The 144,179-nt window shown below is 38.3% G+C and overlaps 3 protein-coding genes and 1 long non-coding RNA gene across 6 annotated transcripts; 2 read left to right on the top strand and 2 right to left on the bottom strand.

Moving 5' to 3' along the window:
* The first annotated feature begins 81,291 nt into the window (after positions 1 to 81,291).
* Positions 81,292 to 82,199, top strand: LOC120482189 (uncharacterized). Its single transcript, XR_016149477.1, has 4 exons — positions 81,292 to 81,343; positions 81,616 to 81,734; positions 81,823 to 81,920; positions 82,022 to 82,199. It is a non-coding gene; the product is annotated as an uncharacterized LOC120482189 (long non-coding RNA).
* Positions 82,200 to 82,342: 143 nt separating this feature from the next.
* On the bottom strand, positions 82,343 to 84,074 carry LOC120483017 (cystatin-C). Its single transcript, XM_039677867.2, has 4 exons — positions 83,857 to 84,074; positions 83,240 to 83,391; positions 83,037 to 83,138; positions 82,343 to 82,942 (listed from the first exon to the last, which is right to left on the bottom strand). The coding sequence occupies exons 1-4, from the start codon at positions 83,948 to 83,950 to the stop codon at positions 82,856 to 82,858; spliced, it is 435 nt and encodes a 144-aa protein (XP_039533801.1). The 5' UTR covers positions 83,951 to 84,074; the 3' UTR covers positions 82,343 to 82,855.
* A 5,844-nt stretch (positions 84,075 to 89,918) lies between these two features.
* Positions 89,919 to 99,536, top strand: tmem267 (transmembrane protein 267). 2 transcript variants are annotated; one of them, XM_039675599.2, is made up of 3 exons: positions 89,919 to 90,074; positions 90,793 to 91,203; positions 95,633 to 99,536. In XM_039675599.2, the coding sequence occupies exons 2-3, from the start codon at positions 90,832 to 90,834 to the stop codon at positions 95,966 to 95,968; spliced, it is 708 nt and encodes a 235-aa protein (XP_039531533.1). In that variant the 5' UTR covers positions 89,919 to 90,074; positions 90,793 to 90,831; the 3' UTR covers positions 95,969 to 99,536. The 2 variants fall into 2 exon arrangements, with proteins under 2 accessions (XP_039531533.1, XP_039531534.1); XM_039675600.2 differs by having other exon boundaries at positions 89,920 to 90,074; positions 90,796 to 91,203.
* A 4,219-nt stretch (positions 99,537 to 103,755) lies between these two features.
* Positions 103,756 to 143,623, bottom strand: il11ra (interleukin 11 receptor subunit alpha). Of its 2 annotated transcripts, none has more exons than XM_039677537.2 (12): positions 143,485 to 143,623; positions 121,768 to 121,864; positions 118,359 to 118,425; positions 117,753 to 117,913; positions 115,102 to 115,216; positions 113,872 to 114,041; positions 113,573 to 113,736; positions 112,748 to 112,895; positions 111,955 to 112,044; positions 109,996 to 110,095; positions 109,790 to 109,869; positions 103,756 to 107,391 (listed from the first exon to the last, which is right to left on the bottom strand). In XM_039677537.2, the coding sequence occupies exons 2-11, from the start codon at positions 121,862 to 121,864 to the stop codon at positions 109,791 to 109,793; spliced, it is 1,191 nt and encodes a 396-aa protein (XP_039533471.2). In that variant the 5' UTR covers positions 143,485 to 143,623; the 3' UTR covers positions 103,756 to 107,391; position 109,790. The 2 variants fall into 2 exon arrangements, with proteins under 2 accessions (XP_039533471.2, XP_039533473.2); XM_039677539.2 differs by having other exon boundaries at positions 111,967 to 112,044.
* Between the last annotated feature and the right edge of the window lie 556 nt (positions 143,624 to 144,179).

The following is a 144,179-nucleotide window of genomic DNA, read 5'->3' as shown; positions in this document are numbered from 1 at the left end:
ACTGTCGTTTTTTTTTTTCGGATCGAATTTTTGAGTTTCGATATCTCAGCTCTGGAAGGGTCTAGAGCCTCCATTTTTGCACTCAGGTTTAAGTCTCATGGCCCTCTATCAGAATCCAGAGTTTTGAGAAGATTGGATAACCTTAATTTTTCACCCGAAAAAAAAAACGTAAGGGGTACCACTGTCGTTTTTTTTTCAGGTCGAATTTTTGAGTTTCGATATCTCAGCTCTGGAAGGGTCTAGAGTCTCCATCTTTGCACTCAGGTTTAAGTCTCATGGCCCTCTATCAGAATCCAGAGTTTTGAGAAGTTTGGAGAACCTTAATTTTTTGCCCGAAAAAAAAAAAACGTAAGGGGTACCACTGTCGTTTTTTTTTCGGGTCGAATTTTTGAGTTTCGATATCTCAGCTCTGGAAGGGTCTAGAGCCTCCATTTTTGCACTCAGGTTTAAGTCTCATGACCCTCTATCAGAATCCAGAGTTTTGAGAAGATTGGAGAACCTTAATTTTTCGCCCGAAAAAAAAAAAAAACGTAAGGGGTACCACTGTCGTTTTTTTTTCAGGTCGAATTTTTGAGTTTCGATATCTCAGCTCTGGAAGGGTCTAGAGCCTCCATTTTTGCACTCAGGTTTAAGTCTCATGGCCCTCTATCAGAATCCAGAGTTTTGAGAAGATTGGAGAACCTTAATTTTTTGCCCGAAAAAAAAAAACGTAAGGGGTACCACTGTGGTTTTTTTTTCAGGTCGAATTTTTGAGTTTCGATATCTCAGCCCTGGAAGGGTCTAGAGCCTCCATTTTTGCACTCAGGTTTAAGTCTCATGGCCCTCTATCAGAAACCAGAGTTTTGAGAAGATTGGAGAACCATAATTTTTTGCCCGAAAAAAAAAAACGTAAGGGGTACCACTGTCGTTTTTTTTTTCAGGTCGAATTTTTGAGTTTCGATATCTCAGCTCTGGAAGGGTCTAGAGCCTCCATTTTTGCACTCAGGTTTAAGTCTCATGGCCCTCTATCAGAATCCAGAGTTTTGAGAAGATTGGAGAACCTTAATTTTTCGCCCGAAAAAAACAAAAACATAAGGGGTACCACTGTCGTTTTTTTTTTCAGGTCGAATTTTTTAGTTTCGATATCTCATCTCTGGAAGGGTCTAGAGCCTCCATTTTTGCACTCAGGTTTAAGTCTCATGGCCCTCTATCAGAATCCAGAGTTTTGAGAAGATTGGAGAACCTTAATTTTTCACCCGAAAAAAAAAAAACGTAAGGGGACCACTGTCGTTTTTTTTTTCAGGTCGAATTTTTGAGTTTCGATATCTCAGCTCTGGAAGGGTCTAGAGCCTCCATTTTTGCACTCAGGTTTAAGTCTCATGGCCCTCTATCAGAAACCAGAGTTTTGAGAAGATTGGAGAACCATAATTTTTCGCCCGAAAAAAAAAAACTTAAGGGGTACCACTGTCGTTTTTTTTTTTCGGGTCGAATTTTTGAGTTTCGATATCTCAGCTCTGGAAGGGTCTAGAGCCTCCATTTTTGCACTCAGGTTTAAGTCTCATGGCCCTCTATCAGAATCCAGAGTTTTGAGAAGATTGGAGAACCTTAATTTTTCGCCCGAAAAAAAAACGTAAGGGGTACCACTGTCGTTTTTTTTTTCGGATCGAATTTTTGAGTTTCGATATCTCAGCTCTGGAAGGGTCTAGAGCCTCCATTTTTGCACTCAGGTTTAAGTCTCATGGCCCTCTATCAGAATCCAGAGTTTTGAGAAGATTGGAGAACCTTAATTTTTCGCCCGAAAAAAAAAACGTAAGGGGTACCACTGTCGTTTTTTTTTTTCAGGTCGAATTTTTGAGTTTCGATATCTCAGCTCTGGAAGGGTCTAGAGCCTCCATTTTTGCACTCAGGTTTAAGTCTCATGGCCCTCTATCAGAATCCAGAGTTTTTTGCCCGAAAAAAAAAAACGTAAGGGGTACCACTGTGGTTTTTTTTTCAGGTCGAATTTTTGAGTTTCGATATCTCAGCTCTGGAAGGGTCTAGAGCCTCCATTTTTGCACTCAGGTTTAAGTCTCATGGCCCTCTATCAGAAACCAGAGTTTTGAGAAGATTGGAGAACCATAATTTTTCGCCCGAAAAAAAAAAAACGTAAGGGGTACCACTGTCGTTTTTTTTTTCGGGTCGAATTTTTGAGTTTCGATATCTCAGCTCTGGAAGGGTCTAGAGCCTCCATTTTTGCACTCAGGTTTAAGTCTCATGGCCCTCTATCAGAATCCAGAGTTTTGAGAAGATTGGAGAACCTTAATTTTTCGCCCAAAAAAAAAAAAAACATAAGGGGTACCACTGTCGTTTTTTTTTCAGGTCGAATTTTTGAGTTTCGATATCTCAGCTCTGGAAGGGTCTAGAGTCTCCATTTTTGCTCTCAGGTTTAAGTCTCATGGCCCTCTATCAGAATCCAGGGTTTTGAGAAGTTTGGAGAACCTTAATTTTTTGCCCGAAAAAAAAAAACGTAAGGGGTACCACTGTCGTTTTTTTTTTCGGGTCGAATTTTTGAGTTTCGATATCTCAGCTCTGGAAGGGTCTAGAGCCTCCATTTTTGCACTCAGGTTTAAGTCTCATGGCCCTCTATCAGAATCCAGAGTTTTTTGCCCGAAAAAAAAAAAACGTAAGGGGTACCACTGTGGTTTTTTTTTCAGGTCGAATTTTTGAGTTTCGATATCTCAGCTCTGGAAGGGTCTAGAGCCTCCATTTTTGCACTCAGGTTTAAGTCTCATGGCCCTCTATCAGAATCCAGAGTTTTGAGAAGATTGGAGAACCTTAATTTTTCGCCCGAAAAAAAAAAAACGTAAGGGGTACCACTGTGTTTTTTTTTTCAGGTCGAATTTTTGAGTTTCGATATCTCAGCTCTGGAAGGGTCTAGAGCCTCCATTTTTGCACTCAGGTTTAAGTCTCATGGCCCTCTATCAGAAACCAGAGTTTTGAGAAGATTGGAGAACCATAATTTTTCGCCCGAAAAAAAAAAACGTAAGGGGTACCACTGTCGTTTTTTTTTTCGGGTCGAATTTTTGAGTTTCGATATCTCAGCTCTGGAAGGGTCTAGAGCCTCCATTTTTGCACTCAGGTTTAAGTCTCATGGCCCTCTATCAGAATCCAGAGTTTTGAGAAGATTGGAGAACCTTAATTTTTCGCCCGAAAAAAAAAACGTAAGGGGTACCACTGTCGTTTTTTTTTTTCGGATCGAATTTTTGAGTTTCGATATCTCAGCTCTGGAAGGGTCTAGAGCCTCCATTTTTGCACTCAGGTTTAAGTCTCATGGCCCTCTATCAGAATCCAGAGTTTTGAGAAGATTGGAGAACCATAATTTTTCGCCCGAAAAAAAAAAAACGTAAGGGGTACCACTGTCGTTTTTTTTTTCGGGTCGAATTTTTGAGTTTCGATATCTCAGCTCTGGAAGGGTCTAGAGCCTCCATTTTTGCACTCAGGTTTAAGTCTCATGGCCCTCTATCAGAATCCAGAGTTTTGAGAAGATTGGAGAACCTTAATTTTTCGCCCGAAAAAAAAAAACGTAAGGGGTACCACTGTCGTTTTTTTTTTTCGGATCGAATTTTTGAGTTTCGATATCTCAGCTCTGGAAGGGTCTAGAGCCTCCATTTTTGCACTCAGGTTTAAGTCTCATGGCCCTCTATCAGAATCCAGAGTTTTGAGAAGATTGGAGAACCTTAATTTTTCGCCCGTAAAAAATACAACGTAAGGGGTACCACTGTCGTTTTTTTTTTCGAGTCGAATTTTTGAGTTTCGATATCTCAGCTCTGGAAGGGTCTAGAGCCTCCATTTTTGCACTCAGGTTTAAGTCTCATGGCCCTCTATCAGAATCCAGAGTTTTGAGAAGATTGGAGAACCTTAATTTTTCGCCCGAAAAAAAAACGTAAGGGGTACCACTGTCGTTTTTTTTTCGGGTCGAATTTTTTAGTTTCGATATCTCAGCTCTGGAAGGGTCTAGAGCCTCCATTTTTGCACTCAGGTTTAAGTCTCATGGCCCTCTATCAGAATCCAGAGTTTTGAGAAGATTGGAGAACCTTAATTTTTCGCCCGAAAAAAATACAACGTAAGGGGTACCACTGTCGTTTTTTTTTTCGAGTCGAATTTTTGAGTTTCGATATCTCAGCTCTGGAAGGGTCTAGAGCCTCCATTTTTGCACTCAGGTTTAAGTCTCATGGCCCTCTATCAGAATCCAGAGTTTTGAGAAGATTGGAGAACCTTAATTTTTCGCCCGAAAAAAAAAACGTAAGGGGTACCACTGTCGTTTTTTTTTTTTTTTCAGGTCGAATTTTTGAGTTTCGATATCTCAGCTCTGGAAGGGTCTAGAGCCTCCATTTTTGCACTCAGGTTTAAGTCTCATGGCCCTCTATCAGAATCCAGAGTTTTGAGAAGATTGGAGAACCTTAATTTTTCGCCCGAAAAAAAAAAACGTAAGGGGTACCACTGTCGTTTTTTTTTTCAGGTCGAATTTTTTAGTTTCGATATCTCAGCTCTGGAAGGGTCTAGAGCCTCCATTTTTGCACTCAGGTTTAAGTCTCATGGCCCTCTATCAGAATCCAGAGTTTTGAGAAGATTGGAGAACCTTAATTTTTCGCCCGAAAAAAAAAACGTAAGGGGTACCACTGTCGTTTTTTTTTTTTCGGGTCGAATTTTTGAGTTTCGATATCTCAGCTCTGGAAGGGTCTAGAGCCTCCATTTTTGCACTCAGGTTTAAGTCTCATGGCCCTCTATCAGAATCCAGAGTTTTGAGAAGATTGGAGAACCTTAATTTTTCGCCCGAAAAAAAAAAAAACTTAAGGGGTACCACTGTCGTTTTTTTTTCAGGTCGAATTTTTGAGTTTCGATATCTCAGCTCTGGAAGGGTCTAGAGTCTCCATTTTTGCACTCAGGTTTAAGTCTCATGGCCCTCTATCAGAATCCAGAGTTTTGAGAAGATTGGAGAACCTTAATTTTTCGCCCGAAAAAAAAAAATGTAAGGGGTACCACTGTCGTTTTTTTTTTTCGGGTCGAATTTTTGAGTTTCGATATCTCAGCTCTGGAAGGGTCTAGAGCCTCCATTTTTGCACTCAGGTTTAAGTCTCATGGCCCTCTATCAGAATCCAAAGTTTTGAGAAGATTGGAGAACCTTAATTTTTCGCCCGAAAAAAAAAAACGTAAGGGGTACCACTGTCGTTTTTTTTTTTTTTCAGGTCGAATTTTTGAGTTTCGATATCTCAGCTCTGGAAGGGTCTAGAGCCTCCATTTTTGCACTCAGGTTTAAGTCTCATGGCCCATATCAGAATCCAGAGTTTTGAGAAGATTGGAGAACCTTAATTTTTCGCCCGAAAAAAAAAAAACGTAAGGGGTACCACTGTCGTTTTTTTTTTTCAGGTCGAATTTTTTAGTTTCGATATCTCAGCTCTGGAAGGGTCTAGAGCCTCCATTTTTGCACTCAGGTTTAAGTCTCATGGCCCTCTATCAGAATCCAGAGTTTTGAGAAGATTGGAGAACCTTAATTTTTCGCCTGAAAAAAAAAAACGTAAGGGGTACCACTGTCGTTTTTTTTTTCAGGTCGAATTTTTTAGTTTCGATATCTCAGCTCTGGAAGGGTCTAGAGCCTCCATTTTTGCACTCAGGTTTAAGTCTCATGGCCCTCTATCAGAATCCAGAGTTTTGAGAAGATTGGAGAGCCTTAATTTTTCGCCCGAAAAAAAAAACGTAAGGGGTACCACTGTCGTTTTTTTTTTTTCGGGTCGAATTTTTGAGTTTCGATATCTCAGCTCTCGAAGGGTCTAGAGCCTCCATTTTTGCACTCAGGTTTAATTCTCATGGCCCTCTATCAGAATCCAGAGTTTTGAGAAGATTGGAGAACCTTAATTTTTCGCCCGAAAAAAAACAACGTAAGGGGTACCACTGTCGTTTTTTTTTTCGAGTCGAATTTTTTAGTTTCGATATCTCAGCTCTGGAAGGGTCTAGAGCCTCCATTTTTGCACTCAGGTTTAAGTCTCATGGCCCTCTATCAGAATCCAAAGTTTTGAGAAGATTGGAGAACCTTAATTTTTCGCCCGAAAAAAAAAAACGTAAGGGGTACCACTGTCGTTTTTTTTTTTTTCAGGTCGAATTTTTGAGTTTCGATATCTCAGCTCTGGAAGGGTCTAGAGCCTCCATTTTTGCACTCAGGTTTAAGTCTCATGGCCCATATCAGAATCCAGAGTTTTGAGAAGATTGGAGAACCTTAATTTTTCGCCCGAAAAAAAAAAACGTAAGGGGTACCACTGTCGTTTTTTTTTTTCAGGTCGAATTTTTTAGTTTCGATATCTCAGCTCTGGAAGGGTCTAGAGCCTCCATTTTTGCACTCAGGTTTAAGTCTCATGGCCCTCTATCAGAATCCAGAGTTTTGAGAAGATTGGAGAACCTTAATTTTTCGCCCGAAAAAAAAAACGTAAGGGGTACCACTGTCGTTTTTTTTTTTTCAGGTCGAATTTTTGAGTTTCGATATCTCAGCTCTGGAAGGGTCTAGAGCCTCCATTTTTGCACTCAGGTTTAAGTCTCATGGCCCTCTATCAGAATCCAGAGTTTTGAGAAGATTGGAGAACCTTAATTTTTCGCCCGAAAAAAAAAAACGTAAGGGGTACCACTGTCGTTTTTTTTTTCAGGTCGAATTTTTTAGTTTCGATATCTCAGCTCTGGAAGGGTCTAGAGCCTCCATTTTTGCACTCAGGTTTAAGTCTCATGGCCCTCTATCAGAATCCAGAGTTTTGAGAAGATTGGAGAACCTTAATTTTTCGCCCGAAAAAAAAAACGTAAGGGGTACCACTGTCGTTTTTTTTTTCGGGTCGAATTTTTGAGTTTCGATATCTCAGCTCTGGAAGGGTCTAGAGCCTCCATTTTTGCACTCAGGTTTAAGTCTCATGGCCCTCTATCAGAATCCAGAGTTTTGAGAAGATTGGAGAACCTTAATTTTTCGCCCGAAAAAAAAAATGTAAGGGGTACCACTGTCGTTTTTTTTTTTTCGGGTCGAATTTTTGAGTTTCGATATCTCAGCTCTGGAAGGGTCTAGAGCCTCCATTTTTGCACTCAGGTTTAAGTCTCATGGCCCTCTATCAGAATCCAGAGTTTTGAGAAGATTGGAGAACCTTAATTTTTCGCCCGAAAAAAAAACGTAAGGGATACCACTGTCGTTTTTTTTTTCAGGTCGAATTTTTTAGTTTCGATATCTCAGCTCTGGAAGGGTCTAGAGCCTCCATTTTTGCACTCAGGTTTAAGTCTCATGGCCCTCTATCAGAATCCAGAGTTTTGAGAAGATTGGAGAACCTTAATTTTTCGCCCGAAAAAAAAAACGTAAGGGGTACCACTGTCGTTTTTTTTTTTCGGGTCGAATTTTTGAGTTTCGATATCTCAGCTCTCGAAGGGTCTAGAGCCTCCATTTTTGCACTCAGGTTTAATTCTCATGGCCCTCTATCAGAATCCAGAGTTTTGAGAAGATTGGAGAACCTTAATTTTTCGCCCGAAAAAAAAAAACGTAAGGGGTACCACTGTCGTTTTTTTTTTCAGGTCGAATTTTTGAGTTTCGATATCTCAGCTCTGGAAGGGTCTAGAGCCTCCATTTTTGCACTCAGGTTTAAGTCTCATGGCCCTCTATCAGAATCCAGAGTTTTGAGAAGATTGGAGAACCTTAATTTTTTGCCCGAAAAAAAAAAACGTAAGGGGTACCACTGTCGTTTTTTTTTCAGGTCGAATTTTTTAGTTTCGATATCTCAGCTCTGGAAGGGTCTAGAGCCTCCATTTTTGCACTCAGGTTTAAGTCTCATGGCCCTCTATCAGAATCCAGAGTTTTGAGAAGATTGGAGAACCTTAATTTTTCGCCCGAAAAAAAAAACGTAAGGGGTACCACTGTCGTTTTTTTTTTTTCAGGTCGAATTTTTGAGTTTCGATATCTCAGCTCTGGAAGGGTCTAGAGCCTCCATTTTTGCACTCAGGTTTAAGTCTCATGGCCCTCTATCAGAATCCAGAGTTTTGAGAAGATTGGAGAACCTTAATTTTTCGCCCGAAAAAAAAAACGTAAGGGGTACCACTGTCGTTTTTTTTTTCAGGTCGAATTTTTTAGTTTCGATATCTCAGCTCTGGAAGGGTCTAGAGCCTCCATTTTTGCACTCAGGTTTAAGTCTCATGGCCCTCTATCAGAATCCAGAGTTTTGAGAAGATTGGAGAACCTTAATTTTTCGCCCGAAAAAAAAAACGTAAGGGGTACCACTGTCGTTTTTTTTTTCGGGTCGAATTTTTGAGTTTCGATATCTCAGCTCTGGAAGGGTCTAGAGCCTCCATTTTTGCACTCAGGTTTAAGTCTCATGGCCCTCTATCAGAATCCAGAGTTTTGAGAAGATTGGAGAACCTTAATTTTTCGCCCGAAAAAAAAAATGTAAGGGGTACCACTGTCGTTTTTTTTTTTTCGGGTCGAATTTTTGAGTTTCGATATCTCAGCTCTGGAAGGGTCTAGAGCCTCCATTTTTGCACTCAGGTTTAAGTCTCATGGCCCTCTATCAGAATCCAGAGTTTTGAGAAGATTGGAGAACCTTAATTTTTCGCCCGAAAAAAAAACGTAAGGGATACCACTGTCGTTTTTTTTTTCAGGTCGAATTTTTTAGTTTCGATATCTCAGCTCTGGAAGGGTCTAGAGCCTCCATTTTTGCACTCAGGTTTAAGTCTCATGGCCCTCTATCAGAATCCAGAGTTTTGAGAAGATTGGAGAACCTTAATTTTTCGCCCGAAAAAAAAAACGTAAGGGGTACCACTGTCGTTTTTTTTTTTCGGGTCGAATTTTTGAGTTTCGATATCTCAGCTCTCGAAGGGTCTAGAGCCTCCATTTTTGCACTCAGGTTTAATTCTCATGGCCCTCTATCAGAATCCAGAGTTTTGAGAAGATTGGAGAACCTTAATTTTTCGCCCGAAAAAAAAAAACGTAAGGGGTACCACTGTCGTTTTTTTTTTCAGGTCGAATTTTTGAGTTTCGATATCTCAGCTCTGGAAGGGTCTAGAGCCTCCATTTTTGCACTCAGGTTTAAGTCTCATGGCCCTCTATCAGAATCCAGAGTTTTGAGAAGATTGGAGAACCTTAATTTTTTGCCCGAAAAAAAAAAACGTAAGGGGTACCACTGTCGTTTTTTTTTCAGGTCGAATTTTTGAGTTTCGATATCTCAGCTCTGGAAGGGTCTAGAATCTCCATTTTTGCACTCAGGTTTAAGTCTCATGGCCCTCTATCAGAATCCAGAGTTTTGAGAAGTTTGGAGAACCTTAATTTTTTGCCCGAAAAAAAAAAAACGTAAGGGGTACCACTGTCGTTTTTTTTTCGGGTCGAATTTTTGAGTTTCGATATCTCAGCTCTGGAAGGGTCTAGAGCCTCCATTTTTGCACTCAGGTTTAAGTCTCATGGCCCTCTATCAGAATCCAGAGTTTTGAGAAGATTGGAGAACCTTAATTTTTCGCCCGAAAAAAAAAACGTAAGGGGTACCACTGTCGTTTTTTTTTCAGGTCGAATATTTGAGTTTCGATATCTCAGCTCTGGAAGGGTCTAGAGTCTCCATTTTTGCACTCAGGTTTAAGTCTCATGGCCCTCTATCAGAATCCAGAGTTTTGAGAAGTTTGGAGAACCTTAATTTTTCGCCCGAAAAAAAAAAAACGTAAGGGGTACCACTGTCGTTTTTTTTTCAGGTCGAATTTTTGAGTTTCGATATCTCAGCTCTGGAAGGGTCTAGAGTCTCCATTTTTGCACTCAGGTTTAAGTCTCATGGCCCTCTATCAGAATCCAGAGTTTTGAGAAGTTTGGAGAACCTTAATTTTTTGCCCGAAAAAAAAAAACGTAAGGGGTACCACTGTCGTTTTTTTTTTCGGGTCGAATTTTTGAGTTTCGATATCTCAGCTCTGGAAGGGTCTAGAGCCTCCATTTTTGCACTCAGGTTTAAGTCTCATGGCCCTCTATCAGAATCCAGAGTTTTGAGAAGATTGGAGAACCTTAATTTTTCGCCCGAAAAAAAAAAAACGTAAGGGGTACCACTGTCGTTTTTTTTTCAGGTCGAATTTTTGAGTTTCGATATCTCAGCTCTGGAAGGGTCTAGAGCCTCCATTTTTGCACTCAGGTTTAAGTCTCATGGCCCTCTATCAGAATCCAGAGTTTTTTGCCTGAAAAAAAAAAACGTAAGGGGTACCACTGTGGGTTTTTTTTCAGGTCGAATTTTTGAGTTTCGATATCTCAGCTCTGGAAGGGTCTAGAGCCTCCATTTTTGCACTCAGGTTTAAGTCTCATGGCCCTCTATCAGAAACCAGAGTTTTGAGAAGATTGGAGAACCATAATTTTTCGCCCGAAAAAAAAAAAACGTAAGGGGTACCACTGTCGTTTTTTTTTTCGGGTCGAAGTTTTGAGTTTCGATATCTCAGCTCTGGAAGGGTCTAGAGCCTCCATTTTTGCACTCAGGTTTAAGTCTCATGGCCCTCTATCAGAATCCAGAGTTTTGAGAAGATTGGAGAACCTTAATTTTTCGCCCGAAAAAAATACAACGTAAGGGGTACCACTGTCGTTTTTTTTTTCGAGTCGAATTTTTGAGTTTCGATATCTCAGCTCTGGAAGGGTCTAGAGCCTCCATTTTTGCACTCAGGTTTAAGTCTCATGGCCCTCTATCAGAATCCAGAGTTTTGAGAAGATTGGAGAACCTTAATTTTTCGCCCGAAAAAAAAAAAATGTAAGGGGTACCACTGTCGTTTTTTTTTTTCGGGTCGAATTTTTGAGTTTCGATATCTCAGCTCTGGAAGGGTCTAGAGCCTCCATTTTTGCACTCAGGTTTAAGTCTCATGGCCCTCTATCAGAATCCAAAGTTTTGAGAAGATTGGAGAACCTTAATTTTTCGCCCGAAAAAAAAAACGTAAGGGGTACCACTGTCGTTTTTTTTTTTTTTCAGGTCGAATTTTTGAGTTTCGATATCTTAGCTCTGGAAGGGTCTAGAGCCTCCATTTTTGCACTCAGGTTTAAGTCTCATGGCCCTCTATCAGAATCCAGAGTTTTGAGAAGATTGGAGAACCTTAATTTTTCGCCCGAAAAAAAAAAACGTAAGGGGTACCACTGTCGTTTTTTTTTTCAGGTCGAATTTTTTAGTTTCGATATCTCAGCTCTGGAAGGGTCTAGAGCCTCCATTTTTGCACTCAGGTTTAAGTCTCATGGCCCTCTATCAGAATCCAGAGTTTTGAGAAGATTGGAGAACCTTAATTTTTCGCCTGAAAAAAAAAACGTAAGGGGTACCACTGTCGTTTTTTTTTTTCAGGTCGAATTTTTTAGTTTCGATATCTCAGCTCTGGAAGGGTCTAGAGCCTCCATTTTTGCACTCAGGTTTAAGTCTCATGGCCCTCTATCAGAATCCAGAGTTTTGAGAAGATTGGAGAGCCTTAATTTTTCGCCCGAAAAAAAAAACGTAAGGGGTACCACTGTCGTTTTTTTTTTTTCGGGTCGAATTTTTGAGTTTCGATATCTCAGCTCTCGAAGGGTCTAGAGCCTCCATTTTTGCACTCAGGTTTAATTCTCATGGCCCTCTATCAGAATCCAGAGTTTTGAGAAGATTGGAGAACCTTAATTTTTCGCCCGAAAAAAAAAACGTAAGGGGTACCACTGTCGTTTTTTTTTTTTCAGGCCGAATTTTTGAGTTTCGATATCTCAGCTCTGGAAGGGTCTGGAGCCTCCATTTTTGCACTCAGGTTTAAGTCTCATGGCCCTCTATCAGAATCCAGAGTTTTGAGAAGATTGGAGAACCTTAATTTTTCGCCCGAAAAAAAAAAATGTAAGGGGTACCACTGTCGTTTTTTTTTTTCGGGTCGAATTTTTGAGTTTCGATATCTCAGCTCTGGAAGGGTCTAGAGCCTCCATTTTTGCACTCAGGTTTAAGTCTCATGGCCCTCTATCAGAATCCAGAGTTTTGAGAAGATTGGATAACCTTAATTTTTCGCCCGAAAAAAATACAACGTAAGGGGTACCACTGTCGGGTTTTTTTTCGAGTCGAATTTTTGAGTTTCGATATCTCAGCTCTGGAAGGGTCTAGAGCCTCCATTTTTGCACTCAGGTTTAAGTCTCATGGCCCTCTATCAGAATCCAGAGTTTTGAGAAGATTGGAGAACCTTAATTTTTCGCCCGAAAAAAAAAAAATGTAAGGGGTACCACTGTCGTTTTTTTTTTCGGGTCGAATTTTTGAGTTTCGATATCTCAGCTCTGGAAGGGTCTAGAGCCTCCATTTTTGCACTCAGGTTTAAGTCTCATGGCCCTCTATCAGAATCCAGAGTTTTGAGAAGATTGGAGAACCTTAATTTTTCGCCCGAAAAAAAAAAACGTAAGGGGTACCACTGTCGTTTTTTTTTTTTTCAGGTCGAATTTTTGAGTTTCGATATCTCAGCTCTGGAAGGGTCTAGAGCCTCCATTTTTGCACTCAGGTTTAAGTCTCATGGCCCTCTATCAGAATCCAGAGTTTTGAGAAGATTGGAGAACCTTAATTTTTCGCCCGAAAAAAAAAAAACGTAAGGGGTACCACTGTCGTTTTTTTTTTTAGGTCGAATTTTTTAGTTTCGATATCTCAGCTCTGGAAGGGTCTAGAGCCTCCATTTTTGCACTCAGGTTTAAGTCTCATGGCCCTCTATCAGAATCCAGAGTTTTGAGAAGATTGGAGAACCTTAATTTTTCGCCCGAAAAAAAAAACGTAAGGGGTACCACTGTCGTTTTTTTTTTTTCGGGTCGAATTTTTGAGTTTCGATATCTCAGCTCTGGAAGGGTCTAGAGCCTCCATTTTTGCACTCAGGTTTAAGTCTCATGGCCCTCTATCAGAATCCAGAGTTTTGAGAAGATTGGAGAACCTTAATTTTTCGCCCGAAAAAAAAAACGTAAGGGATACCACTGTCGTTTTTTTTTTTCAGGTCGAATTTTTTAGTTTCGATATCTCAGCTCTGGAAGGGTCTAGAGCCTCCATTTTTGCACTCAGGTTTAAGTCTCATGGCCCTCTATCAGAATCCAGAGTTTTGAGAAGATTGGAGAACCTTAATTTTTCGCCCGAAAAAAAAAACGTAAGGGGTACCACTGTCGTTTTTTTTTTTTCGGGTCGAATTTTTGAGTTTCGATATCTCAGCTCTCGAAGGGTCTAGAGCCTCCATTTTTGCACTCAGGTTTAATTCTCATGGCCCTCTATCAGAATCCAGAGTTTTGAGAAGATTGGAGAACCTTAATTTTTCGCCCGAAAAAAAAAAACGTAAGGGGTACCACTGTCGTTGTTTTTTTCAGGTCGAATTTTTGAGTTTCGATATCTCAGCTCTGGAAGGGTCTAGAGCCTCCATTTTTGCACTCAGGTTTAAGTCTCATGGCCCTCTATCAGAATCCAGAGTTTTGAGAAGATTGGAGAACCTTAATTTTTCGCCCGAAAAAAAAAACGTAAGGGGTACCACTGTCGTTTTTTTTTCAGGTCGAATTTTTGAGTTTCGATATCTCAGCTCTGGAAGGGTCTAGAGTCTCCATTTTTGCACTCAGGTTAAAGTCTCATGGCCCTCTATCAGAATCCAGAGTTTTGAGAAGTTTGGAGAACCTTAATTTTTTGCCCGAAAAAAAAAAACGTAAGGGGTACCACTGTCGTTTTTTTTTCGGGTCGAATTTTTGAGTTTCGATATCTCAGCTCTGGAAGGGTCTAGAGCCTCCATTTTTGCACTCAGGTTTAAGTCTCATGGCCCTCTATCAGAATCCAGAGTTTTGAGAAGATTGGAGAACCTTAATTTTTCGCCCGAAAAAAATACAACGTAAGGGGTACCACTGTCGTTTTTTTTTTCGGGTCGAATTTTTGAGTTTCGATATCTCAGCTCTGGAAGGGTCTAGAGCCTCCATTTTTGCACTCAGGTTTAAGTCTCATTGCCCTCTATCAGAATCCAGAGTTTTGAGAAGATTGGAGAACCTTAATTTTTCGCCTGAAAAAAAAAACGTAAGGGGTACCACTGTCGTTTTTTTTTTTCAGGTCGAATTTTTTAGTTTCGATATCTCAGCTCTGGAAGGGTCTAGAGCCTCCATTTTTGCACTCAGGTTTAAGTCTCATGGCCCTCTATCAGAATCCAGAGTTTTGAGAAGATTGGAGAGCCTTAATTTTTCGCCCGAAAAAAAAAACGTAAGGGGTACCACTGTCGTTTTTTTTTTTTTCGGGTCGAATTTTTGAGTTTCGATATCTCAGCTCTCGAAGGGTCTAGAGCCTCCATTTTTGCACTCAGGTTTAATTCTCATGGCCCTCTATCAGAATCCAGAGTTTTGAGAAGATTGGAGAACCTTAATTTTTCGCCCGAAAAAAAAAACGTAAGGGGTACCACTGTCGTTTTTTTTTTTTCAGGCCGAATTTTTGAGTTTCGATATCTCAGCTCTGGAAGGGTCTGGAGCCTCAATTTTTGCACTCAGGTTTAAGTCTCATGGCCCTCTATCAGAATCCAGAGTTTTGAGAAGATTGGAGAACCTTAATTTTTCGCCCGAAAAAAAAAAATGTAAGGGGTACCACTGTCGTTTTTTTTTTTCGGGTCGAATTTTTGAGTTTCGATATCTCAGCTCTGGAAGGGTCTAGAGCCTCCATTTTTGCACTCAGGTTTAAGTCTCATGGCCCTCTATCAGAATCCAGAGTTTTGAGAAGATTGGATAACCTTAATTTTTCGCCCGAAAAAAATACAACGTAAGGGGTACCACTGTCGGGTTTTTTTTCGAGTCGAATTTTTGAGTTTCGATATCTCAGCTCTGGAAGGGTCTAGAGCCTCCATTTTTGCACTCAGGTTTAAGTCTCATGGCCCTCTATCAGAATCCAGAGTTTTGAGAAGATTGGAGAACCTTAATTTTTCGCCCGAAAAAAAAAAAATGTAAGGGGTACCACTGTCGTTTTTTTTTTCGGGTCGAATTTTTGAGTTTCGATATCTCAGCTCTGGAAGGGTCTAGAGCCTCCATTTTTGCACTCAGGTTTAAGTCTCATGGCCCTCTATCAGAATCCAGAGTTTTGAGAAGATTGGAGAACCTTAATTTTTCGCCCGAAAAAAAAAACGTAAGGGGTACCACTGTCGTTTTTTTTTTTTCAGGTCGAATTTTTGAGTTTCGATATCTCAGCTCTGGAAGGGTCTAGAGCCTCCATTTTTGCACTCAGGTTTAAGTCTCATGGCCCTCTATCAGAATCCAGAGTTTTGAGAAGATTGGAGAACCTTAATTTTTCGCCCGAAAAAAAAAAACGTAAGGGGTACCACTGTCGTTTTTTTTTTTAGGTCGAATTTTTTAGTTTCGATATCTCAGCTCTGGAAGGGTCTAGAGCCTCCATTTTTGCACTCAGGTTTAAGTCTCATGGCCCTCTATCAGAATCCAGAGTTTTGAGAAGATTGGAGAACCTTAATTTTTCGCCCGAAAAAAAAAACGTAAGGGGTACCACTGTCGTTTTTTTTTTTCGGGTCGAATTTTTGAGTTTCGATATCTCAGCTCTGGAAGGGTCTAGAGCCTCCATTTTTGCACTCAGGTTTAAGTCTCATGGCCCTCTATCAGAATCCAGAGTTTTGAGAAGATTGGAGAACCTTAATTTTTCGCCCGAAAAAAAAAACGTAAGGGATACCACTGTCGTTTTTTTTTTTCAGGTCGAATTTTTTAGTTTCGATATCTCAGCTCTGGAAGGGTCTAGAGCCTCCATTTTTGCACTCAGGTTTAAGTCTCATGGCCCTCTATCAGAATCCAGAGTTTTGAGAAGATTGGAGAACCTTAATTTTTCGCCCGAAAAAAAAAAACGTAAGGGGTACCACTGTCGTTTTTTTTTTTTTCGGGTCGAATTTTTGAGTTTCGATATCTCAGCTCTCGAAGGGTCTAGAGCCTCCATTTTTGCACTCAGGTTTAATTCTCATGGCCCTCTATCAGAATCCAGAGTTTTGAGAAGATTGGAGAACCTTAATTTTTCGCCCGAAAAAAAAAACGTAAGGGGTACCACTGTCGTTGTTTTTTTCAGGTCGAATTTTTGAGTTTCGATATCTCAGCTCTGGAAGGGTCTAGAGCCTCCATTTTTGCACTCAGGTTTAAGTCTCATGGCCCTCTATCAGAATCCAGAGTTTTGAGAAGATTGGAGAACCTTAATTTTTCGCCCGAAAAAAAAAAACGTAAGGGGTACCACTGTCGTTTTTTTTTCAGGTCGAATTTTTGAGTTTCGATATCTCAGCTCTGGAAGGGTCTAGAGTCTCCATTTTTGCACTCAGGTTAAAGTCTCATGGCCCTCTATCAGAATCCAGAGTTTTGAGAAGTTTGGAGAACCTTAATTTTTTGCCCGAAAAAAAAAAACGTAAGGGGTACCACTGTCGTTTTTTTTTCGGGTCGAATTTTTGAGTTTCGATATCTCAGCTCTGGAAGGGTCTAGAGCCTCCATTTTTGCACTCAGGTTTAAGTCTCATGGCCCTCTATCAGAATCCAGAGTTTTGAGAAGATTGGAGAACCTTAATTTTTCGCCCGAAAAAAATACAACGTAAGGGGTACCACTGTCGTTTTTTTTTTCGGGTCGAATTTTTGAGTTTCGATATCTCAGCTCTGGAAGGGTCTAGAGCCTCCATTTTTGCACTCAGGTTTAAGTCTCATTGCCCTCTATCAGAATCCAGAGTTTTGAGAAGATTGGAGAACCTTAATTTTTCGCCCGAAAAAAATACAACGTAAGGGGTACCACTGTCATTTTTTTTTTCGAGTCGAATTTTTGAGTTTCGATATCTCAGCTCTGGAAGGGTCTAGAGCCTCCATTTTTGCACTCAGGTTTAAGTCTCATGGCCCTCTATCAGAATCCAGAGTTTTGAGAAGATTGGAGAACCTTAATTTTTCGCCCGAAAAAAATACAACGTAAGGGGTACCACTGTCGTTTTTTTTTTCGGGTCGAATTTTTGAGTTTCGATATCTCAGCTCTGGAAGGGTCTAGAGCCTCCATTTTTGCACTCAGGTTTAAGTCTCATGGCCCTCTATCAGAATCCAGAGTTTTGAGAAGATTGGAGAACCTTAATTTTTCGCCCGAAAAAAAAAAAACGTAAGGGGTACCACTGTCGTTTTTTTTTCAGGTCGAATTTTTGAGTTTCGATATCTCAGCTCTGGAAGGGTCTAGAGCCTCCATTTTTGCACTCAGGTTTAAGTCTCATGGCCCTCTATCAGAATCCAGAGTTTTGAGAAGATTGGAGAACCTTAATTTTTCGCCCGAAAAAAAAAAACATAAGGGGTACCACTGTCGTTTTTTTTTTCAGGTCGAATTTTTGAGTTTCGATATCTCAGCTCTGGAAGGGTCTAGAGTCTCCATTTTTGCACTCAGGTTTAAGTCTCATGGCCCTCTATCAGAATCCAGGGTTTTGAGAAGTTTGGAGAACCTTAATTTTTTGCCCGAAAAAAAAAAACGTAAGGGGTACCACTGTCGTTTTTTTTTCGGGTCGAATTTTTGAGTTTCGATATCTCAGCTCTGGAAGGGTCTAGAGCCTCCATTTTTGCACTCAGGTTTAAGTCTCATGGCCCTCTATCAGAATCCAGAGTTTTGAGAAGATTGGAGAACCTTAATTTTTCGCCCGAAAAAAAAAAACGTAAGGGGTACCACTGTGTTTTTTTTTTCAGGTCGAATTTTTGAGTTTCGATATCTCAGCTCTGGAAGGGTCTAGAGCCTCCATTTTTGCACTCAGGTTTAAGTCTCATGGCCCTCTATCAGAAACCAGAGTTTTGAGAAGATTGGAGAACCATAATTTTTTGCTCGAAAAAAAAAAACGTAAGGGGTACCACTGTCGTTTTTTTTTTCGGGTCGAATTTTTGAGTTTCGATATCTCAGCTCTGGAAGGGTCTAGAGCCTCCATTTTTGCACTCAGGTTTAAGTCTCATGGCCCTCTATCAGAATCCAGAGTTTTGAGAAGATTGGAGAACCTTAATTTTTCGCCCGAAAAAAAAAACGTAAGGGGTACCACTGTCGTTTTTTTTTTTCGGATCGAATTTTTGAGTTTCCATATCTCAGCTCTGGAAGGGTCTAGAGCCTCCATTTTTGCACTCAGGTTTAAGTCTCATGGCCCTCTATCAGAATCCAGAGTTTTGAGAAGATTGGAGAACCTTAATTTTTCGCCCGAAAAAAATACAACGTAAGGGGTACCACTGTCGTTTTTTTTTTCGAGTCGAATTTTTGAGTTTCGATATCTCAGCTCTGGAAGGGTCTAGAGCCTCCATTTTTGTACTCAGGTTTAAGTCTCATGGCCCTCTATCAGAATCCAGAGTTTTGAGAAGATTGAAGAACCTTAATTTTTCGCCCGAAAAAAAAAATGTAAGGGGTACCACTGTCGTTTTTTTTTTCGGGTCGAATTTTTGAGTTTCGATATCTCAGCTCTGGAAGGGTCTAGAGCCTCCATTTTTGCACTCAGGTTTAAGTCTCATGGCCCTCTATCAGAATCCAGAGTTTTGAGAAGATTGGAGAACCTTAATTTTTCGCCCGAAAAAAAAAAAACGTAAGGGGTACCACTGTCGTTTTTTTTTCAGGTCGAATTTTTGAGTTTCGATATCTCAGCTCTGGAAGGGTCTAGAGCCTCCATTTTTGCACTCAGGTTTAAGTCTCATGGCCCTCTATCAGAATCCAGAGTTTTGAGAAGATTGGAGAACCTTAATTTTTCGCCCGAAAAAAAAACGTAAGGGATACCACTGTCGTTTTTTTTTTTCAGGTCCAATTTTTGAGTTTCGATATCTCAGCTCTGGAAGGGTCTAGAGCCTCCATTATTGCACTCAGGTTTAAGTCTCATGGCCCTCTATCAGAATCCAGAGTTTTGAGAAGATTGGAGAACCTTAATTTTTCGCCCGAAAAAAAAAACGTAAGGGGTACCACTGTCGTTTTTTTTTTTTCAGGTCGAATTTTTGAGTTTCGATATCTCAGCTCTGGAAGGGTCTAGAGCCTCCATTTTTGCACTCAGGTTTAAGTCTCATGGCCCTCTATCAGAATCCAGAGTTTTGAGAAGATTGGAGAACCTTAATTTTTCGCCCGAAAAAAAAAACGTAAGGGGTACCACTGTCGTTTTTTTTTCAGGTCGAATTTTTGAGTTTCGATATCTCAGCTCTGGAAGGGTCTAGAGCCTCCATTTTTGCACTCAGGTTTAAGTCTCATGGCCCTCTATCAGAATCCAGAGTTTTGAGAAGATTGGAGAACCTTAATTTTTCGCCCGAAAAAAAAAAACGTAAGGGGTACCACTGTGGTTTTTTTTTCAGGTCGAATTTTTGAGTTTCGATATCTCAGCTCTGGAAGGGTCTAGAGCCTCCATTTTTGCACTCAGGTTTAAGTCTCATGGCCCTCTATCAGAAACCAGAGTTTTGAGAAGATTGGAGAACCATAATTTTTCGCCCGAAAAAAAAAAAACGTAAGAGGTACCACTGTCGTTTTTTTTTTTCGGGTCGAATTTTTGAGTTTCGATATCTCAGCTCTGGAAGGGTCTAGAGCCTCCATTTTTGCACTCAGGTTTAAGTCTCATGGCCCTCTATCAGAATCCAGAGTTTTGAGAAGATTGGAGAACCTTAATTTTTCGCCCGAAAAAAAAAAACGTAAGGGGTACCACTGTGGGTTTTTTTTCAGGTCGAATTTTTGAGTTTCGATATCTCAGCTCTGGAAGGGTCTAGAGCCTCCATTTTTGCACTCAGGTTTAAGTCTCATGGCCCTCTATCAGAATCCAGAGTTTTGAGAAGATTGGAGAACCTTAATTTTTCGCCCGAAAAAAAAAAACGTAAGGGGTACCACTGTCGTTTTTTTTTTTCAGGTTGAATTTTTGAGTTTCGATATCTCAGCTCTGGAAGGGTCTAGAGTCTCCATTTTTGCACTCAGGTTTAAGTCTCATGGCTCTCTATCAGAATCCAGAGTTTTGAGAAGTTTGGAGAACCTTAATTTTTCGCCCGAAAAAAAAAAACGTAAGGGGTACCACTGTCGTTTTTTTTTCGGGTCGAATTTTTGAGTTTCGATATCTCAGCTCTGGAAGGGTCTAAAGCCTCCATTTTTGCACTCAGGTTTAAGTCTCATGGCCCTCTATCAGAATCCAGAGTTTTGAGAAGATTGGAGAACCTTGATTTTTCGCCCGAAAAAAAAAAAAAACGTAAGGGTACCACTGTCGTTTTTTTTTTCAGGTCGAATTTTTGAGTTTCGATATCTCAGCTCTGGAAGGGTCTAGAGCCTCCATTTTTGCACTCAGGTTTAAGTCTCATGGCCCTCTATCAGAATCTAGAATTTTGAGAAGATTGGAGAACCTTAATTTTTCGCCCGAAAAAAACAAACATAAGGGGTACCACTGTCGTTTTTTTTTCAGGTCGAATTTTTGAGTTTCGATATCTCAGCTCTGGAAGGGTCTAGAGTCTCCATTTTTGCACTCAGGTTTAAGTCTCATGGCCCTCTATCAGAATCCAGAGTTTTGAGAAGATTGGAGAACCTTAATTTTTCGCCCGAAAAAAAAAATGTAAGGGGTACCACTGTCGTTTTTTTTTTTCGGGTCGAATTTTTGAGTTTCGATATTTCACCTCTGGAAGGGTCTAGAGCCTCCATTTTTGCACTCAGGTTTAAGTCTCATGGCCCTCTATCAGAATCCAGAGTTTTGAGAAGATTGGAGAACCTTAATTTTTCGCCCGAAAAAAAAAAACGTAAGGGGTACCACTGTCGTTTTTTTTTTCAGGTCGAATTTTTGAGTTTCGATATCTCAGCTCTGGAAGGGTCTAGAGCCTCCATTTTTGCACTCAGGTTTAAGTCTCATGGCCCTCTATCAGAATCCAGAGTTTTGAGAAGATTGGAGAACCTTAATTTTTCGCCCGAAAAAAAAACGTAAGGGATACCACTGTCGTTTTTTTTTTCAGGTCCAATTTTTGAGTTTCGATATCTCAGCTCTGGAAGGGTCTAGAGCCTCCATTATTGCACTCAGGTTTAAGTCTCATGGCCCTCTATCAGAATCCAGAGTTTTGAGAAGATTGGAGAACCTTAATTTTTCGCCCGAAAAAAAAAACGTAAGGGGTACCACTGTCGTTTTTTTTTTTTCAGGTCGAATTTTTGAGTTTCGATATCTCAGCTCTGGAAGGGTCTAGAGCCTCCATTTTTGCACTCAGGTTTAAGTCTCATGGCCCTCTATCAGAATCCAGAGTTTTGAGAAGATTGGAGAACCTTAATTTTTCGCCCGAAAAAAAAAAACGTAAGGGGTACCACTGTCGTTTTTTTTTTTCAGGTCGAATTTTTTAGTTTCGATATCTCAGCTCTGGAAGGGTCTAGAGCCTCCATTTTTGCACTCAGGTTTAAGTCTCATGGCCCTCTATCAGAATCCAGAGTTTTGAGAAGATTGGAGAACCTTAATTTTTCGCCCGAAAAAAAAAACGTAAGGGGTACCACTGTCGTTTTTTTTTTTTCGGGTCGAATTTTTGAGTTTCGATATCTCAGCTCTGGAAGGGTCTAGAGCCTCCATTTTTGCACTCAGGTTTAATTCTCATGGCCCTCTATCAGAATCCAGAGTTTTGAGAAGATTGGAGAACCTTAATTTTTCGCCCGAAAAAAAAAAACGTAAGGGGTACCACTCTGGTTTTTTTTTCAGGTCGAATTTTTGAGTTTCGATATCTCAGCTCTGGAAGGGTCTAGAGCCTCCATTTTTGCACTCAGGTTTAAGTCTCATGGCCCTCTATCAGAAACCAGAGTTTTGAGAAGATTGGAGAACCATAATTTTTCGCCCGAAAAAAAAAAAACGTAAGAGGTACCACTGTCGTTTTTTTTTTTCGGGTCGAATTTTTGAGTTTCGATATCTCAGCTCTGGAAGGGTCTAGAGCCTCCATTTTTGCACTCAGGTTTAAGTCTCATGGCCCTCTATCAGAATCCAGAGTTTTGAGAAGATTGGAGAACCTTAATTTTTCGCCCGAAAAAAAAAAACGTAAGGGGTACCACTGTCGTTTTTTTTTTCAGGTCGAATTTTTGAGTTTCGATATCTCAGCTCTGGAAGGGTCTAGAGCCTCCATTTTTGCACTCAGGTTTAAGTCTCATGGCCCTCTATCAGAATCCAGAGTTTTGAGAAGATTGGAGAACCTTAATTTTTCGCCTGAAAAAAAAAACGTAAGGGGTACCACTGTCGTTTTTTTTTTTCAGGTCGAATTTTTTAGTTTCGATATCTCAGCTCTGGAAGGGTCTAGAGCCTCCATTTTTGCACTCAGGTTTAAGTCTCATGGCCCTCTATCAGAATCCAGAGTTTTGAGAAGATTGGAGAGCCTTAATTTTTCGCCCGAAAAAAAAAACGTAAGGGGTACCACTGTCGTTTTTTTTTTTTCGGGTCGAATTTTTGAGTTTCGATATCTCAGCTCTCGAAGGGTCTAGAGCCTCCATTTTTGCACTCAGGTTTAATTCTCATGGCCCTCTATCAGAATCCAGAGTTTTGAGAAGATTGGAGAACCTTAATTTTTCGCCCGAAAAAAAAAACGTAAGGGGTACCACTGTCGTTTTTTTTTTTTCAGGCCGAATTTTTGAGTTTCGATATCTCAGCTCTGGAAGGGTCTGGAGCCTCCATTTTTGCACTCAGGTTTAAGTCTCATGGCCCTCTATCAGAATCCAGAGTTTTGAGAAGATTGGAGAACCTTAATTTTTCGCCCGAAAAAAAAAAATGTAAGGGGTACCACTGTCGTTTTTTTGTTTTCGGGTCGAATTTTTGAGTTTCGATATCTCAGCTCTGGAAGGGTCTAGAGCCTCCATTTTTGCACTCAGGTTTAAGTCTCATGGCCCTCTATCAGAATCCAGAGTTTTGAGAAGATTGGATAACCTTAATTTTTCGCCCGAAAAAAATACAACGTAAGGGGTACCACTGTCGGTTTTTTTTTCGAGTCGAATTTTTGAGTTTCGATATCTCAGCTCTGGAAGGGTCTAGAGCCTCCATTTTTGCACTCAGGTTTAAGTCTCATGGCCCTCTATCAGAATCCAGAGTTTTGAGAAGATTGGAGAACCTTAATTTTTCGCCCGAAAAAAAAAAAATGTAAGGGGTACCACTGTCGTTTTTTTTTTCGGGTCGAATTTTTGAGTTTCGATATCTCAGCTCTGGAAGGGTCTAGAGCCTCCATTTTTGCACTCAGGTTTAAGTCTCATGGCCCTCTATCAGAATCCAGAGTTTTGAGAAGATTGGAGAACCTTAATTTTTCGCCCGAAAAAAAAAACGTAAGGGGTACCACTGTCGTTTTTTTTTTTTCAGGTCGAATTTTTGAGTTTCGATATCTCAGCTCTGGAAGGGTCTAGAGCCTCCATTTTTGCACTCAGGTTTAAGTCTCATGGCCCTCTATCAGAATCCAGAGTTTTGAGAAGATTGGAGAACCTTAATTTTTCGCCCGAAAAAAAAAAAACGTAAGGGGTACCACTGTCGTTTTTTTTTTCAGGTCGAATTTTTTAGTTTCGATATCTCAGCTCTGGAAGGGTCTAGAGCCTCCATTTTTGCACTCAGGTTTAAGTCTCATGGCCCTCTATCAGAATCCAGAGTTTTGAGAAGATTGGAGAACCTTAATTTTTCGCCCGAAAAAAAAAACGTAAGGGGTACCACTGTCGTTTTTTTTTTTCGGGTCGAATTTTTGAGTTTCGATATCTCAGCTCTGGAAGGGTCTAGAGCCTCCATTTTTGCACTCAGGTTTAAGTCTCATGGCCCTCTATCAGAATCCAGAGTTTTGAGAAGATTGGAGAACCTTAATTTTTCGCCCGAAAAAAAAAACGTAAGGGATACCACTGTCGTTTTTTTTTTTCAGGTCGAATTTTTTAGTTTCGATATCTCAGCTCTGGAAGGGTCTAGAGCCTCCATTTTTGCACTCAGGTTTAAGTCTCATGGCCCTCTATCAGAATCCAGAGTTTTGAGAAGATTGGAGAACCTTAATTTTTCGCCCGAAAAAAAAAACGTAAGGGGTACCACTGTCGTTTTTTTTTTTTCGGGTCGAATTTTTGAGTTTCGATATCTCAGCTCTCGAAGGGTCTAGAGCCTCCATTTTTGCACTCAGGTTTAATTCTCATGGCCCTCTATCAGAATCCAGAGTTTTGAGAAGATTGGAGAACCTTAATTTTTCGCCCGAAAAAAAAAAACGTAAGGGGTACCACTGTCGTTGTTTTTTTCAGGTCGAATTTTTGAGTTTCGATATCTCAGCTCTGGAAGGGTCTAGAGCCTCCATTTTTGCACTCAGGTTTAAGTCTCATGGCCCTCTATCAGAATCCAGAGTTTTGAGAAGATTGGAGAACCTTAATTTTTCGCCCGAAAAAAAAAAACGTAAGGGGTACCACTGTCGTTTTTTTTTCAGGTCGAATTTTTGAGTTTCGATATCTCAGCTCTGGAAGGGTCTAGAGTCTCCATTTTTGCACTCAGGTTAAAGTCTCATGGCCCTCTATCAGAATCCAGAGTTTTGAGAAGTTTGGAGAACCTTAATTTTTCGCCCGAAAAAAATACAACGTAAGGGGTACCACTGTCGTTTTTTTTTCAGGTCGAATTTTTGAGTTTCGATATCTCAGCTCTGGAAGGGTCTAGAGCCTCCATTTTTGCACTCAGGTTTAAGTCTCATGGCCCTCTATCAGAATCCAGAGTTTTGAGAAGATTGGAGAACCTTAATTTTTCGCCCGAAAAAAAAACGTAAGGGATACCACTGTCGTTTTTTTTTTCAGGTCCAATTTTTGAGTTTCGATATCTCAGCTCTGGAAGGGTCTAGAGCCTCCATTATTGCACTCAGGTTTAAGTCTCATGGCCCTCTATCAGAATCCAGAGTTTTGAGAAGATTGGAGAACCTTAATTTTTCGCCCGAAAAAAAAAACGTAAGGGGTACCACTGTCGTTTTTTTTTTTTCAGGTCGAATTTTTGAGTTTCGATATCTCAGCTCTGGAAGGGTCTAGAGCCTCCATTTTTGCACTCAGGTTTAAGTCTCATGGCCCTCTATCAGAATCCAGAGTTTTGAGAAGATTGGAGAACCTTAATTTTTCGCCCGAAAAAAAAAACGTAAGGGGTACCACTGTCGTTTTTTTTTCAGGTCGAATTTTTGAGTTTCGATATCTCAGCTCTGGAAGGGTCTAGAGCCTCCATTTTTGCACTCAGGTTTAAGTCTCATGGCCCTCTATCAGAATCCAGAGTTTTGAGAAGATTGGAGAACCTTAATTTTTCGCCCGAAAAAAAAAAAACGTAAGGGGTACCACTGTGGTTTTTTTTTTCAGGTCGAATTTTTGAGTTTCGATATCTCAGCTCTGGAAGGGTCTAGAGCCTCCATTTTTGCACTCAGGTTTAAGTCTCATGGCCCTCTATCAGAAACCAGAGTTTTGAGAAGATTGGAGAACCATAATTTTTCGCCCGAAAAAAAAAAAACGTAAGAGGTACCACTGTCGTTTTTTTTTTCGGGTCGAATTTTTGAGTTTCGATATCTCAGCTCTGGAAGGGTCTAGAGCCTCCATTTTTGCACTCAGGTTTAAGTCTCATGGCCCTCTATCAGAATCCAGAGTTTTGAGAAGATTGGAGAACCTTAATTTTTCGCCCGAAAAAAAAAAAACGTAAGGGGTACCACTGTGGGTTTTTTTTCAGGTCGAATTTTTGAGTTTCGATATCTCAGCTCTGGAAGGGTCTAGAGCCTCCATTTTTGCACTCAGGTTTAAGTCTCATGGCCCTCTATCAGAATCCAGAGTTTTGAGAAGATTGGAGAACCTTAATTTTTCGCCCGAAAAAAAAAAACGTAAGGGGTACCACTGTCGTTTTTTTTTTCAGGTTGAATTTTTGAGTTTCGATATCTCAGCTCTGGAAGGGTCTAGAGTCTCCATTTTTGCACTCAGGTTTAAGTCTCATGGCTCTCTATCAGAATCCAGAGTTTTGAGAAGTTTGGAGAACCTTAATTTTTCGCCCGAAAAAAAAAAACGTAAGGGGTACCACTGTCGTTTTTTTTTCGGGTCGAATTTTTGAGTTTCGATATCTCAGCTCTGGAAGGGTCTAAAGCCTCCATTTTTGCACTCAGGTTTAAGTCTCATGGCCCTCTATCAGAATCCAGAGTTTTGAGAAGATTGGAGAACCTTGATTTTTCGCCCGAAAAAAAAAAAACGTAAGGGTACCACTGTCGTTTTTTTTTTCAGGTCGAATTTTTGAGTTTCGATATCTCAGCTCTGGAAGGGTCTAGAGCCTCCATTTTTGCACTCAGGTTTAAGTCTCATGGCCCTCTATCAGAATCTAGAATTTTGAGAAGATTGGAGAACCTTAATTTTTCGCCCGAAAAAAACAAACATAAGGGGTACCACTGTCGTTTTTTTTTCAGGTCGAATTTTTGAGTTTCGATATCTCAGCTCTGGAAGGGTCTAGAGTCTCCATTTTTGCACTCAGGTTTAAGTCTCATGGCCCTCTATCAGAATCCAGAGTTTTGAGAAGATTGGAGAACCTTAATTTTTCGCCCGAAAAAAAAAATGTAAGGGGTACCACTGTCGTTTTTTTTTTTCGGGTCGAATTTTTGAGTTTCGATATCTCAGCTCTGGAAGGGTCTAGAGCCTCCATTTTTGCACTCAGGTTTAAGTCTCATGGCCCTCTATCAGAATCCAGAGTTTTGAGAAGATTGGAGAACCTTAATTTTTCGCCCGAAAAAAAAAAACGTAAGGGGTACCACTGTCGTTTTTTTTTTCAGGTCGAATTTTTGAGTTTCGATATCTCAGCTCTGGAAGGGTCTAGAGCCTCCATTTTTGCACTCAGGTTTAAGTCTCATGGCCCTCTATCAGAATCCAGAGTTTTGAGAAGATTGGAGAACCTTAATTTTTCGCCCGAAAAAAAAACGTAAGGGATACCACTGTCGTTTTTTTTTTTCAGGTCCAATTTTTGAGTTTCGATATCTCAGCTCTGGAAGGGTCTAGAGCCTCCATTTTTGCACTCAGGTTTAAGTCTCATGGCCCTCTATCAGAATCCAGAGTTTTGAGAAGATTGGAGAACCTTAATTTTTCGCCCGAAAAAAAAAAAACGTAAGGGGTACCACTGTCGTTTTTTTTTTCAGGTCGAATTTTTTAGTTTCGATATCTCAGCTCTGGAAGGGTCTAGAGCCTCCATTTTTGCACTCAGGTTTAAGTCTCATGGCCCTCTATCAGAATCCAGAGTTTTGAGAAGATTGGAGAACCTTAATTTTTCGCCCGAAAAAAAAAACGTAAGGGGTACCACTGTCGTTTTTTTTTTTTCGGGTCGAATTTTTGAGTTTCGATATCTCAGCTCTGGAAGGGTCTAGAGCCTCCATTTTTGCACTCAGGTTTAATTCTCATGGCCCTCTATCAGAATCCAGAGTTTTGAGAAGATTGGAGAACCTTAATTTTTCGCCCGAAAAAAAAAAACGTAAGGGGTACCACTCTGGTTTTTTTTTCAGGTCGAATTTTTGAGTTTCGATATCTCAGCTCTGGAAGGGTCTAGAGCCTCCATTTTTGCACTCAGGTTTAAGTCTCATGGCCCTCTATCAGAAACCAGAGTTTTGAGAAGATTGGAGAACCATAATTTTTCGCCCGAAAAAAAAAAAACGTAAGAGGTACCACTGTCGTTTTTTTTTTTCGGGTCGAATTTTTGAGTTTCGATATCTCAGCTCTGGAAGGGTCTAGAGCCTCCATTTTTGCACTCAGGTTTAAGTCTCATGGCCCTCTATCAGAATCCAGAGTTTTGAGAAGATTGGAGAACCTTAATTTTTCGCCCGAAAAAAAAAAACGTAAGGGGTACCACTGTGGGTTTTTTTTCAGGTCGAATTTTTGAGTTTCGATATCTCAGCTCTGGAAGGGTCTAGAGCCTCCATTTTTGCACTCAGGTTTAAGTCTCATGGCCCTCTATCAGAAACCAGAGTTTTGAGAAGATTGGAGAACCATAATTTTTCGCCCGAAAAAAAAAAAACGTAAGAGGTACCACTGTCGTTTTTTTTTTTCGGGTCGAATTTTTGAGTTTCGATATCTCAGCTCTGGAAGGGTCTAGAGCCTCCATTTTTGCACTCAGGTTTAAGTCTCATGGCCCTCTATCAGAATCCAGAGTTTTGAGAAGATTGGAGAACCTTAATTTTTCGCCCGAAAAAAAAAAAACGTAAGGGGTACCACTGTGGGTTTTTTTTCAGGTCGAATTTTTGAGTTTCGATATCTCAGCTCTGGAAGGGTCTAGAGCCTCCATTTTTGCACTCAGGTTTAAGTCTCATGGCCCTCTATCAGAATCCAGAGTTTTGAGAAGATTGGAGAACCTTAATTTTTCGCCCGAAAAAAAAAAAACGTAAGGGGTACCACTGTCGTTTTTTTTTTCAGGTTGAATTTTTGAGTTTCGATATCTCAGCTCTGGAAGGGTCTAGAGTCTCCATTTTTGCACTCAGGTTTAAGTCTCATGGCTCTCTATCAGAATCCAGAGTTTTGAGAAGTTTGGAGAACCTTAATTTTTCGCCCGAAAAAAAAAAACGTAAGGGGTACCACTGTCGTTTTTTTTTCGGGTCGAATTTTTGAGTTTCGATATCTCAGCTCTGGAAGGGTCTAAAGCCTCCATTTTTGCACTCAGGTTTAAGTCTCATGGCCCTCTATCAGAATCCAGAGTTTTGAGAAGATTGGAGAACCTTGATTTTTCGCCCGAAAAAAAAAAAACGTAAGGGTACCACTGTCGTTTTTTTTTTCAGGTCGAATTTTTGAGTTTCGATATCTCAGCTCTGGAAGGGTCTAGAGCCTCCATTTTTGCACTCAGGTTTAAGTCTCATGGCCCTCTATCAGAATCTAGAATTTTGAGAAGATTGGAGAACCTTAATTTTTCGCCCGAAAAAAACAAACATAAGGGGTACCACTGTCGTTTTTTTTTCAGGTCGAATTTTTGAGTTTCGATATCTCAGCTCTGGAAGGGTCTAGAGTCTCCATTTTTGCACTCAGGTTTAAGTCTCATGGCCCTCTATCAGAATCCAGAGTTTTGAGAAGATTGGAGAACCTTAATTTTTCGCCCGAAAAAAAAAATGTAAGGGGTACCACTGTCGTTTTTTTTTTTCGGGTCGAATTTTTGAGTTTCGATATCTCAGCTCTGGAAGGGTCTAGAGCCTCCATTTTTGCACTCAGGTTTAAGTCTCATGGCCCTCTATCAGAATCCAGAGTTTTGAGAAGATTGGAGAACCTTAATTTTTCGCCCGAAAAAAAAAAACGTAAGGGGTACCACTGTCGTTTTTTTTTTCAGGTCGAATTTTTGAGTTTCGATATCTCAGCTCTGGAAGGGTCTAGAGCCTCCATTTTTGCACTCAGGTTTAAGTCTCATGGCCCTCTATCAGAATCCAGAGTTTTGAGAAGATTGGAGAACCTTAATTTTTCGCCCGAAAAAAAAACGTAAGGGATACCACTGTCGTTTTTTTTTTTCAGGTCCAATTTTTGAGTTTCGATATCTCAGCTCTGGAAGGGTCTAGAGCCTCCATTTTTGCACTCAGGTTTAAGTCTCATGGCCCTCTATCAGAATCCAGAGTTTTGAGAAGATTGGAGAACCTTAATTTTTCGCCCGAAAAAAAAAAAACGTAAGGGGTACCACTGTCGTTTTTTTTTTCAGGTCGAATTTTTTAGTTTCGATATCTCAGCTCTGGAAGGGTCTAGAGCCTCCATTTTTGCACTCAGGTTTAAGTCTCATGGCCCTCTATCAGAATCCAGAGTTTTGAGAAGATTGGAGAACCTTAATTTTTCGCCCGAAAAAAAAAACGTAAGGGGTACCACTGTCGTTTTTTTTTTTTCGGGTCGAATTTTTGAGTTTCGATATCTCAGCTCTGGAAGGGTCTAGAGCCTCCATTTTTGCACTCAGGTTTAATTCTCATGGCCCTCTATCAGAATCCAGAGTTTTGAGAAGATTGGAGAACCTTAATTTTTCGCCCGAAAAAAAAAAACGTAAGGGGTACCACTCTGGTTTTTTTTTCAGGTCGAATTTTTGAGTTTCGATATCTCAGCTCTGGAAGGGTCTAGAGCCTCCATTTTTGCACTCAGGTTTAAGTCTCATGGCCCTCTATCAGAAACCAGAGTTTTGAGAAGATTGGAGAACCATAATTTTTCGCCCGAAAAAAAAAAAACGTAAGAGGTACCACTGTCGTTTTTTTTTTTCGGGTCGAATTTTTGAGTTTCGATATCTCAGCTCTGGAAGGGTCTAGAGCCTCCATTTTTGCACTCAGGTTTAAGTCTCATGGCCCTCTATCAGAATCCAGAGTTTTGAGAAGATTGGAGAACCTTAATTTTTCGCCCGAAAAAAAAAAACGTAAGGGGTACCACTGTGGGTTTTTTTTCAGGTCGAATTTTTGAGTTTCGATATCTCAGCTCTGGAAGGGTCTAGAGCCTCCATTTTTGCACTCAGGTTTAAGTCTCATGGCCCTCTATCAGAAACCAGAGTTTTGAGAAGATTGGAGAACCATAATTTTTCGCCCGAAAAAAAAAAAACGTAAGAGGTACCACTGTCGTTTTTTTTTTTCGGGTCGAATTTTTGAGTTTCGATATCTCAGCTCTGGAAGGGTCTAGAGCCTCCATTTTTGCACTCAGGTTTAAGTCTCATGGCCCTCTATCAGAATCCAGAGTTTTGAGAAGATTGGAGAACCTTAATTTTTCGCCCGAAAAAAAAAAAACGTAAGGGGTACCACTGTGGGTTTTTTTTCAGGTCGAATTTTTGAGTTTCGATATCTCAGCTCTGGAAGGGTCTAGAGCCTCCATTTTTGCACTCAGGTTTAAGTCTCATGGCCCTCTATCAGAATCCAGAGTTTTGAGAAGATTGGAGAACCTTAATTTTTCGCCCGAAAAAAAAAAACGTAAGGGGTACCACTGTCGTTTTTTTTTTCAGGTTGAATTTTTGAGTTTCGATATCTCAGCTCTGGAAGGGTCTAGAGTCTCCATTTTTGCACTCAGGTTTAAGTCTCATGGCTCTCTATCAGAATCCAGAGTTTTGAGAAGTTTGGAGAACCTTAATTTTTCGCCCGAAAAAAAAAAACGTAAGGGGTACCACTGTCGTTTTTTTTTCGGGTCGAATTTTTGAGTTTCGATATCTCAGCTCTGGAAGGGTCTAAAGCCTCCATTTTTGCACTCAGGTTTAAGTCTCATGGCCCTCTATCAGAATCCAGAGTTTTGAGAAGATTGGAGAACCTTGATTTTTCGCCCGAAAAAAAACAAAAACGTAAGGGTACCACTGTCGTTTTTTTTTTCAGGTCGAATTTTTGAGTTTCGATATCTCAGCTCTGGAAGGGTCTAGAGCCTCCATTTTTGCACTCAGGTTTAAGTCTCATGGCCCTCTATCAGAATCTAGAATTTTGAGAAGATTGGAGAACCTTAATTTTTCGCCCGAAAAAAACAAACATAAGGGGTACCACTGTCGTTTTTTTTTCAGGTCGAATTTTTGAGTTTCGATATCTCAGCTCTGGAAGGGTCTAGAGTCTCCATTTTTGCACTCAGGTTTAAGTCTCATGGCCCTCTATCAGAATCCAGAGTTTTGAGAAGATTGGAGAACCTTAATTTTTCGCCCGAAAAAAAAAATGTAAGGGGTACCACTGTCGTTTTTTTTTTTCGGGTCGAATTTTTGAGTTTCGATATCTCAGCTCTGGAAGGGTCTAGAGCCTCCATTTTTGCACTCAGGTTTAAGTCTCATGGCCCTCTATCAGAATCCAGAGTTTTGAGAAGATTGGAGAACCTTAATTTTTCGCCCGAAAAAAAAAAACGTAAGGGGTACCACTGTCGTTTTTTTTTTCAGGTCGAATTTTTGAGTTTCGATATCTCAGCTCTGGAAGGGTCTAGAGCCTCCATTTTTGCACTCAGGTTTAAGTCTCATGGCCCTCTATCAGAATCCAGAGTTTTGAGAAGATTGGAGAACCTTAATTTTTCGCCCGAAAAAAAAACGTAAGGGATACCACTGTCGTTTTTTTTTTTCAGGTCCAATTTTTGAGTTTCGATATCTCAGCTCTGGAAGGGTCTAGAGCCTCCATTATTGCACTCAGGTTTAAGTCTCATGGCCCTCTATCAGAATCCAGAGTTTTGAGAAGATTGGAGAACCTTAATTTTTCGCCCGAAAAAAAAAACGTAAGGGGTACCACTGTCGTTTTTTTTTTTTCAGGTCGAATTTTTGAGTTTCGATATCTCAGCTCTGGAAGGGTCTAGAGCCTCCATTTTTGCACTCAGGTTTAAGTCTCATGGCCCTCTATCAGAATCCAGAGTTTTGAGAAGATTGGAGAACCTTAATTTTTCGCCCGAAAAAAAAAAACGTAAGGGGTACCACTGTCGTTTTTTTTTTCAGGTCGAATTTTTTAGTTTCGATATCTCAGCTCTGGAAGGGTCTAGAGCCTCCATTTTTGCACTCAGGTTTAAGTCTCATGGCCCTCTATCAGAATCCAGAGTTTTGAGAAGATTGGAGAACCTTAATTTTTCGCCCGAAAAAAAAAACGTAAGGGGTACCACTGTCGTTTTTTTTTTTTCGGGTCGAATTTTTGAGTTTCGATATCTCAGCTCTGGAAGGGTCTAGAGCCTCCATTTTTGCACTCAGGTTTAATTCTCATGGCCCTCTATCAGAATCCAGAGTTTTGAGAAGATTGGAGAACCTTAATTTTTCGCCCGAAAAAAAAAAACGTAAGGGGTACCACTCTGTTTTTTTTTTCAGGTCGAATTTTTGAGTTTCGATATCTCAGCTCTGGAAGGGTCTAGAGCCTCCATTTTTGCACTCAGGTTTAAGTCTCATGGCCCTCTATCAGAAACCAGAGTTTTGAGAAGATTGGAGAACCATAATTTTTCGCCCGAAAAAAAAAAAACGTAAGAGGTACCACTGTCGTTTTTTTTTTTCGGGTCGAATTTTTGAGTTTCGATATCTCAGCTCTGGAAGGGTCTAGAGCCTCCATTTTTGCACTCAGGTTTAAGTCTCATGGCCCTCTATCAGAATCCAGAGTTTTGAGAAGATTGGAGAACCTTAATTTTTCGCCCGAAAAAAAAAAACGTAAGGGGTACCACTGTGGGTTTTTTTTCAGGTCGAATTTTTGAGTTTCGATATCTCAGCTCTGGAAGGGTCTAGAGCCTCCATTTTTGCACTCAGGTTTAAGTCTCATGGCCCTCTATCAGAAACCAGAGTTTTGAGAAGATTGGAGAACCATAATTTTTCGCCCGAAAAAAAAAAACGTAAGAGGTACCACTGTCGTTTTTTTTTTTCGGGTCGAATTTTTGAGTTTCGATATCTCAGCTCTGGAAGGGTCTAGAGCCTCCATTTTTGCACTCAGGTTTAAGTCTCATGGCCCTCTATCAGAATCCAGAGTTTTGAGAAGATTGGAGAACCTTAATTTTTCGCCCGAAAAAAAAAAACGTAAGGGGTACCACTGTGGGTTTTTTTTCAGGTCGAATTTTTGAGTTTCGATATCTCAGCTCTGGAAGGGTCTAGAGCCTCCATTTTTGCACTCAGGTTTAAGTCTCATGGCCCTCTATCAGAATCCAGAGTTTTGAGAAGATTGGAGAACCTTAATTTTTCGCCCGAAAAAAAAAAACGTAAGGGGTACCACTGTCGTTTTTTTTTTCAGGTTGAATTTTTGAGTTTCGATATCTCAGCTCTGGAAGGGTCTAGAGTCTCCATTTTTGCACTCAGGTTTAAGTCTCATGGCTCTCTATCAGAATCCAGAGTTTTGAGAAGTTTGGAGAACCTTAATTTTTCGCCCGAAAAAAAAAAACGTAAGGGGTACCACTGTCGTTTTTTTTTCGGGTCGAATTTTTGAGTTTCGATATCTCAGCTCTGGAAGGGTCTAAAGCCTCCATTTTTGCACTCAGGTTTAAGTCTCATGGCCCTCTATCAGAATCCAGAGTTTTGAGAAGATTGGAGAACCTTGATTTTTCGCCCGAAAAAAAAAAAACGTAAGGGTACCACTGTCGTTTTTTTTTTCAGGTCGAATTTTTGAGTTTCGATATCTCAGCTCTGGAAGGGTCTAGAGCCTCCATTTTTGCACTCAGGTTTAAGTCTCATGGCCCTCTATCAGAATCTAGAATTTTGAGAAGATTGGAGAACCTTAATTTTTCGCCCGAAAAAAACAAACATAAGGGGTACCACTGTCGTTTTTTTTTTCAGGTCGAATTTTTGAGTTTCGATATCTCAGCTCTGGAAGGGTCTAGAGTCTCCATTTTTGCACTCAGGTTTAAGTCTCATGGCCCTCTATCAGAATCCAGAGTTTTGAGAAGATTGGAGAACCTTAATTTTTCGCCCGAAAAAAAAAACGTAAGGGGTACCACTGTCGTTTTTTTTTTCAGGTCGAATTTTTGAGTTTCGATATCTCAGCTCTGGAAGGGTCTAGAGCCTCCATTTTTGCACTCAGGTTTAAGTCTCATGGCCCTCTATCAGAATCCAGAGTTTTGAGAAGATTGGAGAACCTTAATTTTTCGCCCGAAAAAAAAAAACGTAAGGGGTACCACTGTCGTTTTTTTTTTCAGGTCGAATTTTTGAGTTTCGATATCTCAGCTCTGGAAGGGTCTAGAGCCTCCATTTTTGCACTCAGGTTTAAGTCTCATGGCCCTCTATCAGAATCCAGAGTTTTGAGAAGATTGGAGAACCTTAATTTTTCGCCCGAAAAAAAAACGTAAGGGATACCACTGTCGTTTTTTTTTTTCAGGTCCAATTTTTGAGTTTCGATATCTCAGCTCTGGAAGGGTCTAGAGCCTCCATTTTTGCACTCAGGTTTAAGTCTCATGGCCCTCTATCAGAATCCAGAGTTTTGAGAAGATTGGAGAACCTTAATTTTTCGCCCGAAAAAAAAAACGTAAGGGGTACCACTGTCGTTTTTTTTTTTTCAGGTCGAATTTTTGAGTTTCGATATCTCAGCTCTGGAAGGGTCTAGAGCCTCCATTTTTGCACTCAGGTTTAAGTCTCATGGCCCTCTATCAGAATCCAGAGTTTTGAGAAGATTGGAGAACCTTAATTTTTCGCCCGAAAAAAAAAAACGTAAGGGGTACCACTGTCGTTTTTTTTTTCAGGTCGAATTTTTTAGTTTCGATATCTCAGCTCTGGAAGGGTCTAGAGCCTCCATTTTTGCACTCAGGTTTAAGTCTCATGGCCCTCTATCAGAATCCAGAGTTTTGAGAAGATTGGAGAACCTTAATTTTTCGCCCGAAAAAAAAAACGTAAGGGGTACCACTGTCGTTTTTTTTTTTTCGGGTCGAATTTTTGAGTTTCGATATCTCAGCTCTGGAAGGGTCTAGAGCCTCCATTTTTGCACTCAGGTTTAATTCTCATGGCCCTCTATCAGAATCCAGAGTTTTGAGAAGATTGGAGAACCTTAATTTTTCGCCCGAAAAAAAAAAAACGTAAGGGGTACCACTCTGGTTTTTTTTTCAGGTCGAATTTTTGAGTTTCGATATCTCAGCTCTGGAAGGGTCTAGAGCCTCCATTTTTGCACTCAGGTTTAAGTCTCATGGCCCTCTATCAGAATCCAGAGTTTTGAGAAGATTGGAGAACCTTAATTTTTCGCCCGAAAAAAAAAAACGTAAGGGGTTCCACTGTCGTTTTTTTTTCAGGTCGAATTTTTGAGTTTCGATATCTCAGCTCTGGAAGGGTCTAAAGCCTCCATTTTTGCACTCAGGTTTAAGTCTCATGGCCCTCTATCAGAATCCAGAGTTTTGAGAAGATTGGAGAACCTTGATTTTTCGCCCGAAAAAAAAAAAACGTAAGGGTACCACTGTCGTTTTTTTTTTCAGGTCGAATTTTTGAGTTTCGATATCTCAGCTCTGGAAGGGTCTAGAGCCTCCATTTTTGCACTCAGGTTAAAGTCTCATGGCCCTCTATCAGAATCTAGAATTTTGAGAAGATTGGAGAACCTTAATTTTTCGCCCGAAAAAAACAAACATAAGGGGTACCACTGTCGTTTTTTTTTCAGGTCGAATTTTTGAGTTTCGATATCTCAGCTCTGGAAGGGTCTAGAGTCTCCATTTTTGCACTCAGGTTTAAGTCTCATGGCCCTCTATCAGAATCCAGAGTTTTGAGAAGATTGGAGAACCTTAATTTTTCGCCCGAAAAAAAAAATGTAAGGGGTACCACTGTCGTTTTTTTTTTTCGGGTCGAATTTTTGAGTTTCGATATCTCAGCTCTGGAAGGGTCTAGAGCCTCCATTTTTGCACTCAGGTTTAAGTCTCATGGCCCTCTATCAGAATCCAGAGTTTTGAGAAGATTGGAGAACCTTAATTTTTCGCCCGAAAAAAAAAACGTAAGGGGTACCACTGTCGTTTTTTTTTCAGGTCGAATTTTTGAGTTTCGATATCTCAGCTCTGGAAGGGTCTAGAGCCTCCATTTTTGCACTCAGGTTTAAGTCTCATGGCCCTCTATCAGAATCCAGAGTTTTGAGAAGATCGGAGAACCTTAATTTTTCGCCCGAAAAAAAAACGTAAGGGATACCACTGTCGTTTTTTTTTTTCAGGTCCAATTTTTGAGTTTCGATATCTCAGCTCTGGAAGGGTCTAGAGCCTCCATTATTGCACTCAGGTTTAAGTCTCATGGCCCTCTATCAGAATCCAGAGTTTTGAGAAGATTGGAGAACCTTAATTTTTCGCCCGAAAAAAAAAACGTAAGGGGTACCACTGTCGTTTTTTTTTTTCAGGTCGAATTTTTGAGTTTCGATATCTCAGCTCTGGAAGGGTCTAGAGCCTCCATTTTTGCACTCAGGTTTAAGTCTCATGGCCCTCTATCAGAATCCAGAGTTTTGAGAAGATTGGAGAACCTTAATTTTTCGCCCGAAAAAAAAAAACGTAAGGGGTACCACTGTCGTTTTTTTTTTTCAGGTCGAATTTTTTAGTTTCGATATCTCAGCTCTGGAAGGGTCTAGAGCCTCCATTTTTGCACTCAGGTTTAAGTCTCATGGCCCTCTATCAGAATCCAGAGTTTTGAGAAGATTGGAGAACCTTAATTTTTCGCCCGAAAAAAAAAACGTAAGGGGTACCACTGTCGTTTTTTTTTTTTCGGGTCGAATTTTTGAGTTTCGATATCTCAGCTCTGGAAGGGTCTAGAGCCTCCATTTTTGCACTCAGGTTTAAGTCTCATGGCCCTCTATCAGAATCCAGAGTTTTGAGAAGATTGGAGAACCTTAATTTTTCGCCCGAAAAAAAAAAACGTAAGGGGTTCCACTGTCGTTTTTTTTTCAGGTCGAATTTTTGAGTTTCGATATCTCAGCTCTGGAAGGGTCTAGAGCCTCCATTTTTGCACTCAGGTTTAAGTCTCATGGCCCTCTATCAGAATCCAGAGTTTTGAGAAGATTGGAGAACCTTAATTTTTCGCCCGAAAAAAAAAAAACGTAAGGGGTACCACTGTGGTTTTTTTTTCAGGTCGAATTTTTGAGTTTCGATATCTCAGCTCTGGAAGGGTCTAGAGCCTCCATTTTTGCACTCAGGTTTAAGTCTCATGGCCCTCTATCAGAAACCAGAGTTTTGAGAAGATTGGAGAACCATAATTTTTCGCCCGAAAAAAAAAAAACGTAAGAGGTACCACTGTCGTTTTTTTTTTTCGGGTTCGAATTTTTGAGTTTCGATATCTCAGCTCTGGAAGGGTCTAGAGCCTCCATTTTTGCACTCAGGTTTAAGTCTCATGGCCCTCTATCAGAATCCAGAGTTTTGAGAAGATTGGAGAACCTTAATTTTTCGCCCGAAAAAAAAAAAACGTAAGGGGTACCACTGTGGGTTTTTTTTCAGGTCGAATTTTTGAGTTTCGATATCTCAGCTCTGGAAGGGTCTAGAGCCTCCATTTTTGCACTCAGGTTTAAGTCTCATGGCCCTCTATCAGAATCCAGAGTTTTGAGAAGATTGGAGAATCTTAATTTTTCGCCCGAAAAAAAAAAACGTAAGGGGTACCACTGTCGTTTTTTTTTCAGGTTGAATTTTTGAGTTTCGATATCTCAGCTCTGGAAGGGTCTAGAGTCTCCATTTTTGCACTCAGGTTTAAGTCTCATGGCTCTCTATCAGAATCCAGAGTTTTGAGAAGTTTGGAGAACCTTAATTTTTCGCCCGAAAAAAAAAAACGTAAGGGGTACCACTGTCGTTTTTTTTTCGGGTCGAATTTTTGAGTTTCGATATCTCAGCTCTGGAAGGGTCTAAAGCCTCCATTTTTGCACTCAGGTTTAAGTCTCATGGCCCTCTATCATAATCCAGAGTTTTGAGAAGATTGGAGAACCTTAATTTTTCGCCCGAAAAAAAAAAAACGTAAGGGTACCACTGTCGTTTTTTTTTTCAGGTCGAATTTTTGAGTTTCGATATCTCAGCTCTGGAAGGGTCTAGAGCCTCCATTTTTGCACTCAGGTTTAAGTCTCATGGCCCTCTATCAGAATCTAGAATTTTGAGAAGATTGGAGAACCTTAATTTTTCGCCCGAAAAAAACAAACATAAGGGGTACCACTGTCGTTTTTTTTTCAGGTCGAATTTTTGAGTTTCGATATCTCAGCTCTGGAAGGGTCTAGAGTCTCCATTTTTGCACTCAGGTTTAAGTCTCATGGCCCTCTATCAGAATCCAGGGTTTTGAGAAGTTTGGAGAACCTTAATTTTTTGCCCGAAAAAAAAAAACGTAAGGGGTACCACTGTCGTTTTTTTTTCGGGTCGAATTTTTGAGTTTCGATATCTCAGCTCTGGAAGGGTCTAGAGCCTCCATTTTTGCACTCAGGTTTAAGTCTCATGGCCCTCTATCAGAATCCAGAGTTTTGAGAAGATTGGAGAACCTTAATTTTTCGCCCGAAAAAAAAAAACGTAAGGGGTACCACTGTGTTTTTTTTTTTCAGGTCGAATTTTTGAGTTTCGATATCTCAGCTCTGGAAGGGTCTAGAGCCTCCATTTTTGCACTCAGGTTTAAGTCTCATGGCCCTCTATCAGAAACCAGAGTTTTGAGAAGATTGGAGAACCATAATTTTTTGCTCGAAAAAAAAAAACGTAAGGGGTACCACTGTCGTTTTTTTTTTTCGGGTCGAATTTTTGAGTTTCGATATCTCAGCTCTGGAAGGGTCTAGAGCCTCCATTTTTGCACTCAGGTTTAAGTCTCATGGCCCTCTATCAGAATCTAGAGTTTTGAGAAGATTGGAGAACCTTAATTTTTCGCCCGAAAAAAAAAAACATAAGGGGTACCACTGTCGTTTTTTTTTTCAGGTCGAATTTTTGAGTTTCGATATCTCAGCTCTGGAAGGGTCTAGAGTCTCCATTTTTGCACTCAGGTTTAAGTCTCATGGCCCTCTATGAGAATCCAGAGTTTTGAGAAGATTGGAGAACCTGAATTTTTCGCCCGAAAAAAAAAACGTAAGGGGTACCACTGTCGTTTTTTTTTTTCCAGGTCGAATTTTTGAGTTTCGATATCTCAGCTCTGGAAGGGTCTAGAGCCTCCATTTTTGCACTCAGGTTTAAGTATCATGGCCCTCTATCAGAATCCAGAGTTTTGAGAAGATTGGAGAACCTTAATTTTTCGCCCGAAAAAAAAAATGTAAGGGGTACCACTGTCGTTTTTTTTTTTCGGGTCGAATTTTTGAGTTTCGATATCTCAGCTCTGGAAGGGTCTAGAGCCTCCATTTTTGCACTCAGGTTTAAGTCTCATGGCCCTCTATCAGAATCCAGAGTTTTGAGAAGATTGGAGAACCTTAATTTTTCGCCCGAAAAAAAAAAACGTAAGGGGTACCACTGTCGTTTTTTTTTCAGGTCGAATTTTTGAGTTTCGATATCTCAGCTCTGGAAGGGTCTAGAGCCTCCATTTTTGCACTCAGGTTTAAGTCTCATGGCCCTCTATCAGAATCCAGAGTTTTGAGAAGATTGGAGAACCTTAATTTTTCGCCCGAAAAAAAAACGTAAGGGATACCACTGTCGTTTTTTTTTTTCAGGTCCAATTTTTGAGTTTCGATATCTCAGCTCTGGAAGGGTCTAGAGCCTCCATTATTGCACTCAGGTTTAAGTCTCATGGCCCTCTATCAGAATCCAGAGTTTTGAGAAGATTGGAGAACCTTAATTTTTCGCCCGAAAAAAAAAACGTAAGGGGTACCACTTTCGTTTTTTTTTTTTCAGGTCGAATTTTTGAGTTTCGATATCTCAGCTCTGGAAGGGTCTAGAGCCTCCATTTTTGCACTCAGGTTTAAGTCTCATGGCCCTCTATCAGAATCCAGAGTTTTGAGAAGATTGGAGAACCTTAATTTTTCGCCCGAAAAAAAAAAACGTAAGGGGTACCACTGTCGGTTTTTTTTTCAGGTTGAATTTTTGAGTTTCGATATCTCAGCTCTGGAAGGGTCTAGAGTCTCCATTTTTGCACTCAGGTTTAAGTCTCATGGCTCTCTATCAGAATCCAGAGTTTTGAGAAGTTTGGAGAACCTTAATTTTTCGCCCGAAAAAAAAAAAACGTAAGGGGTACCACTGTCGTTTTTTTTTCGGGGTCGAATTTTTGAGTTTCGATATCTCAGCTCTGGAAGGGTCTAAAGCCTCCATTTTTGCACTCAGGTTTAAGTCTCATGGCCCTCTATCAGAATCCAGAGTTTTGAGAAGATTGGAGAACCTTAATTTTTCGCCCGAAAAAAAAAAAAACGTAAGGGTACCACTGTCGTTTTTTTTTTCAGGTCGAATTTTTGAGTTTCGATATCTCAGCTCTGGAAGGGTCTAGAGCCTCCATTTTTGCACTCAGGTTTAAGTCTCATGGCCCTCTATCAGAATCTAGAGTTTTGAGAAGATTGGAGAACCTTAATTTTTCGCCCGAAAAAAAAAAACATAAGGGGTACCACTGTCGTTTTTTTTTCAGGTCGAATTTTTGAGTTTCGATATCTCAGCTCTGGAAGGGTCTAGAGTCTCCATTTTTGCACTCAGGTTTAAGTCTCATGGCCCTCTATCAGAATCCAGAGTTTTGAGAAGTTTGGAGAACCTTAATTTTTTGCCCGAAAAAAAAAAACGTAAGGGGTACCACTGTCGTTTTTTTTTCAGGTCGAATTTTTGAGTTTCGATATCTCAGCTCTGGAAGGGTCTAGAGCCTCCATTTTTGCACTCAGGTTTAAGTCTCATGGCCCTCTATCAGAATCCAGAGTTTTGAGAAGATTGGAGAACCTTAATTTTTCGCCCGAAAAAAAAAAACGTAAGGGGTACCACTGTCGTTTTTTTTTCAGGTCGAATTTTTGAGTTTCGATATCTCAGCTCTGGAAGGGTCTAGAGCCTCCATTTTTGCACTCAGGTTTAAGTCTCATGGCCCTCTATCAGAATCCAGAGTTTTGAGAAGATTGGAGAACCTTAATTTTTCGCCCGAAAAAAAAAAACGTAAGGGGTACCACTGTGGTTTTTTTTTCAGGTCGAATTTTTGAGTTTCGATATCTCAGCTCTGGAAGGGTCTAGAGCCTCCATTTTTGCACTCAGGTTTAAGTCTCATGGCCCTCTATCAGAAACCAGAGTTTTGAGAAGATTGGAGAACCATAATTTTTCGCCCGAAAAAAAAAAAACGTAAGGGGTACCACTGTCGTTTTTTTTTTTCGGGTCGAATTTTTGAGTTTCGATATCTCAGCTCTGGAAGGGTCTAGAGCCTCCATTTTTGCACTCAGGTTTAAGTCTCATGGCCCTCTATCAGAATCCAGAGTTTTGAGAAGATTGGAGAACCTTAATTTTTCGCCCGAAAAAAAAAACGTAAGGGGTACCACTGTCGTTTTTTTTTTCGGATCGAATTTTTGAGTTTCGATATCTCAGCTCTGGAAGGGTCTAGAGCCTCCATTTTTGCACTCAGGTTTAAGTCTCATGGCCCTCTATCAGAATCCAGAGTTTTGAGAAGATTGGAGAACCTTAATTTTTCGCCCGAAAAAAAAAACGTAAGGGGTACCACTGTCGTTTTTTTTTCGGGTCGAATTTTTGAGTTTCGATATCTCAGCTCTGGAAGGGTCTAGAGCCTCCATTTTTGCACTCAGGTTTAAGTCTCATGGCCCTCTATCAGAATCCAGAGTTTTGAGAAGATTGGAGAACCTTAATTTTTCGCCCGAAAAAAAAAAACGTAAGGGGTACCACTGTCGTTTTTTTTTTCGGTCGAATTTTTGAGTTTCGATATCTCAGCTCTGGAAGGGTCTAGAGCCTCCATTTTTGCACTCAGGTTTAAGTCTCATGGCCCTCAATCAGAATCCAGAGTTTTGAGAAGATTGGAGAACCTTAATTTTTCGCCCGAAAAAAAAAAAACATAAGGGGGTACCACTGTCGTTTTTTTTTTCGAGTCAAATTTTTGAGTTTCGATATCTCAGCTCTGGAAGGGTCTAGAGCCTCCATTTTTGCACTCAGCTTTAAGTCTCATGGCCCTCTATCAGAATCCAGAGTTTTGAGAAGATTGGAGAACCTTAATTTTTCGCCCGAAAAAAAAAAAAAACGTAAGGGGTACCACTGTCGTTTTTTTTTTCAGGTCGAATTTTTGAGTTTCGATATCTCAGCTCTGGAAGGGTCTAGAGCCTCCATTTTTGCACTCAGGTTTAAGTCTCATGGCCCTCTATCAGAATCCAGAGTTTTGAGAAGATTGGAGAACCTTAATTTTTCGCCCGAAAAAAACTAACGTAAGGGGTACCACTGTCGTTTTTTTTTTTTCGGATCGAATTTTTGAGTTTCGATATCTCAGCTCTGGAAGGGTCTAGAGCCTCCATTTTTGCACTCAGGTTTAAGTCTCATGGCCCACTATCAGAATCCAGAGTTTTGAGAAGATTGGAGAACCTTAATTTTTCGCCCGAAAAAAATACAACGTAAGGGGTACCACTGTCGTTTTTTTTTTTCGAGTCTAATTTTTGAGTTTCGATATCTCAGCTCTGGAAGGGTCTAGAGCCTCCACTTTTGCACTCAGGTTTAAGTCTCATGGCCCTCTATCAGAATCCAGAGTTTTGAGAAGATTGGAGAACCTTAATTTTTTGCCCGAAAAAAAAAAACGTAAGGGTTACCACTGTGGTTTTTTTTTCAGGTCGAATTTTTGAGTTTCGATATCTCAGCTCTGGAAGGGTCTAGAGCCTCCATTTTTGCACTCAGGTTTAAGTCTCATGGCCCTCTATCAGAAACCAGAGTTTTGAGAAGATTGGAGAACCATAATTTTTCGCCTGAAAAAAAAAAAACGTAAGGGGTACCACTGTCGTTTTTTTTTCGGGTCGAATTTTTGAGTTTCGATATCTCAGCTCTGGAAGGGTCTAGAGCCTCCATTTTTGCACTCAGGTTTAAGTCTCATGGCCCTCTATCAGAATCCAGAGTTTTGAGAAGATTGGAGAACCTTAATTTTTCGCCCGAAAAAAAAAAACATAAGGGGTACCACTGTCGTTTTTTTTTTCAGGTCGAATTTTTGAGTTTCGATATCTCAGCTCTGGAAGGGTCTAGAGTCTCCATTTTTGCACTCAGGTTTAAGTCTCATGGCCCTCTATCAGAATCCAGGGTTTTGAGAAGTTTGGAGAACCTTAATTTTTTGCCCGAAAAAAAAAACGTAAGGGGTACCACTGTCGTTTTTTTTTCGGGTCGAATTTTTGAGTTTCGATATCTCAGCTCTGGAAGGGTCTAGAGCCTCCATTTTTGCACTCAGGTTTAAGTCTCATGGCCATCTATCAGAATCCAGAGTTTTGAGAAGATTGGAGAACCTTAATTTTTCGCCCGAAAAAAAAAAAAAACGTAAGGGGTACCACTGTGGGTTTTTTTTCAGGTCGAATTTTTGAGTTTCGATATCTCAGCTCTGGAAGGGTCTAGAGCCTCCATTTTTGCACTCAGGTTTAAGTCTCATGGCCCTCTATCAGAAACCAGAGTTTTGAGAAGATTGGAGAACCATAATTTTTTGCCCGAAAAAAAAAAACGTAAGGGGTACCACTGTCGTTTTTTTTTTCGGGTCGAATTTTTGAGTTTCGATATCTCAGCTCTGGAAGGGTCTAGAGCCTCCATTTTTGCACTCAGGTTTAAGTCTCATGGCCCTCTATCAGAATCCAGAGTTTTGAGAAGATTGGAGAACCTTAATTTTTCGCCCGAAAAAAAAAAACGTAAGGGGTACCACTGTCGTTTTTTTTTTCAGATCGAATTTTTGAGTTTCGATATCTCAGCTCTGGAAGGGTCTAGAGCCTCCATTTTTGCACTCAGGTTTAAGTCTCATGGCCCTCTATCAGAATCCAGAGTTTTGAGAAGATTGGAGAACCTTAATTTTTCGCCCGAAAAAAATAAAACGTAAGGGGTACCACTGTCGTTTTTTTTTTCGAGTCGGATTTTTGAGTTTCGATATCTCAGCTCTGGAAGGGTCTAGAGCCTCCATTTTTGCACTCAGGTTTAAGTCTCATGGCCCTCTATCAGAATCCAGAGTTTTGAGAAGATTGGAGAACCTTAATTTTTCGCCCGAAAAAAAAAAAACGTAAGGGGTACCACTGTGGTTTTTTTTTCAGGTCGAATTTTTGAGTTTCGATATCTCAGCTCTGGAAGGGTCTAGAGCCTCCATTTTTGCACTCAGGTTTAAGTCTCATGGCCCTCTATCAGAAACCAGAGTTTTGAGAAGATTGGAGAACCATAATTTTTTGCCCGAAAAAAAAAAAACGTAAGGGGTACCACTGTCGTTTTTTTTTTCGGGTCGAATTTTTGAGTTTCGATATCTCAGCTCTGGAAGGGTCTAGAGCCTCCATTTTTGCACTCAGGTTTAAGTCTCATGGCCCTCTATCAGAATCCAGAGTTTTGAGAAGATTGGAGAACCTTAATTTTTCGCCCGAAAAAAAAAAACGTAAGGGGTACCACTGTCGTTTTTTTTTTCGGATCGAATTTTTGAGTTTCGATATCTCAGCTCTGGAAGGGTCTAGAGCCTCCATTTTTGCACTCAGGTTTAAGTCTCATGGCCCTCTATCAGAATCCAGAGTTTTGAGAAGATTGGAGAACCTTAATTTTTCGCCCGAAAAAAATAAAACGTAAGGGGTACCACTGTCGTTTTTTTTTTTCGAGTCGGATTTTTGAGTTTCGATATCTCAGCTCTGGAAGGGTCTAGAGCCTCCATTTTTGCACTCAGGTTTAAGTCTCATGGCCCTCTATCAGAATCCAGAGTTTTGAGAAGATTGGAGAACCTTAATTTTTCGCCCGAAAAAAAAAAATGTAAGGGGTACCACTGTCGTTTTTTTTTTTTTCGGGTCGAATTTTTGAGTTTCGATATCTCAGCTCTGGAAGGGTCTAGAGCCTCCATTTTTGCACTCAGGTTTAAGTCTCATGGCCCTCTATCAGAATCCAGAGTTTTGAGAAGATTGGAGAACCTTAATTTTTCGCCCGAAAAAAAAAAATGTAAGGGGTACCACTGTCGTTTTTTTTTTTTTCGGGTCGAATTTTTGAGTTTCGATATCTCAGCTCTGGAAGGGTCTAGAGCCTCCATTATTGCACTCAGGTTTAAGTCTCATGGCCCTCTATCAGAATCCAGAGTTTTGAGAAGATTGGAGAACCTTAATTTTTCGCCCGAAAAAAAAAACGTAAGGGATACCACTGTCGTTTTTTTTTTTCAGGTCCAATTTTTGAGTTTCGATTTCTCAGCTCTGGAAGGGTCTAGAGCCTCCATTTTTGCACTCAGGTTTAAGTCTCATGGCCCTCTATCAGAATCCAGAGTTTTGAGAAGATTGGAGAACCTTAATTTTTCGCCCGAAAAAAAAAAACGTAAGGGGTACCACTGTCGTTTTTTTTTTCAGGTCGAATTTTTTAGTTTCGATATCTCAGCTCTGGAAGGGTCTAGAGCCTCCATTTTTGCACTCAGGTTTGAGTCTCATGGCCCTCTATCAGAATCCAGAGTTTTGAGAAGATTGGAGAACCTTAATTTTTCGCCCGAAAAAAAAAAACGTAAGGGGTACCACTGTCGTTTTTTTTTTTTCAGGTCGAATTTTTGAGTTTCGATATCTCAGCTCTAGAGGGCCATGAGACTTAAACCTGAGTGCAAAAATGGAGGCTCTAGACCCTTCCAGAGCTGAGATATCGAAACTCAAAAATTTGACCCGAAAAAAAACGACAGTGGTACCCCTTACGTTTTTTTTTCGGGCGAAATATTAAGGTTCTCCAATCTTCTCAAAACTCTGGATTCTGATATAGGGCCATGATACTTAAAGCTGAGTGCAAAAATGGAGGCTCTAGACCCTTCCAGAGCTGAGATATCGAAACTCAAAAATTTGACTCGAAAAAAAAAACGACAGTGGTACCCCTTATGTTTTTTTTTTCGGGCGAAAAATTAAGGTTCTCCAATCTTCTCAAAACTCTGGATTCTGATAGAGGGCCATGAGACTTAAACCTGAGTGCAAAAATGGAGGCTCTAGACCCTTCCAGAGCTGAGATATCGAAACTCAAAAATTCGACCCGAAAAAAAAAACGACAGTGGTACCCCTTACGTTTTTTTTTTTCGGGCGAAAAATTATGGTTCTCCAATCTTCTCAAAACTCTGGTTTCTGATAGAGGGCCATGAGACTTAAACCTGAGTGCAAAAATGGAGGCTCTAGACCCTTCCAGAGCTGAGATATCGAAACTCAAAAATTCGACCTGAAAAAAAAACGACAGTGGTACCCCTTACGTTTTTTTTTTTTCGGGCGAAAAATTAAGGTTCTCCAATCTTCTCAAAACTCTGGATTCTGATAGAGGGCCATGAGACTTAAACCTGGGTGCAAAAATGGAGGCTCTAGACCCTTCCAGAGCTGAGATATCGAAACTCAAAAATTCGACCTGAAAAAAAACGACAGTGGTACCCCTTACGTTTTTTTTTTTCGGGTGAAAAATTAAGGTTCTCCAATCTTCTCAAAACTCTGGATTCTGATAGAGGGCCATGAGACTTAAACCTGAGTGCAAAAATGGAGGCTCTAGACCCTTCCAGAGCTGAGATATCGAAACTCAAAAATTTGACTCGAAAAAAAAAAACGACAGTGGTACCCCTTATGTTTTTTTTTTCGGGCGAAAAATTAAGGTTCTCCAATCTTCTCAAAACTCTGGATTCTGATAGAGGGCCATGAGACTTAAACCTGAGTGCAAAAATGGAGGCTCTAGACCCTTCCAGAACTGAGATATCGAAACTTAAAAATTCGACCCGAAAAAAAACGACAGTGGTACCCCTTACGTTTTTTTTTTTTCGGGCGAAAAATTAAGGTTCTCCAATCTTCTCAAAACTCTGGATTCGTATAGAGGGCCATGAGACTTAAACCTGAGTGCAAAAATGGAGGCTCTAATCCCTTCCAGAGCTGAGATATCGAAACTCAAAAATTCGACCCGAAAAAAAAACGACAGTGGTACCCCTTACGTTTTTTTTTTTCGGGCGAAAAATTAAGGTTCTCCAATCTTCTCAAAACTCTGGATTCTGATAGAGGGCCATGAGACTTAAACCTGAGTGCAAAAATGGAGGCTCTAGACCCTTCCAGAGCTGAGATATCGAAACTCAAAAATTCGACCCGAAAAAAAAAACGACAGTGGTACCCCTTACGTTTTTTTTTTTTCGGGCGAAAAATTATGGTTCTCCAATCTTCTCAAAACTCTGGTTTCTGATAGAGGGCCATGAGACTTAAACCTGAGTGCAAAAATGGAGGCTCTAGACCCTTCCAGAGCTGAGATATCGAAACTCAAAAATTCGACCTGAAAAAAAAACGACAGTGGTACCCCTTACGTTTTTTTTTTTCGGGCGAAAAATTAAGGTTCTCCAATCTTCTCAAAACTCTGGATTCTGATAGAGGGCCATGAGACTTAAACCTGGGTGCAAAAATGGAGGCTCTAGACCCTTCCAGAGCTGAGATATCGAAACTCAAAAATTCGACCTGAAAAAAAACGACAGTGGTACCCCTTACGTTTTTTTTTTTTCGGGCGAAAAATTAAGGTTCTCCAATCTTCTCAAAACTCTGGATTCTGATAGAGGGCCATGAGACTTAAACCTGAGTGCAAAAATGGAGGCTCTAGACCCTTCCAGAGCTGAGATATCGAAACTCAAAAATTTGACTCGAAAAAAAAAAACGACAGTGGTACCCCTTATGTTTTTTTTTTTCGGGCGAAAAATTAAGGTTCTCCAATCTTCTCAAAACTCTGGATTCTGATAGAGGGCCATGAGACTTAAACCTGAGTGCAAAAATGGAGGCTCTAGACCCTTCCAGAACTGAGATATCGAAACTTAAAAATTCGACCCGAAAAAAAAACGACAGTGGTACCCCTTACGTTTTTGTTTTTTTTCGGGCGAAAAATTAAGGTTCTCCAATCTTCTCAAAACTCTGGATTCGTATAGAGGGCCATGAGACTTAAACCTGAGTGCAAAAATGGAGGCTCTAATCCCTTCCAGAGCTGAGATATCGAAACTCAAAAATTCGACCCGAAAAAAAAAACGACAGTGGTACCCCTTACGTTTTTTTTTTTCGGGCGAAAAATTAAGGTTCTCCAATCTTCTCAAAACTCTGGATTCTGATAGAGGGCCATGAGACTTAAACCTGAGTGCAAAAATGGAGGCTCTAGACCCTTCCAGAGCTAAGATATCGAAACTCAAAAATTCGACCCGAAAAAAAAACGACAGTGGTACCCCTTACGTTTTTTTTTTTCGGGCGAAAAATTAAGGTTCTCCAATCTTCTCAAAACTCTGGATTCTGATAGAGGGCCATGAGACTTAAACCTGAGTGCAAAAATGGAGGCTCTAATCCCTTCCAGAGCTGAGATATCGAAACTCAAAAATTCGACCCGAAAAAAAAACGACAGTGGTACCCCTTACGTTTTTTTTTTTTTTTCGGGCGAAAAATTAAGGTTCTCCAATCTTCTCAAAACTCTGGATTCTGATAGAGGGCCATGAGACTTAAACCTGAGTGCAAAAATGGAGGCTCTAGACCCTTCCAGAGCTAAGATATCGAAACTCAAAAATTCAACCCAAAAAAAAAACGACAGTGGTACCCCTTACGTTTTTTTTTTCGGGCGAAAAATTAAGGTTCTCCAATCTTCTCAAAACTCTGGATTCTGATAGAGGGCCATGAAACTTAAACCTGAGTGCAAAAATGGAGGCTCTAGACCCTTCCAGAGCTGAGATATCCAAACTCAAAAATTCGACCCGAAAAAAAAACACGACAGTGGTACCCCTTACGTTTTTTTTTTACAGGCGAAAAATTAAGGTTCTCCAATCTTCTCAAAACTCTGGATTCTGATAGAGGGCCATGAGACTTAAACCTGAGTGCAAAAATGGAGGCTCTAGACCCTTCCAGAGCTGAGATATCGAAACTCAAAAATTCGACCTGAAAAAAAAACGACAGTGGTACCCCTTACGTTTTTTTTTTTCGGGCGAAAAATTAAGGTTCTCCAATCTTCTCAAAACTCTGGATTCTGATAGAGGGCCATGAGACTTAAACCTGAGTGCAAAAATGGAGGCTCTAGACCCTTCCAGAGCTGAGATATCGAAACTCAAAAATTTGACCCGAAAAAAAAAAACGACAGTGGTACCCCTTACGTTTTTTTTTTCGGGCGAAAAATTAAGGTTCTCCAATCTTCTCAAAACTCTGGATTCTGATAGAGGGCCATGAGACTTAAAGCTGAGTGCAAAAATGGAGGCTCTAGACCCTTCCAGAGCTGAGATATCGAAACTCAAAAATTTGACTCGAAAAAAAAAAACGACAGTGGTACCCCTTATGTTTTTTTTTTTTCGGGCGAAAAATTAAGGTTCTCCAATCTTCTCAAAACTCTGGATTCTGATTGAGGGCCATGAGACTTAAACCTGAGTGCAAAAAATGAGGCTCTAGACCCTTCCAGAGCTAAGATATCGAAACTCAAAAATTCAACCCGAAAAAAAACGACAGTGGTACCCCTTACGGTTTTTTTTTTCGGGCGAAAAATTAAGGTTCTCCAATCTTCTCAAAACTCTGGATTCTGATAGAGGGCCATGAAACTTAAACCTGAGTGCAAAAATGGAGGCTCTAGACCCTTCCAGAGCTGAGATGTCGAAACTCAAAAATTCGACCGAAAAAAAAAACGACAGTTGTACCCCTTACGTTTTTTTTTTTCAGGCGAAAAATTAAGGTTCTCCAATCTTCTCAAAACTCTGGATTCTGATAGAGGGCCATGAGACTTAAACCTGAGTGCAAAAATGGAGGCTCTAGACCCTTCCAGAGCTGAGATATCGAAACTCAAAAATTCGACCCGAAAAAAAAACGACAGTGGTACCCCTTACGTTTTTTTTTTTCGGGCGAAAAATTAAGGTTCTCCAATCTTCTCAAAACTCTGGATTCTGATAGAGTGCCATGAGACTTAAACCTGAGTGCAAAAATGGAGGCTCTAGACCCTTCCAGAGCTGAGATATCGAAACTCAAAAATCCGATCCGAAAAAAAAACGACAGTGGTACCCCTTACGTTTTTTTTTTTCGGGCGAAAAATTAAGGTTCTCCAATCTTCTCAAAACTCTGGATTCTGATAGAGGGCCATGAGACTTAAACCTGAGTGCAAAAATGGAGGCTCTAGACCCTTCCAGAGCTGAGATATCGAAACTCAAAAATTCGACCCGAAAAAAAAAAACGACAGTGGTACCCCTTACGTTTTTTTTTTTCGGGCGAAAAATTATGGTTCTCCAATCTTCTCAAAACTCTGGTTTCTGATAGAGGGCCATGAGACTTAAACCTGAGTGCAAAAATGGAGGCTCTAGACCCTTCCAGAGCTGAGATATCGAAACTCAAAAATTCGACCTGAAAAAAAAACGACAGTGGTACCCCTTACGTTTTTTTTTTTCGGGCGAAAAATTAAGGTTCTCCAATCTTCTCAAAACTCTGGATTCTGATAGAGGGCCATGAGACTTAAACCTGAGTGCAAAAATGGAGGCTCTAGACCCTTCCAGAGCAGAGATATCGAAACTCAAAAATTCGACCTGAAAAAAAACGACAGTGGTACCCCTTACGTTTTTTTTTTCGGGCGAAAAATTAAGGTTCTCCAATCTTCTCAAAACTCTGGATTCTGATAGAGGGCCATGAGACTTAAACCTGAGTGCAAAAATGGAGGCTCTAGACCCTTCCAGAGCTAAGATATCGAAACTCAAAAATTCAACCCGAAAAAAAAACGACAGTGGTACCCCTTACGTTTTTTTTTTTCGGGCGAAAAATTAAGGTTCTCCAATCTTCTCAAAACTCTGGATTCTGATAGAGGGCCATGAGACTTAAACCTGAGTGAAAAAAATGGAGGCTCTAATCCCTTCCAGAGCTGAGATATCGAAACTCAAAAATTCGACCCGAAAAAAAAACGACAGTGGTACCCCTAACGGTTTTTTTTTTTTTCGGGCGAAAAATTAAGGTTCTCCGATCTTCTCAAAACTCTGGATTCTGATAGAGGGCCATGAGACTTAAACCTGAGTGCAAAAATGGAGGCTCTAGACCCTTCCAGAGCTAAGATATCGAAACTCAAAAATTCAACCCGAAAAAAAAACGACAGTGGTACCCCTTACGTTTTTTTTTTTCGGGCGAAAAATTAAGGTTCTCCAATCTTCTCAAAACTCTGGATTCTGATAGAGGGCCATGAGACTTAAACCTGAGTGAAAAAAATGGAGGCTCTAATCCCTTCCAGAGCTGAGATATCGAAACTCAAAAATTCGACCCGAAAAAAAAACGACAGTGGTACCCCTAACGGTTTTTTTTTTTTTCGGGCGAAAAATTAAGGTTCTCCAATCTTCTCAAAACTCTGGATTCTGATAGAGGGCCATGAGACTTAAACCTGAGTGCAAAAATGGAGGCTCTAGACCCTTCCAGAGCTAAGATATCGAAACTCAAAAATTCAACCCGAAAAAAAAACGACAGTGGTACCCCTTACGTTTTTTTTTTTCGGGCGAAAAATTAAGGTTCTCCAATCTTCTCAAAACTCTGGATTCTGATAGAGGGCCATGAGACTTAAACCTGAGTGCAAAAATGGAGGCTATAGACCCTTCCAGAGCTGAGATATCGAAACTCAAAAATTTGACTCGAAAAAAAAAAACGACAGTGGTACCCCTTATGTTTTTTTTTTCGGGCGAAAAATTAAGGTTCTCCAATCTTCTCAAAACTCTGGATTCTGATAGAGGGCCATGAGACTTAAACCTGAGTGCAAAAATGGAGGCTGAATTTTTGAGTTTCGATATCTTAGCTCTGGAAGGGTCTAGAGCCTCATTTTTTGCACTCAGGTTTAAGTCTCATGGCCCTCAATCAGAATCCAGAGTTTTTAGAAGATTGGAGAACCTTAATTTTTCGCCCGAAAAAAAAAACATAAGGGGTACCACTGTCGTTTTTTTTTTTTCGAGTCAAAAAAAATTCAAAACTCAAAAATTCGACCCGAAAAAAAAACGACAGTGGTACCCCTTACGTTTTTTTTTTTTCGGGCGAAAAATTAAGGTTCTCCAATCTTCTCAAAACTCTGGATTCTGATAGAGGGCCATGAGACTTAAACCTGAGTGCAAAAATGGAGGCTCTAGACCCTTCCAGAGCTAAGATATCGAAACTCAAAAATTCAACCCGAAAAAAAAACGACAGTGGTACCCCTTACGTTTTTTTTTTCGGGCGAAAAATTAAGGTTCTCCAATCTTCTCAAAACTCTGGATTCGTATAGAGGGCCATGAGACTTAAACCTGAGTGCAAAAATGGAGGCTCTAATCCCTTCCAGAGCTGAGATATCGAAACTCAAAAATTCGACCCGAAAAAAAAAACGACAGTGGTACCCCTTACGTTTTTTTTTTTTCGGGCGAAAAATTAAGGTTCTCCAATCTTCTCAAAACTCTGGATTCTGATAGAGGGCCATGAGACTTAAACCTGAGTGCAAAAATGGAGGCTCTAGACCCTTCCAGAGCTGAGATATCGAAACTCAAAAATTCAACCTGAAAAAAAAAAACGACAGTGGTACCCCTTACGTTTTTTTTTTCGGGCGAAAAATTAAGGTTCTCCAATCTTCTCAAAACTCTGGATTCTGATAGAGGGCCATGAGACTTAAACCTGAGTGCAAAAATGGAGGCTCTAGACCCTTCCAGAGCTGAGATATCGAAACTCAAAAATTTGACTCGAAAAAAAAAACGACAGTGGTACCCCTTACGTTTTTTTTTTTTCGGGCGAAAAATTAAGGTTCTCCAATCTTCTCAAAACTCTGGATTCTGATAGAGGGCCATGAGACTTAAAGCTGAGTGCAAAAATGGAGGCTCTAGACCCTTCCAGAGCTGAGATATCGAAACTCAAAAATTTGACTTGAAAAAAAAAACGACAGTGGTATCCCTTATGTTTTTTTTTTCGGGCGAAAAATTAAGGTTCTCCAATCTTCTCAAAACTCTGGATTCTGATAGAGGGCCATGAGACTTAAACAAGAGTGCAAAAATGGAGGCTCTAGACCCTTCCAGAGCTGAGATATCGAAACTCAAAAATTCGACCCGAAAAAAAAAACGACAGTGGTACCCCTTACGTTTTTTTTTTTCGGGCGAAAAATTAAGGTTCTCCAATCTTCTCAAAACTCTGGATTCGTATAGAGGGCCATGAGACTTAAACCTGAGTGCAAAAATGGAGGCTCTAATCCCTTCCAGAGCTGAGATATCGAAACTCAAAAATTCGACCCGAAAAAAAAAACGACAGTGGTACCCCTTACGTTTTTTTTTTTTCGGGCGAAAAATTAAGGTTCTCCAATCTTCTCAAAACTCTGGATTCTGATAGAGGGCCATGAGACTTAAACCTGAGTGCAAAAATGGAGGCTCTAGACCCTTCCAGAGCTGAGATATCGAAACTCAAAAATTCAACCTGAAAAAAAAAAACGACAGTGGTACCCCTTACGTTTTTTTTTTCGGGCGAAAAATTAAGGTTCTCCAATCTTCTCAAAACTCTGGATTCTGATAGAGGGCCATGAGACTTAAACCTGAGTGCAAAAATGGAGGCTCTAGACCCTTCCAGAGCTGAGATATCGAAACTCAAAAATTTGACTCGAAAAAAAAAACGACAGTGGTACCCCTTACGTTTTTTTTTTTTCGGGCGAAAAATTAAGGTTCTCCAATCTTCTCAAAACTCTGGATTCTGATAGAGGGCCATGAGACTTAAAGCTGAGTGCAAAAATGGAGGCTCTAGACCCTTCCAGAGCTGAGATATCGAAACTCAAAAATTTGACTTGAAAAAAAAAACGACAGTGGTATCCCTTATGTTTTTTTTTTCGGGCGAAAAATTAAGGTTCTCCAATCTTCTCAAAACTCTGGATTCTGATAGAGGGCCATGAGACTTAAACAAGAGTGCAAAAATGGAGGCTCTAGACCCTTCCAGAGCTGAGATATCGAAACTCAAAAATTCGACCCGAAAAAAAAAACGACAGTGGTACCCCTTACGTTTTTTTTTTTCGGGCGAAAAATTATGGTTCTCCAATCTTCTCAAAACTCTGGTTTCTGATAGAGGGCCATGAGACTTAAACCTGAGTGCAAAAATGGAGGCTCTAGACCCTTCCAGAGCTGAGATATCGAAACTCAAAAATTCGACCTGAAAAAAAAACGACAGTGGTACCCCTTACGTTTTTTTTTTTCGGGCGAAAAATTAAGGTTCTCCAATCTTCTCAAAACTCTGGATTCTGATAGAGGGCCATGAGACTTAAACCTGAGTGCAAAAATGGAGGCTCTAGACCCTTCCAGAGCTGAGATATCGAAACTCAAAAATTCGACCTGAAAAAAAACGACAGTGGTACCCCTTACGTTTTTTTTTTCGGGCGAAAAATTAAGGTTCTCCAATCTTCTCAAAACTCTGGATTCTGATAGAGGGCCATGAGACTTAAACCTGAGTGCAAAAATGGAGGCTCTAGACCCTTCCAGAGCTGAGATATCGAAACTCAAAAATTTGACTCGAAAAAAAAAAACGACAGTGGTACCCCTTATGTTTTTTTTTTTCGGGCGAAAAATTAAGGTTCTCCAATCTTCTCAAAACTCTGGATTCTGATAGAGGGCCATGAGACTTAAACCTGAGTGCAAAAATGGAGGCTCTAGACCCTTCCAGAACTGAGATATCGAAACTTAAAAATTCGACCCGAAAAAAAAACGACAGTGGTACCCCTTACGTTTTTTTTTTTTCGGGCGAAAAATTAAGGTTCTCCAATCTTCTCAAAACTCTGGATTCGTATAGAGGGCCATGAGACTTAAACCTGAGTGCAAAAATGGAGGCTCTAATCCCTTCCAGAGCTGAGATATCGAAACTCAAAAATTTGACCCGAAAAAAAAACGACAGTGGTACCCCTTACGTTTTTTTTTTTCGGGCGAAAAATTAAGGTTCTCCAATCTTCTCAAAACTCTGGATTCTGATAGAGGGCCATGAGACTTAAACCTGAGTGAAAAAAATGGAGGCTCTAATCCCTTCCAGAGCTGAGATATCGAAACTCAAAAATTCGACCCGAAAAAAAAAAACGACAGTGGTACCCCTTACGTTTTTGTTTTTTTTTCGGGCGAAAAATTAAGGTTCTCCAATCTTCTCAAAACTCTGGATTCTGATAGAGGGCCATGAGACTTAAACCTGAGTGCAAAAATGGAGGCTCTAGACCCTTCCAGAGCTAAGATATCGAAACTCAAAAATTCAACCCGAAAAAAAAACGACAGTGGTACCCCTTACGTTTTTTTTTTTCGGGCGAAAAATTAAGGTTCTCCAATCTTCTCAAAACTCTGGATTCTGATAGAGGGCCATGAAACTTAAACCTGAGTGCAAAAATGGAGGCTCTAGACCCTTCCAGAGCTGAGATATCCAAACTCAAAAATTCGACCCGAAAAAAAAACACGACTGTGGTACCCCTTACGTTTTTTTTTTTTCAGGCGAAAAATTAAGGTTCTCCAATCTTCTCAAAACTCTGGATTCTGATAGAGGGCCATGAGACTTAAACCTGAGTGCAAAAATGGAGGCTCTAGACCCTTCCAGAGCTGAGATATCGAAACTCAAAAATTCGACCTGAAAAAAAAACGACAGTGGTACCCCTTACGTTTTTTTTTTTCGGGCGAAAAATTAAGGTTCTCCAATCTTCTCAAAACGCTGGATTCTGATAGAGGGCCATGAGACTTAAACCTGAGTGCAAAAATGGAGGCTCTAGACCCTTCCAGAGCTGAGATATCGAAACTCAAAAATTTGACCCGAAAAAAAAACGACAGTGGTACCCCTTACGTTTTTTTTTTCGGGCGAAAAATTAAGGTTCTCCAATCTTCTCAAAACTCTGGATTCTGATAGAGGGCCATGAGACTTAAAGCTGAGTGCAAAAATGGAGGCTCTAGACCCTTCCAGAGCTGAGATATCGAAACTCAAAAATTTGACTCGAAAAAAAAAAACGACAGTGGTACCCCTTATGTTTTTTTTTTTTCGGGCGAAAAATTAAGGTTCTCCAATCTTCTCAAAACTCTGGATTCTGATTGAGGGCCATGAGACTTAAACCTGAGTGCAAAAAATGAGGCTCTAGACCCTTCCAGAGCTGAGATATCGAAACTCAAAAATTCGACCGAAAAAAAAAACGACAGTGGTACCCCTTACGTTTTTTTTTTCGGGCGAAAAATTAAGGTTCTCCAATCTTCTCAAACCTCTGGATTCTGATAGAGGGCCATGAGACTTAAACCTGAGTGCAAAAATGGAGGCTCTAGACCCTTCCAGAGCTGAGATATCGAAACTCAAAAATTCGACCTGAAAAAAAAAACGACAGTGGTACCCCTTACGTTTTTTTTTTTCGGGCGAAAAATTAAGGTTCTCCAATCTTCTCAAAACGCTGGATTCTGATAGAGGGCCATGAGACTTAAACCTGAGTGCAAAAATGGAGGCTCTAGACCCTTCCAGAGCTGAGATATCGAAACTCAAAAATTCAACCCGAAAAAAAAACGACAGTGGTACCCCTTACGTTTTTTTTTTTCGGGCGAAAAATTAAGGTTCTCCAATCTTCTCAAAACTCTGGATTCTGATAGAGGGCCATGAGACTTAAACCTGAGTGAAAAAAATGGAGGCTCTAATCCCTTCCAGAGCTGAGATATCGAAACTCAAAAATTCGACCCGAAAAAAAAACGACAGTGGTACCCCTAACGGTTTTTTTTTTTTTTCGGGCGAAAAATTAAGGTTCTCCAATCTTCTCAAAACTCTGGATTCTGATAGAGGGCCATGAGACTTAAACCTGAGTGCAAAAATGGAGGCTCTAGACCCTTCCAGAGCTAAGATATCGAAACTCAAAAATTCAACCCGAAAAAAAAACGACAGTGGTACCCCTTACGTTTTTTTTTTCGGGCGAAAAATTAAGGTTCTCCAATCTTCTCAAAACTCTGGATTCTGATAGAGGGCCATGAGACTTAAACCTGAGTGCAAAAATGGAGGCTATAGACCCTTCCAGAGCTGAGATATCGAAACTCAAAAATTTGACTCGAAAAAAAAAAACGACAGTGGTACCCCTTATGTTTTTTTTTTCGGGCGAAAAATTAAGGTTCTCCAATCTTCTCAAAACTCTGGATTCTGATAGAGGGCCATGAGACTTAAACCTGAGTGCAAAAATGGAGGCTGAATTTTTGAGTTTCGATATCTTAGCTCTGGAAGGGTCTAGAGCCTCATTTTTTGCACTCAGGTTTAAGTCTCATGGCCCTCAATCAGAATCCAGAGTTTTTAGAAGATTGGAGAACCTTAATTTTTCGCCCGAAAAAAAAAACATAAGGGGTACCACTGTCGTTTTTTTTTTTTCGAGTCAAAAAAAATTCAAAACTCAAAAATTCGACCCGAAAAAAAAACGACAGTGGTACCCCTTACGTTTTTTTTTTTTCGGGCGAAAAATTAAGGTTCTCCAATCTTCTCAAAACTCTGGATTCTGATAGAGGGCCATGAGACTTAAACCTGAGTGCAAAAATGGAGGCTCTAGACCCTTCCAGAGCTAAGATATCGAAACTCAAAAATTCAACCCGAAAAAAAAACGACAGTGGTACCCCTTACGTTTTTTTTTTTCGGGCGAAAAATTAAGGTTCTCCAATCTTCTCAAAACTCTGGATTCGTATAGAGGGCCATGAGACTTAAACCTGAGTGCAAAAATGGAGGCTCTAATCCCTTCCAGAGCTGAGATATCGAAACTCAAAAATTCGACCCGAAAAAAAAAACGACAGTGGTACCCCTTACGTTTTTTTTTTTTCGGGCGAAAAATTAAGGTTCTCCAATCTTCTCAAAACTCTGGATTCTGATAGAGGGCCATGAGACTTAAACCTGAGTGCAAAAATGGAGGCTCTAGACCCTTCCAGAGCTGAGATATCGAAACTCAAAAATTCAACCTGAAAAAAAAAAACGACAGTGGTACCCCTTACGTTTTTTTTTTTCGGGCGAAAAATTAAGGTTCTCCAATCTTCTCAAAACTCTGGATTCTGATAGAGGGCCATGAGACTTAAACCTGAGTGCAAAAATGGAGGCTCTAATCCCTTCCAGAGCTGAGATATCGAAACTCAAAAATTCGACCCGAAAAAAAAAACGACAGTGGTACCCCTTACGTTTTTTTTTTTCGGGCGAAAAATTAAGGTTCTCCAATCTTCTCAAAACTCTGGATTCGTATAGAGGGCCATGAGACTTAAACCTGAGTGCAAAAATGGAGGCTCTAATCCCTTCCAGAGCTGAGATATCGAAACTCAAAAATTCGACCTGAAAAAAAAACGACAGTGGTACCCCTTACGTTTTTTTTTTTTCGGGCGAAAAATTAAGGTTCTCCAATCTTCTCAAAACTCTGGATTCTGATAGAGGGCCATGAGACTTAAACCTGAGTGCAAAAATGGAGGCTCTAGACCCTTCCAGAGCTGAGATATCGAAACTCAAAAATTCGACCTGAAAAAAAACGACAGTGGTACCCCTTACGTTTTTTTTTTCGGGCGAAAAATTAAGGTTCTCCAATCTTCTCAAAACTCTGGATTCTGATAGAGGGCCATGAGACTTAAACCTGAGTGCAAAAATGGAGGCTCTAGACCCTTCCAGAGCTGAGATATCGAAACTCAAAAATTTGACTCGAAAAAAAAAAACGACAGTGGTACCCCTTATGTTTTTTTTTTTCGGGCGAAAAATTAAGGTTCTCCAATCTTCTCAAAACTCTGGATTCTGATAGAGGGCCATGAGACTTAAACCTGAGTGCAAAAATGGAGGCTCTAGACCCTTCCAGAACTGAGATATCGAAACTTAAAAATTCGACCCGAAAAAAAAAACGACAGTGGTACCCCTTACGTTTTTTTTTTTTCGGGCGAAAAATTAAGGTTCTCCAATCTTCTCAAAACTCTGGATTCGTATAGAGGGCCATGAGACTTAAACCTGAGTGCAAAAATGGAGGCTCTAATCCCTTCCAGAGCTGAGATATCGAAACTCAAAAATTTGACCCGAAAAAAAAACGACAGTGGTACCCCTTACGTTTTTTTTTTTCGGGCGAAAAATTAAGGTTCTCCAATCTTCTCAAAACTCTGGATTCTGATAGAGGGCCATGAGACTTAAACCTGAGTGAAAAAAATGGAGGCTCTAATCCCTTCCAGAGCTGAGATATCGAAACTCAAAAATTCGACCCGAAAAAAAAAAACGACAGTGGTACCCCTTACGTTTTTGTTTTTTTTTCGGGCGAAAAATTAAGGTTCTCCAATCTTCTCAAAACTCTGGATTCTGATAGAGGGCCATGAGACTTAAACCTGAGTGCAAAAATGGAGGCTCTAGACCCTTCCAGAGCTAAGATATCGAAACTCAAAAATTCAACCCGAAAAAAAAACGACAGTGGTACCCCTTACGTTTTTTTTTTTCGGGCGAAAAATTAAGGTTCTCCAATCTTCTCAAAACTCTGGATTCTGATAGAGGGCCATGAAACTTAAACCTGAGTGCAAAAATGGAGGCTCTAGACCCTTCCAGAGCTGAGATATCCAAACTCAAAAATTCGACCCGAAAAAAAAACACGACTGTGGTACCCCTTACGTTTTTTTTTTTTTCAGGCGAAAAATTAAGGTTCTCCAATCTTCTCAAAACTCTGGATTCTGATAGAGGGCCATGAGACTTAAACCTGAGTGCAAAAATGGAGGCTCTAGACCCTTCCAGAGCTGAGATATCGAAACTCAAAAATTCGACCTGAAAAAAAAACGACAGTGGTACCCCTTACGTTTTTTTTTTTCGGGCGAAAAATTAAGGTTCTCCAATCTTCTCAAAACGCTGGATTCTGATAGAGGGCCATGAGACTTAAACCTGAGTGCAAAAATGGAGGCTCTAGACCCTTCCAGAGCTGAGATATCGAAACTCAAAAATTTGACCCGAAAAAAAAACGACAGTGGTACCCCTTACGTTTTTTTTTTCGGGCGAAAAATTAAGGTTCTCCAATCTTCTCAAAACTCTGGATTCTGATAGAGGGCCATGAGACTTAAAGCTGAGTGCAAAAATGGAGGCTCTAGACCCTTCCAGAGCTGAGATATCGAAACTCAAAAATTTGACTCGAAAAAAAAAAACGACAGTGGTACCCCTTATGTTTTTTTTTTTCGGGCGAAAAATTAAGGTTCTCCAATCTTCTCAAAACTCTGGATTCTGATTGAGGGCCATGAGACTTAAACCTGAGTGCAAAAAATGAGGCTCTAGACCCTTCCAGAGCTGAGATATCGAAACTCAAAAATTCGACCGAAAAAAAAAACGACAGTGGTACCCCTTACGTTTTTTTTTTCGGGCGAAAAATTAAGGTTCTCCAATCTTCTCAAACCTCTGGATTCTGATAGAGGGCCATGAGACTTAAACCTGAGTGCAAAAATGGAGGCTCTAGACCCTTCCAGAGCTGAGATATCGAAACTCAAAAATTCGACCTGAAAAAAAAAACGACAGTGGTACCCCTTACGTTTTTTTTTTTCGGGCGAAAAATTAAGGTTCTCCAATCTTCTCAAAACGCTGGATTCTGATAGAGGGCCATGAGACTTAAACCTGAGTGCAAAAATGGAGGCTCTAGACCCTTCCAGAGCTGAGATATCGAAACTCAAAAATTTGACTCGAAAAAAAAAAACGACAGTGGTACCCCTTATGTTTTTTTTTTTTCGGGCGAAAAATTAAGGTTCTCCAATCTTCTCAAAACTCTGGATTCTGATTGAGGGCCATGAGACTTAAACCTGAGTGCAAAAAATGAGGCTCTAGACCCTTCCAGAGCTGAGATATCGAAACTCAAAAATTCGACCGAAAAAAAAAACGACAGTGGTACCCCTTACGTTTTTTTTTTTCGGGCGAAAAATTAAGGTTCTCCAATCTTCTCAAACCTCTGGATTCTGATAGAGGGCCATGAGACTTAAACCTGAGTGCAAAAATGGAGGCTCTAGACCCTTTCAGAGCTGAGATATCGAAACTCAAAAATTCGACCGAAAAAAAAACGACAGTGGTACCCCTTACGTTTTTGTTTTTTTTTTCGGGCGAAAAATTAAGGTTCTCCAATCTTCTCAAAACTCTGGATTCTGATAGAGGGCCATGAGACTTAAACCTGAGTGCAAAAATGGAGGCTCTAGACCCTTCCAGAGCTAAGATATCGAAACTCAAAAATTCAACCCGAAAAAAAAAACGACAGTGGTACCCCTTACGTTTTTTTTTTTCGGGCGAAAAATTAAGGTTCTCCAATCTTCTCAAAACTCTGGATTCTGATAGAGGGCCATGAAACTTAAACCTGAGTGCAAAAATGGAGGCTCTAGACCCTTCCAGAGCTGAGATATCCAAACTCAAAAATTCGACCCGAAAAAAAAACACGACTGTGGTACCCCTTACGTTTTTTTTTTTTCAGGCGAAAAATTAAGGTTCTCCAATCTTCTCAAAACTCTGGATTCTGATAGAGGGCCATGAGACTTAAACCTGAGTGCAAAAATGGAGGCTCTAGACCCTTCCAGAGCTGAGATATCGAAACTCAAAAATTCGACCTGAAAAAAAAACGACAGTGGTACCCCTTACGTTTTTTTTTTCGGGCGAAAAATTAAGGTTCTCCAATCTTCTCAAAACGCTGGATTCTGATAGAGGGCCATGAGACTTAAACCTGAGTGCAAAAATGGAGGCTCTAGACCCTTCCAGAGCTGAGATATCGAAACTCAAAAATTTGACCCGAAAAAAAAACGACAGTGGTACCCCTTACGTTTTTTTTTTCGGGCGAAAAATTAAGGTTCTCCAATCTTCTCAAAACTCTGGATTCTGATAGAGGGCCATGAGACTTAAAGCTGAGTGCAAAAATGGAGGCTCTAGACCCTTCCAGAGCTGAGATATCGAAACTCAAAAATTTGACTCGAAAAAAAAAAACGACAGTGGTACCCCTTATGTTTTTTTTTTTTTCGGGCGAAAAATTAAGGTTCTCCAATCTTCTCAAAACTCTGGATTCTGATTGAGGGCCATGAGACTTAAACCTGAGTGCAAAAAATGAGGCTCTAGACCCTTCCAGAGCTGAGATATCGAAACTCAAAAATTCGACCGAAAAAAAAAACGACAGTGGTACCCCTTACGTTTTTTTTTTCGGGCGAAAAATTAAGGTTCTCCAATCTTCTCAAACCTCTGGATTCTGATAGAGGGCCATGAGACTTAAACCTGAGTGCAAAAATGGAGGCTCTAGACCCTTCCAGAGCTGAGATATCGAAACTCAAAAATTCGACCTGAAAAAAAAAACGACAGTGGTACCCCTTACGTTTTTTTTTTTCGGGCGAAAAATTAAGGTTCTCCAATCTTCTCAAAACGCTGGATTCTGATAGAGGGCCATGAGACTTAAACCTGAGTGCAAAAATGGAGGCTCTAGACCCTTCCAGAGCTGAGATATCGAAACTCAAAAATTTGACTCGAAAAAAAAAAACGACAGTGGTACCCCTTATGTTTTTTTTTTTTCGGGCGAAAAATTAAGGTTCTCCAATCTTCTCAAAACTCTGGATTCTGATTGAGGGCCATGAGACTTAAACCTGAGTGCAAAAAATGAGGCTCTAGACCCTTCCAGAGCTGAGATATCGAAACTCAAAAATTCGACCGAAAAAAAAAACGACAGTGGTACCCCTTACGTTTTTTTTTTTCGGGCGAAATATTAAGGTTCTCCAATCTTCTCAAACCTCTGGATTCTGATAGAGGGCCATGAGACTTAAACCTGAGTGCAAAAATGGAGGCTCTAGACCCTTTCAGAGCTGAGATATCGAAACTCAAAAATTCGACCGAAAAAAAAACGACAGTTGTACCCCTTACGTTTTTTTTTTTCGGGCGAAAAATTAAGGTTCTCCAATCTTCTCAAAACTCTGGATTCTGATAGAGGGCCATGAGACTTAAACCTGAGTGCAAAAATGGAGGCTCTAGACCCTTCCAGAGCTGAGATATCGAAACTCAAAAATTCGACCCGAAAAAAAAAACGACAGTGGTACCCCTTACGTTTTTTTTTTTCGGGCGAAAAATTAAGGTTCTCCAATCTTCTCAAAACTCTGGATTCTGATAGAGTGCCATGAGACTTAAACCTGAGTGCAAAAATGGAGGCTCTAGACCCTTCCAGAGCTGAGATATCGAAACTCAAAAATTCGATCCGAAAAAAAAAACGACAGTGGTACCCCTTACGTTTTTTTTTTTTCGGGCGAAAAATTAAGGTTCTCCAATCTTCTCAAAACTCTGGATTCTGATAGAGGGCCATGAGACTTAAACCTGAGTGCAAAAATGGAGGCTCTAGACCCTTCCAGAGCTGAGATATCGAAACTCAAAAATTTGACTCGAAAAAAAAAACGACAGTGGTACCCCTTATGTTTTTTTTTTCGGGCGAAAAATTAAGGTTCTCCAATCTTCTCAAAACTCTGGATTCTGATAGAGGGCCATGAGACTTAAACCTGAGTGCAAAAATGGAGGCTCTAGACCCTTCCAGAACTGAGATATCGAAACTTAAAAATTCGACCCGAAAAAAAAACGACAGTGGTAACCCTCACGTTTTTTTTTTTCAGGCGAAAAATTAAGGTTCTCCAATCTTCTCAAAACTCTGGATTCTGATAGATGGCCATGAGACTTAAACATGAGTGCAAAAATGGAGGCTCTAGACCCTTCCAGAGCTGAGATATCCAAACTCAAAAATTTGACCCGAAAAAAAACACGACAGTGGTACCCCTTACGTTTTTTTTTTCAGGCAAAAAATTAAGGTTCTCCAATCTTCTCAAAACTCTGGATTCTGATAGAGGGCCATGAGACTTAAACCTGAGTGCAAAAATGGAGGCTCTAGACCCTTCCAGAGCTGAGATATCGAAACTCAAAAATTCGACCTGAAAAAAAAAACGACAGTGGTACCCCTTACGTTTTTTTTTTTTCGGGCGAAAAATTAAGGTTCTCCAATCTTCTCAAAACTCTGGATTCTGATAGAGGGCCATGAGACTTAAAGCTGAGTGCAAAAATGGAGGCTCTAGACCCTTCCAGAGCTGAGATATCGAAACTCAAAAATTTGACTTGAAAAAAAAAACGACAGTGGTACCCCTTATGTTTTTTTTTTTCGGGCGAAAAATTAAGGTTCTCCAATCTTCTCAAAACTCTGGATTCTGGTTGAGGGCCATGAGACTTAAACCTGAGTGCAAAAAATGAGGCTCTAGACCCTTCCAGAGCTGAGATATCGAAACTCAAAAATTCGACCGAAAAAAAAAACGACAGTGGTACCCCTTACGTTTTTTTTTTTTTGGGCGAAAAATTAAGGTTCTCCAATCTTCTCAAACCTCTGGATTCTGTTAGAGGGCCATGAGACTTAAACCTGAGTGCAAAAATGGAGGCTCTAGATCCTTCCAGAGCTGAGATATCCAAACTCAAAAATTCGACCCGAAAAAAAACACGACAGTGGTACCCCTTACGTTTTTTTTTTTCAGGCAAAAAATTAAGGTTCTCCAATCTTCTCAAAACTCTGGATTCTGATAGAGGGCCATGAGACTTAAACCTGAGTGCAAAAATGGAGGCTCTAGACCCTTCCAGAGCTGAGATATCGAAACTCAAAAATTCGACCTGAAAAAAAAAAAACGACAGTGGTACCCCTTACGTTTTTTTTTTTCGGGCGAAAAATTAAGGTTCTCCAATCTTCTCAAAACTCTGGATTCTGATAGAGGGCCATGAGACTTAAACCTGAGTGCAAAAATGGAGGCTCTAATCCCTTCCAGAGCTGAGATATCGAAACTCAAAAATTTGACCCGAAAAAAAAAACGACAGTGGTACCCCTTACGTTTTTTTTTTTTTTTCGGGCGAAAAATTAAGGTTCTCCAATCTTCTCAAAACTCTGGATTCTGATAGAGGGCCATGAGACTTAAAGCTGAGTGCAAAAATGGAGGCTCTAGACCCTTCCAGAGCTGAGATATCGAAACTCAAAAATTTGACTTGAAAAAAAAAACGACAGTGGTACCCCTTATGTTTTTTTTTTCGGGCGAAAAATTAAGGTTCTCCAATCTTCTCAAAACTCTGGATTCTGATTGAGGGCCATGAGACTTAAACCTGAGTGCAAAAAATGAGGCTCTAGACCCTTCCAGAGCTGAGATATCGAAACTCAAAAATTCGACCGAAAAAAAAAACGACAGTGGTACCCTTTACGTTTTGTTTTTTTTGGGCGAAAAATTAAGGTTCTCCAATCTTCTCAAACCTCTGGATTCTGATAGAGGGCCATGAGACTTAAACCTGAGTGCAAAAATGGAGGCTCTAGACCCTTCCAGAGCTGAGATATCGAAACTCAAAAATTCGACCGAAAAAAAAAAAACGACAGTGGTACCCCTTACGTTTTTTTTTTTCGGGCGAAAAATTAAGGTTCTCCAATCTTCTCAAAACTCTGGATTCTGATAGAGGGCCATGAGACTTAAACCTGAGTGCAAAAATGGAGGCTCTAGACCCTTCCAGAGCTGAGATATCGAAACTCAAAAATTCGACCCGAAAAAAAAAAACGACAGTGGTACCCCTTACGTTTTTTTTTTTTCGGGCGAAAAATTAAGGTTCTCCAATCTTCTCAAAACTCTGGATTCTGATAGAGGGCCATGAGACTTAAACCTGAGTGCAAAAATGGAGGCTCTAGACCCTTCCAGAGCTGAGATATCGAAACTCAAAAATTCGATCCGAAAAAAAAACGACAGTGGTACCCCTTACGTTTTTTTTTTCGGGCGAAAAATTAAGGTTCTCCAATCTTCTCAAAACTCTGGATTCTGATAGAGGGCCATGAGACTTAAACCTGAGTGCAAAAATGGAGGCTCTAGACCCTTCCAGAGCTGAGATATCGAAACTCAAAAATTCGATCCGAAAAAAAAACGACAGTGGTACCCCTTACGTTTTTTTTTTTCGGGCGAAAAATTAAGGTTCTCCAATCTTCTCAAAACTCTGGATTCTGATAGAGGGCCATGGGACTTAAACCTGAGTGCAAAAATGGAGGCTCTAGACCCTTCCAGAGCTGAGATATCGAAACTCAAAAATTCGACCCGAAAAAAAAAACGACAGTGGTACCCCTTACGTTTTTTTTTTTTCGGGCGAAAAATTATGGTTCTCCAATCTTCTCAAAACTCTGGTTTCTGATAGAGGGCCATGAGACTTAAACCTGAGTGCAAAAATGGAGGCTCTAGACCCTTCCAGAGCTGAGATATCGAAACCTTAAAAATTCGACCTGAAAAAAAAAACGACAGTGGTACCCCTTACGTTTTTTTTTTTTTTCGGGCGAAAAATTAAGGTTCTCCAATCTTCTCAAAACTCTGGATTCTGATAGAGGGCCATGAGACTTAAACCTGAGTGCAAAAATGGAGGCTCTAGACCCTTCCAGAGCTGAGATATCGAAACTCAAAAATTTGACTCGAAAAAAAAAAAACGACAGTGGTACCCCTTATGTTTTTTTTTTCGGGCGAAAAATTAAGGTTCTCCAATCTTCTCAAAACTCTGGATTCTGATAGAGGGCCATGAGACTTAAACCTGAGTGCAAAAATGGAGGCTCTAGACCCTTCCAGAACTGAGATATCGAAACTTAAAAATTCAACCCGAAAAAAAAAAACGACAGTGGTACCCCTTACGTTTTTTTTTTTCGGGCGAAAAATTAAGGTTCTCCAATCTTCTCAAAACTCTGGATTCGTATAGAGGGCCATGAGACTTAAACCTGAGTGCAAAAATGGAGGCTCTAATCCCTTCCAGAGCTGAGATATCGAAACTCAAAAATTCGACCCGAAAAAAAAACGACAGTGGTACCCCTTACGTTTTTTTTTTTTCGGGCGAAAGATTAAGGTTCTCCAATCTTCTCAAAACTCTGGATTCTGATAGAGGGCCATGAGACTTAAACCTGAGTGCAAAAATGGAGGCTCTAGACCCTTCCAGAGCTGAGATATCGAAACTCAAAAATTCGACCTGAAAAAAAAAACGACAGTGGTACCCCTTACGGTTTTTTTTTCGGGCGAAAAATTAAGGTTCTCCAATCTTCTCAAAACTCTGGATTCTGATAGAGGGCCATGAAACTTAAACCTGAGTGCAAAAATGGAGGCTCTAGACCCTTCCAGAGCTGAGATATCCAAACTCAAAAATTCGACCCGAAAAAAAACACGACAGTGGTACCCCTTACGTTTTTTTTTTCAGGCGAAAAATTAAGGTTCTCCAATCTTCTCAAAACTCTGGATTCTGATAGAGGGCCATGAAACTTAAACCTGAGTGCAAAAATGGAGGCTCTAGACCCTTCCAGAGCTGAGATATCGAAACTCAAAAATTCGACCGAAAAAAAAACGACAGTGGTACCCCTTACGTTTTTTTTTTTTCGGGCGAAAAATTAAGGTTCTCCAATCTTCTCAAACCTCTGGATTCTGATAGAGGGCCATGAGACTTAAACCTGAGTGCAAAAATGGAGGCTCTAGACCCTTCCAGAGCTGAGATATCGAAACTCAAAAATTTGACTCGAAAAAAAAAACCGACAGTGGTACCGCTTATGTTTTTTTTTTTTCGGGCGAAAAATTAAGGTTCTCCAATCTTCTCAAAACTCTGGATTCAGATTGAGGGCCATGAGACTTAAACCTGAGTGCAAAAAATGAGGCTCTAGACCCTTCCAGAGCTGAGATATCGAAACTCAAAAATTCGACCGAAAAAAAAACGACAGTGGTACCCCTTACGTTTGTTTTTTTTCGGGCGAAAAATTAAGGTTCTCCAATCTTCTCAAACCTCTGGATTCTGATAGAGGGCCATGAGACTTAAACCTGAGTGCAAACATGGAGGCTCTAGACCCTTCCAGAGCTGAGATATCGAAACTCAAAAATTTGACTCGAAAAAAAAAAACGACAGTGGTACCCCTTATGATTTTTTTTTTTCGTTCTTAAAATTAAGGTTCTCCAATCTTCTCAAAACTCTGGATTCTGATAGAGGGCCATGAGACTTAAACCTGAGTGCAAAAATGGAGGCTCTAGACCCTTCCAGAGCTGAGATATCGAAACTCAAAAATTGGACCTGAAAAAAAAACGACAGTGGTACCCCTTACGGTTTTTTTTTCGGGCTAAAAATTAAGGTTCTCCAATCTTCTCAAAACTCTGGATTCTGATAGATGGCCATGAGACTTAAACCTGAGTGCAAAAATGGAGGCTCTAGACCCTTCCAGAGCTGAGATATCCAAACTCAAAAATTCGACCCGAAAAAAACACGACAGTGGTACCCCTTACGTTTTTTTTTTCAGGCGAAAAATTAAGGTTCTCCAATCTTCTCAAAACTCTGGATTCTGATAGAGGGTCATGAAACTTAAACCTGAGTGCAAAAATGGAGGCTCTAGACCCTTCCAGAGCTGAGATATCGAAACTCAAAAATTCGACCTGAAAAAAAAACGACAGTGGTACCCCTTACGTTTTTTTTTTCGGGCGAAAAATTAAGGTTCTCCAATCTTCTCAAAACTCTGGATTCGTATAGAGGGCCATGAGACTTAAACCTGAGTGCAAAAATGGAGGCTCTAATCCCTTCCAGAGCTGAGATATCGAAACTCAAAAATTCAACCCGAAAAAAAAAACGACAGTGGTACCCCTTACGTTTTTTTTTTCGGGCGAAAAATTAAGGTTCTCCAATCTTCTCAAAACTCTGGATTCTGATAGAGGGCCATGAAACTTAAAGCTGAGTGCAAAAATGGAGGCTCTAGACCCTTCCAGAGCTGAGATATCGAAACTCAAAAATTTGACTCGAAAAAAAAAAACGACAGTGGTACCCCTTATGTTTTTTTTTTTTGGGCGAAAAATTAAGGTTCTCCAATCTTCTCAAAACTCTGGATTCTGATAGAGGGCCATGAGACTTAAACCTGAGTGCAAAAATGGAGGCTCTAGACCCTTCCAGAGCTGAGATATCGAAACTCAAAAATTCGACCGAAAAAAAAAAACGACAGTGGTACCCCTTACGTTTTTTTTTTTCGGGCGAAAAATTAAGGTTCTCCAATCTTCTCAAAACTCAGGATTCTGATAGAGGGCCATGAGACTTAAACCTGAGTGCAAAAATGGAGGCTCTAGACCCTTCCAGAGCTGAGATATCGAAACTCAAAAATTCGACCCGAAAAAAAAAACGACAGTGGTACCCCTTACGTTTTTTTTTTTCGGGCGAAAAATTATGGTTCTCCAATCTTCTCAAAACTCTGGTTTCTGATAGAGTGCCATGAGACTTAAACCTGAGTGCAAAAATGGAGGCTCTAGACCCTTCCAGAGCTGAGATATCGAAACTCAAAAATTCGACCCGAAAAAAACAACAACAGTGGTACCCCTTACGTTTTTTTTTTCGGGCGAAAAATTATGGTTCTCCAATCTTCTCAAAACTCTGGTTTCTGATAGAGTGCCATGAGACTTAAACCTGAGTGCAAAAATGGAGGCTCTAGACCCTTCCAGAGCTGAGATATCGAAACTCAAAAATTCGACCCGAAAAAAACCCGACAGTGGTACCCCTTACGTTTTTTTTTTTCGGGCGAAAAATTAAGGTTCTCCAATCTTCTCAAAACTCTGGATTCTGATAGAGGGCCATGAGACTTAAACCTGAGTGCAAAAATGGAGGCTCTAGACCCTTCCAGAGCTGAGATATCGAAACTCAAAAATTCGACCCGAAAAAAAAAACGACAGTGGTACCCCTTACGTTTTTTTTTTCGGGCGAAAAATTAAGGTTCTCCAATCTTCTCAAAACTCTGAATTCTGATAGAGGGCCATGAGACTTAAACCTGAGTGCAAAAATGGAGGCTCTAGACCCTTCCAGAGCTGAGATATCAAAACTCAAAAATTCGACCTGAAAAAAAAACCACAGTGGTACCCCTTTACTTTTTTTTTTTTCGGGCGAAAAATTAAGGTTCTCCAATCTTCTCAAAACTCTGGATTCTGATAGAGGGCCATGAGACTTAAACCTGAGTGCAAAAATGGAGGCTCTAGACCCTTCCAGAGCTGAGATATCGAAACTCAAAAATTCAATCCGAAAAAAAAAACGACAGTGGTACCCCTTACGTTTTTTTTTTTCGGGCGAAAAATTAAGGTTCTCCAATCTTCTCAAAACTCTGGATTCTGATAGAGGGCCATGAGACTTAAACCTGAGTGCAAAAATGGAGGCTCTAGACCCTTCCAGAGCTGAGATATCGAAACTCAAAAATTTGACCTGAAAAAAAAAACGACAGTGGTACCCCTTACGTTTTTTTTTTCGGGCGAAAAATTAAGGTTCTCCAATCTTCTCAAAACTCTGGATTCTGATAGAGGGCCATGAGACTTAAACCTGAGTGCAAAAATGGAGGCTCTAGACCCTTCCAGAGCTGAGATATCGAAACTCAAAAATTCGATCCGAAAAAAAAACGACAGTGGTACCCCTTACGTTTTTTTTTTTCGGGCGAAAAATTAAGGTTCTCCAATCTTCTCAAAACTCTGGATTCTGATAGAGGGCCATGAGACTTAAACCTGAGTGCAAAAATGGAGGCTCTAGACCCTTCCAGAGCTGAGATATCGAAACTCAAAAATTCGACCCGAAAAAAAAAAGACAGTGGTACCCCTTACGTTTTTTTTTTTCGGGCGAAAAATTAAGGTTCTCCAATCTTCTCAAAACTCTGGATTCTGATAGAGGGCCATGAGACTTAAACCTGAGTGCAAAAATGGAGGCTCTAGACCCTTCCAGAGCTGAGATATCGAAACTCAAAAATTCGACCCGAAAAAAAAACGACAGTGGTACCCCTTACGTTTTTTTTTTTTCGGACGAAAAATTAAGGTTCTCCAATCTTCTCAAAACTATGGATTCTGATAGAGGGCCATGAGACTTAAACCTGAGTGCAAAAATGTAGGCTCTAGACCCTTCCAGAGCTGAGATATCGAAACTCAAAAATTCGACCCGAAAAAAAAAAGACAGTGGTACCCCTTTCGTTTTTTTTTTTCGGGCGAAAAATTATGGTTCTCCAATCTTCTCAAAACTCTGGATTCTGATAGAGGGCCATGAGACTTAAACCTGAGTGCAAAAATGGAGGCTCTAGACCCTTCCAGAGCTGAGATATCGAAACTCAAAAATTCGACCCGAAAAAAAAAAAACGACAGTGGTACCCCTTACGTTTTTTTTTTTTTTCGGGTGAAAAATTAAGGTTCTCCAATCTTCTCAAAACTCTGGATTCTGATAGAGGGCCATGAGACTTAAACCTGAGTGCAAAAATGGAGGCTCTAGACCCTTCCAGAGCTGAGATATCGAAACTCAAAAATTCGACCCGAAAAAAAACGACAGTGGTACCCCTTACGTTTTTTTTTTTCGGGCGAAAAATTAAGGTTCTCCAATCTTCTCAAAACTCTGGATTCTGATAGAGGGCCATGAGACTTAAACCTGAGTGCAAAAATGGAGGCTCTAGACCCTTCCAGAGCTGAGATATCGAAACTCAAAAATTCGACCCGAAAAAAAAAAGACAGTGGTACCCCTTACGTTTTTTTTTTTCGGGCGAAAAATTAAGGTTCTCCAATCTTCTCAAAACTCTGGATTCTGATAGAGGGCCATGAGACTTAAACCTGAGTGCAAAAATGGAGGATCTAGACCCTTCCAGAGCTGAGATATCGAAACTCAAAAATTCGACCCGAAAAAAAAACGACAGTGGTACCCCTTACGTTTTTTTTTTTTCGGACGAAAAATTAAGGTTCTCCAATCTTCTCAAAACTATGGATTCTGATAGAGGGCCATGAGACTTAAACCTGAGTGCAAAAATGTAGGCTCTAGACCCTTCCAGAGCTGAGATATCGAAACTCAAAAATTCGACCCGAAAAAAAAAAGACAGTGGTACCCCTTTCGTTTTTTTTTTTCGGGCGAAAAATTATGGTTCTCCAATCTTCTCAAAACTCTGGATTCTGATAGAGGGCCATGAGACTTAAACCTGAGTGCAAAAATGGAGGCTCTAGACCCTTCCAGAGCTGAGATATCGAAACTCAAAAATTCGACCCGAAAAAAAAAAACGACAGTGGTACCCCTTACGTTTTTGTTTTTTTTTCGGGTGAAAAATTAAGGTTCTCCAATCTTCTCAAAACTCTGGATTCTGATAGAGGGCCATGAGACTTAAACCTGAGTGCAAAAATGGAGGCTCTAGACCCTTCCAGAGCTGAGATATCGAAATTCAAAAATTCGACCCGAAAAAAAACGACAGTGGTACCCCTTACGGTTTTTTTTTTCGGGCGAAAAATTAAGGTTCTCCAATCTTCTCAAAACTCTGGATTCTGATAGAGGGCCATGAGATTTAAACCTGAGTGCAAAAATGGTGGCTCTAGACCCTTCCAGAGCTGAGATATTGAGATCCCACGTAGCATTAATGCCATTATAAATATCTCAATATCTCAGCTCTGGAAGGGTCTAGAGCCTCCATTTTGGCACTCAGGAGTAAGTCTTTATATTTCCTGCTTTATATTTTGGGGTGAAGTGTGACCAGGATCTGGTTTTGATGAGATTCACACACTGACTGCAGTGTGTGTGTGTGTGTGTGTGTGTGTGCACCTGCTGTCTGATCTAGTACACAGTAGTGCAGTGCCAGATCAGTGCTGTGTGTAATAAGCCAAGCAGTTTTTATGTGGATGAGTGCGTGTTGGCGCTGATTGTGTCCTCTTCACATCCGTTTCTCCACTCCTCCAGCACCTGACTGCCAACACTCACTTCAGTCCCTAATGTGAAGACATGTTGTGATGGATCCGTGTCAATATCGGGATTCTGATAACACCTGGTTTGGCTATACATCCTTTAACATTCCAAGTTATTTAAGCCTCTAAATGTGTGTGTTGTGTACCGTTATAACCGATCTTCAGGCAGTTTCATGGGATTTATGTAACACGTTGGCCCCCCCTTTTTTGTAGGGAAAGTGTTGGATATTTATAATGGCATAAATGCTAAGTGGGATCTCCACATCTCAGCTCTGGAAGGGTCTAGAGCCTCCATTTTGGCACTCAGGTCTAAGTCTCATGGCCCTCTATTAGAATCCAGAGTTTCAAGAAGATTAGAAAAACTCAAAAATTCGACCCAAAAAAAAAACGACAGTGGTACCCCTTTTGTTTTTTGTTTTTTCGGGTGAAAAATTAAGTTTCTCCAATCTTCTCAAAACTCTGGATTCTGATAGAGGGCCATGAGACTTAGACCTGAGTGCAAAAATGGAGGCTCTAGACCCTTCCAGAGCTGAGATATCGAAACTCAAAATTTCGACCCGGAAAAACAAAACGACAGTGGTACCCCTTACGTTTTTTTTGTTTGTTTTTTTCGGGCGAAAAATTAAGTTTCTCCAATCTTCCCAAAACTCTGGATTCTGATAGAGGGCCATGAGACTGAAACATGAGTGCAAAAATGGAGGCTCTAGACCCTTCCAGAGCTGAGATATCGAAACTCAAAAATTCGACCCGAAAAAAAAAACGACAGTGGTACCCCTTTCGTTTTGTTTTTTTCGGGCAAAAAAATAAGTTTCTCCAATCTTCTCAAAACTCTGGATTCTGATAGAGGGCCATGAGACTTAAACCTGAGTGCAAAAATGGAGGCTCTAGACCCTTCCAGAGCTGAGATATTGAGATCCCACGTAGCATTGATGCCATTATAAATATCTCAATATCTCAGCTCTGGAAGGGTCTAGAGCCTCCATTTTGGCACTCAGGAGTAAGTCTTTATATTTCCTGCTTTATATTTTGGGGTGAAGTGTGACCAGGATCTGGTTTTGATGAGATTCACACACTGACTGCGGTGTGTGTGTGTGTGTGTGTGTGTGTGTGTGTGTGTGTGTGTGTGTGTGTGTGTGTGTGTGTGTGTGTGTGTGTGTGTGTGTGTGTGCACGTGTGCACCTGCTGTCTGATCTAGTACACAGTAGTGCAGTGCCAGATCAGTGCTGTGTGTAATAAGCCCATCAGTGTTTATGTGGATGAGTGCGTGTTGGCGCTGATTGTGTCCTCTTCACATCCGTTCCTCCACTCCTCCAGCACCTGACTCCCAACACTCACTTCAGTCCCTATTATGAAGACATGTTGTGATGGATCTGTGTCAATATCGGGATTCTGATAACACCTGGCTTGGCTATACATCCTTTAATATTCCAAGTTATTTAAGCCTCTGAATGTGTGTGTTGTGTACTGTTATAACCGATCTTCAGGCAGTTTCATGGGATTTATGTAACACGTTGGCCCCCCCTTTTTTGTAGGGAAAGTGTTGGATATTTATAATGGCATAAATGCTAAGTGGGATCTCCACATCTCAGCTCTGGAAGGGTCTAGAGCCTCCATTTTGGCACTCAGGTCTAAGTCTTATGGCCCTCTATCAGAATCCAGAGTTTCGAGAAGATTAGAGAAACTCAAAAATTCGACCCAAAAAAAAAAAAAAAACGACAGTGGTACCCCTTACGTTTTTTTTTTTTCGGGCGAAAAATTAAGGTTCTCCAATCTTCTCAAAACTCTGGATTCTGATAGAGGGCCATGAGACTGAAACATGAGTGCAAAAATGGAGGCTCTAGACCCTTCCAGAGCTGAGATATCGAAACTCAAAAATTCGACCCGAAAAAAAAAAACGACAGTGGTACCCCTTTCGTGTTTTTTTTTTTTTTCGGGCAAAAAATTAAGTTTCTCCAATCTTCCCAAAACTCTGGATTCTGATAGAGGGCCATGAGACTGAAACATGAGTGCAAAAATGGAGGCTCTAGACCCTTCCAGAACCGAGATATTGAGATCCCACGTAGCATTTATGCCATTATAAATATCTCAATATCTCAGCTCTGGAAGGGTCTAGAGCCTCCATTTTTGCACTCAGGTCTAAGCCTTTATATTTCCTGTCAGTAAATGATGACGGGAATACTTTACTGTGCAGAAAGCAGCTGTATCATACGGTTCACACTTAATGGCCAGTATATATTTAAAATATGTAGTCTCTTCTCACATTGACAGATTCTTATAATATGAATAGTAGTGCTTAAAATTAGGGGATGTAATTTTCAGGCTTTGGCTCATGTTGAGTGTAATCTGGGGTAAACCATCCTCTCAATGTTTTCTCAAACTTTTTAAGCATTACAAGGCTGAGTCATATAAGGAGATATGCATAATTACCATCTTCTCCTACAATCCCCAAGGCCATGATTTTAGAAACAAAATAACAACCTAAGTCCACTCCTCAACCTTTTCACTAAATGAAGGACTGAGGCTGTTTTAATGAGACGCCATTATGTGCCGTTTGTGTGGTGAGTGGCATTTGCACTAACTGGCTGTCTGAACCTGGGGGTGAAACTTTATTCCATTCCCTCAGAGGACATTATAATTCCCTTACTTGATAATAGAATTGGAGATACAGGTAGGTTTTGTGTAATGAGCGAAAAAACAACGGAGGGTCAGTCCAGGTCAGCCAAGCGTAACATATTTGTCTTATTGACATTCACCAACCTTTTTTTTTTACTCTTCAAATTGAGATAATGTAAAATAAACGCTGTTCGTTTTAGACAGATCATAGCAGAATTTAGGATTCCTGAAGTGGCTCAAACTCTGTATTTTCTCATTGCTTGAGAAAATACATTTCTCATGTTGGAAATTAATTTAAGGAAAAATGATTGTGGTATCATAACACTACTATGCTGCTATTTCAGATGCCGTCCTCAGAAAAAAATAGATGGACATAGGTTTGAGATTGAGTTTGTATAAATGGGACGCAGAACGCTTGTGGCCATATGCTATACGAGTAATATATATATATATATATATATATATATATATTAGGGATGGGCATTTTTCAAAAATATTGCATTCGAATATTCTGGCTCATGAAAATGGAATATTCGTTTATTCGTTTAAATTATGTTTAACGAAAAAGACGTTATTTATAAGTTGTTTTTTTTACGTTTTTGTCACCATTTCTGGACAAGCTTACAATTAGGCAATACACAACAAGCTTACAATATATATTAAAATTTTCTTTTAGTTGAAAACAATAAACAGTAGGCCAATGTGTAAACAAAAAAAATATATAAAAGCATTATTAAAAGCATGCTCAAACAGCGCAAGCGGAAAAAAAGCCTAATAAATCAAATTGCGTCAGATATCGTAGAACGTACACACACGAGTCAGCAAATGATTGATTATCGTGTTTATATTGTTTCACGTTTATGTTGAGAAAAACAATAATATCTTGCAGGGGCGCCGCCAGCACTATGCTCAAGTGAGAAAAGACGCTGCGCTGACAGACGTTTCAGAGACACAAAGAGAACGGTGTTTCTAACAGCACTTTGCATTTTCTGTTCTTAAACCAGTCTCCCTCAACGAAACTTAAAAGGAAGTATGTCTCAAAATCATTTTGCTATTAGATAAGTTAACATCTTGGCTCACGCGGGGTCCAGTAATGCAGTGGACAGCTGTCTTTCCTCACTTGACTGTTTGGATTTCATGTGATTTCTCATGGTGATGATATTATAACCAAGTGATGGTGCGTTGATGTATTTTCTACTGAAACAAAGATGGAGTGGGACATATCGAAGACATAATCTGTAGTCTAGTTTTAGTTTGCATTTGGATTACATAATAAACATGATTTGCTTCTTGTATGTGGAATTAGGGGAGGGACATTCTCATAGAGAGCATTTGATTGAACATTTGGACATCCAGAAAAGTTTATTTCCAGAAAGAGAATGACTATAACCTTTAAAATATCTGCTAAAATATTACTCATATGTAAATGAGTGTATGAATAATATTCATATACTCATTTACATGAGTAAAGTTATATTATAAATAAGTACATAATAATTGAATATCCTTATGGTTCACCCCCCCCCCCCCCAAAAAAAAATGTCATCATTTACTCACCCTCATGTTGCTCCAAAAGTTTCTTTTTTTCTGTTAGATATTTTAGATTTTAAAGAATTATGGTAACTAGATGGACCACTAGTTGGAAAAAAAATACAATGGAAGTCAATTGGGTCCATCAATTGCCTGGTTACCAACATTCTTCAAAATATCAACAGAAGAAAGAGATCATACAGGTTTGGAACAACTTGAGGGTGAGTAAATGATGACAGAATTATCGCTTTTGGATGAAAATTACATGATGAAAATAAGCTCTTGTCAGTTTTTTTTTTTTTTTTCAAACAAGTGTTGTTTGCTTAAAAAAAAACCATTAAATAAGGCAACATTATAACAGCAAGCCAATGGACACAAAACAAACTTTCTGTCTTAGATGAGACTAATGCAAAGAAAAAGAACCGCACTCTCTAGTTAAATCTCATGAAGATTTATTCATTCACCATGTCCACACAGACGCGTTTCGGCCTAAGCCATCATTAGTGAGTCACACTCACTGATGATGGCTTAGGCCGAAACGCGTCTGTGTGGACATGGTGAATGAATAAATCTTCATGAGATTTAACTAGAGAGTGCGGTTCTTTTTCTTTGCATTGATCACTGTTTTATAACTCGCACCCAAGAAACGTCTTGGTAGTTGAGCGCGCCTAGTTTGAGCATTAGATGAGACTAAGCCATTTGTACAGTGAACATGACAAAATGACCTATAAATCATTATTAAAGATTTTGTCTTTTTATGCTTTATCATTAGAGTACATGCTTGTGATTTAATAAAATGTTATGTTCCATTAGGGGTATGACACGATGGGGAGAATTTGATGATGTTCGTATTGATGAGCTGGAGGAAGCTGAATCCACGAAACTTGAACATCCTACTCAAGGTTCTTATACTTATATTACAAGTAGTCAGTATGGAGTGCATTAGTGCCCCCAAACTTTTTAACCTTAACAATAATAATAATTAAAAATCTACAGGCTACATCACATACGAGAGCAAGACTTTAAGGCCTTCCCGGGCTGTGCCTACCATTGAAGAAAGTTCATATCTGACCCGTACCGTGAGTGATGCCTCGCTGGTGAAAAGTAAGAAGATGGTAGCAAGTCAGAGGAACAGAAATAATCGCTTCTCCATCAATGGACACTTCTACAACTACAAGGTCTGTCCCTTTTCTACAAGACCGACATTGAAGCCAAATGTAAATGATCAATAATGTTGTCAGTATTATTGCTTTGATGCGTATTTTATATAGTTTAACTTTTGAAATTCACATAATTATTACATAAATCTGTAAATGTCAACAAAGGGGAACATGTTTTGTGAACTTTTTAACTTTAAATTTGTACTTGTACTAGCTTCTATCGACATATTTCACCAGGATTGTTGAGTTTTATGTGGCCTAAATCATGAAGTCTCCATGTATTCGGAAATTTCCTACTTCTGAAATTGCACTTTCTCAGCTCATTGTATTCAAGTGCTTTGGTTGAATCAATGTTGAAATAGGCCTATGTTTCAATTTTGCTAATTAAATCAAAATTGACATTGTAACGTTGTTTCACCAACACTGTCTTGCCTTTCAACATGGGACGAATAATATCAACATTGAATTAACATTGAATGCTTCATTTAGTACAGGCGGACTCATGAATTTGCAAATTAGCCCCACCTACAGGCATAAGCTCAGAATACCTCATCCAAAAGCTGCACAATGATAAGTGGAAGTACTGGTTTAAATCAGTCATGTATGTTTGAACCAGAAACTGATTCAGAAGAAGTAGTGGAAGAGTAAATGTACTGTATGTATTGAGAGAATGTATTGCTCTATACAGCACATCACAGTAATGAATATGATCAGCCTTTTGCTTGACTACGTTATCAGACATCTAATAATGTGTTGATGTTACACAAACCATAATCCCATTCACCATCTCAGGTTCAGGCAACTACCTTCTAAATATCAGTATCCTTAGAAACGCTTTGAACAACTTACGTCAGTGGAGAAAGGCATTAGTTTATCATAACATTGTAAAATACATCATTTGCCCACTATATTGCTAAATGTACCTGATTTTTCATATCAGCAAAAAAAAAAAAAAATTACCAAGATAACATCTCAGGTTACTTGACTGCGCTATGGGAAAATATTTTTGTTTGACCAGTTGTGAGTGTGTGGCAAACATGCCAAGGAAGCTTGGGATGTTGACTCAAGTAGCATGAGCATCCAAGCTATACAATCTGATGAATGTGTATTGAGAGGACCCTTGCTAAAGCTTTGGAGGAAGCAACTCCCCTGGTAGAATGAGCCCTAATTCCTAGAGGGGAAGCTTGACCCCACATCTTGTATGCTAGAGTAATAGTATCCATCAACCAGTGTGACACTGTTTGCTTAGTGGAGACCGCCCCCAGCCCAGGTTATGACACCCATTGCAAATGAAGAGTTGCCCTGACTTAAACCACTGGCTAGTGCAGTGGACGTAAGTCTGAAGAGCACGTAGTAGACACATTCGGTCAAGTTTCTCCTGCTTCTGTGTAGTGAAAGGCGGTGGACAGAAAGCTCTAAGAATGACCCGGATGCACAGTCGAGAATGGAACTTTCAACGCATTCTCATCCCAAAGCGCCATATACAACGCTTTTGCAAAAGCGTAAATATCCAACGCACATGGCACCCTTTAACGTCTAATGAGACGCTTCGGTTATGGTTAAGTTTAGGTATGGTGTAGGGTAAGGGTTAGACCACTAGGGGGCGCCTTCTGCCCAAATATATCTGCGTCTCATTTCACGTTAAAGGGTGCCATGTGCGTTGGATATTTACGCTTTTGCAAAAGTGTCCTATATGGCGCTGTGGGATGAGAACGGGCTGGAACTTTAGGTAGATAATTAGAGTGAGGATGAAAAATAACTTTGACCATTCCAGGGGAAAGTCTACCCAGCATGGTGAGGTCGACGGAGCTTGCAAATCCCCAAATTCTATTTTGTCAAGTAATATCCATGAGGAAAACCATCTTTAGGGTCCCGAGGTTCAAACGGGGTCTCGACCAGACCCTTGAGACCCTCGCTAAATCCCACAAAGGGATCGTTACTCTAACAGGAGGTCTCAGTTGCCTGGCCCCATGAAAGAAACTGGCAATCAGAGGGGGCTTCCTGACTGGCACCCCGTTAATCAGGGAGTTGCAAGCCAATATGGCACCCACTGAGAGTGGCGGGGCATGTGCCTGCTGATAATTTCTCCTGCAAAAACTTCGGTAGTGAAACAATCTAGCAGAGGACTGGGTCCACCTTTCAAAGACACCCTATTTAGTGGCATAGATTCTTCTTGTTGAGGGAGTCCTAGCACTGAGATTAGTCTGTACAACATCAGCTGGAAACCCAGCATACCTCAGTTGGTCTCCCACAGGGGCCAAACATCAAGGCATCACAGCTCAGGCTGGGATGAAATGCCTGGGGGCTCCTGATGTTCGATAATTGCAATGTCTTGAGAGGTGAAGAGGTCCACTTCTGCTTCGTAGAATCTTTCCCATATCTGTTTGCTCACAATCAAATGTCTAGCCCTGAAGGACAGAAACTTGTCCCCACAGCAGAACCTGCAGGGCTAGCCTGTTCACATGACAGAACACAATTTAAGTGACTACCATAGTGTTGACCACTTGCAGTAGGATATTGTAGCTTGATATTGTAGCTTGAGGATATTGTAGCTTGAAATTGTAGCCCTTAACTGCTTGAGGAAGTCCTTCAAGGCCAGAAAGCTGGACGGCTGTAAATGGACCCGTACAGGATGTAAATGGTAAATGGAATGGCGCATTTATATATTTATATGGCACTTTCATAGACCTAATGGCCACCAAAGCGCTTTACATATTGCCTCACATTCACCCATTCATTCATACACCGACGGCGGTGTCAGCCATACAAGGCACCATCCAGCTCGTCGGGAGCAACAGGGGTTAGGTGTCTTGCTCATGGACACCTCGACACTTGGTCAGGTGGAACCAGGTTAATTGAACCATTAACCTTTTGGTTTGTAGACAACCTACATTAACCACTGAGCCACTGCCGCCCCACTGGCGGATGTGTCTGTCATTAGCATTTTGTGATTACAAGATGCATCAAGAACGGGAACCAAGGATAGGAACTGGGATCTGAGCCACATAGAACGGGTGACGAATGAACCTTATTTGTCTTTGAGGATCAGCCCTTGGATGAAATCCCCTGGCTTTGAGCAGCAACTAAAACAGTCTTAGGTGCAAAAGGCCAATAGCTATCACAATGGATAAGATCTACCAATCTTTGAAAGTGATGCAGATAAATTTCCTTACCACGCCTGCTATCACTCACTATCTTTTTTTTTTAAATGCAGATAGAAAACAGTCCAAATTAATTTGCTCTCTACTGCATTCATCAAAGTGGAGGTTTGTTTGATTCAGTTTAATGCTTTCACCCTCAATTTAAAAAAAAATCACAAGGAACAAACTAGTTTTAAATCTTAATTTAGTTCTAATTGTTGGAGTAGTTTATTTTATAATTATATACCCCCCCCCCCCCCATCCCAATTTTTGATCCAAATTTGGTAAGAATTGTGTCATCATTCATCCAAAATTTGTTCCAAGATTCTCTGTCCTAGTTTAGACTTTGTTGACATTCACAGAATCACATTTCTGATTGTTAAATCCATTGTCGGTAGAGAAACGAAGGTTGAGCAGTTCAGACCTGCCACTGTGGGAACGCGTTCTACAGGGACCATCAAACAGAATTATGAAAATGTTCCTCATGGATGCAGACGAACAGGAAGTTAGCCTTGATGTAAGACAAGCTCTCCTGACATGACAGAAATGTGTTTTTCCTACTCAAATAAAGTTAAACTAATGTCCTGTTCCCACTGCTTTGACAGGTAGCTCAGTATCTCAATTTAGAGATGCCCATTTTGAGAGTAATTCTGCAGAAGCTGGAAGAGCAAGAGCATCAAGAAGAACAAAGAATAATCGCAAAGTAGGAAAAACAAAATGTGCTTTTAGCAAGGGCCAATGACTTTATAATTCGCCAGTAATAAGCTTACATGTGTTTTTTTTTTTTCGTTTTTTTTCTCACAGGTATGAAATGGAACGTAATCTGTTGTTGCAGTGCTTGAAAAAAAAGATGCCGGTCAAAACTGAGACAACTGTATAAATGAATTCTTGGCAATGGCAAACTGTTTCCACATGAAGTCTAAGGGTACAGCAATAAATGTAAAATAAGATGGAAACTGGAGTCTTCAGGATAGAAATCAGGATTGTGGGATGTTCAAAAGTGCATATAGGCCATTTCAAACATGGCTTTACTGTTGAGTTTGTGGTTGTAGTGTATATAATGTAAAATAGTTTTTACATAAATGTAATTACAATATTTATAATGAGAGAAACCAAATAAAATACTGGTATTTGATTAGCAGTTTATTTGTGGATTAACTACAGCTCTGTTGCTATGTTTGCTCTCAAGATTGTATTCTTGGAAAAGTAAAAAAAAAAAAATTTGCGTAATACTTCATAAGTTCCAACTGGCTTACTGTAAAATTCTGGAAAACATCCGTCAACGGCAGATTCTAAACTTAACTTTAAAACCCTTCTTGGCAAAAATGTATTACTTACAGTCACATATCATTTTGTCATTACATAATTTGTTTTTCAATAGGTTACATATAAATACTGATCTCACTTCACTATAAAATTCTCACCTTTTATAAAAAAGTATTTTAGTTAGATACTTAACAAAATATAAAATTCCTTTCAAAGGGAGTTTTTTTAAGCTTTTACAAAAGTTATCCATTCTACATTAGCTAAAGTATATCTCAGAAAAAAAAAAAAATGTTTATGTTAAGAAAAAGAATGTGTGGTCTAGTCAACTATCCAAAAGTGCAAAACTGTGGCAGCTTGGTGTCCATGTGAAATTCAAGAGGATCTTCTGCAGATCATCTTCTGCACCAAGTGGTCATCATTCATTGGGTTAAGGGTTATGTCAAACTTGCATGCCAGTTGCTAAAAAAAAAAAATACAAAAAAAAAAAAAAGTAAAACATACGAAACGTACAGTAACGGTATGCATTTTTGTTAATATATCAAAAACAAATTACCTTTTTTGCCATTCCACAAGCCTCAATATTTGCATTATCTGATTTGCGGCATTTTGTCTTTCCAATAGTGGCCTCAATTTTGTAGTTTATCATATTGGTTACCTGCACATAAATGTTCACTCTCTGTTAATCAATGTTGATTAGTACACATAATATAGTCTACACATATGAACAGTATACAAATATGAAATCTGTATCGTTACCTGAGTGCGAGCCGATATGATATTGATAAGTTTGAAGTATTTCTTTGCTTTGGACTTCGTGTTGAATGCCTCTACAGCTTCTTTAGCAGCTTCTTGAACATCTTCCCTCTCTGGGTTGGCATCGCTCCAGCCACCGAGAAGCTCCACATTTCCTGTGAGACACGGAGTGGGAATATTAATGACAGCACTTGGTTTTGAAGAAATTTATTTTGCATTGTTTGTGTTCACGAAAAACTTGCACTTTACTTCAAATGATAACAACAAAGATTGTTTTTTATCCATGTTGCAAGTATGCCCCCCCCCCTTTTTTTTTAGATAGGAAATGTATTCTGTAAAGTAGACCTACAATATTCGAAATTGAGACTTTATATCTCAGAATTATGACTTTTATTCCCTCATAATTACAAGTTTAGGCTACTTCTCACATCTTAGACTTGGCTAATCTCTCAATAATAATTACACAGTAGGCTAGGCTATAGCCTATACAAAGCTATATATATCCTGCTATGACAGTTAAAAATCTGATATTTAAAATATTCACATTTAATGTACACGACAATAAACATTTTAAATTTAGTAAATAATCCAATGTAATAAGAACAATAAGCTTAGCCTACTTGCGACAACTATTGTTTCCTCCAACGGCTGGTCAGCAGTGCTGAAGTGAAACACAGAGACAAAAGACACGAGGAGAAGAAAGTAGACATCCATGGTTTCGGCAGCGTGATCTCTGAGAGAATGATCCAGGGAATGAGGAGATTCCTGCCATGTAGACACGGAATGCGTGACGTGCCCGGTGGCGCTCGTGCCCTTCCCACCCGTGAGGGTGGAGTTCGTGTAACGCCCACTTATGTAATGAGCCTGTAAGGGTAAACGGTGAGTGGCGTAGGTGTCTGTTTTAGGCCAGAAAATGAGGAAATAAATGGTAATCTTCTTACGCCGTAAGCTGCCGGTCTGCTGTCAGTACTTAGACAGCTTTTCGGCATGTAATTTAACTTCCTGTTAAGTTACAGGTGAAGATTACAAAGAGTTTAACCACACTTGAGAGCAAACGTCACTGCTGCATGCAACTGCGTCATTTCACTTCTTTTTGGGGACAGATTTATTATTGACTTATTTTCATTATTTTTTATGAGATGCCGTCGTTTAAATGCAGGGCTTAATGGCGATACTAAGAATAATAGATGGCTATGTGTATAAAGGCCTTGCATAGATAGATAGATAGATAGATAGATAGATAGATAGATAGATAGATAGATAGATAGATAGATAGATAGATAGATAGATAGATAGATAGATAGATAGATAGATAGCCATTTTATTTTATTTTTGTAGAATGATAATTTTTATTAAGCTTGTATATTTAGGTTCAGTAATTTCACTTAAATGACAATTAATAGGTAATCTCCATTGCCATTTAAGTGAAATTACTGAACTTTATACATGCTTGATAAAAATTATCATTAAAAAAAAAATATATATATATATATATATATATATTTAAATATTTATATTTAATTATAGCTGCTTACATATTATATTATTATATTATGGATATATGGGTGGAAACACTCTATTTACAATTTGTATGAAGTTTGGTTTATGTTAAGTAGAATTTTTTTAATCAACCTAAAGTACCTTGCATACAACAATCATCATATAGACACATTTTATATCAGTATTACTTATGCTGTATATTCAAATTTAAACTAAACTACAACTTTTAACATTTAATTCTGAATGAAAAAGTTAAATTTAATATATTGTGTCTAATGGTGCCTTCTTATAATTCCTTCAAAGAAAAAAAAAAAATACATTCTAAATTCCAAAACATGTTTTGCTGGTCCCAGGAGATAATCAGTAATTTGTCCTGAACAGTGACATGCAAATACCTCTCGCCAAGCCACATTTAAAAACAAAACAATCTAGAACATGAGCTACAAAAATCACACCCATACTGCCAAACAAAAGCTCTGACAAAACAATCAGCCCAGAGTCACATGGACATGCTGACAGAGCACAACAGATGCGCGCGCGCGTGCACACACACACACACACACACACACACACACACACACACACACACACACACACACACACACACACGCACACACGCACACACGCACACACGCACACACACACACACACACACACACACACACACACACACACACGCACACACACACACACACACACACACACACACACACACACATACACACACACACACACACACACACACATATATATATATATATATATATATATATATATACTGTATATATACATACATACATACATACATAGATACATACACATACACTGTATCATCAGTGCTTTATAAATTACTATTATTGATTCCATCGGTTCCATCGATGTCCATGGTTAATCTTTACAGCACTATTTAGTGGCAATGTCATAGTTCAGTTATCTCATCTGGCCTTAGGTCATGTCTGTATGTAACTGCACTTCAGACCAGTGATGACACATAGCCTTTGTAATTACAATGTGTGGTGTACTATGGTATTGTATTCATTGTGTAATAAGTATATAGTTTGATTTGAATGGTTTGCACCCATTAAAAAACAAATGGTTACAAAGATTTGTGCTTATCAGGTCCAAGGATTTTAAATTATCAGGGAAATATTATATGGGGAGTAAATGGGAAACTCATCCCCTAAGATCCAGTATGTCATTGAGTAAATCAGATGCATACAGTCACTTTTCTAAGGACTATGGTATCCTCAGTTAACCTTGTCATGTTGGTCAGCCACAGTAATAAGCTAAGCTCAATGCTGTTAAAATGCTCTTCTGTTCTACAAGCTTCTTTAAGGGCTTGAACTGACGATGAACTAAAACATGACATAAAACCCCATGACATACGCAGACTGATTTGCATGTGTATTTAGGTTAACCCTCCTGTTATCCTCAAATCTGATAACACTTTTTACCCTCTGGGGTCAATTTGACCCCAGTAATTTAAACCTCCACAATATGTTTATTTTTTTTTACAAAGGTTTGTCTCAGTTAGTTTATGTCTTTGTTGATTACTTAAGTAATGTTTTAAGTTGACCTCAATATAACAACCAAAACAAATGTGTGTGAAATTTTAATATTTCTTCTGTTTTATTATACAACTAAAAGAGCCTGGGGTCAAATTGACCCCAAGGAACACCGATGCTACAAAATTTGTACAGGACTTTGAAAAAATATTAGCAGGTTAATTTTATGTTTACAGAGTTGTCCCCATTAAATTAGGAAAAGTCATTAAATTTGAAGCAAAAAAAAAAAATATATATATATATGTTTTTACAGACGTTAAACATTGAATGGGGTCAAATTTACCCCAAGGATAAGAGGAGGGTTAATGAAAAGCAGGAAGCTTTAAAAAGTGACACCATCAAATAGGGTGACCATATTTTGATTACCAAAAGCCAGGACACTTGGCCCGGCAAACAGATACTCAAATAATACTTGAAGTTTACTCAAAGATGCCTTATTCATTTCAATACATTTAAATTAGGCTATGCCTCCTCTGTATGGATAGGAAATTGGTATATTACAAGATATTCAGATAGGCTTCTTCATATTCAGATAGGTTACTCAACATGTTTTATTGCGACAGGTTTCAAAAATAATGAATGAAATAATGATAGAAATTATGTTTCTTCTGTATTAGAAAAATAATTATATACATAATAAATAACTAAAAGAAATACCTCCAAATTGAACAAAAATAGCTCTCACAAACTTACAAAAACGAACCAACAAAATATATTTATATCTATATCTTATATCTTCTCATCCAACTTTATTGCCAATCTGTTTATTTCCCAGCAGTTTTTTGAAAACCAGCGCATTTTAATCACTTTATAAAAAAAACAGCCTGGGCGGTCAGGACAGGACACGAAAACAGGACTGTTGGTCACCCTATCAAATACTGCATGTGTTACATTAGACAACTTGTGTTTAGAACAGGTCTTTCTGATTCTGATCGAAACCGAAACAGTGTAATGAACAACTTTGATGTATTTTTTGTAGTCTGAGAGGGAATCAATCCATTTTTACAGTTTATAATAAGCATAACTGAAACAGAAAGTCCTAATAATATATTTTAAATTCAATGAGAAATGCTAAGCAAATTGCCCAGTTCTATTGATTGACAAACACGTTTCACCAACAGATGGCAGCATATTTGTTTTCATTTTACATACATGGACATTTCAGTTCATAAAATTGGATTTATTTTTCATAATAAACATATTTGAAGTATGATTTTCATATAGCAGGCATATTTCCTGTAACAACACTAACGTTACAGTAAATGATGCACTCCAACCACTGTTAATATATAGGCTAAAGTGATGCTTAAGAGGGTCTAAACGTGGATCAATAGGCTGTTGATCCACCTCTACCTGTTAAGCAGAACTCGCTCTAACTTGTGTTGCTAGAAGGGAGAAAAGTGGTGACGATTTACACTATTTCCTATATCCTACACAGCCCGACTTGTGGTTTGAGCCCCACCAATAAGAAGTATTAAACCTCAAATAGCTATATCTGGTGTGACGCTTGAACCCTCGCCAGGCCTGGTGCGCATGCTTGTTTGTCACTTTAAATGCTCAAGCACAGAAGGATGGATTCTGATTGGCTGTCAGTGTTTTTATTATTCGTCAGCTAGAAAAAAAATCATTCTGAAAGTGATTCCAACGATATTGTTTCTCTGTGCCGTTATTGTTATAGCTGTGATGTGGACTGCTATTTTATATTTAGTATTTTTTAGATCTATATTTTTATTGTTACCATTATAGTTATCAACCGAACAGGCTTTCATACTCGTTTCCACCTGACACTCTCACTTATGGGGTTAGAATTGTTACATTATATTGGATTTATTTTTCATAATAAACATATTTGAAGTATGGTTTTCATATAGCAGGCATATTTCCTGTAACAACACTAACGTTACAGTAAATGATTATAGATTATAATCCACAAGAGATTCAAATAAATAAATAAATAAATAAATAAATGTTTCAAAAAGTCCACAAATGTCTGCGGTGAATCACAAGTAGTGAATGCCAGGCAGAGTTTTGTTTACGACATAATAACATATTTCTTTTTATTTGGAATGGAACAATTCTAACCCCACACTTGCTCCTCTGTGACTGTTAGATGTGGCCTTGTATGTCCGAGGAAGTTCAGTGCTGCCCTGAATATGCAATCTTGAAGTCTCCTCACCACCTTCCAATGATCAAGCTCTCTCTGTTGCTTGTCCCACATCACCCATGGTCACACAGGGCTGTAGCTATGGCACCCGGTTTGCTTTTGGCTCCCCTTCAGGTGGGGAGACCCTATTATGTCTGAAAAGACTGTCTACTCTTGAGGCCACAGATGCACAATTCTGTCATTAGGGGCTTTCGCACCGGGTAGTTCTTAGGAACTAGACACCAGGGTGGTTTCCTGAGAACTAATGGTTCCCATAGGGTTGCACTTGCATCGACAGAAGAAACTCTGGAGTGACATAAGCTGCGCTTGTTGTTGTGACTTTTATTTTGATGACAGCAGACCTTTATTTTGATGGTGCTGAGAACACCGGAGCCTGAGCTCACAGTGCTCACATTCTCTGTGTTCATTTTTTTTTTTTACAAAATATCTAACAGATAGAACTTTTGGACATAGACAGTAGACAGTAATGCAAAGGTATAAGTGTATGCCGTGTGGTTTATGTCCAGTGCTAGCTGAGCAGAAATACATAATGTTTGACTTGGTCCCCTATCAATTTGCCTTGGGTGTTCTCCTCAGCGTAAAGGTTAAGGGTTTAACCTGTTAACACTGTTTTCCATGTTCATAGAGCTGGTTTCTGGACAAAATATAGGCAATAATCTGTGTGTTTACCCTTTTACTGCCTTTTAAAAAATGGTGGTGTTTTGCGTGCGTTCAGCCAATCAGCGTACACTAACGTCACTGGAGGTAAATTAATTCCTCGAAAAAGAGTTCCTAGAACTAAAATCGTTCCTAGTTCCTGTGGTGCCAAAACATGCCAAGATCTGGGAACTTACGCCAATAAGGTTCCTCCAGTGCGAAAGCCCTTGTTCAGACACAGTCTCCTTGAAGGCATGAGGTCCTCAGTTCATCTTCCAAGACTGGAAGGCATTCTTCTCCCTCCTAGGTATATGTCAACCATCCTTTTTTCTGGTTACCAGTCTCAGACCAACTACCAGGTTGACTGGGAGTCTCTGGATCAGGACATCATCTTGGATTTGGGCTTACCATCTTCCACACAGATTTCAATTACTGGATTAAAAATAATTGTGATATTTGACATCATCAAAAATGTCAGGGGGATCCAACTGTCTAGATATCACCTGGAAAAAAAGAAAGAATTAATCTGAATGTTTTAAGTTTGGGCATTTTATACATTTTTATGTAAAATTTTAATTCATGAATATTTTGTCTAATTTTATCATTGAAAGACTGGTCAGCCAAGACAGGGAGTTCGTTGCAGTTCTTGAAAAGTAGATTCGGTTCAATAAAATATAGGGGACTTTGAGCTTTATACCCTTGCAGATCTTTTTTATGCTCAAAGGCTCAAACAGCAGCAATTGTCCCTTTTAAACAAATACCGGTATCTACTTGTTATTCACAAAACGACATACTTTGAGGGCATGCTATACGTAATCGAATTTTTTGGTCATCCTTAGTCGTGTTGGTATCATTCCAGTTCGACTCGCGATTTAGTTCAAAAGAACCGATTCAATGATTCGCGATCACGAATCAAACATCACTAAAAGAACAAACAGTCCGTCTGCCAGACCGGTGAGCTGAATGAAATGAGGTGAGGAAACGGCATGTGTTAATATACATTATGTCTGGTGTTTTTGTGTTATTCACATCTATGTAAAAATAGTATTTGTTTACGTTTTTATTTGCATGTAATGTTGGCTAATAATGTTACGTTAGTGACTTGCTTTGAGCAGTGGATTAGCTGATGAGCTAGTTAGCAGCAAAGCTAATGCTATAAAAAAAATAAACCAAGCAAATATCCTATCGCAATACTGATTTATTTATCAATTTAAAGGTTAACACCATTGTAGTGCAGACGTTACATATCTCCACAACCTTCATGTAATGTTACTTTTAATGCAATTACATATATATATATATATATATATATATATATATATATATACACATACATGCATACACTGCTATTAATATTCTTACACATGTTTGATCCGTTCATGCCTTTATTGATGATGTTGTCATGAAAAGATCATGTGGTCATGATTCACAGTTTAATTGAGGATTTAAGCAGTCCTGGACTATCTGTTGATGATGACATTTTGTTTATTGAAAATAATTTGTGATATGTTATTAATGATTTAAATTTAAAACCGCAATTGAGAGGGAAAAACTGTAAGCACACTGAAACTGTTTACTCTCATCTGCCTTTAGTCAAGTCAGAACTATTGGAGCATCATAACTATCAGCCTAAACACTTGTCTCATCAGCAAGGGCACATGCTTTAATTTGTGTGTGCTTGTGTCTTCCAGCAGATCAGGTTTCTGACCCCTCCATGGAAGAGGCCAGCGATGAGGGGCTTTTACTCAAAGCTGGATACCTCATCTTTGGGCATGTCTGTGCCTCTGAACCTGGCCGTGGAGACTGAGAAAGCTCAGGCCCTGCTCCAGACCTTCAGCACTGCCTCTCTGTTAGCCAGCGCAGGCCTGGGCGCTTTCTCCTTCCTCATCGACCACTTTCTGACGCTCCCCTTCATCCAACACCATCTGTGGCTCAGGGCTGTCCTTGATAACGCCGTCCATGGCATCATCGGACTCTGGTCCTGGGCCATCGTGATTGGGTTGAGGAAGAAAAGTGACTTCTATGAAGTCGTCTTGGCTGGGTTTCTGGCCTCTATCATTGACCTGGACCACTTCTACTTGGCTGGATCGTTATCGCTCAAAGTGAGACCTATTTGTGTCTTATATTAGCATCTGAAAACTGATTATTATTAATTTTTTCACTTGTACTTAAACGGTAATTACTTGCGTACACCGATTCCTAAATATTAAGTTAGGTGCCTGTGTAGGTAAGTCCTTAACTTTTTAAATGGTACAACAACGTCTTCATAATAATTATGCGTTGTCTTAAGTTTGGAGATGGACAAACATGAATCGCGATATAGCCTAATGCGCTCATTAAACTTCAAAAGACTGATTTCATTAAATAAATATGAGCGCTGCACGCTTCAGACTAAACGCTTGTAAATTTCTCTTTGTATCCCTTTATTAAGGAAAACGCATTCATTGATACTGTTTCACTGAAGTTTTCTTTTAATCCGTTCTTAAATATTTCATCTTAGCAGCATGTGATCCCTGGGGACAAAAACTAAGTGTCAAGCCCTGTTATTAATAATATAATAATCATAATTGGAATGAACAATTATTCTGGCAAGTAAAATAATTTATTATCCTGACCATAAAGGTTTGCCTGGAAACATAGCAGCTTGCCTAGAAACATAGCAATTTTTTTTTAATTAATTTTAGAGCCTCTTATGCTACATTTATACAGAAAAGTTGGCACAGAATTGTTTCTTTAGTGGCGTTTAGGTGTCTTTGCATAAACTGTTTAATGCTGCTCAAAGGAGCCATATACACACTTGCATTACAACTCTATTTTGATACTATAGTATGGGCTGAAGTGGGTCAGTGCAGGTATGATTTAGTCTGGCCTTTGTGGCATTTTGTCTCTTTACACTGAATTTTGAGCAGACATAGAGCAGCCTTAAAGGGTTAGTTCACCCAAAAATTAAAAATATTGTCATTAATTACTCATCCTCACGTCATTCCAAACCTGAAAGACTTTCGTTCATCTTTGGAACACAAATGAAGCTCTTTTTGATCTGAAAGATTTCTGTTCCTCCATTGACAGCTACGCAACTACTAAAAGCTACACTAAGTTCAAAAGGAGATTGTAAAACTAATCCATAGGAATTGAGCGGTTTTCATTGAGAAATTTCCCGAAGAGACTCGATCGCTTTATATGATGAACAGATTGTATTTAGGCTTTTATTCATGCATAAATATTCATCAACTCTCACATCACATCAGTTATGGTAAAGGGAAGCTCAAGCATGTTCGCTAGATGTGCAAGAACTAATGAGGTTTATTCTTGTTACGCAGCATGTTTGATAGGGCTGGGTAATAAATATCGATTTCTCAATATTAATCGATTCTCATTTTTACGAACCGATATCGATTCTTAAATCTCAAAAATCGATTAGTCATCCTGTTTCATTTGAATGAATGGAACATTGTATCGCAGCTCCGCGCATCCAAAAAAACGTTCTAGATAACTCTAGAGCATCGCTCTAATAACTCGAGAGAGTTATTTATATATTTTGCTAAATATGTACATCATATTACATATGCATTATAATCTTAATGTTCTTCAATATTTAATGCATATTTGAATAAATCTGGCAAGTTTTTTATGACAGCCACCATATAAATGTTTATATTTGATATAATCTTCTTATTATAAAAAATAAAAAAAGTATAATTTAAGTGTTTGAAGGTAATAATGAACTGTTTTGTAGCTATACAAATTAGGCTAATGAAGCCTAGTAGGCTACAACTAGACTCCCATAGTTTACAGCACTAGTTAGGAGATTTGATTTCCTTGAGAAAATTTGCCATTTATTATAACTGATATCCAAAATAATCAATATTGAATTGAATCGAATCGGGATCGAAATTGAATCGAATTGCAAGCTTGTGAATCGAAATCGAATCGAATTGTGAAATTTGTGTCAATACCCAGCCCTAATGTTTGAGCTTTTGCAAGAACCAATGAGGTTCATTCTCGTGTTTTGAAGGGTTGGACGTGTCATTTTGGGCTTTTTAGGATACCGGTGCCAAATTGATATATTTAAACATCTGTAGAAATAATATTGCACATGTAAATAGGAATACTTCGTCATAGAAACTGTAACATGGGAAACAACGCTGAGCATAAAATACCTGTTTTGTTACTCCAACCGGCCCCAAGCGTCAGCAGCAACAGCACATTCAAGTTTGCCTTCGAAGAGAGGGAATACTAAAGTGGCCCCTTGAGGAAGTTCTAGATGTCTTTATCCTGTAATAAAAACATGACAAACTATTTAGTGTCTAACAGTTCAAATGATGATGGTTTGCCACCTTTCTTTTTAAGCATAAGCTCATAATGGAAATAGAAAATGCTTGATATTGTTTTTCCAGATCTCTATATTGAACTTGCGGAATCAACAATAAAATCTATGTTAATTTAACGACAAGCAGGTGAAAGAGACACATTTAGCCGTTTAGCCCCATAGACTCCCATTCATTCTGCTCTCGCCCGCGATCACCCCCAGTGGAATTCTAATGGAACTGCAACCAGGATGATACACAATGGGGCTAATAGGAAGTGCCAAGGCTCTCCGTTAGACGGGCTCTGGTCACGGCCACAATGATCAGACACACCTGAATTAATCAAACTTGGCCAATAATGGCAGACAGGAAACAAAGGAGCTGGCTTAAGTTCAGGAAGTAGTGCAGCTGTGCATAAAGCCAGTTGCACTGATGCTACCAGGTTATGGGATGGCCAAAACATTCAACCTTTAAATGCTTCAAAATCTTCAGTGCAACATTCATATTGCTGGTGTTGTCTACTGTAGCAGCTACAACATTTGTGTGTATCTGGAATTTCTCTAGATTTATCTTGTCTGCCACCAGGAGGCCTGCCTGTGACTCATACACAGCTTTGTTGTCTAGCACCTTCTTAATGTGGCCTTCACTGGTAGGGTTGGGTATCGAGTATCGATTGGAACCGAGACTAACTTTTCGTTTTTCCCGGAATCGTTCAAAAGTTAAAATTTCGATTCCTAGTTTCGATATTCACAGTCCGCCGAGCGGAAGAAGAAACCGCTGAACAACACCAACGAAGAAGCGTCCACCGGAAGTGTTGGCATAACCACGCGAGTCGAACATGAGTACCTTACGTCGGCGATCCAAAGTGTGGCTTCACTATTCTAGAAATAACGAAATCTCGGCAAAATGCAAAATTTGTGACAAAAGGAGTATTTTTACAGAAGGAGTATTTCCTTCAGAAAGACCGTTGGTTAGCAAGGTTAGCTAAACTTTTTTGACCCTGCCTTTTAAAAGAATCAGAATTGAGAATCGTTAGGAACCGGAATCGAAACAAGGAATCGGAATCAGAATCGTTCAAATTCAAACGATACCCTGGTGTAGTGCACCGTAACTGTTAAATGGTGGTCCTGTGCCACTTGAAGCAAGAACCAATCAGGTTTGTTCTTGTTAGGCAGCAAGTTTGAGCTTCAGCAAGAACCAGTGAGGTTCATTCTCATGTTGCGTAGCACGTTTGAGCTTCAGCAATAACCAATGAGGTTCATTCTCGTGTTACGCAGCACGTTTGAGCTTCAGCAATAACCAATGAGGTTCATTCTCATGTTACGCAGCACGTTTGAGCTTCAGCAATAACCAATGAGGTTCATTCTCATGTTGTGTAGCACATTCGAGCTTCAGCAAGAACCAATGAGGTTCGTTCTTGTGTTACGCAGCACGTTTGATCTTCAGCAAGAGCCAATGAGGTTCGTTCTTGTGTTACGCAGCACGTTTGAGCTTCAGCAAGAACCAATGAGGTTTGTTCTCGCATATACCAAGCAGGTTCGTTTAAACTTTTGTTTGTTCGCTGATCAATGATTAAAAAAGGCTAAATTAAATCTGTTCATCATATAAAGTGATCAAGTCTCTTGAGAAAATATTGACTAAACCATACAATTCATATGGATTCATTTTAGATCTTTATGAAACTTCTGAAGTCAAATTGGCAGTTGCGTAGCTTCTAGTGGGGGGACAGAAAGCTCTCCGATTTTATTAAAAAGATTCTTGTTTTTCAAAGATGAACGAAAGAAAGTCTTACGGGTTTGGAACGGCGTGAAGGTGAATGACAGAAATTTTATTTTTGGGTGAACTAACCCTTTAACTCCGTGGTGTAAATATGAACACCCCCTGTTGTCCAATAGAAAATTTGAAAGTTTTCAGGCTACATCTTAAGATTTTTTTTTTAAATTAATTTACTTTTAAATATAGATAGATTAATATATTCAAAGATGACTAAGTGTCCACTGAGTTAAAAATATATATATATAATTTAAGTTTTTAAATTAATGTGGGATCTGGATTTGACCAGTTTGATCCCTTTTGCTCAGGTGATGAAATAATCAGTTTACCGCATTTCTACAGTGACATCAGTTATGTAAAAGGTTTGCTGCATTTTCACTGCAAGTGCAGCAAATGAAACAAAAGCATGGACTGTGGTCCTGACCGTAAGCTTGTTGTTCCTCTCCCCCAGGCTGCTGTGAATCTGCCGCACAGGCCTCCTCTGCACTGCTCCAGCCTGATCCCACCGCTGTGCGTGTCTCTGCGCCTCCTCATGTGGGCTTGTCGGCTCAAGGACTCCTGGTGCTCCCTGCCCTGGATGCTGTTCATCTCGCTGACGTCACACCACATCCGCGACGGCGTCCGCCACGGCCTCTGGGTGTTTCCGTTCGGCAACACGGCGCCCATCTCCTATTGGCTGTACGTCACCATCACAGCCACCCTCCCTCACCTGTGCTCCGTGCTCATGTATCTGACCGGCACGAGAGACATGATCTCCACCAAACACGGAGTCGCCATAGACGTCTGATACACTGTCTTAATTGTGGATGTTTGTTCGTTTGTTTATGGTTCCCAGCACAAACGTGGCACTGGAAATATTTTATCAGCTCTTCTCTGCATCTTTGCCATTCCAACACTATTTGTCCTTTTTCCTTCAGAGATTTCCAGTCTGTTTGATACTTTTAACTACTGTAGTTGTTCAGGTATCAGTGTGAAATCAGGTTGCATTGACTGAAGACTGTGAATATTTTAATATGTGAGGTTTAGCTTTGGGCGAAGTTACATTCTAGATCTATTTTGCAGCATTTTTAGTACAAAATTTCCTATAAAAATCGATCTCCGAGCAAGTAGAGAAGTGACAAGAAATTTTGCAGGTTTTTGACCAATTAATTAAGGAATTTCAGTGTATGTATGTAAATATACACACAGTAGTCAACATTTGAAGTGGATCAAAGCCTTTCACCAAAGTTATACATGAATTTTGAACAATACCTGTTCTTGTCTTAGAAGTTCGATACACTTTTGATCCACTTCACATTTTTGCTACTGGTACCCTGGTGGGTTTTTTTTTTTTTTCATAGAAAAGGCCTCAAAATACAAACTATTTTGAATGGATTATTTTTATGTTTGCTCTACATATCTTCTGATCTGGATCCAAATTCTCAGTTATAGTATTAGATAATATTTAATGTTGGTTAATATTTAATAGATTCATTTTAGCCAGTATAGCAATAGTAATACCTACATAATGTATATTAAAACACCACCCAAAGGCTTCAGTGAGCGATTTGAGTGAAAAATATAAATAAGCAAATTGTTTGCATTATCAATCAATTTTTGCCAAAATAAAAGGCCTATTAGAGTCGCTTTCAAAACAAGCAGCTTTCTGTTGGCAAATCTGTATAACTAACTTAAATACTGGGAAATCTTTCAGCCTCTTGCAAATCCCGATCACTTCTATTACTGCTCATTAATGCCCATGATGATACTAGTTTAAAGTAGTAGTTAACTTAAAAAAAAAAAAAAAAAAAAACATTTGCTAATAATTTACTCGCCCCCATGTAATCCAAGAGGTCCATGTCATTCTTTCTTCAGTCGAAAAGAAATTAAGGTTTTTTGATGAAAACATTCCAGGATTTTTCTCCATATAATGGACTTCAATGGGAACCAAACGGTTCAAGGTCCAAAAGACAGTTTCAGCACAAACTGTTCAAAGAGCTTTAAACGATTTCAGACGATGGTAGCGGAATCATTGTCAATATTCGATAGATGGTCTTATCTAGCGAAACAATTGCTCTCTTTTTTTTTTAAAAAAGTAACAAAGTTTAAGTTTTATAAGCTAAAATGTTCGCCTTGCTCTGTTCTTTGATGCGTGACTCTCCTATTCAAACTCGTACATCAAAATGAATGAATCTTTTCCCGAGTCAACTCCAAATGAACCAAATGACGCGAAAAAAAGATTCGTTTGAGTTCGATCAGAAGAGTCACGAACGCGCATCACAGAAAAGAGCAAGGCGACCATTTGCTCTTATAAAACTTAAACTTTGTTACTTAAAAAAAAAAAAAAATAGCAATATTTTCACTTGATAAGACCCTTATTCATCGTCTGAAATCGTTTAAAGCCCTTTGAACAGTTTGCAGTTTGCACTGAAAGTGTCTTTTGGACCTTGAACCGTTTGGTTCCCATTGAAGTCCATTATATCAGCATAAGTTTTTTTTTTTTAAAAATGAACTACTCCTTTAAAAGTTGTAATGTTATTAATGCTATTGAAAAAATAAAGGACTTAAACTTGATGGTTAAATAAAATGTGCTTTTAAATCTAGTGCGCTTAATGTTGGTAGCGGAATCATTGTGAATATTCAATAGATGGTCAGGAGACGCCTTTATAACCCTTATTTGAAAGCTTCAGCATCGTGTTCATATTAGACTTGTCTATTCAAACAATGGCATTTTATTGCATTGATTTTCCAGAGGAGCCACAGGCACGAGGCTGGATTCACACTCGACTCGCGATGCGTCATGCGTCCAGGAATAGGCATTGAGAATGGATGTGTGTGTTGATGGTCTTAGTGCTTGTGCGAGGTGATTTGGTGTTGTGTATTTGCAGTTGAAGGATGTGTTTCTCTTAGAAAAACACTGCTAACATGGAAAACTCCCTAAGGAATCGGATAACCTTTTAAAACAGTAATGCTTTCTGTTGCTAATGAAGATTATTGCTGCCTTTTTAGCCACAGGCTTCGGAATAACTGTAAATACTTGCCAACTTGGGTTTTATTTCCAAACCACTTGGAACTTTTTGAAATGATTAAATTAGAGCAGATATTAACCGTCTTTGTATGCAAACTGCAATTCTTCTTGGCAATTAATCCAGCTCCACCGGTTCATTTTGGTTTTATTTAGTTGTTGTTTTAATACATATGTGAAGTGCAAACATGTTCCTGAAAGCTTCAGATCTTGGGACTCAACGCTCACCTCTGCTTTTTTCCTGGTCAAATTATTAATCAGACATTGTTCAATATTAGCATTTACAGTAAAGCGCATTGTTGAAGTTGGCATTGTGATGTACAATTTTTCTTATTATTTTATTTATTTTTTTTGTAAACTTTGTTCTTAATATTTTTAATAGTGTACTAGGGTTATGTTGTGGCCAAAAATATTGATTCAATAATTTAATCTTTGTTTTCACGTTTTGTCTACATTCCCTGCACCCATTTCAAACAATTAATTTCCAATAAATGGACACAGTTTGTATTTGTCTGCTAAACTAATTCTCATCAAGATTATTTTAAGATTTTGAAAATGTCTGTTCAAACTTTTGTGTGAGTGTGTGAAATGCTGAGTTGATTTAAATGGATCAGGAAACACATGTATTACTGTTGTCAAAAAGTTGATTGGCTTTGAGTAACTGCAGTGTACTGATATTTTGATTAGTGATAGTAATGCGCATTTATTTATTATGGTACTAAGGGTAACAATGTTCAATAATAAACAGCAATTTCAAGAGGGTCCTCACACCATCGGTGCTCGGGCCCTAAATATTTTTGGTTTGACTGGTTGAGTTGTCAAGGCCTTTTCAAACCCCCAGAGGGAGCTGTAGACCAACTCCAGAAAATGTATTTTGTTTCTTTGTTTTAATTTTTTTGTAAGTGGTGTAAATATTTTATTTTTTATTATTTATATGCTTTTTTGCACTTAATAGAGTTTTGTCAATAATGTGATGTTTATGCATTGTCAAGAAATTACTGAAAGCATTATTTCTGTCACCAGGCACACTAAAGGTGCATTTGCACTCTTCTGTTGTAATTGGTTTCGTTCTTTATTTGTTGCTTCTGAAGCCTTTGGTTTTGAACAGCCGTGATGAAGCTTAATTATGTTTAGAAATGCTGTTGTCTTCTCGGGCATTTGTTTAAGAAAAACTTCACAGTTAAGTCAAGATAATGGTAGGGTAAGTTTGGAAAAGGTGCCACACTTAAAAACAGTGTGTGTTTACTGGTAAATTGTAACATTTCGAGATGAGTTCAGCATGTACAGGATGGTGATGCATCGTCCAATATGTTATTAAAGGGACAGAAAAGCACTGTCGTCATTTACTCACTCCCATGTACTTCCAAACCTGTATGATTTTCTGTGAAACACTTAAGATATTTTTTCAGTGCTAAACATTGGTGAGTAGGGTGAGTAAATGATGCCAGGACATAAGTTATGTTTTTGGGTGAACTATCCATCCCTTTAACGAATTTCAAATGGCAATAAACTATTAATTCAAGTTGAATCGTTCTACTTAATCAACGGTATAGGTTATGAATAATGATGTTTTGAAATATTATACCGGGACGCCTAAATTTACTTAACTATGTTTCTATTAAATCCTAATCTAAAGGTCTAAGACTTCTAAAGAGATATTCTACCCCTGTTTTGTGTTACAAATTATGTAGGAAGAGTAATTGATGAATTTATCACAAGAGTGCGCCTCAAAAAATCTGCATCATAACAGGAGTTTTGACCTTTGTCACAAAAAGTCGATGCACCCACTTTTAATCATTGAAACTTCTGTTTTTTATGCGAAAAGTTCATAATAAAACATATAACCTAGTATTTTTCAATAAAAAAAAAAATATAGTATAATATTATCCTCTAAAAATGATAATGTTTATATTTATTATCCTCTAAAATATAATATTATTTTTTATCGCCTTTTTTATTATATCTCATATTTTAGTAGTTATCATAAATTAGGTATCATTTGAAAGCTTATAAACTCAGAACTCATCGTGTGAAAACGGTTTTTATAATTGAACATTGCGTTACCATAGAAGCAGTACTTATTTTATCAGGCTCCTCCCCTTTTGGGCATCATTATATTTCAAAATTTATGATCAAAACCTTTTCTAATCTTGACAAAACACATATTTTCAGAAAGGTCTTAGTCTCAAGGTTCCAAATTTTGACAGAATTGATATTTGGACAGAAATGTATTAATTTGTTAAGGCAGAATGTATACAACTAAATTCAATGGAATTCAATGGCACACGGTGGCTATTTTTGGTACAACGCCTAAACAAAATCTCATGGGAACTTCAATTTTTGTGAATCCAACTTCAAATTTGGAACATAACTTGGTTAGATTTATGGCTTTGATTTTATAGTAATTTTAGAGTAAAAAAATATTTGTAAAATATACATTTTATATAAAATACAAAATATATAGTACAGTATAGTTGATTATTTACTGTCAATTTAAACTTCCATAACTTTTTCATGCTTTCATTTAAAGTGTTTTCTTTAAAACAAGACCAAACTTGGGTATATATTCCAAAACATTCTAAAATTAAAACCATTTAAGTTTGAATAGTGCATTTTAAGCCCCATTCTCAAAAAGGGGGGTGACAGCTAAAGGGTTAAAATAATGAACACTGTGAAAGCATCTAAATATGTCCACATTATTATACTTCAAATATCACCTACTACTATTACTACTATAATATTCTAATATCACATTTAATGTAGTGTGTAATATACCTGTTAGTGAAATGTAAAAGATCAAGATGCAGGTTTTGTGTCCAAAAAAAAATTAAAAAATGCTGAATTGTCTGAAAAGAGTCGTCAGTAATTCTAGTCTTTCTTCTTGCTCTAATCTATATAGGTTGGTTACAAATTTGCATAAAGCTGCTTCAGTGGCCTATGAACAACTTTTTTCTTTGACCTGCCCTCAAACACTAGCTTTAGCTGGGACTGGAAGAGTTTGGTTTGTGTTGTCGACGACATGTCAACCAATGGATGAGGACTTTCTTAAATTGATACTGCAAAACAGACTGTTCATACCAGTGGGTATCAAAATCTGAGGAAGATCCGGAGCTGAAATTCAGTTGTATGGGCGTTTGGTTGTAAGAGAAAGACCAATCACAACAGACTGGTTTATCTGACCAATCAAAGGAGAGTCGACCAATCACAACAGACTGGGTCATCTGACCAATCAGAGCAGAGTAGATAATCATAACAGACTGGGCCATCTGACCAATCAGAGCAGAGTAGATAATCACAACAGACTGGGCCATCTGACCAATCAGAGCAGAGTAAACTAATCACAACAGACTGGTTCATCTGACCAATCAGAGCAGAGTAGATAATCATAACAGACTGGGCCATCTGACCAATCAGAGCAGAGTAAACTAATCACAACAGACTGGTTCATCTGACCAATCAGAGCAGAGTAGATAATCATAACAGACTGGGCCATCTGACCAATCAGAGCAGAGTAGATAATCATAAAAGACTGGGCCATCTGACCAATCAGAGCAAAGTAGATAATCATAACCGACTGGGCCATCTGACCAATCAGAGCAGAGTAGACCAATCACAACAAACTGGGCCATCTGATCAATCAAAGCAGAGTAGACCAATCATATGAGACTGGCTCATTTGACCAATCATAGCAGAGTAGACCAATCACAACAGACTGGGCCATCTTACCAATCAGAGCAGAGTAGACCAATCATGACAGACTGGGTCAACTGACCAATCATAGCAGAGTAGACCAATCACAACAGACAGGGCCATCTGACCAATCAGAACAGAGTAGATAATCATAACAGACTGGGCCATCTGACCAATCAGAGCAGAGTAGATCAATCACAACAGACTGGGTCATCTGACCAATCAGAGCAGAGTAGACCAATCACAACAGACTTGGGCCATCTGACCAATCAGAACAGAGTAGATAATCATAACAGACTGGGCCCTCTGACGGTTTCATTTTATCTACATCTCTAATAGAGTATTCAGCCCGTTCTCATCCAAATGCGTCATATACCGACGCTTTTGCCAAAGCGTATACATCCAATGCACATGGCACCCTTTAGCGTCAATATGAGACGCAGATATATATGGGCCAGAAGGCGCCTCCTAGTGGTCTAACCCTAACCCTACCCCACACCTAAACCTACCCTTAACCGAAGCGTGCTATATTGATGCCATGTGCGTTGAATGTATACGTATTGTCAAAAGCGTCACTATATGACGCCCTAGGATGAGAATGCATTGGAGTATTAGTAGACTGGTAGGGTTAGGGATAGAATAAGTTGACATGTAGTTGCAAAGTTACTTATAGTTAGTAGATTGTCTGTTGGAGGAGCATCATAATAAAGAGTTGGCAGATATTAAGCAGACAGTCTACTAATACTAATGACAGTTAGTTGACATGTAGTTGCCGAGCGCCTGGCTTTTTTTACTGGTCGCCGAGAGTTGTATAATGTTTAACTTTGGATAAAACGCAGCGCTCATCACTGTCACTTTTTACCCAGCCGTCCAATCACAGTGGAGGAAGGGCGGGACTAATACCACACTGACCAACTGTCACAACATTCTCTCAGTACATCTACATCAACCAGCAGAACTAAACGAACAAAATGCACGAAAAATAAATTTTTGGTATAAAAAATTATCTGCGAAATCATTTACAAGTAAACTGTGCTGCAGATATTCTGTATCATAGCAACGAAACGTCTCAACAGAAAAAAACGCTGTGCTGCCAAAGCGCTCTCAAGCGCCCAAAGCACGGTGTCTTCAGCAGAGCGTCTAGCGTTTTCAGATGGCTAAAAATGCTTTGGTGGACACACGGTCTTATAGTCAACAGAATGCTCAAAAGGGACCATCAAAATAAAGTGTGACCCAACTGACCAATCAGAGCAGAGTAGACCAATCACAGTAGACTGGTCTACTCTGCTCTGATTGGTCATATATATATATTAGACTATACATGTATAGTCTATATATGAATAAGATAATGTATATTATGAGAAAAATGATTATTTTCTGACCTTGGTTGCAAAAAAATAAATAAATAAGGAACCTTTAATATCTTTAATCTAAACATTAAATCAGTGACAATTTTATGTTAAAGTGTGTATAAATGTGTCATGAGGAATCTTTATCTATTGCTATTAACATTATTTAAAACACCAAATCAGGGTTTTAATATGCAGCATAAATGATCCAGAAGAACAAGTAAATATTAGGACTATATCATTTAAGGTCAGTATAACATGTAAATCCCAACAGACTACAAATCGCCACACTCAAATATTGGAGGTATATTATTTTACCAAATCCTTGGCCGAGTAACAGCAGGCTAATTTTGCTGTATAAACTCAATGAGCAACTAAATCCCTTGCCTGATTTTCATGATTAAATATTTGTAAATTGGTTGGAAGCGAGTCGCTGAATTTTCCCGTGGAAACAAACTGACAGTATCAGTGAAAAGATCTGTCACCGATCCATGACTACAGTTGTTCTTCACGTAAGAAAATCATACACACTTTATCTTCACATAAAATAACTTTTATTTCACAAAAATATAAACAGGGGAATAATAAAACAGCTTATGTTGTACAGAAAAATATACTATATACATTTACTGTGGACGCCTTTGTGTTCACCTTTCCCTCTTTAACAGGCAACAGTAGTCCATCCCAATACATCTGGATTTGACAATGCATGCAACATTATAAAAAAAAAAGCAAAAAGCAAACGGTAAACTATACATATTTTTCTCCAAGAGCCTGTCCTGCTTGAAGTATATTCTCTCCATCCTGCCAGGAACAGAGGATTTCTCATCAATCGGTTTGTTTCCTTTGGTTGGTGTTTCTGGAATCTCCTCAAACTCGATGGTCAGTGTGGAGTGACTATAACTGCATGCCATTAATGTGCCACTTTATAGACACAGTTATACGATAGAGGTCTAAAAATAAACAAAAATCGGATATTTTTGGCCTGTTGTAGTGTTCGGACGCTTTACTGAAGTGGTTCTCAACACAGCTGCAACAAAACCACGTGGATATCGATTGCAATCAATTGGTGTTTTAGTGAAAATCCACACACTAGACAGACATAAAATTGAGGCGAGAACATCAATGCGACCCAGGCCACATTAAATATGTATTTGCAATGAGGATAAACATAATTTGTGGGGCTCAGTTTTATGGTTCCCAAGAGCACAGAAATGTTCAGTTTTATAGTTATATTAATACATTTCAATGTTTGATTTTAATCATTTTTGTTTAGTTTTTAAGATAAACAATTTGGTACTGCGTTGGGCGCCACATGAAGTCATGGAGCAAAACCAGTTGAGAACCACCAATTTTACTGAATGTTGATAATCCTCATATAAACTAAATCAAAAAATGCAGTCTTGAATAACACTAACCAAATCTATGTGCTCTCAACATGCGAGACAACTTCAACCAAAGCAGGGAAGGAAGAAAATATGACCAACTAAACGTTAAAACCAAGAGTGTCAAGTCTCAAATATGAATGACTGACAAAACCAAACCAGTCTTTGTTTTTTTGCATTGGAAAATATTTTATGATGCATAGGTTGGAGAATCAAAATCTATTTCAAAGGGTATATCATAACAGCACAGATCCCAGTCAGTAAAAAGCCAGTCAGTAAAATCTCTAGAAATACACAAATCATCTTGCTGGTGGAAAGGAAACAGGCAAAAAAAAAAAAAAAAAGAAAAAAAAGAAAATGGTGCAAAAATGCATAAAGATACACTCAAAAATGATATGTTGTCTTTAATTAACTTTTTTATGTCAACAGGTTCCACATAACTGGGTTACGTTAAATAAACATGTATGTAACTTCAACATAATGGAATTAAGTAGTTTTAAGCGATGAACACTGAAGCAGTGTTAAAGTTAATGAGATAATGTGAATAATTGAGGGATGATTGATCATTATTGAAGACACCTGATGGAGTTTGCAAGTCACCATTATGGTGATCAATGTGTGTTTTAATTGGGCTCTTAATCAACTTTAACATTGCTTTAGTGTTCATTTAACACTGCTCAGAGCTTAATTGGGACGCTTAAAATGAATTATTCCTTGATGTTGAAGTTACAAGAACAAATTATGTTTGTTTAACGTAATCCAGTTGTGTGGAACCTGTTGACATAAAAAAAAAAGTTCAATAAGGCCAACATATCATTTTTTTTTGAGTGTATGTTAAAAAAAAAAAAATAATAAAATAAAAAAAAAAACATCTGGCAAACTTCTTAAGTCAATATGTATGCCAGGTTCAGACTTCAGACATATTTCTGTCTGTTATGATAGTCACTGTGTCAGATTATACGATGTTCCTAAATTCTTGTCGTGTCGTGGTCGGTCAGACTGCACATTGCTTCCCAACCAACCATCGCCTGTCGTTTTTAGCAACGTGTGTGATGTCATTGAGGTGGAACTAGCGACTGACTTCTAGAAACAAGAACGTAAACAATAGCCACCGTTAGCATAATGCTAATTCCACAACTCACCCTGTTTCTAAGGTGGCAAACGATAGTGGAAGCGCTTCAGAAACTGTGCGAGTTCTCGAATTAGCATTAAGCTAACGCGCTGCCTTGAGGAAACATAATAAAGGCAGGAGTATTGTCGATATATAGTAGCATAATTAAACATGCTAGTTTTTGGCTGTGTCCCCTATACCCTTAAATAGGGCACTATTTGAGGGAATCAGCCATTTGTAGTGATGCCCGAAACAATAGTGTATGTTATCGAGTACACTCATTCAATCCCATAATACACCACAATAAGGAGTGTACAACCAATGTATGCTCAACAGCTAGCTAGAGAATACCCATAATGCACTGTGAGAGTCCGATTCTTGCGTTTATGACGCCCATTGTTGTTTATGAATCACCAACACACTACGTCAAACGGATCGAGCCAAAATCACGTACTCTGAATCCGACGTTAAAAGAAATTATCACAGTGACATCTTAACAAATATTACAAAAAATTGCCCAAGTTATTTTCAATTGCTTTGGAGATAGTAACTTATATATAACACAATAACCATTTTATGACTCTGTTTGGACAATGTTCATTATGTTTGTTATAGGAAGGATACGTACTGTATGCTAAAATCTTATAATTCAATAAAATCATACATTTTAAAAGAATTACAAAATAAACGCATGCATTGAGCTTTATGACACTGGAGAGCAATGTACAACATAGCAGTATGCTGTGTGGAAACTATTATACAGTATAACTGCATAGATGTATAACAAACAATATAACTTTATAGAATTTAATATCGCGGATATCTATTAGCTTCCACAGAAAAAGTCAGCTTTAATAGCCTTACAAATGTGTATATGTGACATCGTAAGACTGATTTACATTCATGTCTCGATTCAATGCTTTTATAAAGGAAAGTCAGAGAAATTGAATGCATTTGTTGCATTGAAGGTCATTTTTTGGGGCGAGTTGAACACCAGCCAACCGAAAGTTTTGAATCGTTACTGGCGTAAACTTTCAAAACATGAACTCGTGATGAAAATGCATTTTTACGGGAGTTATTACCGAGAACTTGAGGCTGGCTGGAAGCTAACCAGACCAAAACAATCAACTGCAGATGCGTCCACCTGTCATTAACTTCGTTTCTTGTGGAGAGATTTCGCAAGAAAAAAAAGACAAAGCCGTCTTTGTGTCGTCCATCGTTGGAGTGCCAAGAGTTTCTGTCTTCCAAAGATAGCAGCTGTCTAAAGTTATACAGAGTGTCTTTTTCGCCAGACGAGTGAGTTTGAGGACTGAAACACTGACGAAGACACTTTCTCCATAATGCCCCGTATGCTGCGCACAAAGCCAAGACTTTTCACAGCGTTCCATGCGTCCCCAGTGGAGAATATCGGGAAGAAGGAATTACACAAAAATATGTTTTTCATTTACCGTCAGCAGAAGAAAGCAAAGAGACAAAGAAATCCTTGTGTTTTTCCATTGCGTTGTGCTACATTGTAGACTGTACATGTTCACAGTTGACGTCCCTCAGAGCTCTGCTGAGAGGAGAGGTGTATTGTGGGTAACGGAGTCTGTCAGCTGTGGTGGCAGTGGTGGTGGTTCCCTATACTGATGCCCTATGAGGGCTGACCTGGAGACGGACAACTTCTCAAATCTAGAGTTAAACGACAAAAGTTAAACGAACAACAGTTAAAAGAAATTAATGCTTTTATTCAGCAAGCATTCATTGAATTGATCAAAAGTAATGAGATATATATATATATTTTTTTTTTTTTAATAAATAAATTTTTTTATGCGTCACAACCAGCACATTAAACAGCACTGTTGTCACCATTGATAATAATAAGAATTAATAGTTATTTTAAATTGTCATAATATTTCACAATACCACTTTTTACTGTATTTTTGATGAAATAAATGCAGACTTGAGTGAGTGAGTTTATGAAAGCTCATTTCTGCCATGGAATAAAAAAAAATAAAAAGAAGGTAATTTTGACTTTTTATCTGAAAAAGAGTCAGAATTGGGAGAAACAAACTCGCAATTTGAGAGAAAAAGTCAGAAGTGTCAGATATAAACTCATTGAGTTACTAGAGAAAAAGTCAGAATTGTGAAATAAAAAGGAAATTACTATTTTTATTTTAGTTTAGGGGTGTCAAACGATTAATCGCATCCAAATAAAAGTTTGTGTTTACATAATATATGTGTGTGTGCACTCTGTATAATTATATATATATATATATATATATATATATATATATATATATATATATATATATATATAAATACGCACACATGCATGTATATTTAAGAAAAAAAAAATTATTTATATATGAAATATTTATATTTATATATAATATAAATTATATATAAATATATACAGTATATTCATGAAAATATTTCTTTAATATATACTGTACAAGCATGTGTATGTATTTATATATATAAAATAATTATACACAGTGCACCCACATATATTTACTTTTATATATAACTTATATATAACTTATATAACATATATAACTTTTATTTTGGATGCGATTAATCGTGATTAATCGCGATTAATCGTTTGACAGCCCTATTTTATTTAATAAGCTTCCATATAAGAGACTTTCAAAAAAAAAAAAACTGAATGACCCCAAATGTTTAATTGGTAGTGTATTTTGTATTTACTTTGATATTTTATATTTTCTTAAAAAAATATATATCATTCATTTATCAACCCTCATATCTTTTGAAACATGAATGCTGTTTTTTTTCACCATAAAAAATATATAAACAACAGCATACAGATTGGAATGACATGAGAGTGAGTAAATAATGACATAATATTCATTTTCATTGAAGTATTAATCATTACACCATGTGCGAGAGTTTGGAAGATTACAGGCTAATCTAGAGCAGACATTTCTCATATAAATCATCATATTCACATCTTTCCCCACTAGACTCACAAATTTAGATCTGAAGACGTATGAAAAGACGCAAAGTTCAAAGTGAAATATGCTGTTTATGTCTTAGCATTACTAATTTACAACTTTCAGAGCTCATATAAAGTAGACTACAAACTAGCTATTACTGTAAATGGACCATGTACTACAAGCTCTATAATATTAATAAGCAAAGTTTTTGTCCTAATCAATAATGGCAAATGAAAATATGTGGCCAATTTTGAGAGCATAATCACTTACTGTACTTACATCCATCCTTATTCATAAAACATCAGCAGAACCAATTTCTGTAAATCACATGTAAGATCAATTCTATGATCTCATTCAGTTCAAGTTGATTTGACCAATCACTGAGTTGCACCCCCTGATTCACGTTCAGGTCGGATTGTTTAATTTCTACAATACATTCACTATGATAATGTGAACGTTTTAGCTGCCATTAATGTTTCTCTCTTATGAACAACTTGGCTGAGATGTGATGCTAGAAAATACAGAATCAGAGGTTTTTGTCTTGACTTGTTTGTAAATTACTATCTCCAAACACGTTTCTCGCACAAGTCCTGTGGTCTATCTGCAAACCACACTAAATGACAGTAGAGAGCTATTTAAATGTAGCAGCTCAACAACAATAACATAAACACAGAGACCTTGTTGACAGAGATTTCCTACCAATAAAACATCAATAATCGGGTTAAGCTATTTTTTTTTTGTTCATTGCCGCAAAATACGAAAACATTGATTTGGTTATAACTATGTCAAGCACTGCAAGTTCAGGAGTGACTATTATATTCTGTAAACACCTGAAACTATAAATTAGAGGATTCACTCAAACATTTATTATGTGCAGTGTGTATTTGGCGCCCCTTGAAGAAAAGGAAATTCAAGAAATAGTATAGTTGGTTTTGTTGACTGCAGTTTGTTTTCTATGCAGTAAAAATGGAAGGCTGGACACTGATGATATACTCCAAGCATCAACATAGTAACCATAAATGGATCGTTTAACATGCAGTTTCTTCCAGACTGTTTAAACCGAGATGGGCCAATCGCCAGAACAGCAGACGCAAGGAATGTACGAATGGAGACAGAAGTCTGAGCCAGCTTACTTCAGATCGGGATGGACTTCATCTTCACCATGTAAGTCAGTTCCTGTTTCTTCACATTGTCTTGTTTCCTTTGCCTCACCCTATGAAAGGAACAGTTAAGAGATCAATAAATTAATTGTCTTTGTTATAAAGCTGCAACCGATTTTTTTTTTAATGGATTTAGTTAAATTTAGTTAATATATAGATAAATGTAGCACAATTCTCACCATATAAGCATGATGATAGTTAATAACACAGCCACCATGACCCCTGCAAACAGCCCCAGCAAAACCAACAGACCGAGGCTTCCGTTCGAGTGTAATGAATCTAAGGAAAAAATAAAACAAAACACATGAACAAAAAAACAATAAACAACACATACAACAAAAAAACACACCACAAAACACACAAAATATACAATGAAACACAACACAGTCAAAAAACAACACACAGACATAACACAAAACCAAACACAACGCACAAAACACAAAGCACAAAAAAACACAAAACATAAAATAAAACGACACAAAACAAAGAAAAAGCAAAAAATACGCAAAACAAAATAGTTTTTTTTTGTTTTCACACAAAACGAAACACAAAAACGCATCACAAAACAAAAAAACAAACATAAGACAACAAAAAACATTAAACAAATGCAAAAAAAAAACATACAACAAAAAACACAATGCCCAAACAAAAAACAAACATACAACTAAAAACAAACAATAAAATAAAGCACAAAAAACCCACAAAACATAAAACGAAACAAAACACATCACACAAAACAAAAAACAAACACACAAAACAATACAAATTAAAAAAATAATAATAGTAATAATAATAATTAAGTGAAAAAGAAAATACATAAATATTAGTAAATAAGTGAAAAGAAAATAATTTTCTTTTTCACTTAATTATTATTTATTTATTTATTTATTTATTTATTTTTAATTTTTGGGTTTTAGTTGTACAAATGTAATACACAGTAACATTTAAAAAAAATACCAGCAAATGAATAAACATCAATGTTTATCTAGATTACAGTACATTTGTACAACTAATACCAAAAACGGAAATAAATAAATAATAGTAATTAAGTGAAAAAGATAATTTTCCTTTTTTGGTATTAGTTGTACAAATGTAATCTAGATAAACATTGTTCCCAGTAAATGTTAGTGTGTATTACATTTGTACAACTAATAATAAATAAATAAATAAAAATAAATAATAAATAAATAAATAAATAATAATTAAGTGAAAAAGAAAATTATTTTCTTTTTCACTTAATTATTATTATTTATTTATTTTTCAATTTGTATTGTTTTGTGTGTTTGTTTTTTGTTTTGTTTGTTGTGTTTTGTTTCGTTTTATGTTTTGCGTTTTTTTTGCGCTTTATTTTGTGTTTTGTCTTGTTTCATTTTATTTTTGTTTTTTGTTGTATGTTTGTTGTTTGTAATACAATTACACAGTAACATTTATGGGAAAAAAAAATACCAGCAAATCAATAAACATCAATATTTATTTAGATGAATATTGGTGTTTATTGATTTGCTGGTATTTTTTCCCGTAAATGTTACTGTGTATTACATTTGTACAACTAATACCAAAAAAAGAAAAAAATATTAATAAATAAATTATAATAATGATGATTTCCTCCTTTTTCTTAAAACGTGATTTCATTTTAATACATTTATTATTTGCCCTGCTGTCTACACCCCTAAACTACATTATTATATTGGCATTTTTAGCAAAAAGTTGGTTTGAGTATTTTTAGGTCAAATGTATTTACTTCCAGCCTTGAGCTGATAAATGTGACTCTTGCAATTGTACAGCATGTAAACATGCTAGATGAGTAGTTATAATTAAACAACCTGGAAACAGTTAGCTAATGAAGAGCCGAATGAGTCATGCTGGCGTCTGCCACGCATTACGGGAGCTTTGATTGGTCAAGGCCAGATGATGGGGGAAACTCCGCCCACCACAAACAAGACCAAACCATCTGGATAACATTTAGGGGGTGAAAAAAAAAAATCTGGCCAAGATCTCAAATACATCTGATACTTTGTTGATCTATACAATTCCATGCCAAGACTTCTCAGTTACTGAACAAAAAGATTATTTATTGCAAAATGCATTTTTAACAAAATAAATAAAACATATGGAGAATGAAACTGCAAAGCAAATACCTGGGGACTTGCCTGTTGTCCTCACAAGAGATGACAAATTGTCAAATGGATAGCTAAAATCTGGTTCCTCCGTTGGCTCTTCCCAAGGCTCTAAAATTGCAAAACAAATATAATTATATATATTTATACTACTTCTGAATTATTCATGACCAGCTCCCCTCAAAAGTCCTGTCAGAATATGTTTTCCTCAACCGTTTTCCACTGAGGATCCAACACTCATCATTTAAACTGCCTTCATACAGTGGACAGCACACACACGTTTACTGTCTGAGGACAAACAATATAATGCTGGTACTTTTGCATAGTACAGTAAGGCTGACACAGATAGACTGCTCCATTTCAACACACTGTGTTCTACACAGCAAACCACAAGACATGTTTCATCAGCAGATCTGCTGAACATCTAATATAATTATCATCCTTTATTAGATTGATCAGATATCTGCCTTCGAACACAGTCTATTATCCTGATGAATAGAAGTTGTGATATTATTTGATTTACACTATTATTACATTAGTTATGGGGAATATATGGTTTTGATTCATACCTACGCATTTTTTTTTTTGTTAATTCCACTGGGAAAAAAAAGAAGCAGCAAATTATACGGAAAATAACTACATGTTTTATAGTACTTTTCTGTTGTTTTTATTTATCTAAAACTGTTAAACATAGTGACTGATTTCACTAGACTAGTTTATTTTGAACATTATGGTGTGAAAAATTAAATATATAGAAATATTTGTAATTTGTGTGGGTGTGTGCGTGTGTGTGTGTGTGTGTGTGTGTACTGACCGATCCAGGGCCGGGCCTCCACCACATGGCTCCACTCACTCCATTGGCTGTGGTTGATCAGGGCGTCCTGAGCTCGGATCTGGATCTGATGAGAGTGACCCTCCAGAGCATCCATGATCTTTAGACTTGTGTTCTCCTCCGTCTCCAGCTGAGGGATGATACACATACTTAACAAAGGAGACTGAGTTCAATGACGCTTTAATGATGATCATAAAATTTAGTGACGAAATTATGTATATATATACTACCGTTCAAAATGTTCAGAAAACATCACTTAGTGTGATTTATAAGCTGTCTTCCTCATGGAGACCAAAACATTTTCCCACAAGGACAAGGTATTTAGGATATTGCCATATGTGTGGGGGCAATTTGTCCACATAATGTAGGATTTACCAGGACACACACACACAGGGATCTAAAGACAGCCAACATCTGGTTGTCTGATGAAAGGCCAAGCTGCCTGGTGAAAGCTGATAAGATCAGCCCATGACTGTGGGGCTCTGAGATATGAGAGCAGTGTGTGTGTGTGTGTGTGTGTCAGGATTGTCAGGCAGTTATATCTCCTGTTCTGATGTTCATTGTTACTGTATAGACCATTTTGCAAGATGTAAACAACACTGGTCCAGAAACACTTCTTGTTTTTAGTTTGTAACTGTTTGTAAAGAAAACATCTTAAAGATATTTGTTTAACTTTTTGATTCAGTTTTATCTGTGCTGTTGGTTTTATTTTATCCCAGCTTTTATGTAGCATTAAAAAACTGAAACAGGAAGTGCTTCTGGACCAGTGTTGTTTACATCTTGCAAAATGGTCTATAAGGTTCTTACCGTTGACCAGAAGCTGGAGCCGATCGGCCGGTAGTGCAGTTGGTATGTCAAGGGAAACATGCTATTAGTGGGCCAGGATGAAGGACCACTCCAGTGGACCAATAACTGTGTGGGCTGACCCTCCAAAGGAAGAACTTGAACATTCTCCGGAGGATCCGGTTTTACTAAAGTCACATAATAAAAGACATGAATTCTTATTAAGCAAAGCAGGACAAAAAAGATTGCGAAACCAAATGCTGCTCACTGATTACTCGTCGAGGCTGGAAAGAGGACATATGAATATGATAATAAAAACTTACAGAGTTCATGAACATCTATTTGGACAATGGTGGAGTTGGATCCCAGCGGGTTGATTTGGGTGATGTTTACCAGGACCTTCGAGTTGCTCCAGAACTGTGGGTCAGTAATGGTGCACTCGTTCACACCAATGTGCTTCTGCTCGCAGGGTTCGACCCCTCGGCCTTTAACACTGTATACAACAGCGGAAGAAACAGTGAAGGGAGTGAAGCTCAAAAGCTTGCATTTTTTTTTATCCAAAATACAGTAAAAACTGTAATATTGTAAAATACCATTAAAATTTAAAAGAACGGTTTTAGATGCTAATATTGTAAAATGTAATTTATTTCTTAATTTTCAGCATCTTTAATCCAGTCATCAGTGTCACATGATCTTTCAGAAATCATTATTTTATGATGATTTGATGCTCCAGAAAATGTTATTATTATCAATGTTGAAAACAGTTGAACTGCTTCATATATTAATAACATCGTTTTTTTTTTTTTCAGGATTCTTTGTAAAGTGGAAAGTTCTTTGAACAAGTTGCTAACTAAGCATATTAATTTCTTACTTTATATAGACTGTATCACTAAATAATATTTAATATAAATAATATATATATATATATATATATATATATATATATATATATATGAAGAGTTCAGATGCAAAAGCCTCTAAATGCAATTTGAAATTTTCTTCTAGAATGATCATTTTTATCAAGCTTATATATTCAAGTTTAGTAATTTCACTTAAATGACAATTAATAGGTAATCTTCATTGCAATTTGAGTGAAATTACTGAACTTAAACATACAAGCTTAATAAAAATGATCATTCTAGAAGAAAATTTCAAATGGCACTTAGAGGCTTTTGCATCTGAACTCTTCATATATATATATATATATATATATATATATATATATATAATAATTAATAATTCAATACACATTTATTTATCAAAAGTCCACATAACAATTTAGAGAGATCTTTTTTCAGAGAGAACTGACTAAGTTATGTATTTCAGAAATGTACATATACAAAATCACATTTAGTTTATTTTTTATTTATTTAAATAATGTAATAATTTAAGGCAGAAACAATGAGCTCATTAAAGTAATGAATACTTGTTTGTTAACAAATGATTGACAGAAATATGTGGCAATGGAGCATGTTTATATCTATATATATATATATATATATACTTATATTATCCTATATTATAGTTTTATACAGCCCAAGATGAGACTGCACCTGTAGGAGGTTCTGTAGATTGTGGGCAGGTGTGTTGTCTTAGTTTCTACCCAGGAGCAGTGGATTTTCATAAGATTCGGTACCTGACAAGAAACACTGACGAAATGAGGCGGATCTAAAAAGGAGAAGAAAACAAAAAATATCTCAAGGGATAAGTTTAGACACAATAAACTCTATCTGTGAACGCAATCCAAAACATCCAAACAGACAGAGACGACACAAGAGAGTGGTTTATAGGGCATGCGCTGCGTTCAAGGACATGAGAGTTTCTCACCCGTCCTAACAGAAAACTGTGGAGCTGTGATGAAGGGACTTCCTGTTAGCGGAAGAGCCTGAAGTTAAACAGAAAGGGCGTAGAACTGCACACTTTCTTTGGAAGCTCCAGGGGCACAGAGTGCTTCCGTTTTACTAGTACATTTCCTGGCTTTCCAAGGATTTGTCCTAGTACAAGCACTATTTCAGAGGCATCACGCAATCTCGAGACCTAGTTGTCACCGTACCATTCATTCTCGATATCAAATATGACCGTTTCAACACCACAGCAAAAATGAATGCTGCTGAATGCACTTTATTATTATTATAAGTGTTAAAGACTTACAATATATAACTATTCACAAATTAAAATAGTAGCATGTAACATCCAAGTTTTTTTTTTTTTTTTTTTAAATTAACAAATATAGTAAATAAATAGCTGTGGTTTTCTCTTAATTGATATAATATCTGCATCAACTTCAAATGTGTAATGAGTCTAGACCATGATTCAGAGTATATCAGATCTGTTATGTTTATGTTGCTACAAGACTTTTATTTTAGTAAGCCAACATCATTTTCAAAGGTGCCCTATAATGTGAAATTGAATTTATGTTGGCATAGTTAAACAACAAGAGTTCAGTACATGGACATGACATACAGTGAGTCTCAAACATCATTGTTTTCTCCTTCATACTTAAATCTCGTTTTTGAAAAACACCCCTGAAAAACAGGCGAATCTCCACATAATACCGATTCTGACGTAAAAGTCGGGATCATTAATATGTATGACCCAAATATTTGCATATCCCAGCCCATGTTCAGTGACAGACGAGACGGAGCTGCGCAGCCGAAGCATGGCCGTTGACCAGTGTTTGGATGTACACATGAACATATTTTTAGTTCCTTCATCCGAGCCTCTGAAGAAACAATGGGTTAATTTTATTTTCTCTGGATATTTCCAAACATTTCACCGACGACTGTTTCCTCAACTTCCCAACAGCTGGCCGAGCTAATGTGTTATTGATGTTCAAGTTCAGACAGGTAAAGTTAACGTTAATCTTTCACTCAGTTTATGCATCAGTTAGTCAAGCCAGGGACTTCACATCGTTTCTTTTAGTAGGATGAAAAAATAATAATAATTGTGAATAAATTGTATACAGAAAGCGATCAATATCTTTCCACACAGCGCGAGTTTATCTGGACACTTGCCAAACTCGTTATGAATTCAATGACGCACGTTACAATGCACAACGAAGCTCTTGCTGTATTTACATGATCGTGTCTGCATTAGTGAAAGCAGAGAAGGCAGAAATTGCGTTGCAATGATAAGATCTTCATCCTCGCGATCGACAGGCTGTCTGTCCTCTGCTTGCTCAATACTCAACACAGCAACATTTTATGTGACGGGAATAGATCTAAATGCTTCAAAAACATCTCACGATTCGTTAATCTCGATAGCTGTAATAGAAAAAAAACTATAATAGCTGGAGTAAAATTATTCGAAACAGTTTCACATGTAATACTTGGCTATTTTATATGCAAGCATGTCAGCCAATCACAGCAGAGGCCGGTTACACACAGCAGACACGCCCCTTCAAACAGAGTGTTCAGATCAGAGGCTAAAATCAGGCTAGGAAAAAATGCCTTTTATTTCTAAATTATGACTATTTTTGATCTAAAAACAACATACTAACATTATAAGGGCAACCCAGGAAGCATTATAAAATAATTAAAAAAAAAAAACGTTTTAGGGCACCTTTAAAGACTCTAAAGAATCAATGGGACTTAGTCAAGGTAGATGCCATATTTAATTGTACATGGATGAAAACGAAGATGTGATGTGATGTGAACGCTGTTGAAACGGTGTTAGGGTTAGGAAGGAATGTCCTGGGATCAGTACAAGTTAAGTTCAATCAAGAGCATTTTCAGAAGAATGTTGATTGACAGAGAAAATTTTTTAGATTTGTCCTAAAAGCATGGCTAGATGGATGGATAGATGGATGGATGGATGGATGGATGGATGGATGGGTGGATGGATGGGTGGATGAATGGATTATAGAGGATGATAGTTGGATGGATGGATGGATGGATGGATGGATGGATGGATGGATGGATGGATGGATGGGTGGATGGGTGGATAAATGGATGGGTGGATGAATGGTCCAACAAAAGATGCATTTTCAATGTTTGTTGGTTGAGCGTACACAACACAACCGGGCCCTTCACACATCACGTCACTACTAAATGAATTGTACATCCATCCCAAGTGGTCTAGTTTTGATTACCATTTAAATTAAATATGGCCCTGAGACAATTATTTAAACCCTTTTTCTCATATATTTTGTCAAATGATTCAAAACCTGAAACAAGGGACAATTGTGTCACTGAAGTTGACTTACGTCCCAGGCGTAGTTTGATGGACTGCAGTAAAGTTCCTCGTTCATCATGGCAGCTGTAGTTGCCTTCCATTGAGTGTGTGGTGTTGAGTAGTGCAAGCGAGCCCTCGTGTGTTTGCCACGTCGGTACTGAGCTCCCATTGAACCGCCATTCCACCGGAGACCTGCCGACCCCATCCAAAACTCAAAGTCAACATCTCAGTCAAGAACCTTCACCTAGTTTCCTTGCAAACCTGTTTTAATCAAAGATATACCTTCGACCAAATAACAGCTATCAACGCCAACTGGACCTACGTATCGCGTTACTCATTTGTGTGTCTTGCAAATCTTATTTTTGGCAGCCGTATTCTCTTGGATAGCATATTTTTTTGCCGAGAAATAGGATTTCTCAACAACTGCATTTATATGAAACATAAGGCTTGCCAAAATCTGAGGCTGGGGAATCAACCCCCCTCTAAATAGCCTCAATGTGTCCAAACCCTATAAGGACTGGCCCCATGCTCCTACAGAGGGAGGTTAAGCACACTATTATCACTCCTTACAGGAAAGCTTAGCTCTGGAAGTCTGATGGAGTTCTAGCAAAAACTTAATATAGACTGGAGTACGTACCCGCCATGTGAGCCTCCGCATGTGAGGGTGACCCTGGAGCCCAGTCCACCGAACTGGACGTCTGAAACTGAAAGCAGTAGACATGTGAGCTGTTCTATTCCAGAGCTGTCAAGTGATTATGTTATCAACAAGCCAATAGCACTGGGATTTTGGCAGAGCCAAGTGTGCCGCACACAGCTTGAAAAGTGAAGCCTAAACATTTTGATTGCCCCCTGGTGGCTGGCTGCAGAATAGGTCATAAACCCAATTACCAAAAAGCAATTACACTTTTTGTAATTTTGTAACAAAAAGATTGTTTTTAGGTCATTCACACTGAGGTTTTGTTCAAGCGTTCTTTTTTCCAATAAGTTGGAGTCTGCGCAAGTATAAGGGTCACCCCGGCTCTATATGACATCATTAAAAATGACTGTTTCAGGGATATTTTGGCTTCATTTTTCTACAGTGGAAGAAAATTGAGGCCCGCTGTCCGTCTTTTTTACAGTCTATGGTCGGAGCATTGGTGGTGTATGTTTTATTTACCAAAAAATCTTTTTTCGAATTTAACATGTTTACACATGCAATTGATTAAATGCTTAATTTTTTTTTTTCATTGTCTTTAAAACATTTATACATTTATTGAATCAACAAAATGTCATCATCGTGAAACGTTCGTCATTCTTAGACATTTTACTGTGAACGCCGAATGAGCCGTGCAGGACAGCAGCAAAAATGTAAGATTGTGTCCATAAAGTGGTGGGGTATGTTTATTTGATTTTTTTTTTTTTATTTGATTTGTTGCAGTCTATAGCAGGGGCGTAGCCAGTATTGGGCTAGGGCGACACTGGCCCGCCCAATACTCACTGGTTTGATAAAAATATTTTTTTTTTGTTTATTTTTTATTATTCAAATGCATTTAAGAAAATATATTAATTTATACCTGATTTATTTTTGACTGCTGTGTATGTTTAATTCATTTCCCGAATAAAATGGAACTGTCTAAGCAAGTTATAGAAAGCCTCCATCCAGAACGTTATTGGCTGCTATGGTTGCTGGAGGTTCCGATAGGAAAACTCTCAGCGGCTGTTTCCGAAATCTCCACTCAAACCAGACTTTTCAAAATGCATTCTGGGATACATTGAGTGGACTATTTAGGGTATAATAATCATCCCTATACATTCGGACAGCACTACAAAATGGCAAGCTCACTATATAGTCCACTATATAGTCCACATAGCAAACTGACATTGAATCACCGTGGAAACATGACATCGAAACAACGTTGATCTGACATTGTTTTGCTCATCGAATTAACGTTGAACCAATGTCAGACGCGTCATTCTTTCAAAACTAACGGAAAATCAACTTGAAATCAACGTTGTTTCAACGTCATGAAAGCAAACCAATTTTCGATTTTCATTTAGCTTTGAAGAATATGCCGCGTCTGACGTTGGTTCAACGTTAATTCGATGAGCAAAACAATGCCAGATCAACGTTGTTTCGATGTCATGAGAGACATTGTTTCCACGTTGATTCAATGTCAGTTTGCTGTCTGGGTAGTGGGAGATTTCTGACACAGCCAGCGGCACCGGCGCCACAATAATGGCTAAACAACTTTCTTTAATGTGCTATTTGGGAAAAGCAAGAGTTGAGGAAGTAGACGCACTACTGCCATCATCTACTGAGTGCACACAGGCCAGTTCTTCAGACTCATAAGAAGACTAGTCAGGTGCTGGTGGCCGCCGCTTCTTGCTCGCTCTCTCCCGGTCAGCCTGACGCGGGTTTACCCGCCGATCTAACTGCGATATTATTATTTTAACTTACTTTATTTTCGGGTGAACTGTCTTTGCACTGCTGACTAGCCTAAATAAAATAGACAAGCTATTGTCTACACACGTTTGTCCAGCCTTTATTGAGCTCTGTTGGTTGAACAAGATGGGTTGCCGAATATAAAGGTGTAACTGTTTTTGCAGTTTGTCTATTAATGTTTCTACTCTCTAAGGTTAATTATTATTGAAGTATTTTTTTTCTATGAAAAACTATAGGCCCACTCACATTTTCACTGGCCCACCCAAAATGCCACTGGTCTAAAGGGCCTTCTAACCAAAGAACAAGTAGTCAACATTTGAAGTGGATCAAAAAAAAAAAATTGTCCTAATAACTTTGATGAAAGGTTTTGATTCACTTCAAATGTTGACTACTGTATAACGATAACTATATTTGGGTCCACACCAACGAACGTCAACGGTCTGTTTTTCTAAGCTCGTGCTGCGGTTTAAGCGTACAACGTCAGTGGACATGTTTTTGCTGTTTTCGTTGCATTTACACAGCTTTAACCAGCAGATGTCCTCAGGACGCTGTGTTTTTTGAATGTAATCAAGATAATAATCTAACGGTAAATTAAGCTGACGTAGTCAATATATTTTTATTTTCTAAGCTAATTTTCTTGAAAAGTGGCTTGACTTTTCAAACAGTAATGGATTTTCCTGGACGTCGGCGATTAACTTTTCAGCAATGTCGTCTGCCATTTTAAACGCGACCTTAAACTAGAATAGATTCTGATTGGCTGTCAGTGTTTTATAGTTCAACAGCTGTGAAAAAAAAAAGTGATCCCAACGATATTGTTTCTCTATATAGTTATAGCTGTGGTGTGAACTCTGCAATATCGCGAACAATTTTAAGAACCCTATCTTTATCGCTATTGTTATCGTTCTTGGAGTGAACGGGCCTTAACAGTTGCTTCCCCCAAATCCCACTGCTTCATACGTTCTTCATAAAAAGCCTAGCAGAGATTATATAGAAAGAATCAAGGTGTTTATGTTACTGTGCTTTTCTGCCTAGTCAGAATTCAGTATTTATATCAGACATTTACTGCCAAGAGTTAAACAAAGAAAGGCAAACACACACGCGCACAGACACACACACACACTGTGAGTGGCGTCGTTCCAGTGGCCGGGGTTTTAACTGCGCTCAAGAAACGCTCGTGCTCAATGTCGGCTTTCAGGAAATATTGGCAAAAGCATAGTATTTGAAATCCCACCACATTTCTCAAATTTCTCCCTCTCTGGCCAGCTAAATAGCAGCCATAACACACATACACACACACGCAAGGAAGCCAGAGTGGCTAACATTAATTGAGCAATTCATATGTAAGGGAATAGAGACTGGGACTTTTAAACAAAGATTTTTATTGTTCTAAAAAAACAAGGCCTTAGCTATGTTCCTGGTATGGATTAAAATGACATTTTCACATGATGAATCTGTTTGCTATCTGGAATAGTCGTACAGTATAATTTCACCCTGCTTTGACTAAACGAAGACACGCTACAAAGACTTTTGACCAATTCCATATGCAGGAACACAAATCCAAATACTTGCAGCAACCAAATCCCAATGCGAATGTGACTAGCTATCAAATAAAAGCAATCCGTACCTTCATTGGTCCATATCTCTGATTTGACGTGGTCAGAGAAGAGGATGATGATTCCAGTGACTATTAGATCGCCAAGGCATGACACTAAACCGGGCATCTGTGAGAGAGCGAGAAAAAAAAAACAACAGTTAAAGGGAAGTTAATGGGTCTCATCCTGTGTAAAACGTCCACCTGCTTAGCAACCATCAAGGCTGTGAAACAACATAACAATTAAGCGCTCTAATTTAGAAATAGGCAAACAAGACACCATGGCAATACGTGCGTGAACATGTGATATTTCTGTATAAACAGCACAGAGAATCAACATCACTGCAAAGCGGTGTTGACAACTTGACATGATGGTCGATTTTAACAGTTTTTAGTGACTGCAGAATTCGGGGAAGTTATTTGCCCTAAGTACATTCGCAATAATTGACTGTTGAGGACATTCTGGGTTATGACGTCAAATGAAAAGTGCCCGTTATCTGAAATACGGCCCCAGGGAGCCTCGTATCAACAGACTGTAAACATTTTAAACAAATACTGTAACTGACAGGACACATCTGTCATGTATGCGGCGGGGATTTGCCTGGCAGGAATCGTTTTATGACAAACGGATACGGATGCATCTAAAGCGTAAAGGAAAAGCAAAGTAAATGGAGGAAATATCTTCACATTCCAAACGGAAGTGATAAACAAAAGCTATGACCGTTGTTAAACTTCAAGTTGTGCAAAAAACAAGTAGGCAGGATAAATAAGTAAATTAAATCATTAATTGAATAATTACATTTGAAATAATAACATTTATCTATTTAAAAAAAAAAAAAAGGTTATATAATGCGAAATGCTTTTAAAGATTTTTTTTTATTATTATTATTTTGGAGATTTTTTGTTGGAGTGATAATAATAGTAAAAAGTAAAAAATCCCATGCAGAAAATTTGCAGTTGGGTTTAAATTATCTTGCTTTGAGAATGTGGAATTTAACATCATACAAAATATTTAAGAGACCATCTAGCTCCATATTGGAACATCACAGTGAAATTGTACATTAATAGCAAATTAAACACACAAACAAAACAAAAATGGACGAAGAAATTTCCAATTTACTGAAAGTTACAATACACACGGAAATAAGTGCTGTGCCCTATTTGGATAGGGCTTTAGACAGAACATTAATTTGTTAATAAAATCACATTATCTTGACTCGCACATGTAAATAATGACTCATCAGACCGCTGTCAGTTTGGCAAACTAATGCTCTAAAACCGCAATGTGTGCTGATATCCACAGAAGAAAAACAAACAAAGACACCTTTAAACCACTGGGCTTCCCTGTAAGAACCATGGAACCAAATATATATATATATATATAAAATCCCTATTTTTTTGTTTTAAAGATATGCAAGCCAGCATTATCGAGAATGTCAGTTGCTTTACAAGAACCAAACAAACATACTTTCAGTTCATGACATAGTCTGGCCATTTTCCCCTTCTTGGGATTAGTCTTATATCAAATGATTGACGATAGAAATGTCACAAGAGAGTGCTCTTACTGAATACTAGCACACATTTCATGAATGATTCAATGACCATAATGAATCAGCCCTTTGAATAAATGACTCAATGACTCAACTTGTGAAGCAGCCAAAGAGATATAGTACAGTATAGTAATAAAATAAACTTCAGAAGATCTAAGAACTGGATTCACTGAAGTGTGTGGCATTTTATTTATTAGATATTCAAAGACTTGTTTAATTTACATCAGTCCGCATTCGCTGAATGACATAATGTCTTAGTTCAAGAATGAACACTTAACCAAATATTTAGCCCCTAGGCTTTGTCCTCATTATGATTATCATTGTCACCTTCTTGAGCATCATCATGGGATGTGCGTTTCTCAAAGCAGACGGGTCAGAGAAACGTTCAGGATTTTGTCATCATTCTTGGCAGCTGTAACCGAGTAGCCTGATTATAGAATATTATATATTGTAGTAATCAAGGAACACATATTTTAGTGAAAATGACACAATCCTCCAAAGTAAATCAGTTTTCAGAGAGGAAAAGTAAGACTAAAAACTCTCAGAGCAGTAAAAATATCCTTGATGGTCCAATATGGTTTAGCCATCATTATCTTACATCTCTTGGTAATTCAGAATATATGAATTTTCCTCAGTGCATCAGAAGAGATTGACTTCTCAAAACCGCAGGCTGAAGTTGTTCCCCATTAGTTTTATTCTAGTTTATAGCAGGACTGCACCAATCTACAATGTTTTTACCACACTGCTAATCTAAAACACAGGCTTGAAATAATCCTATTATGCTTTTCAGAATGTAATAATAATACCAGCCTATGGTCTTTATTGGATGAACGTGAACAACGTCTACTTTAAGCCTCAAACACTGTAGTTGTAGCTGAGACTGAAAGAGTTTGGTTCGTGTTGTTGTCATGTCTAGAAGACGCTGTTTTCTGTGCTACACAAGCAACTTCCAAAGGATGAGGACCCGTGGTAAAATGTATATGGTAAAACCTATGCCATGGTTACTGATTGTATCTCTGTGAACACAAGTGCTGAGGAAGATTGAATTTCAGAGCAAAGTAGACCAATCACACCAGACTGGGCCATCTGACCAATCAGAGCAAAGTAGACCAATCACAACAGACTGGGCCATCTAACCAATCAGAGCAGAGTAGACCAATCACACCAGACTGGGCCATCTGACCAATCAGAGCAAAGTAGACCAATCACAACAGACTGGGCCATCTAACCAATCAGAGCAGAGTAGACCAATCACAACAAACTGGGTCATCTGACCAATCAGAGCAGAGTAGACCAATAACAACAGACTGAATCATCCGACCAGTCAGAGCAGAGTAGACCAATCATAACAGACTAAATCTTCTAACCAATCAGAACAGAGTAGACAGTCCCTCCAGGATTTCACGATTTTTTTTTTGTGATTTTTGCGATCAAAATGACTGATTTTGTGGTGGTAATTTCCAAAAATTTGTGAAAAAATTAGCGATTTATATATAACATTTACCATAATAGTATTTAGTCCTTCCAGAAAAACGCTCAGTTTTTTTGTGATTGTTGCGGGCAAAAAATTGATTGATTACGCGGACCGTTTTCTTTAAAAATGCAATGGAATATGCGGGATATTTATGCAATTTTATGCGATGAAATTGCAGGAATTTGCAAAAATTGAGGGAACTTGCAAAAATTGCGGTTCGATGAAAAAGAGAAAAAAAGTGATTCCCCCAACATCCTGTTCTCACTAGGCTAATGTAAGAGTTATTTCTTATTACTTCCTTTGATAAGCAAGCATACTACATCATAGAAAGTGCTGGGAATATTTAATTTCTCATTGTTTTATTTCAGACTGTAACGAGTGTAAATAAAGTGTGGCCCCTTTAAGAGCTGCGCGCTCCGTGTTGAACTCTCTGCAGTGTTATATGTGCGCCTCGAACACCCCATGTGTGCGGGTAATTTCTGTTTGATGCTACTTCTTTTATCTTATGTTGTTACAAATTACAAGTACAAATTTGACGGTAGAACATGTGACAGACAGTTATACAAGTTCGATTTGTGAGATGTCAATCGCCTCCGTGAGTCTGTCTGGCGTAATTGCGTCACTTCATAACGTTCCCATGGAAACAGGGGGAAATGGCTGCTCTTGTGTGAAGCAAACGCAACATTTTTCAACTTTCTGCTAAGATACATGTGACTTTTTTTGCAACGAAAATGCGAGGATTATGAAATTATGCAAACCCCGCATATTTTGCACAGAAATCTGCAATTTATGCGGCGAAAGTGCGGCGTATTTGAAAAAATGTGGCCCCCGCATAAATATGCGGACTTTGGCTGATTTTGCATTGAATTCAGGGATCGCATAATCACGCTTTTCTGGAGGGACTGAGTACACCAATCATAACAGAATCTTCTGACCAATCAGAGCAGAGTAGACCAATCACAACAGACTGGGCCATCTTGCCAATCAGAGCAGAGTAGACGAATCACAACAGAGTGGGCCATCTGACCAATCTGAGACGAGTAATCTGATTGGAGTAGACCAATCAGAAGAACAGACTGTGCCATCTGACCAATCAGAGCAGAGTAGACCAATCACAACAACCAATCAGAGCAGAGTAGACTCTCAGAAAGTTTAGAGAGGCTGAATCCTTGATCTTGGATCCATGTAAACATATTAAAGGAGTCATTCAAAGCAAAATTAAGAACTTTTAAAATATCATTGCATAAAATAGCACTTTAAATGCTTCATAATGTGAGTTAAGCTCACAGAATGTACAATAAATCCTGTACACGTATATCTTAGGGTGCCAAACATGAGGGCATCTCAAAGCCTGCAGTGGTCATTCTCTTATCTGACGTAGTTTGTTATCTGGATGCCCTCCATGTTCTCCACTCTCAGAAGACTGTCAAATTCAGCATCGAGGTGCAGCTCCTTTCTCGCTCCATAAAGACCTTTTGCATGTCATCAACAAGCATTTGCAAGAGTGAAGTGTTTTTCTGTAAGTTGGATATGGGACATCGCATTTTAAAAACCACTTAAAGGCTGCCTGATTATAATAACAGGGACAGCGTGGACTGAATGTGTCTGGGAATGTTTTCTTGTTGTTGGTAAATGATTTTAGAAATCTACACTGGTTTGCCTGTTTTAAGCTACTGTCAACTCCAAGCATTTGCTTAAAATCAGGCCTTAATCATTACAATATATACAGTTAAAAATAACAACATTTTAGCCCTTTTGAAACTTTTCAAAAGGAAAAAAAAAAGAATAAACAAATGAAACAAATAACAATTCTAATATTAACGGTCAATACTATTTCACAATACTATTAATATATAAATATATAATAAAGAGTACCTCTCAATATTTCAGAATATACCATTAATGTCTTTAACCAAGGCTACATTTATTTGATTAAAAAATACAGTATAAACAATAATATTGTAAAATAATATTAAAATTTAAAACAGCTGTTTTCTATGTGAATATATAGTAAAATGTAATTTATTATTTTTTTAAAACTTTTTTTACAGCATTTTGATGAAATAATAAGAGACTTCAATCCAAAGCATTTAATATTACAAACTTTTCTCTCTGTGTGTGTGTGTGTGTGTGTGTGTGTGTGTGTGTGTGTAAATTATGTGAAGTATTCTATAACATATAGTATTATGCATGTTATGCTGTTTATTACTTCATTTAAAAATATATAGAAATTATACAAATAAAATGGATTACACATGCTGCATGTTAGCCAGGATCGTATCATAATACACCATCAATTCTTCTGTCATTAGATCTGTTTGCCTTTCGAATCTCTCAGAGGGGATGCACCTGCGGCTCTTTCCGACCGAGCCAAAAAGGGCAGAGTTATGATCCCGGCTTCATCAACCCCCACCCGGTGGAATGCTTTGACTTTTCCTTCACCACAAAAATGCATCTCCACTCAAGAGCTCTACCTTCCACATGTCAAACCCACAGCGTGAAAAACCAAGAGCTAAACGGTGACCACAAGCCAGTGGTAAATTATATATCAGGGGCATATCCTTATATATTATTTAGTCTGTTGCCTGTTGTTGTTCAGGATGGCTGGTTCGAACGCAACAGAACGACGGAGCATCTGCCGAGGATAAACATAGAGCTGTAAATCCATGTTAAAAACAGACCCTCAGGACCCATAACATCTTTTAAATTTTCCCAGCATTATGGGCAAGTCTAAAAGTTTGTAAATAATAATAATAATATATATATATATATATATATATTCAACAATACCCTTTATTTAAAAAAATACTACCCATTAACATCACTCACACAACAAATTTTGCTAAAATAATGTAGTATCTACATGATGCTATTAATATGCCATTACAAGATCTTATTGAACAGTGGAACCAAATGTTCCTAAAATTGACATTTATGAAAATTTAATGGCTTCAGAGAATTTTTCCAACCACACGTTTTCATATTTGAATACTCAATGCCAAAACAAACACATACACACACAAATGCACACACATGCCAGCCAGATGTTGAGTTTGCATATTCAAGCATGTAAAATCAAAATTTACGACCACAACGCATGGCAACTATCAGGTTCTGGAACACAAACACACACACACACATATGGATAACCTTCCCAAAATCTGAATCATCAGAAAACCCACATGCAACTGTAACTCTGCTCATACATTAGAATCAACCTCGCATCACAACACCAAACGAATCAAACAGTAAGCCTTTTTTCCAAAACATATAGAAAAGTTCAACTTAAACGAAAACTTAAAATGTTGCCTTGGCAACTAAGAAAAAAAAATCATTTTAAGTTGAAATACTAAAATGACTAAAATAAATATAATAATATAACTTAAATCATATAAAAATACAAGATAAATCAAAATATTAAAATATGTTGGCAGAGGTTATTGATATTAGCTCCGCCCACCACTGTCTGATTGAGTCAGACAAAATTACAAATGAAAAAGGAGCAGTGGCATGGAGACCAACCTGCATTTAAAACCGCCTTTTCCCAAACTCACTCTTCTCCATTTTCCCTTTCCACAGTTTATATCTACAATGATTTTACACTTAGTTATGATAATACACAATAAACATAAAAATACATAACACACAAAATAATTTTTTGCTGAAAGGTCCACAAGCTGGGACTTGAACTCGGGTATGTGCTATATGTTCAGGGAAAAGGGAACTGCTGTCAAATAAAACTAAAGAAAATAAGAACATTTACATTTATGCATTTATCAGACGCTGTTATCCAAAGCGACATGCATTGCATTTCAAGGTACACATTTACTTTCTTATCAGTTCTTGTCTTGCTTTCCCTGGGAATCAAACCCATGATCTTGGCGTTGCAAGCGCCAATGCTCTACTGTTTTAGATACAGGGACAGTTTCATTTCATTTAATGAAAAACATTGTTTAATAGTTTTATATAACAATATCAACACTGGATTGAGGTAAACATTATTTATATTAAGGCATAGTCTAGCCTTGAGCTATGGAAAGGCGCTATATAAATAAAACGTCTTCTTGTATGTATGAGCAATTTTATCCATATTATTATTAAATGATGTAAACATCAGTTTGGCATTAGTGTAAAAACAGCTACACATACAAAACTTGAGTTAATAGCAAAAAACTTGCAGCAACTTGTAATATAGCTCAACAGCTGTAGCGATTCAACTGCAATTTGTGTTGTGCCTAATGAATTGCTCTAACTCTTTAACTGACTTCTCAACCAAATGGTTGAGCACATTTTGAGTTACTATATTTAATTGAGAGGAGTAACTTAACTCAAACTGATTGAGCCATCAATATAATCTGGTTGAGGTATATTATGCCAAAAAAAAAAAAAAAATCCAATCAACAGCACTTGTCACAACACTTCTTCTAACATGGATGTCAGAAACAAATAAATCACCCCAGCCATGTGAACTGTTTTTGGTGAAATTTAGCAAGCTAAGCATTTTTTTTAATCTTACACTGTACTGTAAGAGCCTTGACTTTACAAAATGATGTTAGTTGGTGCTTTGAAAAAAAATAAATACATTTTTAATAATTTTTCAAAAACATGCTCAACCAAATGGTTGATTTTGCACATAACGGTTAACTGTCACCCCCTTTTTTGAGAATGAGAACATTACAATGCAGTTTTGAGAACATTACAATGCAGTATTCAAACTTGTTTGTAATTCAAGTATGCTTTGGAATAATAAAGACTTAAGTTTTGTCTTGTTTTAAAGAAAACACTGCTGATCATTTCTGAAGTAAAAGCACTTAAAAAAAATAAAAGTGTGAGAAAGTTATGGAAGTTTTAAATTTACCTTAAAACAAATACATTGTCCTAAATATTTTTTTCTTTTATATAAAATATATATTTTACAAAATATTTTTTCCTATAAAATTACTATAAAATCAAAGCTATATATCTAACCAAGTTGTGTTCCAAATTTGAAGTTGATATCACAAAAATGGATTTTGTTTAGGCGTAATACCAAAAATGACATAAATTACATTAAATTTAATTGTATACATTCTGCTGTAACAAATTAATAAATTTCTGTCCAAATATCACTTCTGTTACAAAATATGGAACCTTGAGACTCAGCCCTTTCTGTGTTTTGTCAAGCCTATAGTAAAGGTTTTGATCATAAATTATGATGGGCAATGAAAAACTATGGCAAAGTATGTGTATGAATTCCGGTACATTTATTACCATTAAGTGACATCTCAACCATTTGGTAGAGGCCAATATTTTAAAATTATGGGATGTGTTAAAAAAATACATTGAGTGTAGTTTCTTTCTAGCGACATAAGATAAGAAATGCAAACAAAAATCACTTTTTTCTGGGTGCGGACTTCAAAGGGTTAAATAAACTTAATTTTTTGGGCCATTTTGTGTTACTAAATGTGCTAAACACTATAGCAAGATCTTTGCTAATATATTTCTATGGTTGCACAGAATACCATCATATCACCCAACATTAGCATGGTCTATAAAACTATTTAAGTCCTGTTAATTTCGAATGATTTCTTAAAATACTTCCCTTAAAGGTCAAACTAAGTCCTCAGTATTTAGTGACAAATCGTTTTGCAGGAAAGACAATGGACCGGGGGGGTGGGGGACCTTGGGGGACTCAAGCTGCCTCAAAGTAGGAAAGACAGCCAAGAAAGTGCGAAGGAATGTGCAAGCCTCGCCAACATTTTATGTTTCTTTCCATTGGATTCCAGCGTTTGCTCCGTGGGGTTGCTCCGCTTGCCAATAGAGGCCGACTCTCAAAGTGCTATGATAACAAGAGATAAGGCTCTTATGTGAGTCTTTTCTGATATAATATCATTTTCAATGTCAGCTGAGCTGCAACAATTATATCTCCATCTGCTTCACAAGCTTATCGCCCATTGACATTGTTTGTATATGGAAAATTGAAAAGGCATTGTTGATAAAAGGCGTAGAAGTAAAGACATCCTGTGGCCTTTTGTGAGGTATTGCCTCTTAAAAAGAAAAAATCCTTCGGCCAAACTCTCAAGTACTCTTCTTGGTACGCAAACACTTTGCAGCATCTTCTGTTTGGGCATCTAGGAAACAAGTTTACTCAATTCAGACGGTGTTTGTCTTTCTTTCCAGCACTGATTATAAGGACCCTTGCAGTGTAATGCAAGTCTAAGCATACATCGCAAATATGACTCATGAAGTAACATGCAGTCTTTTTACGAGGGAAAATGCAGATAGGACGACTGGAAATAGAGTGTTCCCTCTTTGACACATTCCAACTCATCCAACATGCCTGATTGGAAAACAGACAGCCTGACGAATGGAAAGACTCACGTGAGGAATGTGAGGCACATTTGCCTTGGGTTTCATGCATTCTTCTCTGACAGTTGTTTCCTAGCCCATAAGCATTAGGTGGTGAGCGTTTCAGACAAAATAATTAATCAGTGCAAGTGACATTTCTCTAGATTATCACCTTTACAAAGGGCAGCAGTTGAGAACAATAACCCTACGAGAGAGCTGATGGTGCACTGGACAAAACTGGCCTCAAAGTTAATCTCCTGTGTGTAATGAGCCTGGTCAACGGGAACATAAAATGTGTTTGAACTTTAACACTTGATCTGGCATCACCTAGAACATAATGGAAATTGGAAATCCAATATAGTTGTTCTTAATAAAGTCAAAGTATACTTTGATGCTTTTTTGCATATCAAAAGACAGCTAAATCAACAATTAGCCGTGATTAGTATCACAACTGCAGAAGTTACATGTATATCTTATAAAATACGAAGGTCACACTTTGCATTTTGACAAGAATCACTTCAAAACAATTGAATACACCTTTACTATGTATTACACTTTAATATATATATATATATATATATATATATATATATATATATATATATATATATATATATATATATATATATTGTTGGTTTAACTTAAAAAAATAAGTAATCGAATTTTAAGTTCATTGAAATAGAAAAATTGAGTTAATACAATGAAGGAGATTGATTTAATCACCAGAAACTCAAAATATTATGTTATCTGAACTACATAAATTATCTAAGTTGATTTGACAAAAGAAAAAAATGTTGTGATTACAAATCATCTGAATTTAGCTATTTTTTAAGAGCATGAAGTCAAATATGTTGGGGTGATGCTGTAAAACTGATTGATAATGACAAAAAAAAATATGTTTTTACTTTATGCTTGATGGTTACACCACAGAACATTTAAATTTAAACTTTCCTTGAAAACGGGTTGAGTTTTCAGCACACATGTTTTACATTAGATTTTCCCTTAGTTCTCATGACCCTTATTCCAAGTTGCTATCCAACCAGAAAAGTAAACACAGTAACTTATTGTATCTACTATAGTAAACACAAATCTACAGATAGATTAATATAAAACAGTGCAACACTTTTGTTTGGGTCCAATTCTCACTATAAACTACTTGCTTATTAGCATGCATATTACTAGGATATTGGATGTAAATAAGTGCTTATAAACCACATATCAATGCCTTATTCTGCATGACCATATTCTACATCCCTTAATCTAGCCAATGCCAACACTCTAAAAAAGGCTGGGTTGTTTTAACCCAACTTTGGGTCAAATATGGACTAACCCAGCCGTTGGGTTAAATTTTTACATTACATTTTTAACCCAACATTTTGGGTTTGTCCATATTTGACCCAAAATTGGGTTAAAACAACCCAGCATTTTTTAGAGTGAAGACTTAACCAATACCTTACTAACTATTAATAAGCACACTGTAAAAAAATATTGATGGTTTAACTTAAAAAAGTAAGTAACCTGGTTGCCTTAAAATTTTCAAGTTCATTGAACTGGAAAAAGTGAGTTAATACAATGAAGGAGATTAATGTAACCATAAGAAACTCAAAATTATATGTTATCTGAACTAAATAAATTATTTAAGTTGATTTGACAAAAGAAAAAATGTTGTGATAACTACACTGTAAAAAAAATATTGTTGGTTTAACTTAAAAAAGTAAGTAACCTGGTTGCCTTAAAATGTTAAGTTCATTGAACTGGAAAAAGTGAGTTAATACAATGATTAATTTAACCATCAGAAACTCAAAATAATAAGTTCTCAACTAAATAAATTATTATAAAGTTGATTTGACAAAAGAAAATATGTTGTGATAACAAATCTTGAAAATATGTTTTACAGTGTGGTAAATTACGATTTTATTGAGGCAAAATTCATAGTTAATAGTGAATATGTGTTCCCCAAACTAAAGTGTGTAACACTTAGTAACACTTTAGTTTAGGGTCCAATTCTCACTGTTAAGTAGTTGCTTGTTAGCATGCATATTACTAGAATATTGGCTATTTATCAGTACTTGTAATGCACATATCATTCTGCATGACCTTGTACATCCCTTAATCCTAATACCGAACTACTGTATAAATAAGGAGTAATTAGGAGTTTATTGAGGCAAAAGTTGTAGTTGAAAAATGGACCCCAATCTAGGGTGACCAGTTTTTCCTATATTATTATTATTATTATTATTAAAAAAAACCTTCCTCATACTTAAATAACTTTAAGTAGCTCTTGAGGCGTATCACTTTAATCCGGTTGTATTCACTTGTGAACAGCTAAACAACATAAACATATTGTTTAGCCAAGGAAAATAAATGAAATATATAAAAACAAACATTTCTTTAATGTCTTGCTAATGTAGTCTTACCACACCCTTCTTGAAAAGCCATTTAGCTAAATCTTGAAAAAAAATTGTTTGATTTCCTACTCGTGTCCTTGTAAGTCTGAGATGATTGGATGTGTTTTCCCAGAGTTGCCTGCGGTGCAGGGCCACTGCAGGTCTTCGGAAAAAGAAAGCGAGCGGTTCAGGCACATCTTCGCAACAAGAGACGAGCATCAAGGGATTCAAGGAAAATAAAGCTGTAAGTAATCTTCCCTGTTGTTTGAATGGGCAGAGGTTGCTAAACAGTCCAGGATGTGGACACACAGGGGACCATGGCTTGTGTTTTCTCTTCATAACTTGAATATTATAGACCACCCAGGACCCTTCAGATAAAGGTGTGGTTTACAGATAATTGACTGGCATTGCTTGCAGAATAAGAGCCCAAATATACAGCATTATTCTAGAAGAATGGAGATAGGTCCGAGTCTACTGAGAGAGAGGTTGCCCATTTCAAAAAAGAATGTTTTAATCATCTGAAGATATGGACTTTGTCCAGACATAAAGACTAGACACAAGATGAAGTATAGTTGTGTGCAATTTTCAGGCTTACAAAGAAATCCTGGTATTTTTGATACCATGACAACAGCACTTAAATTATGTTGTGTGAACTACCAACTTGCTTATGGCAAACAATACATCAGGTGTGTTCCATTCAACAGGGTCCCTACGCTGTGTTCACTGCTCCCTACTCCCTGAACACGGTATCAGTTGAATTGGACTTCCTGTGAAGTGATGTATCGATGTTCCCTTATTCCCTATGCCGTTTGCAGTGCCCTTCAAACTGAACATGTTCGTTCCCTTCAAATTGGAATCTCACTTAAGCGAAATACCCTGTGAAGTCCACTTCGCAGTCCACTTACGGTCGAATGGAACGCACCTTTTATGACTAAAAATGAACTTTTTAGGACATGATGTAACTTTGAATATACCACAAAGCAGACTATCAATCTCATTTCAGAGTTCATTGTATATCGTCACTGTTGGACAGTAACCTTGCATCTTCATTTTTCGTCATTTTTATTTCTTTTCATAAATCTATTGGTCAGCCCTCTCGTATTTCTGTTGGTTTTGCAAAGACGCAACCAATGGAAAGTAGGCTGTTTGAAAAAAAAATCAACTTGTGACTAAACCTAGTATTATAGAAATTATTATAGACAGTAAACTTTGGATCCAAACGTTACAGAAAACCAAACGTTACAGTAATATCTGGATTGGACTGATCCAGTTCTCAGTGACCTAGTACAACAATGTATGACTTTGTTAGTAAAATGGAATAACTTATACGACACTTTTATTGAGCTTTTGCTCTCTTTAAAGCAGGGGGCTCAAACTCAACTTAACTGGGGGCCGCTGGAGATAGAGTCTGGGTCAGGCCGGGCCGCATCAAGTATTCCAAAAAAAAAACAAAAAAAAATTATTTAAGTATTCCAAAAATGGAGCACAACTGATTGAATCTTCCCAATCTTTATTATAACGTTTCTTCTGAACTGTTCCTCTGAATTTGAACATTCCTTTCTGTACATGATTGGTTCCTCATGAGATGTCCTTCTGACAGTTGAAGTTAATTTTACAAACTTTATTTGTCTTTTTCTTATACACAACATCTTTGTGATATATTTGCTTTTTATTTTCTTTATACAGCACTATTATATAGATTTTTTTTTTCGGAAGGCACATTTCCTTTTGTTATACTTAGAAAAACAATTATTGCTTTCGAAATGCAAATAATTCTTTCTACACATGTATAGTGTCTCAGGCAAATTACTGACTTTGCACATATCAAAGCAAACCTTCTTATCAACCGATTGGACCAAGTTCATTACATGAACTAGTTAAAAATTCAGTTCACAAATTTTAAAATGAACTAGTTCAGTTCATATTTCAAAAATGAACTAGTTCATAGTTTGTTTGTTTTTTCCATATGTTGCTGCGAGCTTATTTTTTATTATTAGGCTGTTATTATTGCCACAGCCCATACAACCACAGATAACAATTATTTTATCGACTGGGCAAAGTTTGCACAGACATCTAAGATTTTCCCCATCCTGCACAGACCTCATAAAATTCTTTTAAATGATCTTACGACGCCTCCTCGCTCCTCGGTTCACAGACACTAGAATGAACGATTTCAATAACGTTCATCAGGCAGTAATACATAGGCTACGTTCAGTTCACCTTCGCCCAAAATATGAACGAGTTCATGAACTATCGTTCATTGAACGCATTCAGACACAACACATATATTACAAGCTCAAAATTATTCTCACATTGTTTAAGAGCAGGGGTATCCAACACTTCGCTCGCGAGCTAACAGTAGCTGTGGCCTGATTTGGTGGTGGTAGCTCACATATTTTGCACACTAGAGTGCGTTTCAAATCTAGGTGCGCATCAAGCGCCCACCGCGCTCATAATTGTAGCGACGCGCTCATTTTTTCCAGGCGCAGTATATGTTTGTACTTCGTGGTTGTCTATGACAACTATTGACAACAAACCCACTGTAAGCTGTCACGAGACTATCTATGGTAGCCCATCAGGGATTAAAAAACAAAACAAAAACATGGCACACGCAACGACGGGCCGCACTAACATTTTAAACTTTAATGTCAAGTAGGGGGCCACAAAATATCATCCCGCGGGCCGCGAGTTTGAGACCTCTGCTTTAAAGCCTGTAAGCTCTGCTCCCGATAAAAGATGAAAGATTTTGGTGAACTAATCTTTTAGGTTTAGCTCAATGACAAATTGTTGCCAAACTATGTGGACAAGACAATTATGGTTGCAGATCAAAAGAAAAAAAAAAGTTATCATCCACATAGTCAAAAGATGTCGACCTTTCTGCAAGGCTCCAGTGTCTCTAAGGAAGTGTATAAGTAAATTTAACCTGGGTAATGACAGAAAGCAAATAAACAAGTGAGCCAAAGCATATTTCAAGTTGCCCACCCAAAGCCTCCGTGAGACCCTTCTACATGGGCAAAGCAGATGATCTAACTACTCAAAGAAAGAAAATAGCATCTGTTTGTGGACTGCTCACAGTCAATGTTTGCGCAGTTTGACAGACACAGCTAAGAGTCTTCTCGAAAGGGGTAAATTACACACATTTGGACCTGGCTTTGAAAACAGGCATCAGTTTGACGTGAATCGGGGATAAGGCTGCGGAGCACAAGAGCTATCATAGCCACTCAAGGCTGGAATTTCCTCAGGCACTGGCCAGAATAAGATGGCTACCAGATGCCAGCTATTCACTAAGCTTTTGGCTGGTTTCCCAGGAGAATTGCAGCCTCAGCCAGTTCTGCTTGAAGGTAGACTGTGCGTGAACACTTACCCTCATTTTACTCAGCACAGGATTAAACAGAGAGGACAAAAGCATCCCCAACTGATTGATTGCCTTGTTCTGTGGTTCCAAACATGGCCTGAAGACTTGATTACAACTTAGTATGGCACAAAATTTCTCTTGGAAGGAGCACCTTTCATGGAAGTTGCACTTTGGAGCATTCTCGGTTTATGACACCAGTCATTTACCTCGAACAAGAGGTTTCCGTATACCGCAGTTGTGAGTCACGATTAAAGCCAAACTTGGAAACGTTCACTGACCCAACAACCTCCGCTCCGCACCATGCGAAGGCCACTATCTGCTCTTCGAAAGCAGACGTCGGCGCGCTCAAGGAATTAGAAGATCTCTCCGAAGAAGGACCTCATCGACAATGACAGCTCAACACCAGCCTCGGCTGCTTGGCATTTAAAATGGCGCCACAGTCCCGCTGCATGTAATTATGGAGGCCTTACGGGCCAAAGCTCACTTCGACAAGCTACCACATCACGAACAGCACAAAACTCCACAACGCCAACATGTCATTTCAGCAAACGAGCGAAAGCAAATAAATGTCAGACGACACAAAGCTCAGACCAGCAGCTGCAAGAGCCTGTTTCTGTATCTGGCATGAGGAATATGGCACTGAGTCTCTTTATATTCAATCAATGCCAAGTGAGTCATGGGGAGCATAAACCCCTGGAGTGCACTGTGAAGTGCTCTGAATGGCTTGTTGAATGTTCTCCAGCGTCGTTCATCAAGTCTCAGGCTGGTTGAAGGTTGACACAACTCCCTGCGGAGGAGATACTGTTTGACCTGCTGCATGTGATAGGGGTTGAATAGAGAAAAAGTCTCACAAACAACTGAAGATGATCCATTGGTGAAAGGTTTGCTTAGCATCAAACAGCATGACAGCTAGAGTATCAGATGTTGCCTGCAGGTATATGCATTGGTATATGGTTCCCAAACAGATGGGAGTTCTCTCCGGAAGATAAAGTACTTTCTTTGTGCCTATGACTCACACCTGCTGGGAAACGGCACACGTATTCTCTTACCACTGTTCCAACATGCTTGGCTCATAGAATGCCTGTCTCTGGCATGAGAGGGGAAACTAAAACTGCGCAGCATCCAGACTCAAGCACTACAGCACAATCAAACCTTCTGCGGACAGAACTTTGTTTGAATATCTTTACTAATAGAAGTCATATGTCTACCAAACATTTATTCTCGTAGTGTGTGCACAGTGAGGACATTCCTCGAATGGATTACAACCATTTGAAACCCCTTATTAAATCTGAGTGGCAGCAAGAGATCTTCAGAGATAAAAGGCTTTAGCTGAATCAAAGCGAGTTGCCATGACAGGCCCGAGCCAAGAGCATTCTTACCGCCTAAAATCAAACTGCCAACACGTATAAGGTTAATTAGAAACCTTATGTTTCATAAGATGATTTTAAAAAGAAAAGCATGATACTAGTTTGAAAAAACGGATTTTATATAACTTTTAACTTTGTTGATCTATTATTATTATTTAAGAGTCTTTTGTTTTTGTTTTTTGGTCCCCCATTCAGACTTTCTAAAAGTAAAGTGTTAGGTTTTTTTCAGAACCTGGTGAGTTTTCCCCCTTAGGACGAGTGAAGGACGAGACAGGCCAGGTCTGGATTAATGTTGTGTTGTTTATGTTTTATTATGTGACAGCAGTCGTCCATGAGGGGCTGCTGTCTTTTTCTTTCGTTCTGTTTTTGTTTGATTTTGTTATTAAAGGATTAGTTCACTTTTGAAAAAAAACTTTTGGTGATAATTTACTCACCCCCATGTCATCCAAGATGTCCATGTCTTTCTTTCCTCAGTCGAAAAGAAATTAAGATTTTTGATGAAAACATTCCAGGATTTTTCTCCATATAATGGACTCCAATGGGAACCAGATGGTCCAAGGTCCAAAAGACAGTTAATACCAGTTTCAGATGCAGCTTCAAATGTCTTTAAACGACACCAGACGATGAAGAAGGGTCTTATCATGCGAAACGATTGGTTATTTTAAAACTTATTCCAAAAATTTAACTTTTAAGGACAAATGCTAGCCTTGCTCTATTCTGTGAGGCGCGTTTTTAACGTCACATAATCCGTAATTACGTTCAAAAGGTCACGGGCGACGTAGCCGGAAGACTGGAATCAAAATCGTCCGACATCGTTGTTTTACCTTTTAATTCCTTTTTTTAAAACAGCGTTTGAGTTAGTTTGCACGTTCAACCTATGAGTTCAACTTATGCGCACGTTCAACCTATGCGTTCAACAAGTAAACACTGGCTCTGTACTTCCGGCTACGTCGCTCCTGGAATGTTTTCATCAAAAACCTTAATTTCTTTTCGACTGAGGAAAGAAAGACATGGACATCTTGGATGACATGGGGGTGAGTAAATCATCAGCAAAAGTTTTCTCAAAAGTGAACTAATCCTTTAAAATCTTTGGAATGTTCGCCGGTTCCCGCCTTCTTCTTCCCATAACAATGAACCTTGTTACACAGTAATAAAACTCAAAACGGGAAATGTGTTATATAAAAAGCGTCAGTGTCTGATTCTGTGAGTGAGAACATTATCGCAGTTGAAAACCAAAACGTGCTTTTTCATCTTAAAATTTTGTGTAAGTGCTCTTAAATTCATGCATTGCAAGAATGCTGTCCCGGTGAGGCTTTGTGTGGCAAGCAGGACGAGGCCGAGAGTTGTGAGAGCGGGACGAGCTCACGGATGAGCGAAAACAGTGAAGGAAAAGAGAGGACCAGGCCTGGACTATTACGTCATATTTTGTTTATCTGTGTATCTTTATTTTTTTGTTTTTGTATCTTTAACCATAAAACTTCATTGTATGGTTGTTTATTCTATAATTAAAGTCTTTACACGTTTGCATGTTCCCACCTGCTTCAACTTTTGATTTTAATAATGTATAACTAAATGTTGAAATTGACATTAAATACGATTGAAAAATGCTGTTGAAGGACGGATAGGCGATATACTGTATACATGATAAACTAGAAGACATTGGTCAACCGGTAGAGATTTTGGACAATCGATCTTCATCACGGTTACGATGATTTTGTTTAGTTGGGAGGTCATGAAAGCTTATCATTTGCATGTGTTTTTTAAGCACTGCGGTTTTTTAAAAAGCAATTACCAGAGAAACAGAACTCATTTCAATATATAAAGTCACTGCTCATAGAGTGTGTGAGAACTGAACTGAGTGCTTTTTGCCACCTACTGACCATGTACTTGCAAGTAAACAAATCAATGTATGTCTTAAGTGAACGTAACTAATTGAGAAAAAAGCACAGGTAAAATGGATCCATGCAGTCGGTCTTAAAGTGACAGCATTCAAATGCTGTCATTATTAATGCTTTTAAGTCTGTCTTTTAAGATCTTTGTGAAAAAAGGGTGTATTGTATATGTAATTTTTTTTTTTTCCCTTCTTTTTTCTTCTTGTTTTTTGTGTGGTGTATGTACTGTTGTTGGGCCTGGAGCCTGTAATAAAGTTTGTATATAATGCTAATCAAACAACAAAAGAGAGAAAATCTCTCACTGCTCTTGATTGAATCACAGTCACTTTAAAAAGAATAAAGTGACAGTATTAGTAGTTCACTAATGTTAACTAAACAACTGTAAAGTATTACTAAAAATACGCAATATAAATGCCAGGTTAAAATGATTTCAAATGATGATGGTGAACATATGCAAAATATCAGATATCATTTCATTTCATTATAGAAAAGCTTCAATCAGGCCAAAATGTGCGTACTGAGGGAACAAAAAACAATGAATTTGATATTCAACACAAAAATACACTCGCTGATTGCACACCCAGCCATCTCCTGCATTTTACCAAGTAGACTTCAAAGACCTGGACAGACATCCTCTATTTCAGTTTAATTACCGCATTTCCCAACCGTGGGGCTTCACCAGACCTCGACACTTTCAACTCATAAACAAACCCTTAACGAACGTGAACTCTTCTGCAATGACTCACCCTATCCTCGTATTACAGTTTTAAGGAAAATGACAAAATCTAAAGCATCACACTGCATAATTAGTCGCCAAATTACAGTCCAATGCATATATATCTTTTCTAGGGAAACTCATCTTGAGCAAATACATATGAAATCGTTTAGGCAGCCTAAGCTAAATGTATGAAATCCCATCTAGGGCCTCAAGCAAGTTAAATCTTGGAGCAGCCCAGAGCCAACACACCGTCGGTGTGCCAGTGAGATAGTCGACCACGTCCCCTTCGCTGAGGCCCTTTTCCCCTGACAGAACAAAGAACAATCAAGTCTAATTCGAAATTGATTGCCACTCATAATGCGTGCAGAAATATGCATTGGAAACGAGTGTGTTTGAATGAGGAACAGAGCTTGGCAAGTCTGAAAACCAGAGAGGATTCAGAGGGGATGGAGCCGTGCAATTCCACCGCCAAACAAATTTTGCAGACGTATCGCTTTCCTGCATTTAGCGAGTTTTTAAAAAAAAAAAAACAACTCATGTTTCTCATGTTTGCATTCCGCTTTAGTATTTACAGAATATAAACGTTCTTACATATGAGGAATGCACATCTGGGCAGATGTTGTCTATGCAGGGCTGCAATGATGATGATACCTGGCTAAAGCGAGGCCTGATGTGGAAACTAAGAGAGTGGTCTGTATTTAACGAGTTTTTCAAAAGCAGTTGAGACAGTTTGGACTGTGTAACCAGTGTACATTGGATCCAAGGTTAAAATACACAAAGAGATTCAGCACAAATGACTGGAGACAGTGTTCCCAAACAGTTTTAAAGCAAAGACCTTTCCAAGAGATTATAAGCATTAAATGTCCCGTTCTGTCTTCTGTCTAAGATGTACAAACAATTATATTCACCGTCCACTGTAACCACACAGGCAAGCGTAAGGGAAGGCAATGGCAAATGGCGAAGAGTAAGGGAAAGCAATGGCAACTGTAAAAACCCGGCCTCTGATTGGCTGTTAATGTATCTTTCATCAACTGAAAAACAAATCGTTATAGTTGTTGTGTGGATTTTTACATTTAGAACAATCTTCAAAACTATATTGTTATCATATAACATCAGTAACTTTTTGTAACGCACATTTAAAGGGATACTCCACTTTTTTTGGAAATAGACTCATTTTATCACTCCCCCAGAGTTAAACAGATGAGCTTTACCATTTTCAAATCCATTCAGCCGATTTTCTGATATTGAGAAGAATATCAGTAACCAGACAGTTTCTGGTCTCATTGACTTCCATAGTAGGAAAAAAAAAAATACTATGGAAGCCAATGAGACCAGAAACTGTCTGGTTACTACTATTCTAATAATATAAAAAATAAATAAATAAAAAAATAAAAAAATAAATAAATAAATCGGCTGAATAGATTTGAAAACGGTAAAACCCAACTGTTTAAGTCTGGGGAAGTGGTAAAATGAGCCTATTTCCAAAAAAAGTGGAGCATCCCTTTAATTGGTCTTGCTTTTATATGAAGTCTGAATATAACTTTTAAACATCCTTCTTAATCATTAAGATGTGATTAACATATACACATCCAATTGAATTCTACACAAAATATTGAAGTTTACCATTTGTTGTTACATTTATATCAAACCTTATGATTATAAAGCCCTGGCATTACAAATGTAACATTGGCCTAGTTACACAATTAAGTGATTCCCATAATGACTGCTAATATGTCAAAGTTGTTTGAGGCAAACTGCTATCTATGCTCTACTCTATTTAGTCATGTGACGCTGCCGGGCAGAGTTTATTTTTGGACACATCGCCTTGCCATTGTTACGTTTTTTTCCCCTAAATACCTAACAAAACCCACAAAGTATCCAGCTTCACAGTAAACTGAAAAAGTATGGCTGATTAAGCTCAAGGGGACAGGATCCCCAACATTCAAAATAATGACAAACCAATATACGTTTCAATTAACAAATTGTACGTTTTTGTAAAATGAAAATAATAATAAAAGATTTTAATGGTATTCACAATTGGTTATGTTATCAAAGATTAAGATTACAGACATAAATAGAAATGATTAAAAAAATGATATAAAAAGATTATATATCATAAAGTAAAATAAAAAAAAAACATTTAAAACATGGAAAAACAACAGTTAAAAGACTTTTAAAAAGCCATTAAAAAAAGATAATGAAAAAAAATTAGAATAGCCACTCTAATCAAATATTTTAAAGTAATTAAATACTATATATTACTCTTATATATTTTTTTTTTGTTCTCATTTTTTTTTATTCCCAAAAGTCCAGTAAATTTGCAGTACGTAACTAGTACACAAAAACAACTGTACAAATGACGCTGTTCCACAATAAAAACATCATCATGTAGGCTACACTCAACAGGTATCGAGCTACTGCCAGTTACGGTGTACACGCGAAGTTATTTCCGTTTTTTCAAATGCAAAAACTAACTACATAACGTTTGTTTTGACATAATAAAGTGATTATCTTCAGCTGCAGCGGACAAATTTCCAAGCGCAGCTCCCAGAGCTCACTCTATGATCCCCCTGGGGTCGCCCAAACTTTCTTCTCAATGTCACTATGATGCCATTTCTAACACACACAACATTTTCAAAATCAAAATGTAGCTCTAAAAGTGCTTCTGGTCAATCCTTACCTTACTTTTCTTCAAACATTAAACGAGCATTTTGACGCGGTTCCTCTCCATTGCTTTGGCTTCGCTTCACCTTCGTAGTAGAGTCAGAGGATTATGAGACTTCCCCTTCTCTATTCCCATTGGAGAACAGCTCTGTCAGTACACGTATGCTCGCGCCAGGATTTCCTGTCCTGGGCGGTGTTTCCACTAGCCGTTCTTTTCGTAGGCCTACTTAAAAAAAAAAAAAAGTGTATAGGGTGCCTTCTGCACATTTTCTGTATGTGATTTTCTATAATGACTGCAAAAACCTTGAATGTTTTTAATTATTATGATTATAATGAACAGTAAAATCAAATCTCAATCACAAAAAAAGAATAGTAGCCTACACCTAATTACAGTCTAAGCTTATACAATAATCTTACTGGAAGTGTTTATAATTAAATTATACAAATTATACTAAATTATTCCTATGATCATTATTAATAATGCACGCATACACGCCTAAACTCCTAAAGTCGACAAGAAATTGAATTTTGATTGACTTTTCGTAACACTTACAATTAGGTTCATTGATAACATGAACATTTTTTTTTATCGTATATTAGCCTAATTTATATTAATTTCAACATTTACTACGTTTAAAATCAAAGGTTGTATTTGTTTACATTGTGTGAACTAATATGAACAAACAATAACAGTTGTATTTTTATTAACTA

This window comes from Pimephales promelas, chromosome 23 (genome assembly GCF_988280905.1).
Source record: "Pimephales promelas chromosome 23, fPimPro1.hap1.1, whole genome shotgun sequence".
Taxonomy (NCBI): domain Eukaryota; kingdom Metazoa; phylum Chordata; class Actinopteri; order Cypriniformes; family Leuciscidae; genus Pimephales; species Pimephales promelas.
This window is presented reverse-complemented; position numbering and strand designations above follow the sequence as displayed.

Coding starts and splice junctions, on each gene's coding strand:
- LOC120483017 (XM_039677867.2), bottom strand. CDS start 83,950: ATGGATGTCTACTTTCTTCTCCTCGTGTCTTTTGTCTCTGTGTTTCAC. Junction 83,392..83,856: donor GGAAACAATAGTTGTCGCAA/GTAGGCTAAGCT, acceptor CGTGTCTCACAG/GAAATGTGGAGCTTCTCGGT. Junction 82,943..83,036: donor CTTGTGGAATGGCAAAAAAG/GTAATTTGTTTT, acceptor TTTTTTTTTTAG/CAACTGGCATGCAAGTTTGA.
- tmem267 (XM_039675599.2), top strand. CDS start 90,832: ATGAGGGGCTTTTACTCAAAGCTGGATACCTCATCTTTGGGCATGTCT. Junction 91,204..95,632: donor CTGGATCGTTATCGCTCAAA/GTGAGACCTATT, acceptor CCTCTCCCCCAG/GCTGCTGTGAATCTGCCGCA.
- il11ra (XM_039677537.2), bottom strand. CDS start 121,864: ATGCCCGGTTTAGTGTCATGCCTTGGCGATCTAATAGTCACTGGAATC. Junction 113,737..113,871: donor AATAGATGTTCATGAACTCT/GTAAGTTTTTAT, acceptor ATGTGACTTTAG/TAAAACCGGATCCTCCGGAG. Junction 109,870..109,995: donor ACTATCATCATGCTTATATG/GTGAGAATTGTG, acceptor TTCCTTTCATAG/GGTGAGGCAAAGGAAACAAG.